The sequence below is a fragment of the Phalacrocorax aristotelis genome, chromosome 1, assembly GCF_949628215.1.
Source record: "Phalacrocorax aristotelis chromosome 1, bGulAri2.1, whole genome shotgun sequence".
In the NCBI taxonomy this organism is placed as follows: Eukaryota; Metazoa; Chordata; class Aves; order Suliformes; family Phalacrocoracidae; genus Phalacrocorax; species Phalacrocorax aristotelis.
This window is the reverse complement of record NC_134276.1, coordinates 219,078,209-219,220,486: the sequence shown is the minus strand read 5'-3', so window position 1 is coordinate 219,220,486 and position 142,278 is coordinate 219,078,209. Positions and strand designations below refer to the sequence as shown.

At 47.1% G+C, this 142,278-nt stretch overlaps 4 protein-coding genes and 1 pseudogene across 8 annotated transcripts; 2 read left to right on the top strand and 3 right to left on the bottom strand.

Moving 5' to 3' along the window:
- Positions 1-14,296: 14,296 nt before the first annotated feature.
- On the bottom strand, positions 14,297-20,104 carry LOC142057285 (scavenger receptor cysteine-rich type 1 protein M130-like; annotated as a pseudogene).
- Positions 20,105-37,396: 17,292 nt separating this feature from the next.
- Positions 37,397-45,942, bottom strand: LOC142057914 (guanylyl cyclase-activating protein 1-like). The gene is made up of 4 exons (XM_075094896.1): positions 45,451-45,942; positions 42,725-42,874; positions 39,860-39,950; positions 37,397-38,353 (listed from the first exon to the last, which is right to left on the bottom strand). The coding sequence occupies exons 1-4, from the start codon at positions 45,646-45,648 to the stop codon at positions 38,226-38,228; spliced, it is 567 nt and encodes a 188-aa protein (XP_074950997.1). The 5' UTR covers positions 45,649-45,942; the 3' UTR covers positions 37,397-38,225.
- A 7,129-nt stretch (positions 45,943-53,071) lies between these two features.
- Positions 53,072-104,712, top strand: GOLGB1 (golgin B1). Of its 4 annotated transcripts, none has more exons than XM_075081846.1 (24): positions 53,072-53,157; positions 56,887-57,024; positions 58,321-58,417; positions 60,050-60,202; positions 60,946-61,098; positions 64,843-64,995; positions 66,519-66,641; positions 67,074-67,187; positions 71,891-72,302; positions 72,977-73,068; positions 73,403-73,499; positions 77,303-77,376; positions 79,679-79,769; positions 80,516-80,583; positions 81,441-86,470; positions 88,297-90,247; positions 91,851-92,029; positions 93,265-93,430; positions 94,562-94,693; positions 98,284-98,442; positions 98,575-98,672; positions 99,353-99,487; positions 101,645-101,750; positions 102,996-104,712. In XM_075081846.1, the coding sequence occupies exons 3-24, from the start codon at positions 58,328-58,330 to the stop codon at positions 103,128-103,130; spliced, it is 9,711 nt and encodes a 3,236-aa protein (XP_074937947.1). In that variant the 5' UTR covers positions 53,072-53,157; positions 56,887-57,024; positions 58,321-58,327; the 3' UTR covers positions 103,131-104,712. The 4 variants fall into 4 exon arrangements, with proteins under 4 accessions (XP_074937947.1, XP_074937945.1, XP_074937946.1 ...); XM_075081844.1 differs by having other exon boundaries at positions 80,513-80,583; XM_075081845.1 differs by having other exon boundaries at positions 73,403-73,502.
- A 1,281-nt stretch (positions 104,713-105,993) lies between these two features.
- Positions 105,994-125,692, top strand: LOC142051987 (hematopoietic lineage cell-specific protein-like). 2 transcript variants are annotated; one of them, XM_075081848.1, is made up of 15 exons: positions 105,994-106,129; positions 108,396-108,479; positions 111,030-111,103; positions 112,103-112,232; positions 113,444-113,554; positions 114,223-114,277; positions 116,365-116,475; positions 116,997-117,107; positions 117,749-117,804; positions 120,815-120,884; positions 121,127-121,263; positions 121,900-122,010; positions 122,514-122,823; positions 123,591-123,662; positions 124,025-125,692. In XM_075081848.1, the coding sequence occupies exons 2-15, from the start codon at positions 108,396-108,398 to the stop codon at positions 124,159-124,161; spliced, it is 1,569 nt and encodes a 522-aa protein (XP_074937949.1). In that variant the 5' UTR covers positions 105,994-106,129; the 3' UTR covers positions 124,162-125,692. The 2 variants fall into 2 exon arrangements, with proteins under 2 accessions (XP_074937949.1, XP_074937948.1); XM_075081847.1 differs by having other exon boundaries at positions 121,897-122,010.
- Positions 125,693-127,866: 2,174 nt separating this feature from the next.
- Positions 127,867-128,814, bottom strand: LOC142051988 (olfactory receptor 5V1-like). Its single transcript, XM_075081849.1, has one exon. It carries the CDS (start codon positions 128,812-128,814, stop codon positions 127,867-127,869), a length of 948 nt encoding a protein of 315 aa, XP_074937950.1.
- Positions 128,815-142,278: the final 13,464 nt, after the last annotated feature.

The window sequence follows — 142,278 nt, the reverse complement described above, 5'->3', positions numbered from 1 at the left end:
AAGTAAATGGATCAGCTTGAAACATAACACATCCTTTAAAATTTTGAGTGATTAGAACATTTAAAAACACTATTAACAGCTATTTTTATTAAAAACCTGTTCAAAATGGTATCAAACTAAACATTCTTGCTGGCGTCCAAACAAGCCTCATCCCTTCCTTACGGCACTGCTGCAGGGAGATAACCCGATGAGACTGCAGGGCAATGCTATATCATAACAAGAATCTATGCTTACAGATTCACCACCACAGCTATACCTCTTTTGCTGCTGCACATCGTGCTTGCTCAATGAAGCCCAAAGTGTCAAACTTTAAAGAGTAAAATAAAAACTAAAGACCAAATCTCAGTAATTCTCTGCATACTAAAAAGGTGTGCGTGTGTTTATACAAATCCAGTGAAAATACTTATGCTATAAAGCATTCAATTTTCCTTCTGCGTTTTAGTCTTCCACATCTGTTAATGTAATGGTGTCAATAATCCATCTCCAAAACTCACAATAATGATTTGACAAGGAGGGTTTTGTGTGTTGTGGAGGTAGGAGGGACACCTGGCCAGCTGCACTGCCTTAGCAAGATGCTGCCTAACTGCCATTGAAATATGCCCTTGAAAGCAAGGCAGAGATCAAGTCCTTCATAGCACTCCCTCAAAATCTCAGGGGGAAAAACCCAAAACATTCAGTTGCCTCTCTCGTTAAACATTTCCAACAAATACCTCACTGCTTACACACACCTAATACATCTTACACTACAGCTATTTGGTACTTAGAGTATAAACACCGCAAGTCAGTTCATAAATCATACAATGGTAGCTTTTTTTTTTTTACAGCTTAATTTATGATAGAAATATCTGTGAGTTAAGAGATCATACCTGTGGTTTTGTTGTCCAGGGCAGGGGGTGCCCAGTCTACAATGCTGTAATACCTAAAGCTACCAAAAAGGACTTGCATATTTGCTAAATTATTTGGCTGAACTGAAGCATGCAGACGAACGCCATTTTATGATATCTCAGTTGTTACAACTGAGAACCCAAACACTACCACTGCCATCAACATTTAGAGTATGGAATAAAGTGGATTTTTTTTTTTTGCCCCCCAACCAAAAGAAAAAAACACCAAAAAACAAAAAAATCCACACCAAAACCACACCACTAAAAAAAAAAAAACCCAGTGATAAGTCTTGTGCTGATGACTTCTACTGCTAAATATATCATCTCCAAAGATCTCCAAACACTGTGGGGCTTTCAGACAGCTCAGGTTCTGGATCCTTTCTCAACAAAAACCACATCAGCTAACCAGCATATTCCAGCAGTTGCCAGGTGCCCCTCCATGATCTGAAAACAAAAAAAAAAAACCAAAACAAAACAAAAACACAACCACGCACCCAAAAAACCCACCCAAAGACAGAGAAACCACCACACCCACAAAACAGTGCCAGCAGTATCGCAGTGGTCAACACAGACTCTTTCAGAACATCCCCCTCCTCGAAAGGAACACGTCCATCTGCTCACCTGCTCTGCACAGATTCCAGCATCACGCGCTGCACCTGTCATCACTTGTGGCCCCCAATATATCAAAGCACAGTAAAATACCTTGCTCAACTTGCCTCCGGTGCCCAGATCCCACTTGGCTCATCACTATGCAACTTCAAAGCCAAAAACAAACGCACAAAAAAACCCCGTAACCCAAACACGCAACAGTGTCGTAGAGCCCTCAGTCACATCTTCCCTCCATAACCACCACACACCAACTCACCTGCTTGCAGCGCTCCCCGCTCCCCGCCCCCCACTGTCCTCCATCCCTCGGCATGTGCAAAAGCAATACCCAACAAGTCACCTGGATGCACAGCAATAGCTTCACCATGACACAGGTCTTGTGCCCATGTAGGAACACCCTCGAGAGCCCAACTACAGCCTGCTATTAAGAGACAGACATTAAATCAAACATTAAGCCTGATGCACAGACAAGGTGGCACACCCTTGAGATGCACTCTGCTCGGCTACAACACTAGCTCGCTCTCCCAGACAGCTAACAATATCCCCTCCAAGCCCACAAAACACCATGGCAATTCCAGTCCTCACCTGCAGACGACTGCCACCCAATCTGAGATGACGGTACAACCTTTCCCCCAAGAGCCCTGGCACATCAACAGATGAACCATAAGCTCTCATCACCAGGCCCCCTACCCCTGACTCTACACCCCCAGCTGTAGGGCGGCTCCAAGCCACGCACACAGGCACACACCAACGCTACACGGACCGCTACACACGACGCGCCTCAAAGACGAGGGAAAGCCCTTGGCAAGAGCAACAACATCAGGACGGAAGAGCTCATCAGGCAACAAGATGTACAGGACCCTGACAGTGATATGAGAAGGCCCTAAGGCAGCCCCAGAAAAATAGCACAGCATCATAGTCCATGACAAGCAGTTCCTCTAAAAACCAAGAAGATGGATGCACAAGAAGCCTGGCTTCAAGGCCTAAGTGCTTAAGGATGCAGGGAAGAAATCCCACTCCCTGAAAATGGACAGCTACAGAGCAGAGCTGCTCACGCAGCCAGGAACGACGCCAAAGACTACTGTCCAGAAACTTCTGAAACGCCAAAGTTATCCACACTTTACACTTGTAAGGCAAAAAAAGTGCCTGATGGGTGCTGTGCCCATGATTAGAGCCTTGCCAGGCCCTAGGGACAGTACCTGAGGCAGGTGCCTTGCTCCTAGAGAGCAAGGAGAACATCAAGACCTGAGGAAGGTCTAAGACACTGAACACACACCACACAAACTACACAACAACACACCAGGCCTGGAACTGCCCTGCCCAGCACAAACTAATATAATGCTGAAGAGAAACTCGCTCCCCTTTGTAGGGGATGAATTTGCAAGTAACTTAGCACTGTTTGACACATCCTTGCACTGAAGCAGCGCGGAAATAAAAAACAGACACAGGAGCGTGGGAATGCCAAGAAAGAATTAAGTAAGCCAAAACAAATGACATAGAGATAATAGAACAGCCTATTAGAATGTAGCATAAGGCACGGGCTTAGAGCTAGCTGACGAATAACAGAAACTGCATGTGATCGTGTGGAGAATGTGTCGAAAAGATATATAAGCAGTGAAAAGCTGACAATAAAGGTCTTCTGCAGAACATCTGTCAGAAGTCTGTGACATTCATCCCTGCACCCCTTACCTGCCCAAAGGGGACTGGTTTCTGCACAGCCCTCTCCTTACGCTACCTTTAAAAACCCCTCTTGCCATGACCAGCCTTCTCCCCTCCCTCCCCCGACCCCTCCTCCAGAACCACTGCCTCAACTTAGCTTTCAGAGGGCTGGGAGTCTCAATCCGTCCTCAACAAGAAAAGCACAGTCAGCTCACTGGATCCTGCTTCACTCATCACTGTCTGCCTTCCAATCCAAAAAACCCAGAAATACAGCAAATGAGTCACATAGCCATTGGTCACATCTTCCCTCTGCATACCATGCACCGACTCACCTTCTCACAACACTCCCCTCAGCTCTCCTCCGTCACCCCGCATGCCTCATTCTTCAGCATCTGCAAAAACAGTATCAACCAAGTCACCTTGAAGCACAGCAATAGCTTAACCGTGACACGGGTCTAGTTCCCACGTAGGAACACGACTGAGAGCCCAATTGCAGCCTGCCATTAAGACAACTACATTAAAATGAAACAAGAAGCCCTACATGCATACAAGCTGCAACATCTTTGAGACGCAGTCTGCCCTGCGCTCTAGCTGCCTCTCCCAGACAGCTACTGTCATCCCCTCAGCACCCACAAAACAGAACAGAAATCACCATCTTCACCCACCGCTGACGGCTACTCAAGCCAAAATGATGGTGCAACCTTTGCCCCAAGACCCTCGGTCAGATTAATAGATGAACTGTAGACTCTGTTCTCTAGGCCCCCTACCCCTGACTCTACACCCCCAGCAGGAGGGCTCCAAGCCAAGCGTGCACAGGCACACACCAATGCTACACGGAACGCCACACACAATGCGCTGTAAGGACAAGAGAAAACTCTTGGCAGGAACATCAACTGGATGGAAATACCCCAGCCAGCAAGTAGACCAGGGGACGCTGACAGTAACACGAGGACACCAGGAGGCAATGCCAGAAAACAATGAGAGCTTCGTGGCCCATGACAAGAAGTTACTCTCAAAAGGAGAGGATGAATGTGCAAGCAGCCCGGCTTCAAGACCTAAGTGTGTAAGGAAGCAGGAAAGAAATACCAGTTTCTAGAAATGGACAGCTACAGAGCTGAGCTGCTCACGCAGCCGGGAATGCCACCGCACAAGACCACTGTCCAAAAACCATCCAAGACGCCAGACCGATCCACGCTTGAAGCTTGCGACTCAAGAAAAAGAACCACACGACCGGCGCTGTGCCCACAAGTAGAACCTTGCCAGGCCTGCGCAACAGTGCCCAAGGCACATGCCCTGCTCCTTGAGAGCAAGGAGAACAATCAAGACCTGAGGAAGGTTGAAGACATAGAACACACAAACAACACAACATCACACAGCCTGGAACCACCCTGCCTGGCACAAGTGCCTGTCACATTGAAAAGTAACCCACTCCATTTCCCTGCTCAAAGGGGACTGCTTCCCAGACGGCCCTCTCCCCTACACTGTCTATAAACCCCCTTCCTGCCACGGCTACCCTTGAACGCCTCCCTTGCACAACCCCTTCCCCACCACCGTTGCCTCAACTTAGCTTTCAGGGGGCCCAGAGTCTTAGTCCATCCATCCTTCAGAAGAACAAGCACACAGTCACACCGCTGCATTGGCCCTGCAGTTGCCAGGTGCCTTATCATCTTAAAAAAAAAAAAAAAAAAAGGAAAACCAATCCCCACATGTCTCCATGGACTGCCACAGATAGAACCCCTCAGCAGACAGCACGCTGCACGAAAGCACGGACACACAGGGGACAGGAGACTGCACTGCCACAGGTGCGTGCGTACAAAATACTACTATTAGCTAACACTGAACTGTCAAGTCTTAAGCCAAAACTGCATATTAGTTACAGGAGACCCGAGTGCAGACAGATACTGAAAATCACTCAACGCTCACAAAACCTCATGGACACCCCTCAGACCCAATCGCTTGATGATACACGCCTCTTGCCAAACACGAACTTGATAAGGAAAAGCCAAAGGTGATGCAGACCAAGCAAGTACAGTTTCAGTGCAGAAGTATTCACTCCTTCAGATGGTGGGACCGTTCCACCACATCAGTCTGACCTGAGCACCGGGTTCCAATCCCTGTCCCGTGGTGCCCATGATATTTCTCACAGCCACCCACGTAATAGAGAGCTCCCCTGTCCGGGACCATGTTTTGCACATCCCACACCCTCACCTGAACATAAGAGAAGATACCTGCCGTCACTGACACTGGAGCAAACCTCATTGGACACCAGGAAAAAGGCAATAAGAGAATTGCAGAAAAAGCTTACATGCCTGGTAAAACAAGAGACAGGCCCCGGCCAGAGGCTGTCACGAGCACAGAGAACACAAATCCTCTTCTCCAGCAAGTTCCAGGGAAGACAGCGAAACAAGCCTGCACTGGAAACAAGGGATTCTCTGATCTTAGACACTGACCACCGCCTCACCTTCTCACAGCTCTCACTGGCATGTGGCGTCTCCTATCTGAAGCCTCTGTGGAGCACCTGTAAGAACCCAAGCAAAAAGCGACCTGCTGAGATGCTGCAGCCAGCCCACACCGATCCCACCATGGACTTCATCACCTCAACAGCTAGCCTGCATGGCCTCTGTCAGTTCCCGTGGCCACATTGAAGCTCGCCCACCACCTGTAACACCCAAACAGGTGTTGCTTATAACTACACCCCAACACAACACCTCAAAAATAAACACTACTTCAGCCCACAAATCACCACTCACCTAGCCCAACTCACCTCCGGTGCCCAGATCATGCTTCTCTCACTGCTTTACACCTTCAAATCAAGAGGAAAAAAAAAAAGAAAAACACAGCAACAACAAAAACCAAACAACTTCAACAGAGTCATATAACCATCAGTCAAATCTCCCAGCTATACACCACACACCAACTCACCTTGTCACAGCACTCCCCGCAGCTTCTCCTCCATCACCCTGCATGACCTGCCCCTCGGCATCTGCAAAGACAACCCCGAACAAGTCACCTGGATGCACAGCAATAGCTTAACCACGACACACCTCTTGTTCCCATGTAGGAACACCATCGAGAGCCCAACTACAGCATGCTGTTAAAGGAAATACATTACATCAAACATTAAGCCCTCGCACATCCAAGCTTGAACACCCTTGAGACGCCCTCTGCTCAGCTAGCACTCTAGCTGCCTCTCCCAGACAGCTACAGTCATCCTCTGGGAGCCCACAAAATCGCATAGGAATCACTGTCCTCACCCGCTGCCAATGGCTACTGGCTGTGCGAAGGGCTACACAGGCTTTGGCAAAACAGTCGAAGCATATCAGCGTTAACCTTTCTCTCTTATTGCTATTCTTTCCCAACTCTACCATTGCCATGCCCCACCTGGAGCAGCTCCAACACAGACGCACACAGACCAACGCTGCAAACAAAACTACAGATCTTGTGACCCAGAGGCGTAAGAAACCTCTCCCTAAGAAGACTGACTCCTGGAGACGCCATGAGGCGAGATCATCGACGGGGCTGTGAGGAAGAACCTACGGCACCCACAGAAAAGTCACACACCATCACCTATGAATAAACAGTAAGCCCAGACAGTGACACAAGCCTGCGCTGGAAACAAGGGACCAGTCACCACCTCTAAGTAACAGCAACCGCGATATCCAGATGGACTGCAATGGGATGGATGCAAAAATTAAGTCAGGGAACAAAGTATGGAAACAGCACGGAGCAGCAGAGGCCTCAGAGTTCTGGAGTGTAGCTTTTAATGTACTTTAACATCCCTCACGTGTCCCAAGATGAGACTCATCTGCCATTCAGCCCTGCACATCGCGATGCAGAGGCCCGGACAGTTTACGCCACATCTCTCGTGACCATGTCACAACCTCACGCCGGCCGCCAAGAGACCAAAACAGAACAGGCCTCACTGACACCCAAACCCAAGGGCAAAACCCCTCTGAGAAAGGCTGAGGAACCCCCCTCCCTTTCCCAACCGTCCTTCGCTCTGAACACCTTAGACCCCCCTTCTCTTCTCCTGAGCAGTCAGGGAAGGAACCCCAACCCTTCCCGACAGCTCCTGCCCTGTACAGGCAGGGCTGGAGCCCCTGGCTCAGCCGCTGCTCTTCCAAGGTCTGCCCTGCCTTCTGCGAGCACCTCCTCTCTCCCGCCTTCTCACAGGCACCGGGCTTTGCTACAGGCCCACAAAATAAAGGAAGCCCTGACGCTTATCACCTGCAAGGGGCCTGCCGCAGCTGCAAAGGTTCTAGGGACAACACCACATCCTGTGGGCAATAAACAAAAGCCATGAGCTGCTCCCTACCCTGAGAGACACTGTGCCTGACATCCCACCTACTCTCCTGAGAAATGCTAAAGCTCCATACCTAGATGGAGGCAATGTACTCACCCTAACCCCTACCACAGCATCTCACCAGCAGGCCTATTGAGAGTGTAAACAGCACAGCTGGTGAAAACCCCCAAGGGTCCATCTCCAGTAAAGACAGGAATGCCAGCAAAATAAAATGCACTTACAAGGGAAAAAACAACAACAAACCCCAAACAGAACCCCATACCATTAAACCGTCTTACCACCCCCTAAGCGCCCAAAACATCCCATGAGAAAAAGAAGAGAAGCAGGACACAAGGGAACTTTCTAGCACAGATGCTGCCAAACAGTGCCAAGCTCTGAAATCCTTACCTCAGGCAGCACCTCTGCTTCTCTAAACGCCAGAGCACACCTGGCCCGAGGAGCCGAGACAGCTCCAAAGCTGCAACCACCCAAGGAAACACAAGAGCACCAACACCAGAGGAGCCCAGGAGCAGCATGAGCCTCCTGAGCCCAGGCTGGGGCATATCTACCCCAGCCCTGCCCCCACCCTTCCCACAGCGCCCCAGGAAAGGGGCAGGTGAACCCTTGGGGAGTATAATAGCATCCAGAAGAGCAGCTGCGAGTTCTATCACCTGCCTGAAGGTCACAGCATGGAAGGGAGCAGGGTTTGGGGAGCACAGCTCGGGTGTCAGCAGGGGCAGCGCCTGTCGCTGAGGGGGGAGCCAGGAGACCCGGCCTTGCTTCTCAAACTGTTCTGTCTAATTGTGTCCCCTGCGCCATGTGTGTTTGTTAAGTTTCAGCTCTTCCATTAGTGCCAGCGCTTTTCAAAATGCCTTTCCATTTACATTTATCATTTAATAAATGTACAGAATACATTTTTATATATATTTGCTATGTTTTTAGTATTGTGCTTCTTATATTTCATTTATAATAGTATATAAAGATATATTAGTGTATTATATTTTATTATTATATTTGTTGCATTTTTATGTATAAACATGTAAAAATATATAATAATATATTTAATAAAGTAGCCATTTTAAATCATGGTCCTATTTTTTAATATTTTCCTTTAATTCTCTAATCCTGCCCCTTTTTAAATCTTCTTTCTCTGTACCTTTTTCCCATTCCCTCTCTGTATTTTTTAATTATATCTTCTCTTTCCTTACTGCCATTACTTTTTAAATTTCCTGCCTATGTCTGTGTTCCGATTCAGTTACTATTTGTTAGTTCATTCCTCTCTTAACCTCTTGGCTTTTAAATTTTTCTACTTTTCTCTCCTCTGCTGTCACTATTTTTTATTTATTTTTTTCCTTAGGGCTCTCGCTTTTTACATTTTCTCTCCACCTCTCCTTTATGTTGCTGTCTCTGCATTTAAGAAGTGGCAGGGATTAGGGAAATAAAGAGAAAATCTTACAAAATAGGGACAGCAAAATAAAATTTAAAAAGCACAGGTGTTAATAAAGACAAGATAATTATAAAACATGACAACATCAAAGAGAATGAAAGCCCTCCCCTCTCCCACCGCAGACGCACGTGCCTGGCCTGCCCGTTCACCCTCCCCACGGTCATGCTTGTACCAGGCCCGCACAGACCTTGGCACACCCAGCATCAGGGGGTCTCCCCCAAACCTGGAGCCCCCCTGGCCCTGGAGGCAGGGAGGGGCCAGGCCCTCCTGCTTGGGCCCAGCGGAGCTTATCCGGGGAGCCTTCCTGAGGAGCCCGGCACAGGTGGCACAGGGTCAGGAGCTGCTGGGGCAGGGCTGGAGTAGCTCAGCCGGGAGAGGATTAGACTGAAGATCTAACGGTCCTTGCTTCAGCCCCGGCCTTCAGCATTACTTCCTCCCTCAGGTTTTTGCAGAGCCCGCCTGCTGCCTTCCAGCCTGCCCCAACCCTGCTTCACCCCTTGCCAGAGCATCACTCCTGCTCTATGGCTGCAGATCTGCACCTCAGAAGGAGCCTTCCCCCAGCACCATGTGTCCCCAGCCCTGCTTGCTCCTTCACCCCTTGCCAGAGCATCACCCCCACTCTGTGGCCACAGATTGGCGCCTCAGAAGGAGCCTTCCCCCAGCACCATGCATCCTCAGCCCTGCTTGCTCCTTCACCCCTTGCCAGAGCATCAATCCCACTCTGTGGCTGCAGATCTGCAGCTCAGAAGAAGCCTTCCTCCAGCACACATCCCCAGCCTCCCTCTGGGCAGGATATGCCATTCAGAGCTCCTCTGGGATGGGCTCCAGCTGCCCCTCCTTCCCTGCTGCGCAGGGTATGGGACGTCTCCTCTGCAGGACCTGTGCAGAGACCCTGTCTGTCCCCTCTGTCGTTCTCAGTGGCGCACACACTGCTCCCCTCCTCACCTCCTTTGCCTAGTGCTCGGATCCCAGACCGGAGGCCACCGTCGCCCCGCTCCCAGGGTGAGGCAAGCCCCAGAGATGAGGCCTGAATGGGAACACCCTCCCTCCGGAGGGCTGTCGCAGCAAGACCTCGGACGTGCCAGGGGCAGTTGGCAAAGCCTTGCGAGGATCATCCACTGTAGCACACAGGCATCAGTGCTGTGCACGCATACGCTGTCCCGAGCAGCGTCTCTTGGCCCCCTCTGGCCCCCTGCTGCAATGGTTGATGCAACATGTGTGCTCCTCTCCAGCATCAGCCCCATGGGGATGGAAGCCTGCCCTTCACCCCACCTCCAGAGATGTTGGCGGGAAGGGGGCTGCAGGGGGAAGGGGGTGTGAGGTTTCTGTCTCCGTGCCCCCCCCCTCCGCACACCCTGGGGTGCCATCAGAGCCTGCAGGCGCCCCAACCCAGGGAGGGCATTTCCCTCGCCCTCTTGCTCTGCTCCCGCTGTGGAGTGGGGGACGATGTGGCACAGAGGGCTGGAGCCCTGGGTGGCAGAGGAGGCTCAGGGCCTTCCTCCTCCCCATAAGCCCCAGTGTGGGTCAGAGCGTGGGAGCAGTGCCCGCAGCAGAGCCTCCTCCTGCCCCATTGCCCTGCAGGGACGGTGAAGGGGCAGCGCTGTGCAGTGCGGCCCTGTGCCAGGATCAGGCCCCCACGGAGAGGTAGTACTGACCTCCCTCCTCTCAGGGGGATTCAAGTGCTGCTTTCTGCAGAGGCTCCCTGGGCACCCAGGAGACAACAGGAATACGCCCCAGGGGCCATGGCCTCTCACAGCCTGACCCTGAGCCCACCGTCCCCGAGACGTGCTCCTTCCCCGCCACCATGTCTTCGTGCTCTGCTCCCCCCAGTTGGCCTCAGGGAGGCACCCCAACACCTGGGCAGGCAGGTGGAAGCCCTGGCTCAAACCCCCAAAGGCTTTTAATAAGAACAAATCCTGAGGCCCAGCCTAAAAACGAGAATAAAACCTGAGGAAAGGCCCAGCTGTTTCTGCTGCCTGTGGCAAAAGGGAGATGGCTCCCTGGTGCTCACGGCTCTCCCAGCTGCACAGTCCTCTCCTCCCTCCAGGCTGCACCCAGCTCAATGGCAGGGACGGGCTCTCCTGCCCTGGGGCTCAAGGACTGTTCTGTGCCAAACTCTGGTGGCGCAGCCTTCGTGTCCTTAGGGGAATGTGCCAGAGACACTTCTTCAGCATCGTCAGAGCCCATGCTCTCTGTGGACAGGGACCAGGCACCGCCCTTAGCTCCAGGGGCTCAGCCCTTCTCTGGGAGTGCAGGTTTGCCTCTGCAAGCAGCAAGGCAGGCCCTTGCGTGTTCATCCCATGGGCTGCCCCTCCTGCTCCATACATCACCTCCCTCCTGTCTCCTCACCGGTCCCGAGGTGTTCGGCTCCCCCTCCCATGCCCAGACCACAAGGGAAACTCCTGCGGCAGGTTCCCCCATCCCAGGAAGCTGGGCTCTCCCAGTACAGCAGCGATTCATCCGGCACCAGGGATGGCACCCCAGGAACTGGCAGCGCTAACCTTCCCCCTCACCTCCAGGTGCATCCCCGGGCCTTGCTCCCTCCTCTGGCACCCTGGGCATTTCCCAGTCTCCCTGCCCAGGGGCAGGATCCTCCCCAGGGTCGGAAGCCTCCCTGGCATCGTCATAGCCGCCTGCTGGATCACCTCCGGGCAGGACAGGGACATCTGAAATGGAAGGGGAGTTGGTGACAGTGAGAAGATACATCCTGCAGGGCAGAGGATGGGGGGATGCGCAGGGGCTCAGACACTGGCATTGGCAGCACCACAGGAGACTCCCCCGTGTCCTCCCCAACTCTGACAGTGACACCCAGTGAGGCTGCTGTCCATCATATGTCTGCAGGCACAGGAGATCAACCCCTTCCTGCCCGTCTTACCTGGCGCTGGATGCAGACCACCCTCCTCCTCGTTGTCCCCAGCGTAGGGCTGCAGCTCTGTCAGGGACCCCTCTGGATAGGAGCCTGGAGAGAGGTGCAGCAGGTGTTACAGGTGTGCGCTCTGCTGACCCAGCCTGTGGTCAGTGCTGCTGGGGATGGGGAACCCGCGGAACTAGGGCTGACTGGGGGAGGGCTCAGGACTGCCCCTGTGCCCCGGCACCAACCCTGTCTCAAAGGGGCTCCCAGAGGTGCCTGGGGCCAGCCCCATCCCTCATCCCCCAGGTATCACTGAGGGGTGCGGGGGCAGGCAGAGAGGGGCTATCCCCAGCTGCAGTGGGCAGAGCTGGTGGGGAGGAAGCGCCTCTCCTTCCCCTCTCCCAGGCCCAGGACCTGGCTGCTCTTCCCTCAGACCCCACAGCACTGCAGGGACCATGGGCCGGGATCTGCAGTGGGTCAGCCCTAGGTGGAGGCCAGGGAAAGAGCCCTGCAGATGTGCCCCCCATGAGGGACCCACACCCACCTTTGCTGCTGAACCTCGCCTGCTTCTCCCATGCCAGGCTGTAACCGATCTCCTCGTACACAGCATCAGGGAAGGGCTCCCAAGCTCTCTCAGAGCCTGCAGACAGACCCAGAACTGCCTAAGGAATCACAGAATCGATCACAGAATGGTTTGGCCTAGAGGGGACCTTTAAAGGTCTAGTCCAACCCCGCCTCAAACAGCAGGGACATCTTCAACTTGCTCAGGTTGCTCAGAGCCCCATCTAACCCAACTGTGAGCACTTCCGGTGACGGGGCACCCACAGCTTCTCAGGCCAATCTGTTCCAATGGTTCACCACCTTCACTGTAAAGATTTCCTTCCTAATATCTAGTCTAAATCCAACCTCTTTTAGTTTAAAAGCCTTGTTCTATCGCAAAAGGCCCTAATAAAGACTTTGTCCCCATCTTTCTTTTAAGACCCCTTTAAGCACTGAAAAGCCACAAGAAGGTCTCTCCAGAGCCTTCTCTTCTCCAGGCCAAACAAACCCAGTTCTCTCAGCCCACCCTCATAGGAGAGTTGTTCAATCCCTCGGATCATTTCCATGACCCTTCTCTGGGCCTGCTCTAACAGGTCCACGTATGTCTTTCTGGTACCGTGAACCCCAGAGCTGGACGCAGCACTGCAGGGGGGTCTCACCAGAGCAGAGCAGAGGGGCAGAATCCCCTCCCTCGCCCTGCTGGCCACACTTCTGATGTGGCCCAGGATACGGCTGGCCTTCTGGGCTGCGAGCACACATTGTCGGTTCACATCCAGCTTTTCATGTACCAGCACCCCCAAGTCCTTCTCCACAGGGCTGCTCTCAATCCCTTCACCCCCCAGCCTCTATTCATACCAGGGATTGCCCTGACCCAGGTGCAGGACCTGGCACTTGGCCTTCTTGAACCCCATGAGGTTCACCTCAGCCCACTTCTCAAGCCTATCCAGGTCCCTCTGAATGGCATCCCATCCCTCAGGTGTGTCAGCCACACCACTCAGCTTGGCCTCCTCTGTGACTATTTCTCTCCTCGTCCCATCCCTAACCCCCCGGGTCTGGGGTCTCTCTGCCCCTCGCTGCTGGTAGCCCGTGGCCGGGCAGTCAGCGGATCAGCACAAGGGAATGCAGGCAGCACACACTCTTCTGCCCCCAGCTCTGCCTGTACCAGTCACCAGAGCACCCTTGGTCCTGCCAGGAGGCATCTTCCCCCGGGACCGCAGGGGCAGGACCCACCTCTGCGCCCAGCCCTGGCGCTTCACGCCTGCCCGGCCAGGAGGGCCAGGAGCAGGCAGAGAAGGGCACCCAGGATGATGCAGATGATGATGGGTAATGAGATCCTTCTGCTGCTGCTGCTGGTCGGAGGGCCCCGGGTGGGATCTGCTGGGCAGGAACACAGAAAGGGCAGCACCAGGCCTGGGAGAGGTGTGGGGCTGCAACACCCCAGCCCTGGTCCCCATTACACCAGGGGTCGGGGAGTGAGTGATGGGGAAGCTCCCACCCTGCAGGGTAGAAGACACCCTCCCGACACCCTCCACTGCAACCCCGCTGCCTCCTCTTGGGAGTTTCACACCCCGACAAGGAGCCCCTTCCCCCCCAGCTGTGGGACACAGCCCGGCCTCAGGAAGACCCAGTGCTGGCAGGGAGGACAGGTTACCTGTTTGGGGGGTTGGTGCTGTCGTGTTGGGTGCTGCTGCAGAGGAAGAGGAGGAGAGTTGGGCTGAGCAGGTGGGCGTGCAGCCATTGGGGACCCTCCTCCGACATGCCATGTTCATGTGCACACACGTGCGTGCAGAGCCCCCGGCGCATCCCACCGAAACCGCCCTTCCTGCTGGGCTGCTCAGGGCAGCTGGGGCAGCGCCCAGGGCCTTGTGCTGGGTATTGGGCAGGATGGCGCAGGCAGCCCAGGAGATGACCCTGGGGGCTGCAGAGCCCTGGGGGCAGAGGCTGGAGACATCCAGCCCCACAGAGGCAGCTTCCCACTCAGCACCAGGCTTCCACACTCTGCAGGGATCTCAGCCCCTCCGCTCACCTCAGCAGTGCACGGCAGCGTCCTTATGCAGGCAGGCACTGCTGTCCCCAGGCCGGGCACAGCAGTCCTGCAGAGACAGCTCTGTCCCCCGGCAATACAACCGCTCCAGCCAGATGGGGCCTGTCCCCTTCCCAAAGGCAGTGTTGTCCAGGGGATACATGGCAGGGCCGCAGCCCAGCTGCCTGCATGCTACCTTGGCCTCCTGCTTGTCCCAGGAGTCATCACACACCCTCCCCCAGAAGCCATGGTGCCAGATCTCCACTCTGCCCTATCACTCGTCCACTCCTCCCACGGCAAGAATCTTCTCCCCGTCTGGAGAAGGCATGGAGCTCCCAGGGCACTGGGAAGCAGGCAGAGCCGTGCCAGGCGAGAGGGGCATGCAGAGGAGCAGCTACCTGTGCAGGTGGTGGCGTTGGGGCACTTGGACCCGTGGGCCGGGTGTGTCTCTGGTCATCTCCCTGCAGAAGGAAATGCTCTGGTGAAGGGGCTGATGCAAGGGGGTCATGCAGCAGAGCGTGGGGCTGAGCTCTCCTCACGCCTCCCTATGCAACCTCGCTGATGGCAGCAGCTGAGCCCTGGTCATCCAGGGGACACGCACAGCAACATGGGGGACCCCGACTGCTCATCCCAAAAGGGGCCCTGGCTCACAGAGCAGCAGAAGGGTGTCCATGGCAGGGCTGCTGCTCGGAGCCGTGGCTGGTCTCCTCTGAGACCTTGCCTGGAGACACCTCTGCCTCCCTTGGGAGCTGCTGAGAGCCCAGCTGGCAACTGCTGGGGAATGCGTGGGGCCCATTTGTGTCACCAGAAGCAGCAGGCTCTGGCACAGAAAGAAGAAGCCCCCGTGGGCTGTCTCTGCCTTTGACACTTCCCACCAGGGAGCAGGAGCTGGGGGAATGCTGCTGCCCAGGTAGCTCACAATTATCATTGCAGGTGATGTGGGTCTTCTCTTGCAGGGTATCACAGGTCTTCCGGTTCCAGGGAGTGCCAGAAGGAGCTGGTTTTCTCCCCACACTGCACACAATCCAGCCAGGCAGTGCCAGACAGATTGCTGGAGCATGGTTCTGTATCCAGCGTCCCTTCGTCCCCACAGCCCAGCTCCTTGCATGCCAGCGACACCATTCGGAGAGTCATTGAGTTGAAGCAAACACTCCCCCACATCCCATTATAATGGACTTGTAGGTACTCAGAGTAGTTGTTGCTGTGCTCCAGCCTCAGGGCCACGAACTCTGAGAGGAAAGGCCCCAAAGGGGAGCAGGCTGGTGCAAGGCTGCAGGAGCGTGGATGCCCCTGCACCCGCCCGGCCCTCAGCCAGGCAAAGGCACAGCCAGCAAGTCCCCCTTGCACCCATGCGCAGAGACAAGTCCCTGACGAACAGCCAGCCTTGCCCTCCCCGCTAACCCCCAGGGACAGCTGAGCTCCCCAGGGAACCCCAGTGGCACTGAGGGGACCCGTGCCGGGGTGGCCCCCAGGACAGCCTCAGGCAGGGGCTCAGAGGCAGCCAGGACAGACTTGGCCATTGCCAGCTCTGCCCTCGTCCCAGCCTCCCCGGGCACTGGGCTCACACCACAGCTCCCAGCACAGACCTGAGCAGATGACTCCTGCATCCTCCTTGTGCGTGCAGTCATGCTGCCCCCAGGACTGTGCCGGGCAGTCCCGGAGAGCACCTTCGGCCCCGGAGCAGTTCACACCATCCAGCCAGATCCGACTGGAGCCTTTGACGAAATGAGCAGAGACAACTGCCCTCACCGCCCCTCTGCAGCCCAGCTGGTGGCAAACGACGGCGGCATCAGGCAGGTCCCAGCCATCGTTGCAGATGGTCCCCCAGCTGCCCTGGTGGTAGATCTCCACTCTCCCGGCGCAGCGTCCGGGGCCATTCACCAGCCGGACCTGCTGGCTCCCTGCAGTGGAAAGAAACCCCTGTTGATCTCAGGGGCTGGTGCCCACCGGCCCAGAGCCTGGAAGGGCCCCTGCAGCACCACTCACCTTCACAAGCGACCCCCCCATGTCCTCTGCAATCCCTGCCACCAGGGCATTCTCAGGCAGGGAGGCGTTGCAGAGGGTCAGCCTGGCCTCATGCCCCCCGCACCGGACCCCTCACAGCCCCACAGGACCCATCTCTCTCTGAGGCTTCGGGGGGTTGTAGGCCATCTCTGCCTCTCCGCACCGCAGCTGCCAGCACACCACGCTGGCCTTCTCCAGGTCCCACTGATCATGCAGGACTCTGCCCCACGTCCTGCCCTGGAATATCTCCACTCGCCCGTCGCACCGGCTCTCTCCACCTACCAGCCGCAGGGACATGGCACTGGCTGGACCTGGGGAGAGCAGCCATGCCCAGCCCTCAGTGACACCAGGCAGCCCAGAAACCTGCAGCACCTCCCCAGGCTCCGGAGCCCTCACAACACCTGGAGCTCACCGGCCTGCCCCCAGTCCTCTGCAGCAAGCTTCAGGAGCACATTTCCACAGCTTTTGCTCCCAGTCCCTGAGCAAGATGCTGTCTTTGCTCTTGGTGGGGCAGAGCCACCCAACACGTCCCTGCTGAGGGGGCCTTTCAGATTAAACAGGAGCTGTGTGGGACTTGTGCTGACCGGAAGCCAGGGCAAAGCCTAGCCCCACTCTGCAGTTCACATCCCAGGTCTGCTGCTGCTGCTGCGGGCACCTGAACAGCCCCTGCAGGTGTGGGATTGAGCTCTGTGGGACTCTGCGGAGCTGGGGCAGGGCTGTCTGCAGCCAGAGGGATGGAGCTGAGCCCCACAGTCCTGTCCTTGGCCTGTCCTACACCATAAGAGCAGAGGAGCCCCAGCCTGCCCGTGGCCCCTCACCCAGTTTGGTGCTCAGCTCTCCCACATGAAAGCCGTTGTTCTGAGCAGACAGAGCTCTCCAGAGAGCTCCTGGTGAAGTCAGGGTTTCTCCAGGGATAAATTCACCCTGGAACTGCCATGGGGTTCCCTGCTTTGGGTGGCCACGTCGCACCCAAGGGGCAAACGGAGTTAGCGCAGCGTTTTCCCAGCACTCACCTGAGCAAATGACAGCAGTGTCATTCTCATGGGAGCACGGAGAGGCCCCCAGGGCCGTCACTGGGCACAGTCCCAGGTGGGCTTCAGTCCCATCACAGTGGAATGAGTCTCTCCAGATGGGGCCGGTGCCTCTCCCAAAATGCCCTCCCCTGGGAATGGACTCAGCAAACCCTCAGCTGAGGTGCAGACAGAGAACGTGGGCATCCAAGAGATCCCAGCGGGAGGCACAGAGGGTACCCCAGGTCCCCAGCACCTGGACCTCCACCCTCCCTTCACAAGCTGTGCTGCCATTCACCAGCCTGAACCCTCTGTACTCTGGGGACAGAGAAAGATGAGAGAGGGGATTGGTACTCTTGCACCCTCCACAGCTGGAGGAGGGACCAGAGGGACAGCCTTCCTTTCTTCTGCTCCTGCAGCCTTCTAGGGCTGCAGACAACCACGTCACCCGTCCTGTCATCACACCCAGCACAGTGCAGTCCCTGTCCTGCTCCCCCGTCCCAGCTCACACTCAGCGTTCAACACCCCACCAAGTCCTTACGTGTGCAGGTGCACCAGGGTGCAAGGCTGGACCCTGGGGGATCCCATGGGGCAGGAGGCAAAAAAGGCTTCACTCCCCACACACTGCAGCTCTCTGCCCCAGGTGGGACCATCCCCTTTTCCAAAGGGAGATGCCCCAGGGACAGGAAGGGGTGTGCTGCGCTGCAGCTCCCTGCAGACCATGGCGGCAGCTTTGGGACCAAAGTCTGAGTCACAGAGAGTTTTCCACTGGTTCCCATTAGGGATCTCCACTCGTCCTGAGCAGAGGCTGTCCCCTCCAACCAGCTGGACAAATCCTGGAATAACCAAAGACCCCCGTGAGCTCCCAGAGCCCTCTGGCAGTTACCTGACCACATCTCACCTCATGTCCAAGTTGGCTTCAAGTGAAGATTCCCACAACCCTCCCAGCCACTCCCAGTGAGTGCTGATGGCCTTGGGACACTCTGCTCTTCTTCCCAAGCCCAGTGCTCCTCCCCTCAGAGCTGCTCCTCTGCTTTGGGGGACCCATGTCTGCCAGGGAACATGACCCAGAAGTGCCTGGCCACCTTGGGCCCTTCCCTGGGGCTGTGGTGCCCACATGAGCTGCTCTCAGTGCTGCTGGCGCGGGGCAGCCAGGGTGTCCATGCTGCCAGGCAGCTCCTGTGTAAGCAGAGGCACAAAGCTGGGAACCAACAGAGCCTGAAGGGCAGGGTGGGCATTCATCCTCCCAGCCCCAGGCACCCATGGAGGGTATGCTGAGCCACATCAGGCAGGGATCAGGAAGTGGCAGGTTCCAACCGGTCTTTGCTCAGGAACCAGGGGAACCAGCAATGAATGTCCCAGCTCAGTGTGACCAGCCACACCAGGCCCTTCTCCAGCACCCCCTTGTTCCCTGAGGGCACAGCAGGCCCCTTCCCCCATCCCGACCACAAAGGTGAGGAACGCGCTGGCTCCTGACCTGTACATTTCACTCCAGCATCCTCAGTGTGAACACAGAACAGTCAATACCGGTCATCATTTGAGCAGTCAGACAGGGCAGACTCGGTGCCACGACACCTAACATAAGCCACTCAAATGGGGCCAGATCTGGGCTCAAAGTGTCCATACTGAGGAGCTTCAAGAGCAGACTCACAGCCCAGCTGCTTACAAACCACTGCAGCATCATCCATGTCCCATAAGACACCACGCACAGTCCCCCACTGGCCCTGGCGTTTCACCTCCACTCTTCCTGCACAGCATGAGGAACCATTCTCCAGCCTCACCTCCACGGCCCCTTCAAACATCAACATGGGAACAGTCAGGAGTGTGCTGAGCCCCAGACTGCAGGTCTGGAGGTCCCCCTTGCCCAGGCTGAGGCACAGGCACCTGGGTGAGATCCCTCCCCCTCCCACACTGTCCCCAGGCAGCGGGCAGGTCCCTTTTCTCCACACAGGCTGCAGAGGGCTGGGAGTGCCCAACAGCAGACCTGCTGGGCCATTCACTGACCCACAGCCCGCAGCACTCCTCCCACCCCAATGGCCCCCTGCCCATGCCCACACCTACGCTGTGCCTGGTCCCGTCAGGGCACCATCCCCTTGCCAGCCCAGAACCCCCGTACAGTCCCAGGCCCCCCACCAGGAGATGAAGGCCAGGCAGAGACAATCCACACAAGCCTGAGGCAGCTGCAGTCAACAGCATCCCCAGGGGAAGAATAGAAAACACTGTCCTCAGCACCGCCTCTGAGAGAGGGAAAGAACCATCAGTGACTGTTATTAGTATAGATTGCCCCGGCCTGGCTTCTGGAAATGCTGTTCTTTCCCCCCACTGCTGCTAACAGCACCTGTGTTAAGGGAGAATCAAGCGCATTTGAGGGCCAGCTTTCAGCCTTCACAACAGCACTTGTAGGTGGCCTGGGGCTACAGGACAGTCTTCAGGGGAGGTGCTGGAGCTGGGGGAAGCTGCAGAGGGTGAACAGGGCCAGGGTAGGCTCAGAGGGAGCTCTGGTGAGCTGGGGAGGTACCCATCATCTGTGTCTGGGGGATGTCCTCCTCCTCCTCTTCACTTCTATCAGCTCTCAGGTAACTCATTGGGGCCACCCTGACCTGTCTCACCTCCAGCAGACCAGGAGTCTGACACAGCCGGTTGTTTGAATCTTCCCAGCCAACTCCCCCTCACCCGCTACCGGGGCCTGCGCCCAGCGTGTCACCATACCACTCCTGGACACCACACATGCACCAGCCATCGATGGCATGCCGGAGAGGCCAGAGCCAGCGTGCAAACTCCAGGATGCAGTACCGCATTTCGTCCACGGGGTAGCAGCAGCGAGGGCTGTGGCAGCGCTGCCGCCCACATCAGCGTGCAGGCGCTGCAGTAGGTGGCGCTTCGGCCACCAGGCGGCAGCAGCATCGAGCACCCTCAGGGCGGCGCTTGCCCAGGGTGGCACAGGCACTGCGGTTCCACAGTGCGCATGCCGACGGCCCGCTGACAGCACGCATGTGGGGTGGCAGCGGCATTTCCTTACCGGGAGGCAGCAACGAGAGTGGCGGCACCACCCCGCAGGCACCACAGCATCGCATTGCCATTATTGGCGAAAGGCAACGTAGAGCACAGCTGCACCTCCGTGCATGCGTGGCTTGCCACGTGCAGTACCACATTTTGGTCGCTGTGCGGCAGCAACGAGAAGGCCAGCACACTCTACAACGTGACTTTTGGTGGACGGGCAGCAACCACGAGCCCAAGGGCACGCACTCTCGAATCGTGGCCACACATCTTGTCGGGGAACAGCTGCAGCGGGAAGCCAGCAGAAAACCACACAACAGTGACAACAAAATTACACTTCGTGCCATGCCACAGAGGCTGCAGAAGTAGCAAGGACTATGCCACACTGCACGTGCCCGAGAGCAGCATGACTACAAAGCAGCCAAGTCCAGAAGAAGTACACCTCCAAGCAAGCACTGGCACACACAGCATGGCTGCCTGGCAGCCAAGTGACAGAAGACTACACCTCCCGGCATGCTCCAGGGAACCAACATGGCAGAGAAGAAGCCCCATGCCCCAGGACTACAGCTCCCAGCATGCCGTGAGAGGCAGCCTTCCCTCCTTTCTGATCCTGCGAGATACCCTTCACAATGTTTGCACACCCCCCGTGCTGACATGACCGGACAACCTGCTGAGCTGCCAGTGCAGGCAGCGCTCCCCAGCATGGCTTCGGTCAGCCTCCACTGCCTGGCTCTGACACAGTGTGGCCCCCTCACGTCCCTGCCACCACTTCAAGCCTCCACCATGGACCCCACTGCTAATACTGTTACCACATTTGATCTGCTACTTTTGTACATAACATTCTGTGATCTCAAGATATTTTAGCACTCTAAACAGAGGCTTTTCTTTACCCAAGTAAAAATAATCACAGAATCATGGAATGGTTTGGGTTGGAAGGGGTCTTTAGAGGTCATCTAGTTCAACCCCCCTGCAGTGAGCAGGGACATTTTCAACTAGATCAGGTTGCTCAGAGCCCCATCCAACCTAACCTTGAATGTTTCTAGGAATGGGGCATCTACCACCTCTCTAGGCAACGTGTTCCAGTGTTTCGCCACCCTCATAGTAAAAAGTTTTTTTCCTTGTATCCAGTCTAAACCTACCCTCCTTTAGTTTACAACCATCACCCCTTGTCCTGTCACAACAGGCCTTGCTAAAGAGATTGCCCCGATCCTTCCTAGAGTCCTCCTTTAAGTACTGAAAGGCCGCAATAAGGTCTCCCCGCAGCCTTCTCTTCTCCAGGCGGAACAACCCCGACTCTCTCAGCCTGTGTTCGCAGGAGAGGTGCTCCGGCCCTCGGATAATTTTTGTGCCCTCCTCTGGACCCGTTCCAATGGGTCCATGTCTTTCTTGTGCTGAGGGCTCCAGAGCTGGACGCAGTACTGCAGGTAGGGTCTCACAGTACTGGAAGCTGAGCTCTAAAGCGAACAAAACCATCTGAAATATGGTCATTCCAGCATGAGAGGATTTTTATCCTCTCATGGGTGGGTTGAAAATCGAGTCCTGTTTGTCCTCAACCTCTCCTCCATCTATTGAGTGTGAACAAAGGAGAGGTGGCTCGACTACAAAGGGTAAATTTTGTGCTGACCTCCACTTACCATTTTGATTCCTCGATGCTGTTGGCATCTGGCAGAAGAATCTTGCAGGGCTGCACAGGTATACTCCAGGCACCAAAGAATAAGTTAGAGGTTCCAGGACTGGAAGGGAGCACCAATGTATTTTATTCTTTCCTTTTGTCACACCCACCCCCCAACTTCCCCCCACTCTAGCCTGCCTTGTGTATTTCTCATTCACAGCCAACAATATGGCCTTACATGGGAAAGTATCAACCTCCAGATTGCATAAAGGGGACGCTGATGGATTAGGCGGTGCCCTGTTAGAACTGGCAATTGTGGGGCCATACGTTTGCAGTACTGCAGGTTGGGTCTTACCACAGTGGAGTAGAGGGCAGAATTATAGATTCACAGAATCACAGAATGGTAGGGTTTGGAAGGGCCCTCTGGAGATCATCTTGTCCAACCCCGCTGCTTGAGCAGGGGGACACCAAGAGCAGGGGGCACAGCAATGTATCAAGATGCATGTCTCCGGGGAAGGAGACTCCACAGCCTCCCTGGGCAGCCTGTGCCACTGCTCTGTCACCCTCACAGGGAAGAAGTTTTTTCTCATATTGAGGTGGAACTTCCTGTGCTCCAACTTTTGCCCACTTCCCCTTGGCCTGTCATTGGGCACTATTGAAAAGAGCCTAGTCCCATCATCCTGACACCCACCCTTTAGATATTTATAGGTATTGATGAGATCTCCCCTCAGTCTTCTCTTCTCCAGGCTAAACAAACCCAAGACTCTCAGTCTTTCCTCATAAGGGAGATGCTTCAGTCCCCTGATCACCTTGGTAGCTCTGCGCTGGACTTGCTCGAGCAGTTCCACGTCCTTCTTAAACTGGGGGGCCCAAAACCAGACACGGTACTCCAAATGTGGTCTCACTGGGGCAGAGTAGAGGGGGAGCATAACTTCTCTCGATCTGCTGGCCACATTCCTCTTAATGCATCCCAGGATACCGTTGGCCGCCTTGGCCACAAGGGCACGTTGCTGGCTCATGGTCAACTTGTTGTCCACCAGCACTCCCAGGGCCTTCTCAGCACAGCCGCTCTCCAGCAGGTCACCCCCAGCCTGTGCTCTTGCGGGGGGTTGTTCCTCCCCAGGGGCAGGACCTTGCACTTGCTCATGTTGAATTTCATGAGGTTCCCCTTCGCCCAGCTCTCCAGCCTGGCCAGGGCTTGCTGGATGGCAGCACAGCCTTCTGGTGTATCAGCCACTCCTCCCAGCTCGGTATCATCAGCAAACTTGCTGAGGGGACACTCTGTGCCATCATCCAGGTCATTGATGAATATGTTGAATGGGACTGGACCCAGTACAGACCCCTGGGGAACACCGCTAGTGACAGGCCTCCATCCAGACTCTGCTCCATTGATCATGACCCTCTGAGTTCTGTTGTTGCGCCAGTTCTCTATCCACCTCACTGTCCACTCATCCAGCCCACACTTCCTTAGCTTGCCTGTGAGGATGCTATGGGAGACAGTGTCGAATGCCTTACTGAAGCCAATATAGACAACATCCACTGCTCTCCCTTCATCGACCCAGACAGTCACGCCATCATAGAAGGCTATCAGGTTCGTCAAGCATGGTCTTCCCTTGGTGAATCCATGTTGACTGTTTCTGATAACCACCTTTTCCCCTACATGCCTGGAGATGACCTCCAGGACGAACTGCTCCATCACCTTTCTGGGGGTGGGGGTGAGGCTGACCAGCTGATAGTTTCCTGTGTCCTCCTTCTTGCCCTTTTTGACGATGGGAGTGACATTTTCTGTCCTCCAGTCCTCGGACACCTCTCATGTCCTCCACGACCTGTCAAAGATGAAGGAGAGTGGCTCAGCAAGAACATCCACCAGCTCCCTCAGCACTCATGGGTGCATATCATCAGGGCCCATGGATTTGCGAGGATCCAGTTTGCATAGCTGATCTCTGACCCAATCCTCCTCAACCAAGAGCAAGTCTTCCTTTCTCCTGATTTGTCCTATCTCCTCTGGGGGTTGGGATGCCTGAGGGCCAGCGTTAGCGGTAAAGACCAAGGCAAAGAAGGCATTCAGTAACTCCACCTTCTCTGCATCCTGCGTCGCCAGGGCCCCAACCTTGTCCAACACTGGGTCCACTGTGTCCTCAGTCTTCCTTTTACTGCTGATGTATTTGAAGAATCCCTTCTTGTTATCTTTGACGTGCCTTGCCAGATTTAATTCCAAGTGGGCCTTGGCCTTCCTCATTGCATCTCTGCATACCGACAACATTACTATATTTCTCCCAAGTGGCCAATCCCTTTTTCCACATACTGTGAACCTCCTTCTTCCATTTGAGTGTCTCTAGAAGCTCTTTGCTCATCCATGCAGGTCTCCTGGCTCCTCTGCCTGACTTCTTCCTCCTGGGGTTGCACCAATCTTGAGCTGGGAGGAAGTGACCCTTGAATACTGTCCAGCTGTTTTGGGCCCCACTGCCTTCCAAAGCCCTAGCCCATGGGATTCCTCCAAGCAGATCTTTGAAGAGGCCAAAGGTGGTTCTCTTTAAGTCTAGGGTTCTAATCCTACTTGTTGCCCTGCTTCTACCATGCAGGATCATGAACCCCGCTATCCCATGGTCACTGCAGCCAAACTACCCCCAACTCTCACATCTTCAGTCAGACCTTCCTTGATTGTTAGTATAAGGTCGAGCAGCTTAAGTATCAAGTCTTGCCTTATTGGCTCCTCCACCATCAAAAAGTTGTCCTCCATTCTCTTCAGGATCCTTCTGGATTGTGCATGGCTCGCCGTGTTGCTTTTCCAGCAAATATCCTGCTGGGAGTCCATTATAGACCATCCAACCAGGATGAAGGGGTAGATGAAGTGTTCTACAAGCAGCTGGCAGAACTATTACAATTGCTAGCCCTTGTTCTCGTGGGAGACTTCAGCCTACCAGATGTCTGCTGGAAATACAACACAGCAGAGAGGAAACAGTATAGGAGGTTCCTGGAGTGTGTGGAAGATAACTTCCTGACACAGCGGGTAAGTGAGCCCACCGGGGAGGTGCCCCGCTTGATCTGTTCACAAACAGAGAGGGACTGGTGGGAGATGTGGTGGTCAGAGGCCGTCTTGGGCTTAGTGACCATGATATGACTGAGCTCTCGATTCTTGGTGAAGTAAGGAGGGGGGTCAGAAAAAGCACTACCGTGGACTTCCTCAGGGCAGACTTTGGCCTGTTTAGGGCTCTGGTTGGGAGAGTCCCTTGGGAGGCAGTCCTGAAGGGCAAAGGAGTCCAGGAAGGCTGGGCATTCTTCAAGTCAGAAGTTTTAAAGGATCAGGAGCAGGCTGTCCCCATGTGCCACAAGACAAACCAGCAGGGAAAATGACCAGCCTGGCTGAACAGGGAGCTTTTGCTGGCACTCAGGAAAAAAAGGAGAGTTTACCTCTTTTGGAGGAAGGGGCAGGCAACTCAAGAAGAGTATAGGGATCTTGTTAGGTCTTGCAGAGAGAAAACTAAGAAGACAAAACCTCAGCTAGAACTAAATCCGATCACTGTTGTAAGGGATAACAGAAAATGTTTTTACAAATATGTAAACAAAAAGAGAGCCAAGGAGAATCTCCATCCTCTATTGGATGTGGAGGGGAACATCACCACTGAGGATGAGGAGAAGGCTGAGGTACTTGATGCCTTCTTAGCCTCAGTCTTTAACAGTAAGACCAGTTATCCCCAGGGTATTCAGCCCCCTGAGATGGAAGGCAGGGACAGAGAGCAAACTAAACCCCCCATAATCCAGGAGGAAGCAGTTACAACCTGCTGCTCCACCTGGACACTCACAAGTCTATGGGGCCAGATGGGATCTACCCAAGAGTACTGAGGGAGCTGGCAGAGGCCATTGCCAAGCCACTCCCCATCATTTATCAGCAGGCCTGGGTAACAGGAGAGCTCCCCGATGACTGGAGGCATGCCAATGTGATGCCCACCTACAAGAAGGGCCAGAAGGAGGATCCGGAGGACTACGGGCCTGTCAGCCTGACCTCAGTACCGGGGAAGGTTATGGAGCAATACATCTTGAGTGAGCTTACCAGGCAAGTGCAGGACAACCAGGGGATCAGGCCCAGCCAGCATGGCTTCATGAAAGGCAGGTCCTGCCTGACCAACCTGATCTCCTTCTATGACCAGGTGACCCACCTGGTGGATGAGGGAAAGGCTGTGCATGTTATCTAGCTGGACTTTAGCAAAGCCTTTGACACTGTCTCCCACAGCATTCTTCTGAAGAAGCTGGCTGCTCATGGCTTGGATGGGTGTACTCTTTGCTGGGTAAATGTTGTGGTTTAGCGGCAGCTCAGCCCCACACAATCGCTCACTCACTCCCCCACCGGTAGATGGGGGAGAGAATCAGAAGGGTAACGCTCGTGGGTTGGGATAAGAACAGTTTAATAATTAAAATTAAAAGAAACAACAGTAGAAATGCAATGTAAAGGAGAACAACGAGAGGCGCAAAGCCCCGGGGGAGGGGGAAAGGAGGGGAGGGGAGAGGGAGAACGAACCGCCGAAACAAACCGCACGTGCCGCAGCCGCTCGCCGCCCGCCGACCCGGTGCCGCGCCGCCTCCGCGCTGCCACTGCCCCCCCCTCAATATATTGGTCATGGTGTCACATGGTATGGAATGAACCTGCCATTGGCCAGTCGGGGTCAGCCGCCCCCACCATGGCCCTGCCCCTCCCAGCCCCCCCGCCACGCGGCAGAGTGCGGGAAGCTGGAAAGGTAGCCGACCCCCACAGTGAGGAGAATTAACCCCTTCTCAGCCAAAACCAGCACAGTAAAAAACTGGCTGGATGGCTGAGCCCAGAGGGTTGTGGTGAAAGGAGTTAAATCCAATTGGCAGCAGTGTTCCCCAGGACTCAGTTTTGGGGCCAGTCTTGTTTAACATCTTTATCAATGATCTGGATGAGGGGATTGAGTGCGCCCTCAGTAAGTCTGCAGATGACACCAAACTGGGTGGGAGTGTTGATCTGCTCGAGGGTAGGAAGGCTCTGCAGAGGGACCTGGACAGGCGGGATCAATGGGCTGACGTCAATTGTGTGAGGTTCAACAAGGCCAAGTGCCGGGTCCTGCACTTGGGTCACAACAACCCCATGCAATGCTACAGGCTTGGGGAAGAGTGGCTGGAAAGCTGCCTGGCGGAAAAGGACCTGGGGGTGTTGGTTGACAGCTGGCTGAGCACGAGCTAGCAGTGTGGCCAGGTGGCCAAGGAGGCCAACAGCATCCTGGCTTGTATCAGCAATAATGTGGCCAGCAGGAGCAGGGCAGTGATCGTGCCCCTGTACTCGGCACTGGTGAGGCCGCACCTTGAATCCTGTGTTCAGTTTTGGGCCCCTCACTTCAAGAAGGGCTTTGACGTGCTGGAGCATGTCCAGAGAAGGGCAGTGAAGCTGGTGAAGGGTCTGGAGAACAAGTCTTATGAGGAGAGGTTGAGGGAACTGGGGTTGTTTAGACTGGAGAAGAGGAGGCCGAGGGGAGACCTTATCGCTCTCTACAACTACAGCAAAGCGGGTGTTGGTCTCTTCTCCCAAGTAACGAGCGATAGGACAAGAGGAAATGGCCTCAAGTTGCATTAGGGGAGGTTTAGATTGGATATTAGGGAAAATGTCTTTCTGAAAGTGTGGTCAAGCATTGGAACAGGCTGTCCAGAGGGGTGGTAGAGTCACCATCCCTGGAGGTGTTCAAAAAACATGTAGACGTGACAATTCAGGGCATGGTTTAGGAGACATGGTAGTGTTGGGTTGATGGTTGGACTTGATGATCTTAGAGGTCTTTTCCAACCTTTATGATTCTATGATTCTATAATGGTCTCAGGCCAGTGGCTGCTTCCAACCTCACCCCCCACCCCCACCCCCCCGCCCCCAGGCTCTGGGCCTGCAAACCTTTTCCATTCTCCCATTTAGAAGTTTTTCCACTGCTGTCTCATGAGGGTAGCTCTCGTTCCACCTGCGGCAGTTATGTGCACTCGTCCTCATTTTTCCATCATCTATTTTGCACCAGTTCCTTTAGTTGTGTGCTCTTTATGTTATATCTCTTTGAATTGCAACATTACACCAATACCTGTTGGGTTTTTTTTTTAAATTGTCCTTCCACCCCCATTATTCTGTGTGGGGCTTTGTAAGTACCCCAGCTCAGGCTTCTCAGTGTCTTTCTGTCTTGCGCTGCCTCTCTCATGGGCCTCTCATGGGTCTATTTCATCCAGCTGATGGTCTGAGTTGCCACATGGCACCATGCTATATGCCTTTTAGCGTTCTGCTTTTCTTTTATGTGCTTCTTGGGATTTTTTGTGCCTGTGGGTAGAGTCAGGTCTCCTTTTGACATTCTAGTCCCTCGGGTTTACGTTCCTCTTTTGGCCATATAGCCTCACTGGTCTTTTCCCACAGTGCAGAGGGGAGCAGAGCACTCAGTTCCAGGACACCTTGGGAGCTAGGATTGAGCTTCCTCTCATGTTTGTGGGGCCATCCCCAAGGACATCTGGTATGAGGGTCAATGGTCTGAGTCTAGACTATGTGGATACATTAATCCCTCTCAGAGTGTCTCCAAGGTTGTTTTTGTTTTAGCTGTATAATTGCATAAGAGGAAGCCAACTATCTGGGATAAGTGGGGTACACTTACATCTTAAGGACATACCTTAATTGCCAGACACTCTTAACTACTTTTCACACAGTTTTTCCAGATGACAAGCAAAGGTGTTTGGGGTGCACCTCAAGGAAATCAGGCCCATATGTGTGGCCAAGGGTAGTGGACACCATTGCTGAAATGTGAAGCAGCGTTGCAGCAAAATTCTCCAGTTACAGGGGTGCATGATATCACATCGCTCAGTTGTATACTGTGCAAACTACTGCTGTCATATAGTGATGGGGACAGTACTGTTCTTTTCATGCATTTTTTTTTTGTAGACTGAGAGCATGATGGAGTAGGGTACAGGAGTATATCTTCTCTGTTTTGTTAGGCAGTACAGGTACCCAAGGGCCAGCCCACATTAGAGAGAAGGCATGAAGATCTCAGTTTTGACCATTGGCAAAGGAAGGCGCATCCTTCGGAGGCCAAGGTGAAATACAGCTGTTACTCATTCAGTTTGATTTTTGGCATGGGGTGCATGGTCCATGACTTAACACATATTAGAACGAGGTGCCATGGTCAGACCTGGCAGAACTTTATTGCCATCTGAAGCAGAAAAAATGCCAGAGAGGGAAAGAGATGGTCAGCGAGTCAGACAGTGGGTCAGGGAGCCAGACAGAGGGACAGAAAAGCAAAGGGAGACATGTAGGGATGAAGAACAATGCAGTAGAGAGATGGAGGCTGGGAGAGGCAGAGAGGCGTGCTGGAAGGTGGAGGGGTAGGGGATGAGGAGAGCGGGGGGGACAGGGATTCAGAAGAGACCCAAGGGCCCAGAACTCAACACAGCTCCCTCTCTCAGCACTGGCCAGAGACTTTTACAATTCAGACACTTTTCTCTTTTCCTCTTTCTCTCTCGCCCATCTTCTGTAGCTCTGGTCACTAGTCCACCAAGGACTATCTTGGTGTCTTATAGCTCTAACAACATAAGGCTTCATAGATAACTGGTGCAATACACACACAAATACATGGGTTTATCATACTTTTGATTACATATACAGCCCCTGGGTTATATTTTCATGATCTAGTCTGCTGAGGACTCCTAATAGGAATCCTTCCTCACCCAGAGAGTCAGGGTTTCTTGTCTGCAGTTAGAGACAGCTTCCAATTCAATCCACTTAATTTTATTCTTCAGCTGGTTTACCTTTTCCTGGTCTCTCCAACTTCAGCCATGACAGCTAGTCTAAAACGCAAGTATTAGACTTTTTCCTTTTCATGAACGTTTATATGATAACAAGGCAAATCAGAAACAAAACAAAACAAAGCCAGATGCTGTCAACGACATCCACAGGGGAAGAATGCCCTCACGTTGGTTCCGGGCAGGGCGCATGCGCCTGAGCCGACGGCGTGAGGGAGGGGCTGGACCCACTCCCGGGAACTGCGCGGGCGCGAAGTCCGAGCTGCAGCACCCAACTTTGGTCAGTGGGTGGCAGCAGTGCTACGGCCTCCGGCGCGCCTGGCGGGCCAACACGGTTCTCTGGAGGCCCCGTGCGAGAGACTACAGCTCCCGGCATGCCACGCGGGCCAGCATGGCTGACCGCACCCCTGCCAGTCTGGTCGCCGGGTTTTTTTCCGGTTCGCGAAGTCCACGTTTCAAAGCGGCCTCTGTAGTTTCTTGATAGCTCATTGGTTAGTGTGACAGGTGAGGTTTGTTTCTTATCATTGTCTCCCTGTTTGTTTTGTCAGGTCTGTATGTCTGTATATTTTGTTTCTGGCTTCCTGCTTTTCCCCTTAGTTTCCCAGCTGACAGGGTCCCTGATCAGCTAAGCTTGCTGGAGCAAACATTCTCGCCCTCTCACATGCCTTCATCAGTTAGTGTGACTGACCAGGTTTGGTGGTCAGGTTGGTGTCCTTGTATGTTCTTGTCTATGTCTTCTTCCTTTCCTTCCCCCCCCACTTTTTTTTTTTTTTTTTTTTTTTTTTTGCATTGAGAAGGGCCCTGGACCAGATACCCTTAAAGGAGCAAACTGTCTCCTTCCGCATACCCTTACCAACACCAGTGTCAGTTCAACAAGGTCGGAATATCCCCAAGAGCCTGATGTATCAGCTAGGCCTTCTCCACAGCTGAAGCTGTCAGCAAAGTGGCAGTTTGAATGGTCATGCTGCATGCGGTGAGTGATGGGGATGTTGATGTGACTGCCCATACCAAGGTACAGGCCTGCAAGAAAGCCCACGGCAGAGCTTTGGCAAATCCTTGCTAGTATGACTGTGCAGTTGGCTGAAGTAAATGGTTGAGCTGGAGGAAGGGAGTGTCAGGCCACAGCTGCCTTCAAGGAAAGCAAAGAAATAGGCACTGGAGGAGGGAAACCCAAGAGGCTCCAGTGAGGTCTGAGAGAACAGCTTGGGTTAAGCCTTGAGCAAGGACATTCCTGCAGAGGAAACACCTTCTTGATGAAGGGTGAAGTGTTTGTGGGAGGACCTGGGCTGTGGAGTCAGCCCAGTGGGTTTGGGGAAGCATCTGTGAGGGTGCCTGACCTTCTGTGAGCAGCCAAATCAGATCTAAGTGGAGGGCCTACAGCCGTCAGCTGCTGAGGTCCTACAATCTTTAGTGAGACTCTGCACAGGATGGGGAGACATTTGGGATGTTGGTGGGCAGGCAGACATCTTTGCCAGTGGTGGGAGCCTTAGCAAAGTGGTGACTGCTGAACAAACCTCTCTCCATCGCTACTGTCAGTAGGACAGAAATGGCCGCAGGGGGAGGGACCTGCTGCAGGCACTGGGCATTCATGCACAGCAGGGTCTGCCATCCTGCACAGAGGCATACATGGGGGAATCTAGATCTGCATGGTGGCTCTTAGGGAAGGTGTAATCAATGAGGTGAGAATCACAGAATCACAGGTTGAAAGGGACCTCAGGGATCATCTTGTCCAACCTTTCTAGGAAGAGCGCAGTCTAGACAAGATGGCCCAGTACCCTGTCCAGCTGAATCTTAAAAGTGTCCAATGCGGTGGAGTCAACCACTTCCCTGGGGAGATTATTCCAATGGTGACTGTTCTCACTGTGAAAAATTTCCCTCTGGTGGCCAATCAGGATCTCCCCCAGAGCAACTTGTGTCCATTCCCCCTTGTCCTCTCCATGTGACTCCTTGTAAGAAGGGAGTCTCCATCTTCTTTGTAACTACCCCTTAAGTACTGATACATGGTGACGAGATCCCCTCTAAGCCTTCTTTTCTCAAGGCTGAAAAAACCTAGTTCTCCCAGCCTATCCTTGTATGGCAGCTTCCCAACCCTTTGATCATCTTGGCGGCCATTCTCTGGACCCCTTCCAGCCTGTCCACATCTTTTTTGTATAGCGGGGACCAGAACTGTACACAGTACTCCGGGTGTGGCCTGACAAACACTGAGTAGAGTGGGGTAATACTTCTTTCTCCCTGCTGGCGATGCCCTTTTTGATGCAGCCCAGCATCCTGTTGGCCTTCTTGGCTGCAGCGGCACACGGTTTGCTCATATTGAGCTTTCTGTCCACCAGGACCCCCAGGTCCCTGTCCACAGAGCTGCTCTCCAGCCAGGTGGATCCCAGTCTGTGCTGCACTCCCAGTTTATGTTCTCCCAGGTGAAAGGCCTTACACTTGTCCTTGTTGAACTTCGTAAAGTTCTTGTTAGCCCACTCTTCCTGCCTATCCAGATCTTCCTGCAGAGCAGGTCTCCCTTCTGGAGTGTCTGCTTCCCCACTCAATTTGGTGTCATCAGCAGACTTCATCAGGCTACACTTGATCCCGCTATCCAGATCACTTATGAAGATGTTGAATAACACTGGGCCCAATATTGATCCCTGGGGAACTCCACTAGTGACAGGTTGCCAGTTTGAGAAGGAGCTATTTACCACCACCCTTTGGGTACGGCCTGTCAGCCAGTTTCCCACCCACTGCACAGACCACTTCTCTAGGCCATGACGCATTGATTTCTCCAGGAGGACGCCATGGGGAACAATATCAAAAGCCTTGGAGAAGTCCAGGTAGACAATGTCCACTACCCGCCCCGTGTCAACCAGGCAAGTCACTTTGTCATAGCAGGCCACCAGGTTTGTCAAGCACGATCTGCCCTTAGTGAAGCCATGTTGGCTTTTCCCAGTCACGTGCTTCATTTGACTTGTGATGGCCCCCAGGAGGATTCATTCCATAACTTTCCCAGGGATTGAAGTAAGGCTGATGGGCCTATAGTTACCCAGATCCTCCCTCGAGCCTTTCTTGTAGATAGGGGTAACATTTGCCTTCCTCCAGTCCTCTGGGACATCCCCCGTTCTCCACAACTTCTTGAAGATTATGGAGAGTGGCCTCACAATGAAGTCAGCCAGCTCTCTCAACACCCTCGGGTGGATGGCGTCAGGGCCCATTGATTTGTAGGGATCAAGCTCCTGTAATAATTCACATACTAACTCTTCCTTCACTGATGTTGAGTCTATGTTTGGATCAATCAGAAATTCCGTTCCTAAAGCCTGGGACCCAACAGTTCTGGTAAAGACAGAGATGAAGACAGTGTTGAGAACCTCTGCCTTTTCAGCAGAGGTGACTGACTGTCCTTTTCTGTTTAACAGTGGGCCTATGTTTTTCTTCTGTTTCTGCTTGTGGTTTACGTACCTGAAGAACCTTTTCTTGTTATTTGTGACATCTATGGCCAGTTTCAATTCAAGCTGGGCTTTTGCTTTTCTAACGGCATCTCTGCACACTCTGGCAATGCCCTTGTAGCATTCAGTGGATAATCCTCCACTTCTCCATCTCTGGTATGCTTCTCTTTTGGATTTGAGTAGACTCAAGAGTTCATGGTTGAGCCAAGGGAGCCTCTTGCTCTGCTTACTTCCCTTTCCTTTGTAGGGGATAAACTGGTTTTATGCTTCCAAGAGAGTTCTTGAAGAACTCACAGCACTCACTAGCTCCTTTATCTTCCGTGGAAGCATCCCATGGAATCCCTTCCAGCTGACTCTGAGTGAGCTGAAAGTTGCTCTTCTAAAATCTAGAACCCCTGTCTTAGTACTGACCTTCAGCATGCTCAGCAGGATCCTGAACTCCATAGAGAGGGAAAGTCAGGGAAAGTTGCCCATTATGAGACAGATCTGTTTTCTCTCTGACGCTGGAGTAATGGTTCAACTTGGCCAAAGAATGGGAGCAGGAGGACCCAGCCACAGCTCAAGGGTCAGCACAGCAATGAGGGGGTGACCAGCCTTTGCGGCCACCTGTGACCTTTTTGTCTTACTCTTGTTCCTGCATGGAGAAAACGCTTGTGAGTAGTTTGACTCCCAGGTGGGATTGGTGGGCCCTCTGGTTTACTACTCCCTGACTGTATCCTGCTGTTGGGCAGGGTCCTGATTCAGGCACCTTCTCTGAATACAGGTGTGAGGGACTGAAAGAGTTAATGTCTCAGATGTTGTAAAGTGGGACATAGCAAGCTGCAGGCAACAAATTGACAGACGCAGGGCAGGGCGGGGGGGAGGGGTGAGGAGCATGTTCGAGGATGTGCAGTCCCAGGTTCTGCTGTGCCTCAGATAGCAACTTGCAGAGGTCATACAAAGTTTATTTGAGGAAGGGGCTTATGACTGTCTGAAAGATCCCTCACAACCACCCCTCACAATGGCACCTGCACAGAAGCTCATGAAACTTCTGGAGAAAGAACCATATAAGCTCACAGGCGGCATAACTGAAGGCGGGACTTAGACTATAAAAGACACTACAAGAGAGACTGGGGCACGCTCACCACCAGAGGATCATCATGTCTGTCGTCATTGGCACTGCATCTAAGGGTGGTGATATCTCCCTATTTTCCCCCTTCCCCTTCCTCTTTTTCTCTCTCTCCCCCTCCTTTCTTTTCCTCTTCTTTTACAAGTATTCTTAATAAGAACCCCCTCCGTCAACACTTTTCCATGTTTTCAAGTTCAAGTTGTCTTTTTACCTTCAAGTTACTTCTGCATTGAAATAAAATGTTTCATTGATTGTTTGGTGTCATTTCACCTTAATTTAGTCCAAGGGGATCATTAGAACCTTGGTCACTCTCCCTCCTCCTCTCAGGTTGGGACACGACAACAGGATACGGAGAGAGGGCACTTCCCAGCTGTGTTCAGCCTGATCTTCCCTTGTTTACCTACCCATCAACACCAAGATCACACAGGGCCTGGGCTTTATCTGCAGAAGAGAAAGGGGTAGGCAACAAGCTTGGCTGGTCTCTTAACACACATCTTGTTAATCCTCTCTTCTCTGTGTCACAAGGGATCTCTGAAAGAAGGAGGTGGAGTCCAATCTCCTTAAGAGCATCCTTCTTTGTGGTGGCAGGACAGGGCAGTTGCCCGCTGGACTCTGAGGGCAGCACATTGTAGTGACCATCAGGGAGAGACCCCCTCCAAGTCTGTAGGAGAGATAGAGGATGATCACATAGCTAATGAAGGTCCCTGATATTTTGGTAGCTGCATTCATCCCTGCTTCCTGTCTAGTCAGGAAGTTTCCCAGGTGCCTTCTCCCAGCCCATCCCTGCTAGTGGAGGAACTCTTCTGACCAGGATAAGAGGAAATTTGTTCAATGCTCAGAGTTAGGGAGGAGAAATCTGAGCTGAAGGTCTATATTTTGATTGGAAGGCATTTTTTAAGCCTACTTCCACTGTGTCCTGAGGGTATGTGTTAGGCAGGGTTTTTAAATGATCCTTGAGGATGTGACATCTCCATGCTGGGTCCTTCCACCATCATCCACGCGGTGGCCTGAGGAAGAGGACACAGGCAAAAGGATTTCAAAGGCTCATGGGACATACCCTCATGCCACACACCCACAATCCCAGGGCAAGTCCCCAAACCATGACAAGTGCAGTACGCCTCATCCTCCACCTTTACCACATAAATATCTGCCCATCTGCAGCTCCTACATGCCAGAATCTATCCCTTGGCCAGGGCCACAGCTTTGGTGGAGGTCTCATTGCCACACCCAGCACTGCACCTCCTGGGACAGGATGTTCAGGAACTGCTCCAGCACTACCAGCTCCATGGTATGACTCTGCAGTCCCAGACATTGCTGGGACAGCTCCAGCAAACAGCTTCCAGAGCCCGCTCTGTCTCCAGATACATGAAGCCCTAACCCATGAAGCCCTAAACCTTAATCTGAACTTTAACTCCTAACCCTTAAACTACAAACATTAACCCAATCCCAAATCCCAAACCTGAGCCCAAGTGCAAACCCAAACCCTTAATTCTAACCCCAGCCTGAACCTACCCCTTGACCCAATCCCATATGATAACTTCAACAATTAACATCCTAAACATATTCCCTAATTCTAAACCCCTCACTCCAAACCCTCACCCTAACTCAGAGAAGTGGAGTTCCTGTCCTTGGAGATATTTGAAAACCCTGATGTGGTGAAGCCAAACATAGCTCTAGATTCTATCCGCCTCCTCCCAATTCTTCTTTTCTTCTATCAAAGGGAACAGTTCCAAGATATGTTTATTGTAAATTTTTTTAATCATAACTGTTCAAATAAAGCCAAGTAGGTCAGAAAACAATTATTTCTCCCCTCTACAGAGACTTCCTCTCCCCCTCCCCAGTCTCCCTTCCCATAGCTTCTGACAAAGGCACATACTGCCAGTCTGGTCTCTCAAAGAACATGCTAGCTTCAGAGCAAAAAAACTGAAATCATTCAGTAACAGAAGAACAGAAACATTAAGAACAAAACATATGTCTGCAATTTAGTGTAGTGATAGCATGATGCAGGTTTTTTTGTCTATTACAAATGTCATAACTACATCTTAGCTGGGATATGTTCCAGCATCATCAGCAATGACAGCTAAGGAAGAACCAGTTTTCTATAACATCTATTAAAAAAAAAATTAAACTCCACTTACAAATATTCAAATACAAATTATTGAGAATGTACTGCATACATGCCCTTCTTTATGTACATCAAGAAGATTCTGTACAGTGAGTACAGCAGCTTGCTGCAACACTGCTGGCAGCTACAACTTCTTGGTGATTTCTTTAATACATCAGCTGCACTTATAAAGTCTTTACTTTCCTAAGAACTAAAAATAGGGGCGTTTCTGTATGTCAGATCATAACAAAAATGCAGTTTTACATGTAATTTAGCCAAAAAACTGCAGGAGACTGAGGATTTGTACCAAGTACAGGACAGGTTCAAGAGAGGTCTTGGAAAAAAACACTCTGCCTTCCTCAGTCCAAAGGGACAGCAGAGTCCAACAGCGTATGCTCATAATAATCCTCTGGAGAAATGAGGAATGTTTGCCAACGCCCAGGTTGTGATTCCTCTCAGAAGTGCGAAGACTGCAGACGTGTACATGCCAGTGGGACCTGGAGTATGAGACTGCCGGGCAAAATGCTGGCACCTATGCTAAACGTGATCACTCACTCTTTCAAGCTCCTGTGACAATATTGACTAAATCTCCCTTGTCTTAGATGAAAGCCTAGACACTTTGTTTAGTATACATACGTACATCACAGAAGCTTAAATATAAGCAAGATTAAGTCCACTCTAAAGTCTTCTTGTTACAGGTCTGCAAGTTCTTCCTTCTGCACAGGAAACGTGTGCCCAACTATGGCATAGGCACTCAGCCGAACTTTTCCTGCATTAATCTTACTTTCTGGTTCTCTTTCCAGATTCAAAGGAGCTTATGATTGTGACCTTACCTAATGGTAGTGAACAAGACACAGTTTGCTCAGTCTCCATCCATGCTGCGTCACTCTTCCCGTCACGTACAAAAACACAATCATTTGTGGCAGCACTGATCTAGAGTATCAACTTCACTCCAGTATTCACATGAACAGCAGAATTCACAAGTCACCTTGCGGAGTTGTTTGGTTTGCTTCTTAGGTTTTTCTCCCCAAGAATAATAAGAAAGACCAATAAAGGATGTGCGAAGCAACAATATCAGGATCATCTTCACATACTTCATTTATCCAGTTGTATGAGAGTAGTAGGACAACGAGTGTAAAAAAAGATTCGATCTCTCAGGTAATTCCTCTGCTTTGGGAAACTGAGTAGCATATTTCCTCTGGTTACAGAAGCTGCTCCTAAACTGTTGACTTGGTTGGTAACGAGTTCTTTGGTCACAGAAAGCTGCAAACAGCAGCATTACTGACAGTGCTGCTGGGAACAGATTTATCACTATCAGCCTTAAAGACTGATTTTTCTTTCAGCTCCTGAGATCTTATGAATAAAACTACTTCTGTAGAGACTACCAAATCCAAGCACATCTGGTACTGGGAAACATGCTGGTGTTTCTGATCTAATACTATGACAAGAACAGTGGAAATTACATTCTTTTGCCAATTCTCTACATTGATAACAGTTTGAAGCTCTTCCTTTATACACGTCAGAAATTCTCCACTCTCCATCATCATGTGAAGAGCTAGTGCTCTTCACAAACTTAGTGTTATTTTTAGTCCACTGCAAAGTGACAATCTGGGACACAGAATAAGGAGGAAATTTGTGCCCTGAAACTTGGCCTTTAAATTTTAGAAAGTCAAGTCAAATACTACCACCCAGATCCAGTTTTTCTGAACCTGCCCTGCATGTATGTGGCTCAGCTTCAATATTTGCACAGGAACATGCACTCAGATACACAAATATAGCAGTGTCTTTCTGTTCCTACTTCCATATGTGTGTCTATGGAAATTTTGTTTGTTTTAAAAAATGCTGTCTCTCCTTTCTGGTGTGTACACCCTTCTGTCTATTGGCACAGCATTTTCCCCAGCTTGATTTATACACTATGCCGACGGTTGTTGATCATGGCCACAATGTGTGACAGGTCCAAACTTTTCATCATAACCTCCATGAACTCCTCGTCTTTCTTTGCTCCCTCCACAAATTCATCCAGAGAAAGTTCACCTGTGGCAGACACAGACAGAAGGCATCAGAATCATGCCAGTCCACATTTGAACAGGAAAAGGAGCACAATAATCTAACTTTAGAGACCACTTACTACACATGCACTGTTCTAAAGCACCAAGAGGCCTGAAAGAGTCTTTTTAAGGTTATATGAAACTTCCCCAATATCCAGGCAACTCCAGCTTTCTTTTTTTTCCCCACACAAGGGAAAGGGTCATAAGAAAGAATAGAGGAAGTGTATACCTAAGGGGAAGGATCATAGCTTCCTACAAATAAGACTGGATTAGCCGCCTCCTTTTTGGCCTAACCTGTCATACTCCTAACCTGCCCCATATTTGCTGGTTTTCATGTTTAAAAGAAGTGACAGAAGAAAGCTGTGACAGGCAGGAACAGGTTTTCTGACCAAGGTCAAAAAGCCCTTGTGCAAGGAAGCAGCTTGGCAGAGTTCCTCTGGAATAACAAAAGAGCATGTCAGAAGGTAATGAGCACATGAATTAGCAAAGAAAAATATCTCTCAGGGACATACAGTGACTACAGTGGCATTGACCAGCTTTTGACTGACTGGTCCTGGCAGAGGACAACCCCCCCTTGGATACAAGAAGTGTTAGCATGAATCTAAGGAGTGTTGCTTAGCGTGAATCTAAGGGTTATTGTATATGATTAAGTTAGCATGAAAATAGACTCTCTCCTTTTTGATTAAGTATTGTGAATAGTTAATCTAAGGCTAGGGCTGAGATGTCTTAGCCATCAGCTCACTCATTTAATTAATGACAAGTGTTTCTTTTTGGAATAAAAATGAGTGAGAGTTGCTAAGAGAAAATAGTTTTAAGTTGTTTCTATGTAACAGGAGTTAGTATGCCCCATCCATCAAGATCGCTGAAGATCCCTGAAGAAAGGAAAGCATGCATGGAAGAAACCGAGGTAGAGCCAAGAAGAATGACTTAGTGCCAATTATAAAACTTATGTAGATTAGAATGAATATATTAGGTAGAATATGTATTAATATATTGTATAAATATGGATAAGGTAGCCGGTTTTGGTGTGCTTGATTTGTGGAAAACCACTGAGCACCCAGGCTTGCACAACCCTGAAATAAATTTGCAGTGTCTCGCCTGAGTATGTGATTATTGGCTCACTACACACCAGGTGACAAATCCACTTTTCAGATAACAGTCCATAGCACTTCTGTACTTCATAGTGCTTGCTGTACTGCCTGTAGCAGCCCTAGTGAAGAAACTCTGAACTTCAACACTAAATTCCAGTTCTTCCTTTCCCTGCTGCTGAAATATTTAGGAGCAGATGGGGCCGTCTGTTAGTATTTCCTGCTTCCAGCTCTGACATAAGCTACACAGCAACATACAAAAAGGCAGAAAAACCCCACCCCACTCCAAAACCCAACTACCAAACTCATGCGGATAGAACACAAATGAGACTTAGTATAGGGAACAAAACCTGTCATACTGATTATGCATGATGCACGACGGACAAAAAAGGCAGGAATCTTACCATCTCCGTTCACATCAATTTTGCTGAAGACTCGGTTGGTGAACTCTTCTGCACTAGTTTCATGGTTACCACCATTAATAGCTCGAATAGCCTAAAATAAAAGACCAAGAATAGCAAGCTACCTAATGGTTCCCAAAATGATAGACTGATTCCACTGCAGCCTGTCAGTGTAGATTCAGAACAAGACAGTCACACCTAGTACCTTCCCCATAAAAATGAACCAGCATCATAGGAAAACACAGCAGAAATCATCAGGCCTTACAGCTGGCACTGAAGGGTGCAAAGGGAGCATGGTTCTGGAGCATGGAATGAGCAGTGAAACCAAGAGGATCACCCTAAATCTGCTTAGGTAGAGGCCAAGCACTGCAGAAATGGTAGAGTCAGGATCCACCTGATTGATCCACTCTCATTTGATTGATCCACTCTCATTTGATCCATATCTCATTTGATAAAATGAAATTCCTTTGTTATATGCCGTGGTCATTTATTTCTATTCTTGATTTCCCTATTTCCATTTATATACAGCTTCCTGTGTGTCCTGCTTCTCCCTAAAGCTCACTGGAATTTCATTTTCAGCTTGAGAAAGTTTAAGTATTATTCACTACTGCTTACTACAATTCACCTTATTCATAACCATATAGTGCAGGGTTCTCTTTTCCTTCCGTGCCTAATTGTTTCCTTTGTTTAAGGATGCCCATGAAATATATGATTGCAGAGCCTTCATATTGATTCTAAGAGTATTCATTTTCTAGTTCTTATCTTCTGATATTTGGTAAGTTTCTTCATTCTTTTTCACATGCCATTTTACTAAAACTAATTATCACCTCAGCAACTTCCTAAGACTGCCAAAAAGATACTGAACTTCACCCACAAAATTCAAAGGGCAGTAAATTGGTTGCCACCAATTATTGCCCACAGCATTTGTTTTTCATAGAATCATAGAATGGTTTGGGTTGGAAGGGGTCTTTAGAGGTCATCTAGTTCAACCCCCCTGCAGTGAGCAGGGACATCTTCAACTAGATCAGGTTGCTCAGAGCCCCATCCAACCTAACCTTGAATGTTTCTAGGAATGGGGCATCTACCACCTCTCTAGGCAACGTGTTCCAGTGTTTCGCCACCCTCATAGTAAAAAGTTTTTTTCCTTGTATCCAGTCTAAACCTACCCTCCTTTAGTTTACAACCATCACCCCTTGTCCTGTCACAACAGGCCTTGCTAAAGAGATTGCCCCGATCCTTCCTAGAGTCCTCCTTTAAGTACTGAAAGGCCGCAATAAGGTCTCCCCGCAGCCTTCTCTTCTCCAGGCAGAACAACCCCAACTCTCTCAGCCTGTGTTCACAGGAGAGGTGCTCCGGCCCTCGGATAATTTTTGTGCCCTCCTCTGGACCCGTTCCAATGGGTCCATGTCTTTCTTGTGCTGAGGGCTCCAGAGCTGGACGCAGTGCTGCAGGTGGGACCTCACCACAGTGGAGTAGAGGGGCAAAATCACCTCCCTTGACCTCCTGGTGACATTTCTTTTGATGCAGCCCAGGATACGGTTGGCTTTCTGGGCTGTGAGAGCACATTGTTGGCTCATGTCCAGGTTTTCATTCACCAGTACCCCCAAATCCTTCTCTGCAGGGCTGCTCCCAATCTTTTCATCCCCAGCCTGTATTGATATCGGGGGTGCCCTGACCCAGATGCAGGACCTTGCACTTGGCCTTGTTGAACCTCATGAGGTTCTCACAGGTCCACCTCTCCAGCTTGTCCAGGTCTCTCTGGATGTCATCCCATCCTTCTGGTGTGTCAACTGCACCGCTCAGCTTGGTGGCTCCTGCTAACTTGCTGAGGGTGCACTCGATCCCACTGTCTACGTCATTGATGAAGATATTAAACCGCACTGTTCCCAGTACAGATCCCTGAGGGAAACTACTCATCACCAGTCTCCATCTGGACATTGAGCCATTGACCACGACCCTCTGGATGCGACCATTCAACAAAATCCTTATCCACCGAACAGTCAAGAGCTCTGTGTTAAACAATTACTATCTGTTGCTTCACTGTGACGTCTGAGTATTTCTATTGCAAGTTATTAGTAGAAGGCTGTATATTATTACAGTTATTGATTTGGTTTGTTCTCTTCAATGCCCAGCCCTAAAATTCATATCCAGATGAAAAGGTAGTACTAATATCTTATTAGGTTTTTTTATTTGTGGACAGCTCAGGCTTCAAATCTTTATCAAATCCATTTTCTGACCTTTCTTATTCAGAAATGTAAATTATTTATGGTCATTGAATCTTTCCTGCATCTTTCTGTTTTCCCAGACTCTACAGAATATTCTTAACTTCCAGCAAAATTAATTCTGAGATCTTCATAAGGTTATGTTTATGCCTGTAATTCCATCGCTTTCCACAATAGCTATTTGCATAGTTTTTTTTTCCATTGACAGTCATTCTTCATCAAACTATTTGGCAGAGTCAGAAATGTTTTATTACATTGACATTTAGGAGCTGGTTATAAAAAGTGAACTGGGAGTAACTCTCCAATTACTATTCACTTGGGGAAAAGGACATATGAAGGACACATTGCAAAGACCGCAACTGACAGTCATGGAATCTGAAATCTTGGAAAGCGCATTTAGGTCCGAGGCAGCTAAAAAAATTCTGTGGAGTTAGCTACGCTGTAACATATGCTGTGGTGGTAAAGAAGAGTCTGTCAAGTGTGTTTACTGGACTATGAGATTGCGGGGAATTCTGCTAAAAGAAAGAAGGCTGTTAAAGAAGGTCTCATCCATGATCATCCATATGGGGAACAGCGAAAGTCTTACTTGTGTGGTGGAATTGGTCTTTAAGGAAAGAGGAAAGAACAGAGACCGCTGGAGACTCACCTTAATGATGTTGAGCAATTCATGTCGATCAATGCAGCCGTTGCCATCTACATCATAGAGTTTGAAATACCACCGTAATTTCTGCTCCATCTTCCCACGGAGAACGAGGCTGAGGGCAGCCACATATTCCATGAAGTCAATATACCCATCCTGTGGGAAAACAAAAACCAAATTGTGACAGGAACAAACTGTTGGAGTTATGGCTCTGGAGCTGTTTTACCTTATTTGTGTTTAGATTCACAGCTAAAAGAGAAAGAAAAACAAATGGCACAGAGACTTTGACTTAAGAAAAAGCTTCGGTGCATACGCACACACACGTGCATGCACATGCATGTGCATGCTATTTCTCTGGCCATGTTTAAGGTCTTCTAAATACCTGAATTCCTAAAGTTATGTTCTATTACATGTCAAGGTTACTCTGTGCTTGCCATCTGCAGATATGGAACCTGTCACTCCTCATGGCCAGTGTGAACAAACCGCTTTCTGTCCACCAGAGCTGACTACCTATGCCTGCTGGGAGAGAAAATTGATCCAGAACCCTGGCTGCAAGAAAAGTGGAAGGTACTTGTACCTTAGGTTTTCTGAACTAGCCTACTTTGTCTTTGTGGGAAACTTCTGCTATTTCAGTAAGCCATAGATCTCTTCTCCATTCTCTGAAAAAAAAAAAAAGTGATGGAAGGCATTTTCTAAAATACATAGAACATGATTTGAGAGCTGGAATAATTTTTCTGTATTTAGGTGTTTAAACATTTCATTTCTTGAATCTGCAAAGAAACTCAAAAAGCTCATTTCCTTTGCAGGAAAAATGCCAGACAGCAGAGTTCATAATCCCTAGATTTGACACTGTCTAAAATTTGAAGTAGTTAAAAAAACCTAACAAATAAAGTGCATATCTTTGTCAAAGATTCTGAATAACTACTTCAACAAATTACAGAGGAAAAAGGATATGAAACTTTGATTTACTGAGGTATTTAATCAAAGTCAGATGCCTTCCTGGAATGGATGTAAATAAATATATGTAAAAGGTGAATGTAGGTGGACTAGCGGAGCACTACTGTTTTACAGCAAGGTTCACAACATTTTAAAATATTCATTCACGATCATTGTAGTACTCCCCTTATGTGAGTTTTTCATAACTTCATTGAGCAAAGACACAGAAAACAAAGATAACCAGCTGTAAAGGTGGGAAGGAGGGCATGATTGCAATTTTTAAAATAACTCAATTAAAAATTTATCCTCTTTGTCCTCAGCAGGGTTCTCCAAATCTGAAGGTCCAGAGGGCAGATGATTCCATCCATCATCAATGTGTCTATTATTACAGGGTGGCTCTTCCTTTGGGTGCTCTTGTTCCTTGCCCTTGCTTATAAAAAGAGCTTAGATTAAGTGGCTAACTATTAACAGGCTAAGATTAACTGACATAGGTCCATCTCCATTAGTTGCCACACTCTTACTTCATTCCCCTTTAGATCACTATCACTTTATTTAGAAGATAGCTTTTCATCTTTGTATTACCAAATTTGTATTTGAGAGTCTTCTTAAAACATTGTTTAAAGCATAACATGGGGCTCACAGGAGAACTTTGGAATGTGTAACATCCTTGAGAAATTTTAAAGTCCTTAAAAATCCCAAGAAATGCCAGAGGTAAAGGAAAGTCTTGTGCAAGAACTGCAAATGTATTCATTTAATTTACAAAACTGCTTCTCATCACTATCATCATCCTGGGCACAGAGACCTTTAGGATGAGAAAAGTTATTCTTTGAGATTTGCAACCATTTCCAGTCATTACATCCACCACAAGCCCTCAGCTACCCTAATGGAGCCTGGCTGCTCCTCTCTTACCTTTAAGAATTTTGTAATATTCCTTAGCAGTCCTTAACTTCTTATGCCTTCTCCCATGTCCAAAACAATGTTCTTTGCTCAGTCCTTAGGCTTTCCTTCTCAAAACTGACCCTGTGATTTCCCACCTGTTTCACATATCTCTGTGACTAGTTCCTTCCTGACTCACAGACATTTGCTCCAGCCATTTCAGAACCTCAGAGCAGAGAGCAAAGCCTGTAAGCATAGGCTTAAGTATATATGGATAAAAAACAGGCAAAGGTGAGGGGCATCGCACGCTTAAAGAAATTATGAGGGCTACTGTTTCTTACCTTAGAGACAGCCAGTGGTTGCCTGTCACAGTGAGGAATACTATTGACCTCCCAGCTACTGCTATATGCTATACCTCCTAACGCTGAGGACAGCCACACAGATTGTCTGCTCCTGCAGTATTAATTTCAGCTGCCAAATACCTGGAGCTTACTTCCTCTGTGAATGTTACAATGATTTCTATTGTGTTTGATTCCTGTAGTCTCTACTATTTAATACAGATATATTTCTGAAAATAATAAGAAGAACATATAAGAGTAAGAATAATAATGAAATCTCCTTTCATTAGTAATTTGCTAGTGAAACAAGGCCATGTCGTTTAAAACACCATAAGGAACTCTCAAAATTCAAAGATTAACTTGTACAAGGTAGTTAGATAATAAGGTGTTATGACCTATGGTTATCTATGTCATTATCTCTGCACATTAATTTGTTCCTTGCATTTAGCTACTTTACATTAGCGACCCTCAGCAGCTTTCCATACCAATGTTTGTAAGAGAAAACCAAGGACTGTAAAAGCACAGGAGTTGGTTTGCTTTTAGGCAGTATGAGGCAGTTAATCTCCCCACTGGACAACTCACCTTGTTCATATCAAATGTGCGGAACATCTGCTCAATGTACTCATTGGCTTCTGGATCCAGCCCTCGAAGCCCGAAGAACTGTTTAAACTCGTGCTCCGTCAGCTGTCCAGAAGGACACTCCGTCATGAACTTTTTGTACCAGTGGTGGATTTCAACAGCCTGCAGATCATCCACCGTGGAGCTACTATTGTTCCCCATATGTATGCGTGTTCAGAAGAACAATGCTACAGGAATGATCCTCTTCCTCCTGTTGCTCTCACAGCACTGCCTGTCTGCTCCCGTCCACGTTCGACATTAGTCAGTTAAGTGACAGATCTAATTTTCCACAAGCCAATTATGAATGTTAATCTGCTTAGAGGCCTATTTACAAACCTGAAAGTTTCAATGATACAAACAGTTGTCTTGGAATGGAAAGGAGGTGCAAGATAATCTAGCAAATCACTGCTATTTCAGGAGCCAAATCAGAAAGCATGAGAAGGTTAATCAGACACTGGCATCAGGAGCTATACTGGTTTGTACACTACCCTATTTTTAAACCTTATATAATTATACATGAAGATAAGAGGAAAAGGCTACAGGATGTGGTATGTGAGGTGAAGTAAAGATCTGCTCCTCTAGCTGGATTTGAGAGTCTGTTTTCTCAAATAGAAATGGTGGATAACTTAGTGTATAGGACCAGAAAGTGTTACAGAAGTACCCCATCATAAATGTTAGGCTATGTGGGGAAAAAGCTCGTCTCCACGCACATAAAGGGGCACAGAGGAACAATGGCAGTTGGGGGAACCCAAATAATCCCCTGACCTGGCTAAACCCAGACCCACCACAGAAGTGCAGTCAACCCATAAAAGGTTCGTTGGCACAAACAAGAAGGAGCAAAAAGAGACAACCACAGGCTGGGGAAACCAAATAACTGTCCCAGCTCCTTCTAAGGCTGTCAGAGGGGAGCCATCAGCCCCATGGGCCTGGAGGTGACACCCATCACTATTAGTCAATGGGAGAGGTTGTCAGACTTCCTTACAGACTGAGTGGGTTACAGCCTAGGGGTATGGAAAGCATTGTGGGGTGCAGGGGAAGAGTATTTGGGGGTTGCACAAGGCTTATAATGGGATATTTAGGGGAGGAACCAAAGGTGGGGAAAGGGATGGGTGTAGGTGGTTTGGGGATCAACCAGCATGGCAAAATGGAGGAAAAGGGGATACAAGGGGCTGGTTGCATGTAAAATGTTTGCTGGTCATTATGAGTGTCTAGCCATGCCCTGTGCCTGATCAGCACATTCTTTTCTGTCTTCTAACATTTCTAACTTTTTCTGGCTATACAGCTCTGTTCTGGGTGCATGTGTGTGCTTGGGGATTTAAGGGCCCATAACTGAGTGGGGACCTTGGGTGACAGCAGCCTGCGTGTATTTGGTGCCAGCAACCAGTATCAGACAATGGATCACAGCGTCCCCCATGTCTTGGGTGCTAGCAACTGGAGCAAGTGAGAGTATGTATGTCTGTATATGATCTCTAGTGAATATCAAGCCAGACTACCCAGCAAATAAGTTAAGTGGTTTGGGAACCAGGTGTGTGTATGTCTCTGTAAGTGAGACAACTGGAGGAGTTGACTCTTGGAAAGACCAGGGGTCCAGCCCAACTGCTGAAGAGACTGTAGGGTGTGGGATTGAGGGAAGCCCACTTGTCTGTGCGTGTTTGTGCAGGAGACAGAGAGCTGGAGAAAGCAAGGATCCTGAGAGTCTCATCACAGTTACTGGAGGGACCCACAGTGTATGTCTGTGTGTATGTTGGTGTGTGCAAGGGGATCTGCACCAGCAACTGTAGTGGGGCTGTGGGCCTTGGGGGTCTGGCATATCCAGGTGCCAGTAACTGGGGAGACAGGGCACCCAGAGCCAGCTACTGGGTAGACCAAGTGTCTCAGCCCAGCTACTGGAGTGATCGGCATTATGCATATGTGTGTATTTCCCACTGATGGATCTTCATCCTGATCAGCCAGACAGGGGGATAGGATGCAGACATCAGTGCTTTGCATTTGGGTGAGTGCTGGGTGCTTCTGTTTGTGTTGCTGGCTGAGTGCCTATGTGTCGATGCATTGTACGCATGTTTGTGTGTGCGTATGCACCTACCAAGAATACGTTCTCAGCTTTGCAACTGGTTGGAACTAGGGGCATGGAGCTGTAGCAGCCTCACCTCTGTCAGGCCACCAGATCTGGCAACTCCTAACAATAGCACAGATGAATCAGAGGCAATCACCATCTTTACTTAGGAATGGTTGTCATTCCAATGTTTTATCCTCACAAACATGTATCTGTTAAAACACAGTAATAGCGTAGTTGACCCAAAAAAAGGCCAAACCCATAAACATTTTATAGTAAAACATACAGAAGTAATTTTAGATCCCCAAACAATGAACAGTGCTAAACAGTCCCTGTAGTTATCTTTTGTAGCCAGCATCATATAACAATGTAAGTAGCACCACCTCAAATTCACTTTCTCAAGAGCATATTAAATCAATGCAACAAGACTATGTATCACAAATGTTTCAGCTATGTCTACTGAAGCTGCAGATAAACTAAGATAAATTAAATTAAGATAAATTAAGACCATTAAAAATTGTTTGTTATTGAAAGGTAGTGAGATACTAGTGTAACGGAGTCTTGAAAATTATCACCGTTAATCCATTTAAGAAAGACAGTATGTAAAGGAGATGGAGGATTTCTATCTCTATTAGACATCATTACCAAACATCCTTAAACTAAGAACTCAGTGTTACATTCAAAATCTTGTTTATGGACAAAGAGGAAGTATACCTTACATATAAAATCATAGATCATAGAATGGTTTGGGTTGGAAGACACCTTAAAGATCATCTAGTTCCACCCCTACCCTGCCATGGTCAGGGGCCCCTTCCACTAGATCAGGCTGCTCAAAGGCCCATCCAACCTCACCTTGAACACTTCCAGGGAGGGGGCATCCGCAACTTCTCTGGGCAGATTGTTCCAGTGTCTCACCACACTCACAGTAAAGAATTTCTTTCTAACATCTAATCTAAATATCCTCTTTCAGTTTAAAACTGTTACCCCTTATCCTCTCACTACACTCCCTAATAAAGAGCCCCGCCCCATCTTTCCTATAGGCCCCTTGAAGTACTGGAAGGCTGCTATAAGGTCTCTCTGGAGCCTTCTCTTCTCTAGGCTAAACAAGCCCAATTCTCTCAGCCTGTCTTCATAGCAGAGGTGCTCCAGCCCCCTGGTCATCTTTGTGGCCCTTCTCTGGACCTGCTCAAGCAGGCCCATCTTTTTCTTACACTGAGGCCCCCAGAGCTGAACGCAGGACTCCAGGTGGGGTGTCACAAGAGCAGAGGGGAAGAATTACTTCCCTCAACCTGCTGGCCACACTTCTTTTAATGCAGCCCAAGATATGGTCAGCTTTCTGGGATGTGCGTGCATGTTGCCAGCCCCTATTCAGTTTTTCATCCACTAATGTTGTAAATAACTACAGGTTTAAACTTGCAGCTTGAGCCATTATTAACCTAGACCCACATCTTGAGAAATATACATGACTCAATGAGACAACTTGTGAAAGGAAGTCAAAGTTCACAAGCTGAGAAACTTCAAGGACCGATAACAGAAAAAACATTCTCTCACAAGGAAGATGCCACAACCATGAAAAATGAAACCAGTGAGAGTCACAGTAACTGGGCGAAAAGTAATTCCGGCAGGGGAAGATTGCGACCACTAACCCAACTGAGGGACAAAAGGACTGGCCCTTGCCATTCCTCTTGAGCATGCACAGTGAGTTAAAATCACACTGTAGCTTTAAATTTACGCAGAGAAGATACAGACCAATGGAGGAAGAGGATGCTCGGTCAGGTCAGTGATTATATATTAGATAGATATGGTGTGTTTACTTTCATGTATAAATGTCAAAAATGAACTCTAGTAGGTGTGCACATTAGGCAGATAGATCCCTCTATGCACGCAGCGCCACATAACGTAATCACAGGATCACAGAATGGTAGGGTTTGGAAGGGCCCTCTGGAGATCATCTTGTCCAACCCCGCTGCTTGAGCAGGGGGACACCAAGAGCAGGGGGCACAGGAATGCATCCAGGCAGGGTGTGAATGTCTCCAGGGAAGGAGACTCCACAGCCTCCCTGGGCAGCCTGTGCCACTGCTCTGTCACCCTCACAGGGAAGAAGTTTTTTCTCATATTGAGGTGGAACTTCCTGTGCTCCAACTTTTGCCCACTTCCCCTTGGCCTGTCATTGGGCACTATTGAAAAGAGCCTAGTCCCATCATCCTGACACCCACCCTTTAGATATTTATAGGTATTGATGAGATCTCCCCTCAGTCTTCTCTTCTCCAGGCTAAACAAACCCAAGACTCTCAGTCTTTCCTCATAAGGGAGATGCTTCAGTCCCCTGATCACCTTGGTAGCTCTGCGCTGGACTTGCTCGAGCAGTTCCACGTCCTTCTTAAACTAGGGGGCCCAAAACCAGACACGGTACTCCAAATGTGGTCTCACTGGGGCAGAGTAGAGGGGGAGCATAACTTCTCTCGATCTGCTGGCCACATTCCTCTTAATGCATCCCAGGATACCGTTGGCCGCCTTGGCCACAAGGGCACGTTGCTGGCTCATGGTCAACTTGTTGTCCACCAGCACTCCCAGGGCCTTCTCAGCACAGCCGCTCTCCAGCAGGTCACCCCCAGCCTGTGCTCTTGCGGGGGGTTGTTCCTCCCCAGGGGCAGGACCTTGCACTTGCTCATGTTGAATTTCATGAGGTTCCCCTTTGCCCAGCTCTCCAGCCTGGCCAGGGCTCGCTGGATGGCAGCACAGCCTTCTGGTGTATCAGCCACTCCTCCCAGCTCGGTATCATCAGCAAACTTGCTGAGGGGACACTCTGTGCCATCATCCAGGTCATTGATGAATATGTTGAATGGGACTGGACCCAGTACAGACCCCTGGGGAACACCGCTAGTGACAGGCCTCCATCCAGACTCTGCTCCATTGATCATGACCCTCTGAGTTCTGTTGTTGCGCCAGTTCTCTATCCACCTCACTGTCCACTCATCCAGCCCACACTTCCTTAGCTTGCCTGTGAGGATGCTATGGGAGACAGTGTCGAATGCCTTACTGAAGCCAATATAGACAACATCCACTGCTCTCCCTTCATCGACCCAGACAGTCACGCCATCATAGAAGGCTATCAGGTTCGTCAAGCAATGTAAGTAATGTCTGCTTCTTAATGCTACATTAGTGTTAAGAGGTTTATTCCCAATTTCGGTGACACTAATACCCCCAATCTATGCAGGGCTGTTCTCAATCTACTCATTGCCCAGCCTGTATCTATGTTTGGGATTACCCCAACCCAGGTGTAGGGCCTTGCACTTGGCCTTGTTGACCTTCATGAGGTTCACATGGACCCACATCTCTAGCCTGTCAAGGTCCCTCTGGATGGCATTCCTTCCCTCTAGAGTATCAACCACACCACTTTAGATATGTATGTAAATCCAAGAATTTATTGCTAGTATAATAGAAATTTTAACAGTCTAGTTCAGGAGACATCATTATTCTAGATCTAATTACAGAAAAGCAAAGACAAATAATGTAGGTTGACTACTTATTTACAGGAAAGACGTTGCACTAATACCAATAATACAATTAAAATTGCAACACACACTCTTAGTTTCTATGCCTTTTCTGGTGTTACACTCATCTGACTGCAGCTCCTCTGAATATTAAGATCTGTTGTTCACTCTGATGTTTGTGGTAGCAGGGTGTCATGGCAAGTTGTCAGCATCAGCATCAGGAGTCCTTCACTGTGTGGAATGCGATGCCCTTAATGGTTTCCTCATCCTCTCTTCTTTTTTTTTTTTCCCCTTTCTTCTCTTTCTTTCCACTTAGGCTCATGTATATATGTTTGCTGACATAAATTTACAGCTTTCCCTTCCTTTTTACATTTGCTTTTGAATTTACTCTATATGATACCCTGTACATATCTTAAGATACATTCACTTTTTTATCCCTAAACCCAGCTTTGTCCAGGTCTGGGTCTGAATTTCTTTAATTAATCATTAGGTAGTTGTTTATAGCCATGGAGTCTCCAGCACAAAGCCCATGCCCCATCTCTTATCATCCCATGTATAGTCTCCTCTATGCCAAATCCTGTGTCTCCACTTCTCAAGACCTCAGCTGTTTTACCAGGCCTGTATTTCTCTATTCTACATCACTGTGTTAGACTTGTAGAGATCTCATTTTACCTAGAATAACTGCTTGCTGATACTACCTATATAAAACCATGGTTACACCACACAAGGATATATAAGGAAAATAAATTAGCCATAGACACCAAATAATTAGAGAAATTGCTCTCACAGCTAAACCAAGTCAAACAATCCTGCAGGCAGGTCATGAAAAATTCAGAGCAGGCCTGGCAAGCCTCATTCCTGAGGCCTTGCAAACTCAGTACAGAGCCTATGGAAATACCCAATGACAGGAATATATGGTCGTGTCAGAAGTAGGAATATGAGTGCATTTAAATGTATATGCTAACACACAATGAAGACAGCCAGGAGGCAAGGCAGAGTGCACTGCTCAGACTTCATGAGGTCTTCACGAACTTCATGAAGTTCAAAAGAGCCAAGTGCAAGGCCCTGCACCTGGGTTGGGGCAATCCCCAGCATCAATACAGACTAGGAAGGTCAGTGGACTGAAAGGAGACCTGAGGAGGGTAATTCAGGGATACTGGTAAACAAAAAATGGGACAGGAGCTGGCAACGTGCAGTTGCAGCCCAGAAAGCTAATCACATCCTGGGCTGCATAAAAAAAAACCATGGGCAGCATGTCGAGGGAGACGATTCTTGCACTCCACTCCATGCTCATGAGACCCCCAACTGTAGCACGGTGGTCCAGCTCTGGGACCCACTGTACAAAACATGGACCTGTTAGAGTGGGTCCAGAGGAGGCCCTGGAAATGACCAGAGGGCTGGAACACCTCTCCTATGAAGATGGACTGAGAGAGTTGGGGTTGCTTAGCTCAGAGAAGGCTCCAGGAAGACTTCACTGCAGCCTTTCAATATATAAATTGGGCTTGGAAGAAGACAGAGGAAGGCATTTTACCAATGCCGGTAGCAACAGGACAAGGAGCAACAGCTTTAAAGTGAAATGGGGTAGGTTTAGATTGGAACATCTCTGCTGGACAGGGCTTTGAGCAACCTCATCTAGTGAAAATGTCCCTGCCCATGGCAGGGGGGTCCGGTTAGATGATCCTTCAAGGTTCCGCCTAAACCATTCTGTGACACTGCAGCACGCTAGGGCGCTGCCCGACAGTGTGACGACCCCACCGACCCCACGCACCAGACACACTGTCCCAGCAACCATACCAGCAAGCTCTCGCGATGTTTTAGCAGCCTGGCCTGATCGGTTGCTTCCTTGTTATTGGGCGGGGCCCCAAGCCCTACTCGGGATTGGTGATTTTGTGCCATGTGTCAGGATAACCATGGCGCCGAGGCGGCTGCTTCGTTCTAATTAGCTGATGATCACGTCTATCTTCGTGTTTCCGTAGCTGACTGGCTGTCCTCCTGCGGGGAGGCGGGGCCGCGTTGGAGGCGGAAGCCGCCGCGGCGTGTTCCGGCGCTGAGGTGGCTGGGGGCGGGATTGGTTTTACAGCAGCGGAGCCGCCGTGGGGGTTGGTGGCTGTGGGTTGTCGGCAGGTCAGTGCCTCTCCTCTAGTTCTTGGTGTTGTCTTTCCGCTGCATGCGGTCTGCGGGATCGGTGCTGTCGCCTGACTTTCGGCGGTGGTCCCGGACCGGGCACCTTCTGCCGTGCAGGGCTGCGACGCTGCTGCCAGCCCTGCTGGGAGCGGCCCGGCCGGCCTGCAGGGCCTGAGGAACTGGGGAGGCTTCGCAGCTCTTTGGGATCCAGGGCGGTGAGGAGCAGCGGGGCAGGCTAGGCTGGCGGCGGTCCCCTCTCTTTCGGGCTCCGTGGTGCGGTCCGGCCCCACCTCGGTGGCGCCCACGCTGCGACCGTGCTGCCTTTCAGCGGCTGCCTGACCGCGGTGCCCAGATGTTACTGGCAGCTGGCAAGGTTTCTGCCCGGTGAGACATTGCAGTCAACTTCGCTGTCGTCCGTAAATCTGCGGGACTGGCAGGGCAACCGTGTATTCCTGTAGCTCCATCGGCACTGGCTTCCCTTCCCTTGGTAGAAGGTTGTTGCTCCTGAGCCCTTGGATTGCAGGTGACAGCGGTGGCCAAGATCTGTTCCTCTCCTTTGATCCTTGTCCCTTTCAGAGCCCCTGTACACGGTGTGAGAGCCTTGGTCCAGGGCTTGTGTACAGCAGCAATGCCTTTAATGCCCACCTTCAAAACCAGGGAAATGCAAAGAATTAAATTTCATTTATGTATAATAAACTTATAATAGAGTAAATTGGGGGAAAACACTGTCAGGTCTTTCTTCACTATGGCTGATACCTAGAGATAGAAGTGCATGGATTTATGCACTGCTTATTACTCATATGCAGACTGTCTTATGACTGGTAAGGGACTTAGGCTGTTTACATCAGTAAGGGAAGTATATTTCAGAGTAAAAGAGCCTCTTCTGGAACACTGCTGGTAGTCCCAGTGTTCAAAGTAAAGTCTTATGAGCAAGAGTTCGTTAGTCATAGAAATGCTGAGCAAAGCATTATTTTCAACTACAGAGAGAACACAAACTATACTGGCTTACATCATGAACACAGTGCAGGTCTTTTGTATTCTGCTGTTGATTACAAAAATGGAAATCTATACTAAAGTCAGTGTAACTCTGGAAGAACAATAGTCTTAGTTCTGAAAGCTGTACTGTTTACTTTATTTGGGTGAGGCAGTGGAACACAGAATAACCTGTCCTTTTGTGTTTGTCTGCTTATGAGGAAATTGGCCAGCATTGTATAATGCTTTCCTGCTATCAGCTCAGAAGTAAATATGAGGTACAAGCACCAGGGTATTCCTGCCACAAGTCCTTGAGGCTAATGCATAAGACAGCTGCCACCTTGTGTGCAGACTATTGGCTTCAGGACAGTATTTAAAGCAATGTTATGCTTGTTCCTGGATTTATTCTCAGGGAGGGTTCAGAGAAGACTGAGCCAGGCTCTTTATAGTGGTGTCCAGTGACAGGATGAGAGGGAACGAGCACAAACTGTAACACAGGAGGTTCCCTCTGAACATCAGGAAGCACTTTTTTACTGTGTGGATTATTGAGCACTGGCACAGGTTGCCCAGGGAGGTTGTGAAGTCTTCATCCTTGGAGATATTCAAAAGCCATCTGGACATGGTCCTGGGCAACTGGCTCTAGGTGGTCCTGTTTGAGCAGGAAGGTTGGACCAGATGACCTCAGGAGGTTTCTTCTAACCTCATCCATTCTGTGACAGGATCTTCCCTGAGCCTTCCCTTTGTTGACCTTCACTGAATTTGCTCCAACAAGTTCCCACCTCTCTTGTTCTGGGGAGCCCAGAATGGACACAGGACTCCAGGTGTGGCCTCACCAGTGCAGAGTAGAGAGGAAGAATCACCTTCCTCCTGGCAATGCTCCTAATGCAGCCCAGGATACTGTTTGCCTTTGCCATGAGGGTACATTGATGGCTTATGATCAGCTTGTCTACCATGATCCCCAGGTCCTTCTCTGCAGAGCTGCTTTCCTGCTGGTCTGCCTCCGGCATGTACCAGTGCATGGAGTTATGCTTTCCCAGGTGTAGGAGTTTGCACTTCCCTTTGTTGAACTTCATGAGGTTCCTACTGCCCATTTCCCCAGCCTGTCCAGGCCCCCTTGGATGGCAGCACACAGATTTGTGGTATCAGCCACTCCTTCTAGTTTTGTGTTGGCTGCAAAGTTTCTGAGGGTGCACGCTGCAGTGATATCAGCCAGCTGCCTCTGCACTTGTGGGTGCATCCTTTTAGGCCCTGTGGACTTGTGTATGACTAGTTTGTGCTCCCTAGCCTGTTCCTCTTCACATAAGGTAAGTCATCTTTGCTCCAGGCTTCCCATAAGGTGTCAGTGGACTGGGATTCCTGAAGCCTCATCTTGCTACTGAAAACTGAGGGAAAGAAGCCAGTGAGTACCTCAGCCTTTCTGTGATTATGGTCCCTGCTGCATTTAGAAGTGAGCCTGTGTTTTCCCTGGGCTTCCTTTTACTGTTTATATAATTGTAGAATCACTTTTCACATCCCTTGCCATATTTAGCTCACCTGAGAATATAATTTAAAAGTGAGTTCAAAAGACGTGAATCTATAAGTCTTGAATTCAGGTTATTAAAGTCCATGCCTGTGCAAATAGGTGGAGACAAGCCTCAATTCCTCTGTTTGCACCTTGAGGAGTCCAGCTGTGAGCCAAGCCCAGCTTGAGTTCAGTATCAGGTTAATGTACCCAGCCTGGACAAAGGCCAGGGAATCTTCTTGACACAGTCCATGTGCGCCTGCATGTGAAATTGTAATGTCTGTAGCATACAGATACGTGCTGAGCCCCATACGTATTTCTGGTTACAATGGATGTCTGCAGATGCCTAGATTCTACTTTTTTCCATATTTCTGTTACCGCTTCTAATAATTCATCTATTGGTTCTATCGGTCCTAAATCATGTTATCATATATTAAGTCATGTCACATCTCAACTACATGTTGTGCGTTTGTGACTTTAAGAAGCTGTGACCTAATGCTCAATAGGAAGATCAGATCCATCCTCTTCTAATATAGGTGACAGACAGAAAGAGGCATTTTTGAATTTGGATGACTGTTTTCTAAAATGTGCTTTTGCCACTGCCAAGACATCAGGTTCTGTTCCTCATTGGGGCATCATGGGGATGGTTTACAAAACTATAAATACTGTATTCATATAATGAACCAGGGTTTCCAGGTCTTTAAATCAGTCTTTTATATTACCAGCTTGGTGAACAGATGATGTTGACAGAAGAAATTTCTCTAGCAGGAACTGTAAAACTATATTTTTCTGGAATTCCATGCCTCAGTCTCACCTGGGGCTAGCTGAGAAGTAAGCAAAGTACTAGTACCATTTTCACAGGCTATTGTATTGGTATAGAATGTGGACAGTCCTGGCTTTCTGACAGTATGCTTCTTGAGTAGTTATATCCTCTAGAACTTTTTGCAAGAGTCTGAGGCCTGGCTTCTTGCCTCATGTCTTTTTGCTTCACTAACTGCTTCTCAAGCATTTTATTCTGTAGGCTGAAGAGACTAAGCTCATGCCATACAGCACAAGAAACCAGGGCATGTCTCTGCAAGAACAGGAGAAATCCAGTTTCCCGAACAGAGAAGACTTCTCACTTTCTATGATTATTGCAAATGACTAACTGTAATAATCCCAAACTGTACTGTGTAGGATGAAGAATGGGCTTATTTCTTTACTGTTTGATAAATTATCTTCCTCTTCTTTTTTCTTTTTTTCTTCTATCCATCAAGAGTCTTGGTTTATGGAACCTGTCGGTACCCAAGAGATAAAACAGAATGGCATAAAGGACCTGTGTATGACTGCTCTGCCTTGGAAACCTTTTTACTACTGAATAAGCAGACCTATGAGCTACTTGGTACATAAAAGAGGTCGGTGTTCACATGCCCTTTTCTGCTATTGACACTGTAATGTGCATTGTGACATTTTCTACTTTTGCAAAATCAGGTGGTTAGAAGGTGTGATTTCTACAGAAAAATAATGCACTACTGTTCTCTCCATTTTTGATATTTCCACACTTTAAATGGCAATCTAAGAACAAAGATTTGCTTACTAAGATAAAGGAGGTCAGGAATGAGTGGGTCATTGTAGCCAGCTTTAGAAGCCTACTTCTAGCTAAACAGAGACATCTTGTCATACTAAAAGATTCCATTTGATGGAGTTAATTATTGTAATGTAAACTTGATCTGATGACTAATGTGAGTTTGCCTAGTTTCGGTTTGCACTATTGGAGCTTCTTTTACATTTGTACAGACCATTTACAGGCACGGACCTACAGTTGGGACAGATCTATAGCTTTTCTGTTAAGAAACGTGTCAAGTGTGCAGCTCTATACTTTGGCTTATCAGCTGCTAATTAGAATTTGGTGAACTTATTAATGTAGATTGTATCCCATTGTCTGGGTTAATAATGGAGAACTTAACCTGCCACTCTCCCCAAAATGGCAAATTGTGTATTGCTGGCTGGTACTGCTGCATTTTTCCGGTTCTTCACCTCTGCTTGCTGCATCAGTTTGGCTCCTGAATTTCAAAGAAAGGAAAGAAGGTACGCTAAGTGACAGCCAGGGAATATATGCCCTATCCATATATCCTCTATGTCAAGGTCCTGTCCTGTCACATATGTGACATGCAGAGGTTTCATCATCTCTAATGCGATACACTTGCATCTACTTAGCAAATGTCAGGCCTGAATTCACAATTCCCACTACTTATTAACAGGAAGCTTCTTTTATGTATTTACAGGTGATGTTTGACCTGTAGAGAAGTGACTTCATTTAAGAATCAATTACTCCTCTTTTAAGTACACTGAGCAGATCATGGTTCTGTAATGTCATTGTTAAGAAAGATCAAGAATGTACTATGAAGGTGACTGGAAATCTGGTATAAAAATGTATTTTTCAATCATACATGTAGAGTGGTGAAGGTATCTTCATGTGTCTTACCAGCACATCCTCTGCTTTTATGTTCAGAGAATGTGGATGCTTTTGTTAACATGATCATTTCCTTATTCCTAGCGTTTTACTTTGGCTTCTCTCCCTTGGCAGGGGAGATGTAAGCCCCTGTAAGCCTGGTCGTCTCTATAACATTAGAGACCAGCATGAAGGGAGGCTTATTATTATTAGCAGCTTTGACTCTGTAACTGTATTCTGACTCTTTGTTTTGTTGTAGGCTGAAGATGCTGAGCCGTTTGTCAGGTTTAGCAAGTACTGTTTTACAAGAGCTGTCAGGTGATGATGGAGATGCAGTTACTGAATCCTCTATTACTGTAAGTAGTGTTATCTAAAGGCTTCCAGATCTCACTGAGAGTTAGTTTGGAGAGTGTGAATCACAGAATCACAGAATGGTAGGGTTTGGAAGGGCCCTCTGGAGATCATCTTGTCCAACCCCGCTGCTTGAGCAGGGGGACACCAAGAGCAGGGGGCACAGGAATGCATCCAGGCAGGGTGTGAATGTCTCCAGGGAAGGAGACTCCACAGCCTCCCTGGGCAGCCTGTGCCACTGCTCTGTCACCCTCACAGGGAAGAAGTTTTTTCTCATATTGAGGTGGAACTTCCTGTGCTCCAACTTTTGCCCACTTCCCCTTGGCCTGTCATTGGGCACTATTGAAAAGAGCCTAGTCCCATCATCCTGACACCCACCCTTTAGATATTTATAGGTATTGATGAGATCTCCCCTCAGTCTTCTCTTCTCCAGGCTAAACAAACCCAAGACTCTCAGTCTTTCCTCATAAGGGAGATGCTTCAGTCCCCTGATCACCTTGGTAGCTCTGCGCTGGACTTGCTCGAGCAGTTCCACGTCCTTCTTAAACTGGGGGGCCCAAAACCAGACACGGTACTCCAAATGTGGTCTCACTGGGGCAGAGTAGAGGGGGAGCATAACTTCTCTCGATCTGCTGGCCACATTCCTCTTAATGCATCCCAGGATACCGTTGGCCGCCTTGGCCACAAGGGCACGTTGCTGGCTCATGGTCAACTTGTTGTCCACCAGCACTCCCAGGGCCTTCTCAGCACAGCCGCTCTCCAGCAGGTCACCCCCAGCCTGTGCTCTTGCGGGGGGTTGTTCCTCCCCAGGGGCAGGACCTTGCACTTGCTCATGTTGAATTTCATGAGGTTCCCCTTCACCCAGCTCTCCAGCCTGGCCAGGGCTCGCTGGATGGCAGCACAGCCTTCTGGTGTATCAGCCACTCCTCCCAGCTCGGTATCATCAGCAAACTTGCTGAGGGGACACTCTGTGCCATCATCCAGGTCATTGATGAATATGTTGAATGGGACTGGACCCAGTACAGACCCCTGGGGAACACCGCTAGTGACAGGCCTCCATCCAGACTCTGCCCCATTGATCACAAAATCACAAGTCATTGGACTGCAGTGAGAACTGTTCCCTGCTTCGTAGCTGAGCAAGAGATTGACCTGTCATTCCACTCTGCTTCTCCTGTATTCTTGACCTCTTAAGTCAGTGCTTTTGTGGCACAGACCGTAATGTCCTTAGTTTCTAGATATCAAGGTGATCTTAGAAAACAAACTAGAATTGGAGTGAAGAAAAAGCTATGAAGAGTACTAATGATTCTGTGTAGCAGAGAGGGGAGTTCTGCATGATTGGGTGACAGTGGAAGGCTTGATCTGTATGTCACCCTTTGGTACTTGAGACAGTGGATAGTGTGTTAGTGTAGAGTCTCTCTAGTGCTGCTCACTTCTGATTTGCTGGTATCGTGTTCAGCAAAGGTACTTTTTTTCTTGTGTATTGCTCATGGGTATCCTGAGCTTTCATTTTGGTTTCACCTGATTATGTATAGGAACAGAGTGCAGCATTTAGGAGTGGAGCTGAAGATATACTTTGGATGTTGTGCTGCAGTCTATCTAGACTTTTCTCCTCCAGAGCACTCGTTTCACTGTTTCAGGTACAAGCTTTAGAGCCCGAAGCAGAAAGCATGGAGGAGGCACCTGAGGAGCTATTGGAGCGCCTAGCTCGAACAGAAAAACTAGTTGTTCAGCTGAAGGACTTGGTCCGAGAAAAGGATGCCCTGCTCCAGCAAAAAGAAACTGTACTCAAGGTATCATTTCTTTCACGGGGCACGTGGGAACAAGAGTAAAATGCTGCTTCAGCTTTCTGTGCAAGCCAGTCCCTGGTTTCTTTTGAACATTTGATACACCTGCACTACTAAATGCATCAATTCCAGCGAATTACTGGAATCCTAAGAATGGATCCTAACCCAAGAGATGTAGGATAGCTTCTGTTCATTTTGCTTAGGGGGTAATTTCTTATAGGGTAGATAAATTACACCCAAGTTATGTAGCATTTTGCCTCAGAGTTCTTCAAGGCCCACTCAGATTCCTGGTGGCTCTAATAAATACTGTCTTTTGTGTGAGGTTTTTCTTTCCCCACTTCAGAGTATTTGAAACCGAGTAGGCTGTGCTGCAGTCACCCAGCAGTCCAATGGTTTTGTGGCACGTGACCAAATGTACATGTTGCATACCCTAAGGCATGACATGAGAGAAAGAGCCGTTACTTGAGATAGTGTTGAGGGACTGCATATAGTAGAAGTCAAACTGAGTTTTTACTAACTGCTAGAAGTCGTCCCTTGAAGAGAAAGTACTAGAGCAGAAGCTAACTATTTTGCTGTGTATAGTGTTTCAGAGCAAATGTTTCCTGGATGTGTCTTAATTAGCACTGTTACTGGGGAGGCAGATCTGGACAAAGAATGTCAGACTGACAAATTATGTCACTTTTCCAAGTGGTGCTTCCAGGGTGATAGTACTGGAATTTTAAGTGCAGTCAGTTTGTATCCTTTTGCAGGAAGAGCGAGAGGCTGCAGATGCTAAGGTGATGAAGCTTAAACTTCAGGCCAAAGCCAAACTGGCCTCTCTGAACAAACGCATTGAGGAGCTGACAGAGAAAGGATCACCACTGCCTGTGCGGACCTTATCAGAAGAGCAAGTGCATCCCAAGGTACTTAAAAGACGTTAGCCTCTACTGATAATCTGGTGCCACCCTACATTTTAAGTCCCAGTGAGCTAGCAGGTCCTATCTCTCTTTTTAGCAAGACATTCATAGTTCCAGCAAGGATGTCTCTGCTGTAGGAAGCTGGTCTGTCCAGCTTCCTTGTATTGCAGATGCCCTTGGAGTGCACAACTTTATCTCCTCAGGGGTATGGGCCAGCTTCACTTTGCATAACTTCAGTAATCTGTTGTAGCTAAGTTCTTTCCTGCAGTAATCACGTCTGTCTGAGCTGTACGTTTCAAAATGTTATCTGTCGTGTGAGTACAGCAAAGGAGAGGGAAGGTTGGCTGAAATACAAGAACAAGGAGGTAAGAAGGTCATTAAACTTGAAAGGCAGTAACTTAAATGCAAAAAACCCCCAAATATATTTTTTTCCATCCATGTAGCTTCCTGTGCCACCACAAAGTTTTATGGTTAACAAGCCATAATTGTGTAAAGCTAGGTAAAAGATGAAGGGAAAGTGTCCTGCGCCAAGACGTTAAAGAAGCAATTAGCTACTAGCTAGAAACTCCCATTGGAGCTGGTAATTTTGAAAATTTGAAATTGTTCTGCTGACCACATAGTTTTCTCTAAAAAGTTGGTAACGTTAGACAAGGAAAATGTGATAGAAGTCCAAACAGATTGCAGGACATCAGGTGATATTCATTAAACCAGACAAGATAAGGGTTATTTGAAACACTGCAAAAAAGATTAAAAGATTATAGGAAACATTAAGGGGTGTGTGTGAGAGCTGTCAGGTGAGAGGTGACTATTAATGGAGTAAAGATTGGTTCCATGACTTGTGCTTACTGTTTTTGATTGATAGCATCATAAAATCACAGAAATGTGCTACTGTAATTCACTTTACAATACAATCTTGAGAATCTTTCTCAATGCAAAGCAGCATTTGGTTTTCATGCAGGAAGAATTGGATGATCTTGAGGACTGATATAATACAAAAATAAAGCAAAATTTAACAAGTGCAAGATCAAGCTCTTGTGGTATCTTGCCACTGTATACTGCAAGTCCATGAAAAAAAAAATACGCTGGCTGCAGAGGACAGGGAAGGCCCTGGAGGCTGTTTAGCTATGCCACTTGGCATTGCCGTCCTGCTGCTGAGGCATTTTTTAGCTTATTCGTATGTAGTGTGGATAGACCTGTGTGCTGTTACATTACTTTGTAGAGACTTGCTGTTATGGACTGATGAGTGTTCTTTCTTCAAAGTTCAAATTTATCAGCTGAAGAAGGCAAAATGAGAGAAGGCTTATCATCAGCTAATCAGTGTGATGTAGATTTTAAAAAGCAGCCTACACTTTTTGTTATGTAAGGCAAACAGTTATCCTTCCAACTATTGTACTAAGAGTGGCACGCCTTCATGTGGAGTGTTGCCGTGTTCTGTTCACTTGGAATTAGGAAAGATAAATTCTGAGAGCAGCAAAAGACTTTTCAGTCTCCTGTCATGTTAGTAGCTGCTTTTACTAGATGCTCAAAATAGCTTGGCTATTTAGTCAGCCAAAGGCAGAGAGGAAACATCATTTCTTTCTACGCTGTATGAGGAAGGTAAACACCAAGAAAGTGGGAGAAATTTTAAAGTGAAGGGACAGTACTGACAGGTGAATGGATGGGTATAACCTAGCTGTTAAGAAAAATGGCCTTCTAATTAGAGAATGAAGTCTTGATACAGCTTCCAGTGGAATGGTTTGGACCAGAGCCTTATTGGTTTTGGGATAGAACATCATTTACGAGAAGTACATAATATTGCAGGTAACTGCCCTAACATAATACCTCTTAAATAAGACCCAGAGAGCACTTTCTAGATACTTCCATGTAAGGTTAGGCCTACTGAGAAGCTATAGATTCCTTTATTTATAATTAATTATAATTATTTCCCCAAGCAGATGCTGTCTTGAGTAATGGTGATATTTCGTAGACAGATACCCTGTTATCTGAAGATGAAAAATTTAGGTTACTGTTGCATATTGTGCTGAGTTCCTTTTGGAAATCATGAGGGATAAATATAGCAAAGGGGGTTTTTTTTCCCTCTCCATGATGGTGGCCCCGTAGGAAGGCTGTATTTTAAATATCTAATTGGTACTGTTACTTTCTGGGATTTAACAGTGCCTCATTTTCAAGAGAATTGAAATATCAGTTTATATCTTTCTATTAAGTAGTTGGTATACAGAACAATTGAGGCTTCTCTTAAACTTTTAAACTGGGTAAACACAAATTATGTTCAGGTATAAGAATTTATAAATTTTGGAAAAACATGATAATTGAAAGCTTGAGCTCAGGGAACTTTGTGGCTGTGCTACTCTCCTTAATTGTGATACTCCATATAGTGGCCAGTGTACAAGGCCTCTATCAGAAGCTCTCCCAAATCAGACTGTAAATATCAATCCTGAAAGCTAATCCCAAATAAGCACACTAATACACCCATCTTTCCCCTCTAGCAGCTGCTTTGCCCCAGCCTTATAAATTTTGTATATCCCTGGCTTCTTAAAGCTTCCTGTGCTTCTGTTGTTTCTTTTTTTTTTTTTTTTCCTTGTTTACTTCTAAGCTTAAGTGCAATTACAGCTTTCTTCGTCTGTTTATTCTGCCTGCTTCCAATGACCTCTTCTCTCTAGGTGACATGTCTTTTGAGGAACAGTACCTTCTTACTTATTCATGTAACACTGCCTTATAAGTCCTTCTAAAAGTCTTCATAAATTTTTCAGAATGGCTATAAAGGACATAAATGCCCTGTAGACTCCATTTGTTATCGGTGATCTTTGATCCAATACCTGTAGCAAGGAAAAGGAAAGAGATACATTTTGTATATATTCAGTCAAAAATCTCCATGTGCACTAAGTGCTTCAAGTAGTTGGGAGTGCTGAGATGATAACAATAGAAGGATGTTTTTACTGCTTCTCAGGGGCAGTGTTGATATGCTGGACCTAATATGTGATTCTGTGTTATGTAGGTGTACAACTGTGGTATTAGGTAATTGCCTGCCATACAGATGGTATTTGAAAGAGAAAAAAAGAGTGCAAGTGTAGTGTGCTAGTAGGTCTGAGTAGACATAGCCTAAGCACGTTTTATGTGAAATGTTGTCTGAGTTTCAATTTCACAGTCATAAACAGAGGATTTTAGTGCCTCAGAGTGGCATAGAATTGATGATAGTTTGCATGTTCCCTTTGCTTATTTCTAACAGGTTCCTTGCTGTAAATCCCTTTAGTCTAAAGATATTTCCATGGGTGTTTTCTGTAGTCTAGAATGTTTACTGTCTGCCCCTTTGTCATGTGGAGAATATTCTTCTATTGCCAATTAAAAAATGTTTCATTTCTGGTATTAGCAAAATCTGTGAAATTAAAAAGCCTCACAAATCAAGGTGGTCATATTGCAGATTATGTATTATATTTTATTTAATAATATGATTTACCTTAGTTTATATGGTAAGCATTCATGGATAATTACCTGTTCCAAAGTGATTTGACGCTTCCCAATTAATTAAAGACATCTTGTGCGTATCTACACAGAAATGGGGAAAGCTGCTTAACATAGATCAACTTCATTTAAAGAAACAAAGAAAATGTAAAGTTAAGAAATTAAGAAATGTAGTAGAAACAAGCATCTGGTTAGGAGTCAAGAGTGCAGCAGCATTCTAATTTTTTTTTTAATTGACTAGTAATACTGATCAGTTTACTTTTTCCTACTTCTTTCCTCTTGCAATGTCAGAATAACCAAAATACAAGTAAGGGGCATAGAGAGGAAGTTGAAGCACTAAAAGAGCAGCTCAGGGAGCAAGAGGACACTGTTCAGGATCTGAAGGAACAGCTGGCTCTAGCCAAAGTGAATCTGAAAGATGCTGAAATCAAGTATGCAACACAGGTACAGAAAATTTTTTCTATTCATCAACCTGTGTTTGTGTCTGTGTTTCCTACCCCACCACTTACACTGGCATTGTCGAATAGAATAGTTCAGCTGGAAGGGACCCACAATGATCATCTAGTCCAGCTGTCTGACCACTTCAGGGCTGACCAAAAGTTAAAGCCTATTATGAAAGACGTTGTCCAAATGCCTCTTAAACACTGATAGGCTTGGGGCATCTACCACCTCTCTAGGAAGCCTGTTCCAGTCTGTGACTGCCCTCTTCGTAAAGATATGTTTCCTAATGTAAAGTCTGAACCTTTCCTCATGCACCTTTGACTCATTCCCATGCATCTTGTCCCTGGATACTTTAAGAGACACAGTTGCCCCTGAGGCCCTCTGATCTGTGGTCCAGCTGCAGTTGCTGGCACTTAAGTTCACTTGCTCTAATCTCTCCAGTTGCTGGCACTGTGGATGTACAGGCCCTTTGACCTACAGTCAGATTCCACTTACTAGCACTTAGACCCCCCCATATACATGCCAATGCACACTGAATAGAGGTCCTCTCCCACAAAAATAGAATTAGAAACGGTGTTTAGTAAGAAGACAAGACAGACTGCTGATTGAGTGCAGGGCATGGCCAGACAAGCACATTGAGCAGCCACTCTTTACACAACTGGCCTGTTTTGATTCCCTTACCCTCTATTTTTTTATTTGTGTTCCTCCCCAAATCACCTAGGTCCACCCATTTCCCTGCCTTTGGTTCCTCCTCTAAACTCTCCATTAGTCTTTTGCAATCACAAAATGCTCTTCACCTTCATCCCATAATATATCCTATACCCCTAGTCAATAACCACCCTTGGTGCAAAAGGTGCTCCGCAGTTAAGTCATCTTAATGGGTTTTGCATGCGGACAGTGGGACTTACGGCTCTCTGAGGAGTGGGGGAACAACCCCTGAAGGCCCTGGACAGGGTGTCCCTTCCTCCAAGTCAGAATTTGGGTTCCTCCCCGCCTGCCATAGCTGTTCTGTGATGGGCTTGGAATAGCTGGAGCAGAGTATTCTTTCAGCTCCCGGATCTACCATTGCCTCTCTGTGTTCTACTGTGGATGTGCAGAGGAGCTTTTTATCACATAATGTAACAGCTGTTATGTTACGTTTTATTTCTTTATGGAATTTTTTTTGTAAATACTCTGAATTGCAGGTTTAGCTTTTGATCTGTGAATTGGGCTACATCCCGTAAAAATAAACCCAGAAGTTTTATGAACTTGTAATTATATAGTAATCATAATTTTATCATTCTGCATATTTGTAGATTAAAATCTGTGGGTTTTGCTTTCTGGGATCTGAAATATTATCGGTTTTCGTGTGCGTGTGTATATATATTAGTAGAATAAAGATACCATTTGACTAAGGTGACATATAGGATTATCAAGCTGAAGACTTCATCACACACATAATATGCTGGTGCCTGTTGGAAGCAAGCCCGCATGTCTGTCAAGCTCATAACCTTCTTCTTTTTTTATTTTGTCGCTCATGTTTTCAGCTGAGCTCCCTGCAGGAAATGATTCAGGAGAAGGAGGCTCTCCTAGAAGAACAGGTTCACCAGCACCAAGCTGAATTGCTTAAGATAGCAACCCAGTCAGATTTGGAAGTAGAGATGCAGCAGGTATATTTGATATAATAATCTTATTATGGGAGGAGAAAGGAAAAGAAATTTTACCAGTTTGAAGACGCTCTGAGAGAGCAGTTCTCATCAAAGTAACTCAGAAGGCATGAAAAGAGAGATCATTTGATTGTTTGGGTTTTTTGGGATGTTAGGACATTCAGAGTCCTAGCTTCAATCTGATGATTTGCTATCAGTTGAAAAGAAAAAACAGTTAAAAAGAAGTACTAAATTGTTGTGCTCTGGTTCTCTATTTGTGAAAGAATGGTGAGCTATTCCTACTGCAACAGGGCTCCAGAATAAGTGTCAACAAAAATGAAGTTATTCAGGCTATTAAAGTAACTGTATTATGAAAACTAGGATGGATGAAACCAGGAAATCTAGCCTTCTTATGTTAGCCTCTCAGATACTGGTATAGCACTGTCTCTCTCACAGAACCTGCGTACACTTCAGAGAAAGCTAGAGGAGCAGGAAGCAGCTCTGCTAGGACGAACTCAGGTGGTGGAATTGCTGCAGCAGGAATTACATACTGCTGAACGACAAAACCAGGTACTTTGTGCTTTGCTTATTGCCCTACTCTCACGTGTAAGTGGTGGATTGAGCCTTTGTCAGTGGCTCAGAAGTTACCAGATTATCTTATTTCTGGCACTAGGTTTCCAGCATGAAATCAGCTGGGGGGCTCCCTCAGGTCAGGTTTTAGAGCTGCAGGTCTGTATACATAGCTTACAGTAGGTCCAGCCAAGCAACAGGAATAGGGGTGCTGCAGCAGCCATCTCTACTGACCCAGATTCTGGGCAGATGGACAGGGACAAAATCAATGCATACTCCACACTGCTCTTTGCCTAAGACAAAAGTGACTAACACAGTGCTGCTGCAGCTACACTGTTGATGGACTGCAATATCCAGGCCAGGTCAGAGCATACTCAGATATTCTTTGGTATATCTTGGTGAGAACTTGCTCATATGATGACACAGCTTCTGGAGAGGTATTGGCTCTCACTTATTCATTTTGGAGCATGAAGCAAATGACATCAAGTATGTGCATATATGTGAATACATGATTATATATACATAGAATCATCATAGAATCATAAAGGTTGGAAAAGACCTCTAAGATCATCAAGTCCAACCATCAACCCAACACTACCATGCCTCCTAAACCATGCCCTGAAGCGTCACATCTACATGTTTTTTGAACACCTCCAGGGATGGTGACTCTACCACCCCTCTGGGCAGCCTGTTCCAATGCTTGACCACACTTTCAGAAAGACATTTTCCCTAATATCCAATCTAAACCTCCCCTAATGCAACTTGAGGCCATTTCCTCTTGTCCTATCGCTCGTTACTTGGGAGAAGAGACCAACACCCGCTTTGCTGTAGTTGTAGAGAGCGATAAGGTCTCCCCTCGGCCTCCTCTTCTCCAGTCTAAACAACCCCAGTTCCCTCAACCTCTCCTCATAAGACTTGTTCTCCAGACCCTTCACCAGCTTCACTGCCCTTCTCTGGACATGCTCCAGCACGTCAAAGCCCTTCTTGAAGTGAGGGGCCCAAAACTGAACACAGGATTCGAGGTGCGGCCTCACCAGTGCCGAGGACAGGGGCACGATCACTGCCCTGCTCCTGCTGGCCACATTATTGCTGATACAAGCCAGGATGCTGTTGGCCTCCTTGGCCACCTGGCCACACTGCTAGCTCGTGCTCAGCCAGCTGTCAACCAACACCCCCAGGTCCTTTTCTGCCAGGCAGCTTTCCAGCCACTCTTCCCCAAGCCTGTAGCATTGCATGGGGTTGTTGTGACCCAAGTGCAGGACCCGGCACTTGGCCTTGTTGAACCTCACACAATTGACGTCAGCCCATTGATCCCGCCTGTCCAGGTCCCTCTGCAGAGCCTTCCTACCCTCGAGCAGATCAACACTCCCACCCAGTTTGGTGTCATCTGCAGACTTACTGAGGGCGCACTCAATCCCCTCATCCAGATCATTGATAAAGATGTTAAACAAGACTGGCCCCAAAACTGAGTCCTGGGGAACACTGCTGCTAATTGGATTTAACTCCTTTCACCACAACCCTCTGGGCTCAGCCATCCAGCCAGTTTTTTACCCAGCAAAGAGTACACCCGTCCAAGCCATGAGCAGCCAGCTTCTTCAGGAGAATGCTGTGGGAGACAGTGTCAAAGGCTTTGCTAAAGTCCAGCTAGATAACATGCACAGCCTTTCCCTCATCCACCAGGTGGGTCACCTGGTCATAGAAGGAGATCAGGTTGGTCAGGCAGGACCTGCCTTTCATGAAGCCATGCTGGCTGGGCCTGATCTCTTGGTTGTCCTGCACTTGCCTGGTAAGCTCACTCAAGATGTATTGCTCCATAACCTTCCCCGGTACTGAGGTCAGGCTAACAGGCCCGTAGTCCTCCGGATCTTCCTTCTGGCCCTTCTTGTAGGTGGGCATCACATTGGCATGCCTCCAGTCATCGGGGAGCTCTCCTGTTGCCCAGGCCTGCTGATAAATGATGGGGAGTGGCTTGGCAATGGCCTCTGCCAGCTCCCTCAGTACTCTTGGGTAGATCCCATCTGGCCCCATAGACTTGTGAGTGTCCAGGTGGAGCAGCAGGTTGTAACTGCTTCCTCCTGGATTATGGGGGGTTTAGTTTGCTCTCTGTCCCTGCCTTCCATCTCAGGGGGCTGAATACCCTGGGGATAACTGGTCTTACTGTTAAAGACTGAGGCTAAGAAGGCATCAAGTACCTCAGCCTTCTCCTCATCCTCAGTGGTGATGTTCCCCTCCACATCCAATAGAGGATGGAGATTCTCCTTGGCTCTCTTTTTGTTTACATATTTGTAAAAACATTTTCTGTTATCCCTTACAACAGTGATCAGATTTAGTTCCAGCTGGGCTTTTGCCTTCTTAGTTTTCTCTCTGCAAGACCTAACAAGATCCCTATACTCTTCTTGAGTTGCCTGCCCCTTCCTCCAAAGGAGGTAAACTCTCCTTTTTTTCCTGAGTGCCAGCAAAAGCTCCCTGTTCAGCCAGGCCGGTCATTTCCCTGCTGGTTTGTCTTGTGGCACATGGGGACAGCCTGCTCCTGATCCTTTAAAACTTCTGACTTGAAGAATGCCCAGCCTTCCTGGACTCCTTTGCCCTTCAGGACTGCCTCCCAAGGGACTCTCCCAACCAGAGCCCTAAACAGGCCAAAGTCTGCCCTGAGGAAGTCCACGGTAGTGCTTTTTCTGACCCCCCTCCTTACTTCACCAAGAATCGAGAGCTCAATCATATCATGGTCACTAAGCCCAAGATGGCCTCTGACCACCACATCTCCCACCAGTCCCTCTCTGTTTGTGAACAGATCAAGCGGGGCACCTCCCCGGTGGGCTCACTTACCCGCTGTGTCAGGAAGTTATCTTCCACACACTCCAGGAACCTCCTATACTCTTTCCTCTCTGCTGTGTTGTATTTCCAGCAGACATCTGGTAGGCTGAAGTCTCCCACGAGAATAAGGGCTAGCAATTGTAATAGTTCTGCCAGCTGCTTGTAGAACACTTCATCTACCCCTTCATCCTGGTTGGATGGTCTATAATGGACCCCCATCAGGATATCTGCTTTGTTGGTTTTCCCCTCATCATTACATATAAGCAGTTGACCTTATCACAGTCAGTGAGCTCTATACAGTCAAAACAGTCCCTAACATACAGAGCCACCCCACCACCTCTCCTTCCTTGCCTGTCCCTTCTGAAGAGCTTATAGCCATCAATTGCAGCACTCCAATCATGAGAGTCATCCCACCATGTTTCTGTGATGGAGACTAAGCTGTACTGCTGCACAATGGCTCCCATCTTCTCTTGTTTGGCGCCCATGCTGCATGCGTTGGTGTGTTGGTGTAGATGCACTTGAGCTGGGCTATCCATTTCACTCCCAACCTTGGCGTGCTACACCTAGGCTCCTTTCTAGGGAGCTTGGTTATAGCCCCTTCCCTCTTCGAACCTAGTTTAAAGCCCTCTCGATGAGTCTGCCAACTCATGAGTGAGAATCCTTTCCCCCCTTTGAGACAGGTGAACTCCGTGTGCCCCTTGAGGCAGGATTTAGTACACAATCTCTCAAAAGGCTTGTCTGCATATATAGGATGAGTGTATTTTAAGTTTTTTTACAACGTTTGAACTTCTGAAAGTAATTCTCCATCCCTTTAGAAGAGACTTGTGCTATATCAGTCTCATGTTAGTAGGCTGCACAATCTCCAGCCAATCTAGTGCTGAACCTCACGTAAACTTTTACACACTTACGCATCACTATTTTCTTTTCCTGTGTGTCCCAGCCAGGCACAGTACCACCGGGTGGGACCTTTTACCACCAGGAAGAGGTGAAGAACCTCAGTGAGCTGACTTGTACTCACTACTGATTATGTTGCTCACCAAGGTGTTTCATGGAGTGGCGGCATGGATATCTTCATGACTCCTCCTCTTTGTCTTTGACTGCCCTCATGCGTATTATATGGTCAGGGGGAGACATTGGTACACATATAAACTTGAGGCCATGTAGCTGAAGCTTCTCTTCCTACCCATAAAGTAAAGGGAGCTCCTCATCAGCCTCCTCCTTAAACTAGCTGTGATTGTCCACAGCTCCAGGAGAATGAACTTTGACAAAAAGAATTCTGGCAAGTGTATGGTCTGTTTCTGTTCCTTGGTTGTCATAAATCTCTGGTCAGTGTCAACCAGCTTTCTGGAATCTTCCCTGAAGCACTGTGTGGAGCTCTGTTTTTTACCTCCAGTTTCCTATTTCAGCATTTTTTACCCCCTTTCATATACACATTTTTGTTCTGTGTTTTAATTGTACTCTGTAATTATTCAGTTCCCCCTCTTTTGCCGTGGTCCATCCTACCCTTTTGGGAAGCTTTCTTTCCTCTAAAAGAGAACTCATGGCCACTGTTCTATTGTTTCTTTCCTCTACCTTCCCCTCTAAATTAAGACTTACCTTTTCTTTACCAAAATTGAGAGTTCTTGTTTCTCCCAGCATTGCTTTCTTGCAATTTGCAAATAGTAGGGCAGTTTCTTTCTAACAAATTGAGATTTCTGCCATGTTTATTTCCTCCTTTCTGCTACTTAGATATTTGGATTTAATGGCAATTTTAAAATTTGGGTTTAATGGCAATTAAATTTAAATGGCATTAAATTTGGATTTAATGGCAATTTTAAAATATAAATCAGGTACTTTGGCAATGTATTGAACTAGATGAGAGTTAAATCAATTTCCATATCCTTTTACAGACACTCCTAGATCAGTGCCAGAAGATGGAAGTGGATCTAAGCTCCCTGAGGGATGTGCTAGATGTAGAGAGACGAGAGTCTCAGGATCTTAGAGAGAAGATGGAGCTGGAACTAGCTGAGAGGAAGCTGTCCTCCCATCGCTTGCAGGAGGAGGCGCAGTGTCTCTTGGAACAGCTGGAAGAGGCAAAAAGAGCACTAGCTGAATTAGAGGTGAAGTATAAAGACCTGGAGCAGGAACAAAGGCTGGACGTCAAAGAGAAAAACCTGCAGATCATTCGTCTTAAGGTGGCTGAGCAAGAGCTGCAATCTAGCCGTGCTGCCCTTGAAGCTGAAAATGATCAGCTGAAACAGGATGTTGACCGGCTGTTGGTGTTGTCTGCTGAAAACAGTGCTACAATACAGAAGCTACAGGGTGAGCAAGCACAACATTTTGGTGAAGCAGGTTCTCAGGAGCCTAAGGATCATTGGGTTGCCTTCTGTTTGGCTTTGTTTTTGTAATAACTCATAAGACGGTCTTGGTATAACAATTCCTAATTGCACAGGAACATAGGAGTGGTTGTACTGTATTAAACTAAAGGTGTCTCTAGTGTGATCCCACCTTTCTGTCTTTGGCAGTGACCAAAGCCAGTTGCAGAGGGGGAGCATAAGAGTAGGGCAGCATATATGGTGCTTTCTTTGTATTCTGTCCCAGCCTATAATCTTTTGAGACTTATGGATTTCCTGAGCCAGATATATTTTTAATTCATTTTAATAACTTGTTCAATTTTTTTTCCCTTAACTTCTGTAAGTTCTTTTTAGATGTGCTGCATTCTTCCCAGTCTGAATATCTACTGAAATTATAAGTAAAACAACGAAGGAAAGCAAATTAGCATATTCTCTGTAGGCTTGTATTAGAACTAATAACATTGATCTTGCCTCAGGCTATTATTTCAAATTTATTTTCTTCCAGCTCCTTTACATCCCAAAACTGAAGCAGTGACTGAGAGATAAGGGATCTCATATACTATTGTGTGTACATGTAAACTAGATATGTTTCAGCAAAAATGGCAAGAACACACCTTAACTCCCTTTTTTCCCCTCCATTAGATGAACTCGTACAGAAATCTGAAGAATTTGTCTGTTGTCAGAATGAGCTGAAATCCCAGTCAGTGTTGCAGGTCTCTGAATTGAAGAAACAGGTATGGTCTTTTCATGAGTCTCCTGAAATTTTTCCATATATTGAGGAACTGAAACGAAATGAACAGTTCCTCTTCTTTTTTTTTTTTTTAATTTTCATTTTGTTTCTCTTTTTTTTATGATGTATTGCTTGAGAAAGCCTCTTATGGGTTCTCTCAGTTGATGTGCAGACATGTTATGACTATGGAAGCCTTAGGAAGAAATAGGAGTCAATTTGAGTAATTTAGACGTTGCCAATTGATTTGTTAAAAGGTAAATTGAAAGATCAAAGATTAATGTGCATGTATAAACTGTATTGAAATATATCTTTCTCCCCTCCTTTGTATGTTTAAACAGGACGAAACAACTTCACACGAAAAAATAATAGATCACGAAGATCAGAATGGGCCTTCACTCCTACCCACAGAAGACTTGGAAAGGCAGAAGGCAGGAGGTGGTATGATTATCTTACCTATTTTAAGATTCTTAAAATATTTAGGAATTATTCTGGCCTATTCTTAGATAATAAAAATGTCCATGGTTACTGGTTCATTGTGCTTTCATTGCCAAGATCTTAAAAAATACTGTATAATTCTTTCCAGTGGTTAAAGTAGAATTTAATTCTAAAGGGAAAAGGAACTATTTGAATCTCAGGCAGTCAACAGACTGCCAGAAACAAATAAGTAAACCATCTGGAATTATTAAAAAGACTGGGCTGCACATCATAGGCCTGCCTGCATGTTGTTGTCTTGTGATATGAAACGCTGATTGGTGTTTTGGCCATGAGGCAGAGTGGGTAGAACTTGTTACCCCTATGGTTCACATGCTTCATGTTCCTGCATGTGTGTTCTGTGCAAAGAACATGGAGAAGACATGAAAAAACTATGATGAAGGCAAGGATGATAATATGTGATTGCAGGCTTTTCCAGAAAATGGCACCAAGGTTAGCTTCGTTATCATAGGGCATATTAAGTTCAATGAATAGTTTTGATTTATTGGGTTTTTTGTTCCATTAATGTCAGTTGTGCCTAAGGATGGTAGAATGAATTTTGTATTCCAAGACACTGTGCCCCTGCACGTTCTTTGATTGTACAAAATAAGACATAACTGAAGTAGTAGCTCCTCCCTGATACAAAATGCTGACAGTCTACAGGTGGTGGTTTGGGGGGGGGCTTATTTTTGATAGCTTTTGCTGAAACAGTAAAGGGCCCATACATATGCTACATGAAAAAAACAAAAAAAAGGACAGACAACCAATTTGGTTTTGAGTGTCTAGGCATGTAGACTGGTAGTAATGTCACCACTCTATCAGAATTATAGTATAAAAAGATGGGTTCCCACGGTTTTTACTTCAGGGTATGGTGCGCTATGGCAAAAGGCTGTCTTGATTTTTGCAGAAATAGATTCCTTTTGCTTCCTGTCATTCAGAGATATGCCCTCTTCATAGGAATCATGGTGGAGGAATAATCACCAGTAAACCAGATTCCTGCAGTCCTAGAGCATCTCCCTTCACTGTTTTTATTCCATAAACTCAGAAATGCAGGTCTTTAACAGACTTCAAGACATCATTTAGAATCATAGAATGGTTTGGGTGGGAAGGGAACTTTAAAGATCATTTAGTCCAACCCCCCTGCCCTGGGCAGGGACAGTCTTCACTAGTTCCGGTTGCTCAAAGCCCCATCCAACTTGACCTTGAACATGTCCAATGATGGGGCAATTGACAACTTCTCTAGGCAACCCAAAGAGAAGAATCCCTTTTGAAAGACTGCAGTAAGGCCTCCCTGGAGCCTTCTCTTCTCCAAGCTGAACAACCCCAACTCTCTCAGCCTTTCTACATAGGAGAGATGTTCCAGCCCTCTGGTCATTTTTGTGGCCTTCCTCTGGACTCACTCTGAAAGATCCATGTCTGTCTTGTACTGGGGGACCCCAGAACTGAACACAGTGCTCCAGACAGGGTCTCACGAGAGCAGAGTAGAGGGTGAGAATCGCCTCCTTTGACCTGCTGCTCACACTTCTTTTGATGCAGCCCCGGATATGATTGGCTTTCTGGGCTGCAAGCACAAATTGCCAGCTCCTGTCCAATTTTTTGTTTACCAGCACCCCCAAGTCCTTCTCTGCAGGCCTGCTCTCAATCCATTCACTCCCTAGTCTATATTGATACTGGGGATTGCCCCAACCCAGGTGCAGGACCTTGCACTTGGCCTTGTTGAACCTCATGAGGTCCGCATGGGCCCAGTCGTCAAGCTTGTCAACATCCTCTGCATGGCATTCCATCTCTCTAGCAAATCAACAGCACCACTCAGCTTGGTGTCATCTGCAAGCTTCCTGAGGGTGTGCTCAATCCCACTGCCTGTGTCATGAATGAAGAGATAAAATAGTATTGGTCCCAGTATGGACCCCTGAGGGACACTCATTACTGGTTTCAACTTGGAAACCATTGAGCCATTGACTATAAGTCTCTGCACGTGGCCATCCAGCCAGTTCCTTATCCACCTAATAGTCCATCTGTCAAACCCATGTCTCTGCGATTTAGTGGCAAGAATGTTGGGGGTGACCATATCAAAGGCCCTACAGAAGAAGCCCAGCTTTTAATCTGATATCATGGTCTGAGTTAAGATTGAGTATATCCAAAACGTACCTGGAAGGCTTTCATCAGCTTTCTTAAAAAAAGCAGGTCCTTCCTCCACTGAAAGGAATTCCATCTGAAAAACACAGTGGCTGAAAAACACAGAGCTTCACTGTCACATTACTTAAAAGGTCATTCCCAATGCATGTTTATGTGCATGTTTACTTCAAAACAAGCTTTTTTTGTTGTAATTCTGTTTCTAGTGGGTGTTTTAAAGATGTGGTTACTGACATTGTATAACATTTTAAACACCAGGAGATGTAATTTCTTTAAAAAACACCCAAAAAGATTAAATGGAAACACGTAAAAAATCGTCATCTTTCAGACCTCCTCTGTAGGATCTAAATACTTTGTTACTCCTCTTTGTCTCCTGATGTCAGTCTTATTTATAGTGTGATGCCTAAAACTGCCCACAGTACTCCAGTTCTAACTTGAGTAGAATAAAATAAGGATTTAAATATAGATACCTTATATTTTGCAATTTCTGACAATTTTCAAGCAGGCCTCAAGAAATGCTTCCAAACGACTCAATTCTCATTTTCTAAAATGTAAAGACTTTTGAGACCTTTGTATGGTCTTTTAATTTTCATGGGCTTAGCAGCACATTATGCCAGTGTATCTGTTGCTCTCTGTACTAGCCACATGGATTTCTTAAACTTTTCTTGAAGCAGCTCTTTGAGTGATTGTCCTCCTGCTACATAAGAAACCGTCAAGTTTACCTTTTTCTGGTTTCCCCTTTACACTAAGAAAATAGACAAGAGTTAGGTTAACAGTTGGAATCGATGATCTTAAGGATTGTCGTCTGCAAGCTTGCTGAGGGTGCAAAACGCCCCATCATCCAGATCATTAATGAAGATGTTGAACAGGATTGGATCCAGTACTGACCCCTGGGGTACATTGCTAAGTTACTGGCCTCCAACTAGACTTCATGCTGCTGATCACCACCCTCTTGGTTGGCTGCTCAGCCAGTTTTCAATCCACCTCACTGTCTGCTCATCCAGCCCATACATCAACAGCTTCTCTATGAGGCTTTTATGGGATACAGTGCTGAAAGCCTTACCGAAGGCCTTGATGATATCCACTGCTCTCCCCTCATCTACCACGCCAGTCAGTTCATCATATACAGTTCATACCTATGATAAATGGGTTTATATGCCAGTTTACAGAACTACAGGTATAAAAATATCCTGAGTCAAACAGCAGCTGAATTCTTGTACCAATCATGACTTGGACTGTGGTCCTTGAGCGTTTTATTCTTCTCTAGTTTTAACAAATCCTTATTTCATTTTTATCCAAATTAAATTTGAAACATTACAGTAGTTCTTTCTTTGTCCTCCTTTATAAAAATGTTTCTTAAAACTTGGAACTCTATCAGCTGTCCTTCAATTTTAGTCTGTATTACAACAATTGGTCTTTTCTAAAAGGTGCTTAAAACAGCATGTTGTTTTAGTAGTTTGCTTCTAAAAACAACCCAAAACATATTATCAAATGACAATGTTCTGTATCTCCACTGCATAAGTGTTGCTAACAGCCATGCACCCTGTTCTCTAAAGCTCCTGGAAGAATATCCTGTTACTCTCTAAATCAGGGTTTTAATTTTCAAATAAATTGTTTTTGTTTGAACATTTCAGGAATACCACGCTTGCAGCTTGTTCTCCAGGAGCCTCAGCAGGAAGCTGTGATGGTCACAGAAAATGGGAAGCAGGTAATGATTAAGCAGGTGAAATAAGCTAAAACTGAACTAGGTCAAGGACTGGCCTTAAAACAGCTAAGCTGTGTTATGGCCTTTTTTAACAATCCTCTTTGGAAGGTTATTATTAGCTGGATTAATGATGAAAGACAGAAATAGCTTCCAAATACTGCTTGTACTCTGTTCTTATGAGACTATATTTCCCTTTGCTGGCTGTGTGGAATTCTTGTGTCCTTCATCCACCCAATCCGTATTTTTTCCTATATTCTGCCTCTTGTGAGATAGTTCTTCAGCAAAACCATAGTCTAAACTGAGGCAAGCCTCAGGAAATACAATTCGAAAAGCTCAGCTGTCATTATAGGATGCCTTTCAAACCAACCCTATTCATTCCCACTGCCCTGATGGGGATCTGGCAGACTGACTGGAGGAAGCTGAGGTCTCTCTGGTAAGTGTGATACAAGTAGACTCTATCCTTGTACTCTTACACTGTGAACAGCTGCGAGTACAGTTGCAGTCAGTCCGTTGGTGAGAAGAGTGCAGGATTAGATACCCGCTGCTTTGCTGTATACTTAGTCAGCAGGGTGATGAAGATGACTGCTTCTGTATATCTGTACTAGGCATTTGTTGTAAAATTAGTTAGCTTAGAGCAAGGTCTGGGCTCTTTCCAGACTGCTCCACTCTGTTCCAACCTGCCAGCAGGGGGAAGAAGATGATGCTGTGTTTTACCTAACACATTACTCTCCAACAGAAAGAGTTTATAGTGTATGTATATTACTGTGAAGTATTAGGGCAAAGGTTGACATTTGGGACTCATGTTGGAACTGGAGAAGACATTTTGAGTCATCTCATCCTGCTTGGCTTCAGACCCTTACATTCCAACTGTCTGTAGTCCAGGTGTAAGATAGTGGATCAAGAGGCGTGCAGGTGTGCACGCGTGCATGCACACACACACACACTTTTGAGCTACTTTCTAGAGCCCCTTTATAGACAGTGGAGATAACAGGTTCTTTAGCATATGATTCACCTGGATGTTGAAAATGGGTTAATGAATCCAACCCTGGAATTGTCCATTTCAATGTCTTAGTTATAAAAAAGTCTAGCTAAATAGTTTGCATATAAGTATTTACAGTTGGACAGCTATATCCTGCCATTTGTGCATCTGACCCATGACTTTAGGCCAAGATACGTGTGAATCAAAACCCATTTCAGGGGTTTGGCTCATGTGCACAAGTTATATGGCTGCAGGCCATACGTTCCATTTCGGTGCTTGGAGCTTGCAAAGGCAAGGTGCTGTAGAGCTTGGGGCTGGAGATTGTTTCCTTATGATTGTGTGACCTCTTAGTGCCCTGTATTTACATTCTAGGTAGTTACAGCAAATGTTAATTCTGAATACTTCATTTTGTTTCCAGTGTTTCTATTGTTGAGTTGGGTTGGGGTTTTTTTACTTGCTGTTTTTTGGGGTGGGAGGGAGTAGGTTTTTTTAGAGACACTTTAGGTAGCTCTGACTCATAGTCTCTTGATACCCTAGGTCAACCCTTTTCCCACAGAAGCAGTACTAATGGTGCCAATTGTTTGTTGTGGTGAAAGACAGTGTGTGTTGGGAACTAGCCAGAAATATGCCATTCCCTTTAGGTGCATGTTAACTTACAAGTGGACTTTTCAGAGTGAAGAAATTAGTAGATGAAGTCTTAGTTCTTGTATGGATGTCAACAGCAAACTAACCTATTTCCTGTGCTTTATTCAGCATTTTTGTGTGGGTAAAAAGAGGTTGTGTCTGTGAAGTGACAAAATCTCCTCTCTCTTTCCAGTGTGTTCCATCATCTTCAACAGTCAGGTTCTCTCCTGTCTGACAGAGAAGCGGGAGACATATAACAGTCAATACATTGTTGTGGGGTGGTTTATCTGTGTGATGGAACCTAGTGTAACTTTCCTGGGAAGATTGCACGTTCTTTATCTGCTGGAGTAGTGAGTCATAAAGTGACAAACACATGACTTCTCACCTTCTCTGCTTGGGTGGCTCAGTTAAACGTTATGAATCTATAATTAGACCCTTTGAAGCACTGAAGATGGAAGAGGAAGCATCTCAAGGTGGGAAGGAAGTTACTAGAATTGTTGTATTCGTTGATAGCCTAATCTGCTGAGATATGTCTTAACATCAAAACCAATCTACCTTTTTTAAAAATATGTTTTCATTAGGCATCAGAGTTGTGTCTGAAGTTGGGACTGACAATTTTTACTTAAAATTTGGCAGAGCAGCAGGCAGCTAAGATGCAAAGATCATGGTGTAAAATGAAGTATTTTTTTCTTCAACCAATAGAATAAGAATGTTGGATGTGAGGTGAAATTGCAAGACATGCAGACTCTGGAAGCTCCAGCCTCTCACGTAGACTGCTCTTCTCCTTCTACAGGTAAGGACGCAGAATAAGGCATGTGACAAGAAAATTGAGAAATTTTCTCAACAAAAGGAAAGATGAGAAGTTTCAGAGACAAACCTAAGGTGCTTTTGAAAGAGAAGCTTTGGGGTCAGAATCTAAAGATGTACAAGAGAGAGAACAGATGCACACAAGGTAGAAGAGAACATTCTGATGTGAGATGGATAGGATATATCAGAAGAGAGGAAATAAGTGGTTCCTAGGATGAGAAAGGGAGAAGAGTAACGAGAGTGTGTTTGTAGATGCAAAGGCTGATGTGTAAGACACAGAAGAGAATTAAGACAAGATGAAGAACTGGGTTCCTCTCTGCAAGCTACTAAGTTTCTCTTTGTGACTGGAATTACCACCACCATCCCTGCCCCCAGATTATATAATTAAAAAAAAAAACCAACCCAAAACAAAACGACCTCTTACCTAGTTCACCTGTCTCTTTGCCTCTTCATTCTTCTGTAGAGGTTAGTTATAGTGTAGACTTAGGTGATGCCAGCATGCAGCAAATGCAGGAGGTTTTGCATGTGCAGAGCTACTGGGGGTGCCTGGCTGCAATGCTCAAACTCTTTTTGTTTTGGTTTTGGTTTGGTTTGGGGCTTTTTTTTGTTTTCTCACCTTGGAAACCAGAGAAGCTCCAGTCCCATATATTGTCTCTCCACTTACCTACTGACTTTACATGCAACTCGTTATGCTGATGGTGACAAGTGTACCTTTTATCATTTTATCAGTAGGTGTGTCAGGAGAGCTGATGAACTCTGAAGTGCAAAAGCCTTTTGATGACACTTTGGTGCTCCCTGAGGTACAAATTTAGTCTGGAACTTATTTTCCTCTCAGCATTGTAAGCATCTGTGGATATGAAAACTTTAATTTAGCTTAAAAGCCCCATAGAGCTGGTTTTTTAACAACCCATAACTTAAAGTGGTTGTTGCAACACTGCAACAGACTTTAAGGGATAGCTCTCCTTTAATGGTTCCCCATAAATTGTTTCTGCCCTCCAAATTGATGAACAGACAGCCTTTACAACACAAGATGTTGACTTATTGGTGGGCTGCTGATCCATGCTTTCTGGGAAGGATTGTGACTGCTTTTCTTTTGTAATCTGTTTTTGGGGGTGGGAGGAATCCTTAAGATAGTTATTTGGAAAAAGCCGAGCACTTTGGTTCAGATGCTTTGTCTAATGCTTTCACTTTGGAGATGGACACAGACTGGAATATGGGCTTCTACACTGTCTCTTTGCCATGTTAAAGGGACAGGTGGAACAGGGGACAAAACCTCCTCATTCAAAGACTGTGGATAAGGATGCCAGGAAAATGTGGCTGGATAAGTACACTGGAGGGCTTGTGAGAATCACAGGAGAACTGAAACACTTCAGAATCATGCTATCTTGTAATCACAAGAGAATAGGAAATAAGGGAATAGGAAGTTACAGTTATAGTCTAATCCTAAAGCCAGAATCTTTTATGCTGCAACTTCAGAAACTGAAATGAGCAGAAATTACCTGAGTTGTCCTCCTGTTATTAGTGAGGCTACTATTTATTGCAATAGCCAGATCAAGAAATTTTATCCTTAAACTACAAAATGTGGAAAGCAGATACTTCCAAAAGTGACCCTTTCAGAGGATTCAAAGGAAAATTGAAACCTGTTATTTTCTTTTAGGTAAGAAGAGATGGCTTTCCCCATGGAAGTGACCAGTATATTGAGGAAGGCTGCCCGCCTGAAATTCTAGAATATCTTGCTGCAGAGAAACAGAAAGAGCTGTCAGTTTTGCTGCTGGAACTGAAAGAAGCCCAAGAAGAAATAACTTTTCTGAAAAGGCAGCTCAAGGGCCCAAGTGGCCAAACTTCTACAGGTAACCAAACAGGAGAAGCAGTTAACCAGCTGGAAGGTAATTCCCAGATACGGTTTCTTGAGAGGGAAGAGCAAAAGCCTTCAGATACACATAATGAGTTGGGCAGTAGCTCATTACTGAGCGAAATAGAAATGGAGCGAATTGGTGTGCTTCAGGAAAACAGAATCAGTCTTCAGGAAGTGCCCCAGTGGAGCACTTTCCCCTGCAGAGGGGAGATGGAGGCAATGCAAGAAGTCTCTACAGCAGATCCAGAGCCTGGCACCTCTCAGTCTCAAGAATTGATAAAGTTACAAAAACAAATTGCAGAACTGCAGATAATTCTGCAGAAATCAGAAGAATCCTATAAGAAAGATCTAGGAGAAAAAGGTGCAGAAATAAATAGGCTAAACCAGTTGGCTGAGGAATACAGAAAAAAAATAGAGGATTCTGACAGTGCGCTTTGTGTTTTGACTGAAGAACGAGATCAGCTCCTGTCTCAGATGAAGCAACTTTCTACCATAACAGAACTGAAAGAGCAAGTGAAGCAACTTGAGGAAAACTTAGCTCTTTCAGAAAAGCAGAGGCTGTCAGACAGTGAAAGCAGTCTTCTGAGAGAACAGGTCCAGAGCCTTAAAAATGAATTTAAATCCAAAGAGATAAAAATTGAAGCTTTGCAAAAAGACTTGGATGAAGCACAACTTCAGCTTTCTGACCAGGACACGCAACTAAAAGATTTGAGAAGCCAGATCGAGAAGAAGGAATGTGAAGTTCTTGATCTAGAACAACTTTTGAGGAAGAATACAGCTGAGATAGAAGAGCTTTCCCACAACGTAGCCTCAAAGGGACATGAAGCAGCAAGCCTAGAAAAGCTTGTTGCTGAACATGCCAGGTCCATAGAGAGCCTGCAACAAACCTTGCTGGAGAAAGACCAACAGATGACAGAAATCAGTGTCAGCATGTCTGAGAAAATGGTCCTGCTGAATGAAGAGAAATTTTCTCTAGGAAATGAGCTAAAGAATCTTAAAGAGCAAACAAGTATATTATTAAAAGCCCAGGAAGAAAAAGACCAAAACATAGAAGCAAAACATACATATTTGAAATGTGGAGCATCTGAGCAGCAGTATGAGACAGAGGCAGCATGTAAAGAAAGTGAGCTATTAGTAAATGAACTTGAACTTCTGAAAAAAGAAAACGAGCAAGTAAAGCGGAAGCTGCAAGCAGCACTTGTTAACAGGAAGGAGCTTCTGAAGAAGGTTAGCAAATTAGAGAATGAGTTAGTACAACTGAGAAGAGGACATGAACCAGAAACCTCAGTGGCTCAAGAAGCTGAAGGGAAAGAAAATAGGACAAGTGTGATAAGCAGAGAAGTGAATCTTGAAAACCAGCCCAATGAGGAGTATCTAATTCAGCTGCTTTCTGAAAAGGAATCTGAGTTGCAGAGCATCCGGAAGGACCTGCTGGAAAAAGAAGCTACTGAAGCACAATTGCAGGTAGTCATTGAGGAAATGAGGCAAAGCTTGCAAAGTAAGGTAAACATTGTTCCACTTAAAGATGAAATAACGGAGAGTCAGATAACTGCTGACAAAGTAACTGAAACCAATAAAAGCCCAAAAGATTATGAAAGAAATAGTTCAGCAGCTACAAATCTTGAAGAAAACCAAAAGTCTGTTCTGAAAGAGAGGATTTCAACTCTTGAACAAGAAAAACAACTTCTTCAAAAAAAACTTCAGGAAGCCCTGGTATCTCGCAAAGACACTATAAAAAAGGCTCAAGAAAAAGACAGGCATCACAGAGAACAGCTAAAACAGCAGAAAGATGATTACAACATCCTACAAGAACAATTTGATAAGCAAAGCAAAGAGAAGGAGAGCATCCAAGCTCAGCTCAGAAAACTCCAAGAACAGAAAGGATCAACAGAGAATGTTCTTGGGAATCAAGGTGGGTTGGATTCTTCACGCATGGAAGCAGAAAATACGATAAATAACAAGATTGTACAAGTTGCAGATGTTTCTGGGGAAGAGTTTAGGGAAAAACTTGAAAAATTACAGATGGCGAAAGAGGAATTGGAATATAATGTTAGCCATATGCAAAGTGAACTTGCTTGCAAATCAGAATTAGTCTTTCATTTGCAAGAGCACATAGCACAATTGTTTCTGGAGATAGAAGGGCTGAAGAGAACCTCTGACCAAGCTAAAGCTAAGGCAGAAAGCCTTCAGACAGAATTGGAGGAGAGTAAAGCCAAAATTTCTAGGGAGGACAGCCTGGAAGATCTGAAGAGAGTTATACACCAAAAGGATGAAGAAATGGAAATTCTTAATTTGCAGTTAAGGGAGAAAAGTGAAGCTCTCAATAATGTGCAGGCACAGTTGCTGGAAAAAGAGGATTCAGTCAAGAGACTATGTAGTCAGTTGGAAACTCAAGCTCAGGTACATGAGGAACAAAGCAAGCGACTACAAACAGAGTTGCTTGAAATTCAGGAGAAGCAAGATGACAGTGCAGAAGTGGCAAAACAGAAGAATCAAATGCAGAGAAAGTTGCAAGCTGCACTTATCTCTAGAAAAGAGGCACTAAAGGAGAACAAATCTCTAAAAGAGGAGCTGACTAATGCTAAAACTACTATTGAAAATCTTTGTGTCAAGTTGACAAATATGGAAAGCCAAATATGTGGCCATGTTAAAGAAACAGAAACTTTAACAGAAAAGTTAGCAGGCCTCACTGAAGAACGAGAAAAACTTATTGCAGAAGTTGATAAAGTACTTAAAGAAAATCAGAATCTTGACGGATGCTGTAAAAACCTGCAGTTTACTCTAGATAGAGTTGTTCTAGAGAAGGAGAAGACAGAGAAGGAGATGGAATCCTTGAAATGCTTTCAAGCCGCTGAGAGTTCTGAGTGGCATGAGAAATACAGGGAGCTTCAGAAAGAATATGAAACTCTCCTGCAGTCATATGAGAATGTGAGTAATGAGGCTGAGCGGATTCAGCGTGTTTTGGAAACTGTTAGGCAGGAAAAGCAGGAAATATTCAGTAAGCTGAAGAGTGTTGAAGCAAAAAAAGAGGAAACAGATAAGCAGCTACAGGAAGCTAGACAGGAAATTGATGGAATGAAGGAGAAAATGAGGAAATTTGCAAAATCAAAACAACAAAAGATCCTGGAACTAGAGGAGGAAAACGAGAAGCTTAGGGCAGATATGCATTTTACAGATGGAGAGCTACACAGGACTGCAGATGTCTTTACAAATACTAGCCTGAAAGAAGATGTGGAGAGCTCTAGGAGGGATTACCAGACTCTTTGTACTCAGCTTGAGACAGTAATGGCTGAAAAGGAGTCTCTTAATCAAGAGATCACAGACTTAAAGCGTCAGTTGCAGTTAACAGAATCTAAGCTGAAGGAAAGCAGAGAACTGGTAGACAAGTGTGTTGCTCAGAAGACAACAGGGGAAGAAACAAACCAGGCAGTTTCCACACCACCAGTGATGGAGAGGACTGAAAACCAAGTGGACATAAGTTTTAGACCAGAGTCGCTTGCTGCAGAGCTGGAACAAAAAGCATTTGAAGGTAGTAGCCCTCGTGAAGATCTTGGTACCTACATACAGCAGATAGCTGAGCTCACAGAGCGAATCACAGAACTAGAAGATAATAGGAGGGCATCAGAGCAACAGTTGGGTGATGTCCGCATATGTGTTGAGACTTTATCTGGTGAGAAAAGGGCTTTAGAGACCCAAATGGAAGAGAAGGTCCATGAATTGAATGCTCTTCAGGACACAATAGCAAAGATGGAACAAACGGTCCAAAAAACCAGAGATGACCTCATCAGGATGACAGAACTGAAGGACACACTAGAGGTTGAGAAGGATGATTTGGAAGAAAGGCTCATGAATCAGCTCGCAGAACTTAATGGGAGTATCGGAAACTATCAGCAAGATGCAAAAGACTTCCAGATCAAAAATGAGCAACTGCAACATGAGCTTGAGCGTTTGCGGAGAATGATGCATGAACTGGAGGAGGAGAAATGTCAGATGGCAAAGGAGAAAAGTAAAGCAAGTTCAGAAAACCAAAAGGAATTTGTAGAAAAGCTAAAATGCAGTTGGAGGGGAGACAGCAGCACACATGTAAAGGAGCTTCAGGAACTGCTGAAACAAAAACAGCAGGAGATTAAGCAGCTGCAGAAGGACTGTATTAGAAGCCAGGAAAAGAACAGTAGTTTAGAAAGAACTGTTAAAGCTCTGGAATTTCTGCAGAGTGAGTCTCAGAAGGAGGTAGAAGCAGCCAAAGAGACTTTAGCTAAAGCGGTTGAAGACACCAAGAAAGCCCAAGCAGAGCTTGCTCACTGCAGAGTAGTATTGGATGACACCCAGAGTGAGGCAGCACGGGTTCTAGCAGAGAGTGTCAAAGTGAAAGAAGAGTTGCAGGCAAACAAAGAGAATATTAAAATTCAAATTAAGAAAAAAGATGAGGACTTTGAGAGAAAACTGGAACAGGAAAAAGTCAAGCACTCAGAGGAAATTAAAAACATGGAAGAAAAGCTGGCGACTTTGCAGAGGGAAAAAGACTATATGGAAACAACTGTTGGGGATCTTCGAGATTCCTTGAAGACAAAGGATCAAGAAGCCAAGCAATTGAAAGGAAGCCTAAACAAAACACTAGCTCAGCTTGCAGCCTTCACCAGGAGCATGTCTTCCCTTCAAGATGACAGGGATAGAGTGATAGATGAATCAAAAACATGGGAGAAGAAATTCACTGAATCTATTCAAAAGAAGGAGGAAGAGATACGTTCAAAAGAGGAAACTTGTGTTGTGCTAAAGGACCAGATGAAGCAGATGACCATGCACATGGAAGAACTTCAGGCTCATATATCGAGGTAAAGAAGGTGATAATGACTCAGTTGGTATTCTTGTATTTCTTTCTGACAAGGCAGCATCCAGAGGTGAGGTAGGATTCCCCTCTCCTTTTGCAGTACACTAGAAAGAAATAATTTTGAGTATGTAAATATGCTAAATCTGGCATGTGGTTGGCAAAACTAACGAATGCCTAAGATGGAGAGCAGAATTAGTCTTCCTAATAAAGACATAAATATAAGCCTCATCTCCTGGATCACTTATGTTTGGATAGAAAAGAGGTTTGGAGTTATGTTGTAAGAGGTTACTATGTATTTGTTGTCTGCACAAGGATGCAGGGAGTTTAACACTGTAAAATATTCCTTCTTCTTATCATTACGGTACCTGTGTTAAATCTGTTCTCAGTGACAAGTGGTAGCCATCTGAGTACTGTCTAGAGTCTTTATTAATCTGAAATTTGAAATAGCTTATTTTGCATAGGGTTCTTGCATTCAGAGATTAAACTCGGCAGGTCAAGAGAGCATTAGGATACATTATTCCAGTTTAATCCCAAAATAGATTTTGAGGGAAAGATGGAGCTATGGAAACGTACCAAAATATACATCTATGAATCTCCAAAATTCAAAACCAAACTGCTCCTAAATTAGTAAAATTATTCTATAAAATTTGTGATCAGAATGCTATATCTTTGCATGTTGGAACATGAAATGAACATCAGGCAAATGAGAATAGCGATTTCATTGACTTTTTTTTTTGTTGTTAGCTACAGGGGATGAGAGAAATAATTATTTTAATGAAAACGAGGTGATAACATTCAATGTTTAACCTTCTCCACTTTTTCAATATTGACATAAAGATTTATCTCAATGGACAACTTTTAAAAAATATTTCCTCAGCACCACCCTGTCGTAGTTTAGCCCCAACCCGCAAATAAGCACCACATAGCCACTTCATAGAATCATAGAATCATTAAGGTTGGAAAAGACCCTTAAGATCATCGAGTCCAACCGCTAACCTATCTGCAGGATGGTGGAGAGAATCAGAAGGATAAAAGTGAGAAAACTCGTGGGTTGAGATAAAGACAGTTTAATAGGTAAAGCAAACCAGTAATAGTAATAACAATAATAATATAATGAAAAGGAGAAGCAAAAGCTGTGCGCGCAAGCAAAATAAAGCAAGGAATTCGTTGACAGCTTCCCATCGGCGCACGTGTTCAGCCATCTCCAGGAAAGCAGGGCTCCATCATGCGTAACGGTGACTTGGGAAGACAAACACCATCACTCTGAATGTTCCCCCTTCCTTCTTCTTCACCCAGCTTTATATACTGTTGTATGGTATGGAATACCCTTTGGACAGTTTGGATCAGCTGCCTTGGCTGTATCCCCTCCCGTCCCTGCTTCTTGTGCCCCTAGCAGAGCATGAGAAGCTGGAAAAGTCTTTGACTAGTATAGGCACTACTTAGGGACACTTAGCTGCTACTTAATAACAACTAAAACATCAATGTGCCATCAGCACTATTCTTATACCAAATCCAAAACACAGCACTACACCAGCTACAGTAAAGAAAATTAACTCTATCCCAGCCAAAACCAGCACACACCCCCTTCAAACAGTAGTGCAGTCAGAATTTTAAAAGATGCCTTGAATTTTAAATTGAGGGAAAACTAATTATCTGGATACGTCCAGCTTGCTTTCTTGAAGTAAAACTAGTTTTGTGGCTTTTCTATATATATTTTTATATATATTTATAGATATAGATATAGATATATAATCAGTGAAAACTATTACTGTGGTTTTGGATGCTGAGATACTTCATTAATTTGTGACTCACTTTCTCTTCTGTTTTCAGGCTGGAAGGCAACAAGAAAGACTGGGAGTCTGAATCCAGGAAGGAGATTCAGCATCATCAAAAGACATGTGAAATGTTGCAGGTGGAAAAAAAAGAGCTTTTGACTCAGCTTGAAGGGTCTCAGAAACTGTACAGCAAGTCTCAGAATGAACAGCAGAAACTGGAGTCAGAAATCAGCAGCCTGAGAAACCAGCTTGCTGGCTTACAGAATTCCTTCACCAAATGTGAACTGGTCAGAGAAGAGCTGGGGAGTATGGTCAAGCAACAAGAGACCAGTATCCAGAATTTTAAATTTAGCTGTGAACAACTTGAGGCTGATCTGCAAGCTTCCAGGGACCTAACAAATAAGCTGCATGAAGAAACTAGTGCCAAGGATCAAAAGATCATTAGTTTGCTGTCTGCCAAGGAAGAAGCAGTTATGGCTGCTCTATCTGAATTACAGCAGCAACATTCTGAAGAGATGAAAGAGTTGAAGAATAGACTAAGTAAGGAGGAAGAAGATAAAAAAGCCTTGGAAAATGAGAAGAACAAATTTCTTGACGAACTTGATTGTCTCACTGAAAAGATGAAGACAAGCAGAGAAGAAAGTAAGCACCAGAAGGCACAACTGGACTCCTTCACCAAGTCCATGTCGTCTTTGCAAGACGACAGAGACCGCATACTGAGAGACTACAAGCAACTTGAGGAACGTCATCTTGTTATAATCTTGGAAAAAGACCAGCTAATTCAAGAGGCTGCTGCTGAAAACAATAAGCTCAGGGAAGAAATCAGAAGTTTTCATAGCCAGATGGATGACCTCAACTCTGAGAATGCCAAGCTGAATGCAGAGTTGGTACGGTATAGAGAAGACCTGAACCAAGTTATTTCAATAAAGGACTCCCAACAAAAACAGCTTCTCAAAACACAGCTTCAGCGGATCCAAACTCTGGAAAAGGAGAAGGCAATCATAGAAACACAGCTGAAAGAGTACGAGCATAGTCAGGATGATCTCAGGAAGTGCACAGAAGCCTTGAGAGAAGATAAAGTCAGTATGTCTCAAGAGATTGTAACCCTTATGTCCTCTCTGTCTCAGATGCAGAGTGAGATGACAGCATTACGTGACAGGGGTCCTATCATGGAGTGTCAAGCACAGCTGAAGGCCCGAGAGGATGAGGCACAGGAACTGAGCCATAAGCTTTCCCTCTCCCAGAAAAGGATAACGGAACTTGAGGGGGAACTGGTATGTGTTCAAAGGGATGCAGCCAAGAGAGTGGGAGAAGCTGAGGACAGGCTTCAAAAGGAATTGAAGCACCTACATCATGATGCAGGGATAATGAGGAATGAAACAGAAACAGCAGAAGAGAGAGTAGCAGAGTTGGCACGTGACTTGATGGAAATGGAACAGAAATTTCTTGCTGTTACAGATGAAAACAAAGATCTCAGAGCTCAAATTCAGTCTTTTGGGAAGTCCATGAGCTCTCTTCAGGATAGCTGGGACCAGGCCAATGAAGAGCTTCATGTTTTGAAACAGAAATACTCTGCAGACTTAGAGGAACAAAAGGGTCTAGTGCAGAATCTTCAGAAACAGATGGTTCAGCTACAAGAGGAGCAACATTCCACTGCCAGGGACAGAGATACAGTGAGGTCTGAGCTGACAGAACTGCAGAAGGCCACTGATGAAAGAGGTCTCCTGGCCCAGATTGAGGAACTTGATCAGAAGCTCAGAGCCAAAGATGATGAGCTTCTCCGTTTGTCTTCAGAACTGGAAAGCTCTTCCAACCAAGTCAAATCTTTCTCCAAGGCTATGGGAAGCCTGCAGAATGAGCGAGACCGTCTGCTGAACGAATTGGGCAAAATGCGTAAGATTGAAGAAGTGAAGCAACAAGCAGAAGGGATCAGTTCCACCACTCCTTCAGAAGTGCAGAGTCTCAAGAAGGCACTGTCCTCCTTGCAGAATGACAGAGACAGAGTAGTAAGTCCTTGTTCTCTCTTCCTGCTCTTGCTTAAAGCCTTGAAAGGAGATTTGGATCTTCAGAACTTAAAATTCAGCACACATAGATCTGATATTTGCAGTGTGAAACATAGATCATTGTCTTCACAGAATCACAGAATAGTTGAGGCTGGAAGGGACTTTTGGAGGTCTCCTAGTCCAACCCCCCTGCTCAAACAAGGTCAGCTGGAATAGGTTGCCCAAGAGTGTCCAGTCAGATCTTTAATATCTCCATTGGTGGGTATTCCACAACTTCTCTGGGCAACCTTCTTTTTTCATGTATCTGGAAATGGTTTCCAGAATTAGTTGCTCCATCACCTTCCCAGGGATGAAGATGAGGCTGACTAGCCTGCAGTTCTCCAGTTACTCCTCCTTGCAGGTAGGAATGACATTCGCTTTTCTTCCAGTCTTCAGGAATCTCTCCCAGTCACCATGACCTTTCAGAGGTAATTGAGTTGCCTCCCAAAGACCTTAGCACTTGTGGGCACACTCCATCAGATCCCATGGATTTTGTATGTGCCATCTACGTTATCTTCTCTGACATATGGAAGCTGTGATTTCATTGTTAAATTTGCAGGGTGGTTTCTCTTGTTAGCTTCATTTAAAATACGGAACCATAGAAATAAGGTACAGGTTCCCTGTTAACATGCTTAGTCCATATCTGTGGAAGCTCATGCATTTGATTTGTCTTAGATTACTAGAAGAGACTAAAGACTTGGGTCTGTTTCTCCTCTTGGCAGCTGATTGTCAAGAGAAGTACAAGGCATCACAGCTTCATTTCAACATCCTTGCTTGCATCCTTAATGTGTCTTTGTATAGTCTCTGGTGCAACGCAGCTTAGCAAGTTTCAGAGTTCTAGTTGCTGATCAGATAAGACTTTTACAATCATTTTCCACCATCACTTTGTCTTAGTTTCCCTTCTGTTAATTCACAACAGACTTTTGATACTGTCTTAAACACATCTCCTTCTTGTCCATTTTACATCTCAGTTATTTGTAGATTTATGTGTCCTCTACTGCTGTTTTGTTGAACTTGCATATCTGTGTAGTGCTTCTAATACTAAGATATATCCTCAGTAGAGGGTACTTCCCTGTCTCCAGACTCAGTCGTGTCATCTTGTCTTCAAAAACTGATTGCAGTGATGGATGTGTAATGACAACTTATTTCTAATTCCAGTCTGAGTAGACTGTCAAAAGGATTTTAGTTACTTAGTTCACTGGTTTACAGTAAATACCAGCTTCAGGAGTTATTCTTAACCAGCTCCTTCTGTCTCTCTTTGTCTTCCTCTGAATAAGGGAATTAATATGGTAGTCCAGGGTCTTTCTGTTAATGTATGTCAAATCTTCATGGAAGGTCTCAAAACTCACTGCTCTCACTAACAGTAGAATTCTCTGAGGTTTTTTTTCTGAGCAGTTTTTAGTAGACTGCTGTAATCACTGATTCAATTTCTAGTTTCTCTGTCATCTGAATGACTGGTTTTTGTCCTCCAGATGCTACAGTAAGAAATGCTTTTAAACACTTACAAATAATAAACCTAGCTGCTTGCTCAGTTGTCACACACTCTGATATTTCCCTTTGATTAAAGGTAAGAGAGCTGAAGAATCTGCAGCAGCAATACATACTAGTTGGGGTAGAATCAGCTGAAAATTCTCGCCTAAAAGCACAACTGCAGGAATATCAGCAAGACGCAGATAAACAGCACCGTCTCCAAGAAGAGATGAAGCAAGAAAGTATTTTCTACCAGCAGGAGCTCCAGCAGCTTAGGTGAGAATTGTCTGTCTTCTCACTGCCTTAGAGATGCAAATATGCTTTCATTCAAAGAGCAATTGTGGGCAGAAGGCAAAGAAAGCATTGAGAACCTCAGCCTTACCTGTGTCAGCTGTCACTAAATCACTTTGCCCTGTTCAGGAGTGGGCACACGTTTCCCTTGTTCAGCTTTTGCTTCAGACTTAGGGTGAAGGATAACAGCCCTACATATTGAAAGGAAATGCCTATGTGAAATAGATCAATGACCTTTTAATTTCTATGTCCTTCATCCAGTGGTGGCCAATATCATCTGTTTGAGTGGAAACATAGGCTGTTTCTTGTATTGAAGCTTATGTATATAATTACAGAACTCTCCATTCCAAGCTGATGATGAACACCCTTTATTATCCCACTAATATGATTGTTTAGAAAATATTCATTTTCTATGACTGTCTATTACTTTCACTTGCTTTATGTCTTCTGTTTTTAAAAAAAAATGTAATTCAAGTCTAGTAAATTTTCATCTCCAACTGGACTAAAACTAGTCATACAAATATGCTCTGTTCTAAAATGGAGAAGAAAACCTTTCACGTACTTCAGAGATCCATCTAAGAATGACTGAACCCTAGAGCAAAAGGAGTGGGATTTTTTTATGGAAAGATGTATGATTATCTTTGTCCAAAGTGATATAACAACCTGTAGTGCTCCTTCCCCTTCCCACTGCTCCCAATCTGACCCTCAAACTAACAACTTCAGATCTTGTAAAGTTTGAAACAGCTTAGAAATTGTATTTATCTCCTGATAAAATAAAAGGAGATTTATTTCCTGTCTAGCTTTTACAAGGTAAATGATGCTAAAGCCTCAAGTCTGCATGTTGGGATCAATGCTATGGTTCTGGTGCATATTTGACTGAGGCAGTGATAATGTTATGATGTCAAGTGGCGTTGTCAATGACTTGCTTGACAAAACTCTCTTGTACAGCAAGATCAAAACAATGTCCAGGAATACCAAAAGTGTGAGCATTGAACAATCGGCAGTGTTGAGCCAAATATAGAATACTTCCTTAAACCTGCTTTTAAGGTTCCTGTACTTAAGTGGGTTGTTTTGGTTTGGTTTAGTTATAAAACTTCTTTTCTGGCATGGGGTAATGATAGGAAATAGAATCATCCTCAGCTTATTCTGAGCTAGATACCTGAATATCGTAAGTCATACTGGTAACTTCCTGGTAATTTTCTTTGTGTCATACTGGGCAGACAAGAGAAAAGTACCTGGGAAAGGCAGAACAGCAGCATAAAGGAGCAGTACCTGATGGTCATAGCAGAAAAAGACAAGCAACTGAGCCATTTACAAAGGATTGTGCAAGAAATGAGATTGCCCCTCAGCAAGTCTCAAATTGTAGAAGAGCAGTACCAAACGAAGGTGGGTGAAAATACACAGATTCTTTATGGCATGGAAATGTGAGGCTTGAAATTCAGCTGAAGTAGGATGTGTTGCTTGTATTCAGCTTGTACAGACTGCACTATCAGATTTTGTTGTGTGGCCTCCAAGGGCTATACCAGCAATGTAACTTGGATCACTGAAAATTTTTACAAAACTCTGGCATACCCTTATGTGCTCTTCCCTTAGTTCACGGTTCCTAATGTTTCAAGAAAAAGAGTAAAAGAGGCAGGGTTTCCTAGGCAGCTTAGGTCCTTCTAAGCAGTATGGAAGGTCTCAGGTGTTTCTTTCTGTCTGTTTTAGAACTGCCTCTTGCACTGTGTTTGAATCTAAGATCTTCTGGTTTAGTTCTCCTTTTAACGTCACATTCCAATTTTTAAGCTTTCTATTGAATTTTTATTGCTGTTTTTATCATGACAGGGATCTATGATCCTGTCTCAAGCACAGAGAGGCTGAGGATTGAACATTGCACTTTCTGCCTTCTTTCCCCCGTATCACAGTCCTAGAAGTGGAATATGTTGAGTAGGTTTGCGTGGTCTAGGGAAGGACGCTTGCCTGCTGCATGTACAATACCATTACATTATGAGCAAAGAAAGAACTCTCCTGACCACATCTATAATGTTCCAATGAGAAGCTTTTATGTCAGTGGAGGAGGGAGGAAATCTCCCTTTATCACTTTGACACACACGTACATATAGGCAAAGAAAAACTAGAATAACGCGTGTGTGATGCTTTCCAGGAGAATGCTACAGTGCTAACCTTTAAGTCTGTGTTGAATGAGAGCAGTGTGGAGATTGCTTTGGGTTTTTGTTTGTTTTTCTTGTTCTTATTCATATGCTCTTTTTTTTGCTTCCTGTATTGTAGACAGCTTCAAGACAACATTTGAGAAGGACCCATCGTACGTGCAAGTTCAGTGATCTTTCCAAATTGTTTGGATTTTCAGATGGCTTTTAGGATATTTCTGTTTATTCCTCATTTGCTGTTTTGCTTGAGCAGACCAAGTTAAAGGCCTAGGAATAATGTTGGGCTTTGACCTTGGAATACTAAACAGAAAGGACTAGTATGTGCGTTGTCACATGTGCAGTATATTTTTCATTTTTCTTTCCCTGGCAGATTTCTTCAGAAGTTCTGAGAGGGGAGTTTTCAGGCCTAGAAACAGAGACAAAACATCTCCAGGCCCAGCTAAGTGACAGCCTGAAAGAACTGCACCAAAAAGAGCTCAGAATTCAGCAGTTAAACAGCAAGGTACCGATTATATCTTACACTTGCCTGCAGAGTCTGGGATGAGGGTAGGCTTGAAAATAGGGCTCAGGGAGCAGGAATGAATCATTCTGTTCTTGTGAGCATTTATTGAAGTAACACAAAATCAGAAACGTTAGTTGAAAGAGACTTCTAGAGATGATCTGGTACGTCATTCTGCTGCTCAAAGCTGCACTGTCACTAACATTAGATCAGGTCAGCCATGACTTTGCCTAGCTGAGTGGTGAAAGACTAGAGATTCCAGAACGTCTCTGGACCTTTTCACAATGCTACTCTGCTCTACATTTTTAATGCAACTGTTTTTCTTAATGTCTAGTCTGACTCTTCCAAGCCACAGTGTGTGGCTATGGACCCTTATTACATTCTCTGCCACTATCAGAAAGAGTTTAGTTCTGTCTACTTTAAGATATTTCATGATATCTTAAAGGGAGTAATAAATTAAGTACCCAAGTAAGCAAATTTAAATTAATAATAAAATCACTTTAAACAAATTTGAAGTAATACTTAAGTCTGCTAAAGTAAATTAAGCACCCAACACTACCATGCCTCCTAAACCATGCCCTGAAGCATCACGTCTATGTGTTTTTTGAACACCTCCAGGGATGGTGACTCTACCACCCCTCTGGGCAGCCTGTTCCAATGCTTGACCACACTTTCAGAAAGACATTTTCCCTAATATCCAATCTAAACTCCCCCTAATGCAACTTGAGGCCATTTCCTCTTGTCCTATCGCTCGTTACTTGGGAGAAGAGACCAACACCCGCTTCGCTACAACCTCCTTTCAGGTAGTTGTAGAGAGCGATAAGGTCTCCCCTCGGCCTCCTCTTCTCCAGTCTAAACAACCCCAGTTCCCTCAACCTCTCCTCATAAGACTTGTTCTCCAGACCCTTCACCAGCTTCACTGCCCTTCTCTGGACATGCTCCAGCACGTCAAAGCCCTTCTTGAAGTGAGGGGCCCAAAACTGAACACAGGATTCGAGGTGCAGCCTCACCAGTGCCGAGTACAGGGGCACGATCACTGTCCTGCTCCTGCTGGCCACATTATTGCTGATACAAGCCAGGATGCTGTTGGCCTCCTTGGCCACCTGGCCACACTGCTAGCTCATGCTCAGCCAGCTGTCAACCAACACCCCCAGGTCCTTTTCCGCCAGGCAGCTTTCCAGCCACTCTTCCCCAAGCCTGTAGCATTGCATGGGGTTGTTGTGACCCAAGTGCAGGACCCGGCACTTGGCCTTGTTGAACCTCACACAATTGACGTCAGCCCATTGATCCCGCCTGTCCAGGTCCCTCTGCAGAGCCTTCCTACCCTCGAGCAGATCAACACTCCCACCCAGTTTGGTGTCATCTGCAGACTTACTGAGGGCGCACTCAATCCCCTCATCCAGATCATTGATAAAGATGTTAAACAAGACTGGCCCCAAAACTGAGTCCTGGGGAACACTGCTGCCAATTGGATTTAACTCCTTTCACCACGACCCTCTGGGCTCAGCCATCCAGCCAGTTTTTTACCCAGCAAAGAGTACACCCGTCCAAGCCATGAGCAGCCAGTTTCTTCAGGAGAATGCTGTGGGAGACAGTGTCAAAGGCTTTGCTAAAGTCCAGCTAGATAACATGCACAGCCTTTCCCTCATCCACCAGGTGGGTCACCTGGTCATAGAAGGAGATCAGGTTGGTCAGGCAGGACCTGCCTTTCATGAAGCCATGCTGGCTGGGCCTGATCCCCTGGTTGTCCTGCACTTGCCTGGTAAGCTCACTCAAGATGTATTGCTCCATAACCTTCCCCGGTACTGAGGTCAGGCTGACAGGCCCGTAGTCCTCCGGATCCTCCTTCTGGCCCTTCTTGTAGATGGGCATCACATTGGCATGCCTCCAGTCAACTGGGACCTCCCCAGCTGAAAATGAGTTATTTAAAACCAGTCCCAGTATTCCAGGTGCAGACTTATTGGTATCAGGCAGAGCAGGTAATAACTTCCCTCAAACCACTGGCCTTGCTTCTCCTAATGTAGCTCAGTAGACACTTTGCCTTGTTCACAATGAAAATGTACTCTTGGCTTGTATTCAGCTATGCATCTGCTACAACCCCCTGGTCCTTTACAGCAGAGCTGTTGCCTCGGCAGTCTCTATCCATCCTATAGTGATGCATGGGTTTTGCCTCAGATGTAGAAGTCTACACTTCTCCTTATTGAACTTGAGATTTCTGTTGGCCCAATACTAAAGTTTCTCAGGGTCTCTCCAGACTGAAGTTTTGGTCTTTGTCTTGTCAGCCACTTCCCAAAATTCAATATCGGCTGCAAATTTGCTGATGCTAGACTCTATGTCGTAACTTAGATTGCTGTCAAGTTGAGCAATATGTGCTGCAGGTAGGGCCCAGGAGTATTTTGCTCATTGCTGTCTGTCAAGCCATTGTCAAGCCTTTGAATCCAGTGGTCCAGCCAATTTTGACTGTGTAGCAGTTCATTTGTCTGTTTCATAGCTCCTTAGTTTCCAAATGTGAAAACTGTGGGTGATGATGTTAAAAGCTGTGTGTACTGAAGCTGGCTGGGATGGAGAGGTAATTTTCTTCATAGCAGCCCCTAGGGTGCTGTGTTATATATTTGTGACTAAAGCAGTGTTGATAACACAGGAGTGTATTAGCTATTGCTGAACAATGCTTGCACAGCACTAAGGCCTTCTCCATTTCTCACTCTGGTCTCCCTGCAGTCAGTAGGCTGGAGGTGGGCAAGAGCCTGGGAGAGGTCACAACTGGGACAGTGGACCTGAATGGACAGAGGGATATTCCAGGCCATATATAGATCACATTCAGGAGGATCAGTGACAGTAGTGTCTGAATCAATAACTTTTCTGACACTAAATTTTTGTGCCCTTTCTCTAAAGTAACCAGAGTGAGAAAGGAGGAGGGAGGAGGGAAGAGGACAGAGGAGGAGAGGGACAGAGGAGGAAAGAAAGAGGGGAGAGGGAGGACAGACTGGGGGGGAAGGGGGGGGGTGCAGGGAGAGAGAGGGAGACCAGGCAAAAGGACCAGAGAGAAAGACACGTGAAGAAAGTTGTTTCCAGGTTCCATTTCTATTGTCTGGAGTTCTTTCTAGCCTCCTGCTTTCTAGATTTCTGAAAGGAGTCCCTCCTTTAGAAGGACTGGTGATCTTCAGTGCTGCCTGCGATCTTGAAAAAGTTTATGTATTTCAGTGCAGAATCACAAGCAGTCTGATTCCCACATTGAAATGGAAGACTCAGAATTTAGCAGTCTTTAGAAAGAGAGTAGCATTCAAGAAGATAGCAAGAATATAAAATCATAATTTATTGATATTTCTAAAAGGTTTAGGTCAATCTCATTACTTCAGAAATCTTCTTTTGGAAGCGTGTTATTCTGTACGTCATGTTGACGTTTGGGACTCCTGTTCTGGAAACTTTAGCCACAAGCTACTGTAGGAGATTATCACTGGTCTTTGGACCTCAGTAATGCGCAGTTTGGCAGTTCCCATGTTCTCAATAGAATTCTTACCCTTAGTTACAGAGAGAACAGTTTTGCTTTCACAAAAATATGAGTTCTGTACTTAGCAGTTGTGTTCTCTTCTCAGCTCTCTCAGGTCTTTGAGGAGAAAAACGCCCTCTCCCTCCAGCTACGTGGTAGCAGTCGGAACATCTGTGAGAGCCATCAGCATTACAATGAGGTTCTGAACCGCTGCTTGGTGCTTGAGAGGCAGCTCCAGGAGCTGCAGTCTGCAGACAAGGACACGGTAAGGGTGGTGGTCTTGGCGCAAGGGAGGGAAAAGCTTATTGCAGATGGCTCCACTAACTGTGCAGCATTGTAGCTACTTTCTACCCTCTTCATTCAGTGCTATCTGCCATAGATTCATGCTTTCTTTCAGGAGTTGTTAGCAACAGATGCTGCTCCAGGAGCACCCCAAGAAAAGAATGAGCCTCAGAGAGGCAGTTACATACCAGAACTGCAGGAGCTGCAGCTGAGGTAAAGAAAGCGTGAGAAAACAGGTGGGGATGTGGTGTGGATGTCAGTCCTGATGGAGGCCTTTGGGCTAGTGATGAGCCTATTTCTATTACTCTTTGTCAGAGTGTTGGAAAAACTCAGTTCCATGCTAGGACCATGTGAAAGTGGAGGAACTGTTATATGCACTTGACAGGTGTCGTTAGTTAACTCTTTGGGTAGAACTTCAAAAAATTAAGAGACAACATGCAGCAGCAATTCCAGTTGACCATCGCCAGCCAAAGTAGCACCTTTGATGGGCTGGGTCCTCAGTAACTGCTTAAATATATCAATGGTCCTGGTCTCAAGGCTGTTAGCCTGAGAGTGTCTGGAATTGAGACCTAGCACGTGATTCCTTGTAACCTTCTGGAACTAAGGTAGAGCACATGATTCCTGATACCCTTTCAAAATAATTTTCCAAAGGTGGGGCCATGGATGACAGAGCTAAGGAACTCCTTCCTGATGTGACACAGAGGCTTCAAGAGATTTATCTTCTCTCCTGCTTTCCAAATAATTTACATATATTAACATAAGATATCTAAGTCTGCTGTGTGACGTGGAAGGGAATTGGAGTCTGTTCACATATTGCATCAATGAATACAATAGAAACAGAATAGCCCATGAATTCGCCCTTTTTTGGCATATACTTGGTTATTTTCTGACAGGTTGTCCGAAACAGAACATTTACACAGCAGCACAAAGCAGGATCTGAGGTATTTAGAGGAGCAGCTGGAAGAAGAACGGGACCGTCGTCTTGCTGTAGAGGAGGCACTCTCTGCAGCACAGGATCACATCAGGAGGTGAGGGAGCTTGAGCAAACAAGCAGTATCACCATAAAAGTATGGTGATCCTAGCTCTGTGTTCATCTGTACTTCATTACATCCTTCTGCCAAATGTCACTGGGGGCATAGAAACAACTATACCAGGTCTGTCACAGAATCACAGAATGGTTGAGGTTGGAAGGGACCTCTGGTCATCTGGTCCAATACCCCTGCTCAAGCAGGTCTACCTAGAGCCAGTTGCCCAAGACCATGTCCAGATGGCTTTTGAATACCTCCAAGGATGAAGACTTCACAACCTCCCTGGGCAGCCTGTGCCAGTGCTCAGTCACCCTTACAGTAAAAGAAGTGTTGACTGATGTTCAGGCTATCCTTCAATTGTAGACAAAGATAGAATGAGACAACTGACTAGACATTAAGACAAATTCTGACTAGAAATGAGATGCCAGCTTTCTCAGTGAGTTAAATTAACTATTGGAAAATATAATTTGGAGACTGGGAATTGGATGAAGGCAGAAGAGTAGTTTTCATCCTTCCAGGGGATTTGTCTCCTCAGTAAGCACCTGTCTGTTAATGGGCAAAACAGTCTTGACTTGAAAAATGTCATTCAATTTTAATGTATTGCCAATTCACGTAAATTTAATTAGAGGGAAAGCACTTCTCTGCCTTCCCCAGGCTCAACTTCAGTCTAGACTCCTCTCCTCCTCCCTTCCCAGTATCCAGTCCCATTGTTTGCACATTACACTCAGTCCCTTTGGTGAGGCAAAGGGCAGCATAGGAGGCTGGGGTCAGTATGTAGTGATTTCTCTTTGCTGCTCGTTGTTTCTTACTCATTTCCTCCTTCCCCTAGCAGCCACCAACCTTTGTTAAATATGTTTGAGCAGGCGCACCATATGCTTCTTTTGTTGTAGTTTTGGCACACAGTGGGGCATCATCCATTGCCAGGCCAGCTAGAACCAGCTGCGACTGGTACAGGGCACTTCGTGGCCTCCTGCCACACAGCTCTCCCTTGCAACTCCCTGTTACTAAAACCTTGCCATTTATACCTAATACACTGTGTTTCTCAGGTTACTTCACAGGTGCCCTTACAGTAAGCAGAGAAAAGTAGGCTGACCTAGACTAGATACTATGATTAGGATGCAGTGAGTCACATGTTAGAAATTACCTTTTCTTCTCATTGACTATAAAAGTGGCGTTCATCATGTCACTTGATTGTGCTGTGCTGGTAGTTAAAATAAACTTCAGTATTGGAGTCTTTTACATGAAAACAATTACTTTCTTCTGACACACATGCTGATTCAGCCAAAAACTTATGGTCTGTGTGGAAGAATTCTGGATGAAGTTTCCTGGTAATTGCTACACAACTGAGACAGCTGTAGCCCCTTATATCATTAAAGTCTATGAAAGCATCTTACAACTAATTTCACTTCACTAACTAATGCTAGCCCGAGGATTTGACAGTGCTGCTTCTGCATTTCATTCTTCAAAAATATCTTATCAGTCTTGAATGTCTGTTACTAGAAAATTAGGTTAGTAAGAACCAGCACTTCTGGGACCAGATCTAGCTTCCAAAATAATTTCATAGACTTTAACATATACAGTTAAATCTTCTGCCCTGACTTCTTTCAAGTCTTACACTATAAAATTTCACTTGAAAGCCTCCATGTAGAACACAGAGACCTCAGTTAAGTTAGAGAGTTTGGAATTCCTGAAAGGCAAAAGGAACAGAAGGGCACCAAAAAAATAATGAGATTTGAAGTAATGAGCTATAAATTAGTTAAGAAAGGACTCCACTGCCTGCAGCTGAATTGTCCTCTCTACCTGAAAGGAATGGTAATCTCCTCTCTGACTGTGGCTATGACTGGGCACAGGGAGTGGCTAGCACTGAGCACGTATAACTTGGTTAGAGAGCACAATATGCCTACTCCGTTATGGTTTCACCAGCCTCCTGGTAGAGGAAGGAGGACTGCTGCTAGTTGAATCACCCAGTCCTGCTCAGCTTGAGCTCAGGAGGCACTACAGTTTTACAGATGAAACCAGTTCTTGTCAACTGAGTCCATGGCTTGCTTGCAATGGTTGATAACTTTTTGAAGAAATACCTCCTTTCCTAAGCTTGTCTGCAGTGTTGGTTTGGGGCATCATAAGAAACTGAATTTAATTTCATGTTTTTTGCGGCAGGTTGCAGTCAAGTGAGTGGACATCTTCCTTAAGTGCTAGCATTGATATGACTCCAGGTCATGAGCATTCCTTGCTGATTGACTCCATGGATAACAATTTCAGCAAAGTAAGAATTTCATTCACAGCTGTCAATGATGGAAGCCCTGGCTGATGCCAGAAAATGTGAACCAAATACTGTGAACCTGTAGCAGCTAAATCCTTCTGAAAGCACATTTAAATATCTTTGGGTTTGTGTAAGTTTCTGCTCTTGTCTTCCTCTGTTTTCCATGCCAAAAGCCACATATTGTTCTGATTGTGGCTCTGCTACAGTCTGCATAAACAGACTAAATTTCAGAGGTCACTAAAATGTAGGCCAGCATTGCCTGTGTCTAAAATGAAGTCCCAGATTCCTGTGGAATATTCAGGGCCTCAGTGGTGAGCAAACAGACAATGTCTGTGAAAACAGTGTGCAGTCTCATGCATAAGTATATGTGTTACTGGCCCTAGCATCTGTGATGTCTGGAGAGTATGCCCTTCTGTTTAGCAATGATCTCAGCTTTTCCTCACTCATCATCTTTTAAACCTGTGTCAGTAAGGCTGGAAGCTGAATTAGAGAGCTGCTTTTTTACTGTACTGAATGACAGCCTGGCAGTCACCTGTCCCGTTTTCCTAGGGATGAAGCCCTGCTGAAGAGTTTGCCCTCTGGTCTCTTCAAGACTTGGGGGTGGTGCTCTCGAGAGCAGCATCAGCAGAATTATGGCAAAAGCCATAACTGGATGCTACTCTGTGCTCATGCTTGGGGTTTGTTAGTAGAATAGACATTTTTTTCTTTCTAGTGGATCTTTGCCAGTAGATGTTACATTGTCTGAGGACTCCTGGAAGAGCCACTGTAGAGTAAGGTCACTCTACAGCAACTTGTTTGACAGCTTCAGAAGTCCTTTCAGCTGCAAGTGTGAAAGAATGCAACAGATAAATAATTTTCTTCTTCTAGGGCAGAGACTGAATCAGGATTCCTAGTAGCTTGAGGCTGTAATGGAAAATTACCATTTATCCATTTGTTTACACTTCACTTGGAAGGGCTAGAAATTCATAGGGACCAAATGTTAGAGGAATATGTTCTGCATTCTGTTACCCTTTCTCAAGCAGAATTGGAGGGAGCTGGTTCATGAGAAACCTGCAGAACACAGGGGAAGGGGAAATATTTCACTGAGGGTTAGCTCTAGACATCAAATCTGGCAGTTGAATGGGTTTGGGACGGTTCATGCTCATTGGCTTAAACAAACTTATCTTCATGGCCTGGAGAGCTCTGGGTGAAGGTAGCTGCGGACTTATCCATTCCTGATACTGACTGGTCTCTCTTTTACTCTTCCAGACTCGGAATATCCTTGGATTACGACGCCTGTTACGCTCTCTCTTCCATTCCCGGACCCACTTGCCTCTGCTAGTGGGCATGTATCTGCTTGCTCTCCATATCCTGCTCTTCCTGTGCTTTACAGGCCACCTATGAAGAGGAGTAACAGCCTTTTCTTGAGCCACAGCCCTCTGTAATCTCTGGGCCTGCATTCCCTATTGACAGGGTTGCACTTCACCCAGCTGCCTTCTTTTTTCCAAATCAGCCCCTAAGGAGCAGCTGCACCAAGCAACTTGCAACTGGGTTGCTTGCTGCCTGAGTATACAGCAGACAGTGCTGACACTTGGGATCTGTTTCCAGGACATCTGCCATTCCTTTGGTGTTTTTAAATGAGTGGTACATTTTCTGAGCCAGGGTCCTCACACTACAAGCTTCAAGGACAGCACTGTTCCTGTACCTGGAGGTAGCATCACTCATTTTATTATTGTGCTATGGCAGGAATAAGAAAAATATTCTTGAGTTGCTGCAGTATTTCAAAACTGCTAGGAACTGCAGGATCTTTCCCCTCTTAGACTGAATCAGTGAGTTGGCTTGGGGAAACTGTGTAGCTAGATATAAGAAAGAGGAGCTTTTTCCCTTTCTTCCATCCCTTAGATTTGCTGTGGCTCAGTGCTGTTTGAAATGCATATCCTAAGGAAGTTGTGGACACTTCAAGGAACATGAATTCAAAATCATGTTTCCTGCTCAGTTGCACTTTCTGTTGAAGAAAGGCCAAAATTAGTATATCTAGACCTGCTGAGCATTCCATTTAAAAACAGTCCTATGTCTGCCCTGACAAGCCTGTAAAATGATGTCAGTAACTTAGTTATTGAAAAGCAATATGAAACAAACTTTTTAGATCTAAGTTGATAACCATGCTGTTTATAGCACGCACCTGGTACGATGGAAGATTCTTGCATACCTCTTGAAATGAGAGCAGCCATGCTCCTGCATTCTTGTCCACTCAACCCTTGTCGCAAGATGAAACCTGTCCAGGCTGTGCTGAAGCGTTCCATAATGTGCTATGTGGGCTCAAATCAAAGGCAGACGCTCCAGAAATAAACTGTCTCCCCTATGCTAAGGAAGGAACTAGAATTCTGAAACCTTCTGGCATCTCTGCTTTAGGAAAAGCCTGTTGTAGAAAGCTAGTGCTGGTCATTGGACTTGTTTGAATCTAAAGCAAACTGACAAAAACAGACTTGACCTTATAGGATATATGGAAAGCTGTGTTTTCTAAAGAAATCCTGAATATGTCCTGGAATTGAGACTGCCCTCTTCCAGTGGGAGAATGCTGGATGCAAAGAAGATAGTTCTAGTCGAGTTCCCTGTGAGAGACCAAGTGGTCATTCTGTTCATGAGTACTTGCCAGAAGGATTGTATCTGCCTCTTGTTAAGAGTATTAACAGTCACATTTTTCCCATGGGAAAGAGGTAGTTCTTTTGATATTGCTAGTAAACAAAGATTATCTAGCCAGTGAAAAAAGCTTGTTTGAGGATGGATTGATTTCACCATAGTAGCTAAAATAACTGGATCTCTGGCAGGTCCAGAACATCAGCACTATATATCCATTTGTGTACTACCCTTGATTATCTCTGTGGACTTCCCCAACTATATAAAATTCAGTGACCAAATACTTTGCCTATAGCTTCCTGGGGCATGTGCTCCTGTATATATAATAAAGATTATTTTTCAGATGGAATTTGTGTAATGTCATCACGTAAATGTCAGAGGTCTCTTGAGGGTATAGCGCTGCTGTATCATACCTTTTACAGGACCACCATGGGACTGTAAGTCACTTTTGTGTACACATGTGTGTTGATTGCAGAAGCTCTGTTTCTTCATGTTATTTGAATGCTTATGGAGATGACCTTTTTCCCCTCTCTCAGCCTTTTTCAGCTTTTGCTGCAATGACAAAAGACGGAAATAGCAATTTAATAGTGAAAGCAATTCCAATAAAATAAGATCTGCTTGGGTTTACTTTTCTTTGCATTTAGGCACATTTGACTGAACACTGCACCCTGTTGGAATTGTGCAACCCCAGGAAAGACGCAGGAGTTAGCAACAGCAAGCTGGAAGACTTGACGTTAGGAAGCATTTCTTTACCGAGAGGGAGGTCAAACACTGGAAGAGGCTTCCTGGAGAGGTGGTTGATGCCCCAAGCCTGCCAGTGTTTAAGACACATTTGGTCAATGCCCTTCATAACATGCTTTAACTTTTGGTCAGCCCCAAAGTGGTCAGGTGTTTGGACTAGATGATTGCTGTAGGTCCCTTCCAACTGAACTATTTTACTCTATTCTAACCCTTGTTTGTCTTGTCTTTGTGTCAAATAGAAATGACTACTCTAGGAGCTTTTCTTGCTTCACTTAGAAAGGAAGTTATTGTGATTTGAGATATTTATCTAGTGTCAAACTAGCGTGATTCATGCTACTCGTTCCAAAACTCTGCACTTCCCACCAGTAAGCAATGTACCAAAGAGTCTGGTGTGTAAGTGGTTAGGATTCTTTAACTACATGCTTTCCATCTTTCTAGTTCAAGCTATTTACTTTTTTCTCTTTTTTTGTCTGGGAAAAACTTTCAAATATGTGTGTATATATATGTAAGTGTGTATGTGTCTGTGTGTTTATATATATTTTTAATTGTGCTGTAAACTACTGAGTTAAATTTCATAACAAGTTTTGTAAGCAGTAGCTTGCTTGCTTTGGATCTCATTGTAATTGTCAAGCCCAGGGGCTTCAGCCTTTCAACTTTTTTGTACTTTTATGGCAGAATGATTTTTTGGAAGAGATGAAAATGGAGATCACAATCTGGTTTTGCACACTAGGAAATGTAATTGTGCCCCTTCAAGTGCTACTCGTGGAATCAACGTTTTATATCCTGGGTATACGCCTTGTCAGCATCCCAGAGCACAGGCAGCAGTGCAAGGGAACTGCAGCGCACTAGGGCAGGTTTTGGTACTCATTACTTGAGCAGAGCTGGGGGCTGGGACACAGGAAGTGAAGACAGCTGAAGTTAAAACAGGAACTCGGAGCACACAGCGGTCCAAAAGCTGACACTAGCAACAGGTGCCTGAACAAAAAGCAGCAAGTTTTCCAGCAGGATCTGGTGAGCCTTTTAAGGTAAGTAAGCTGAGCAGGTTTTGACAGCAGAAAGTGAGAAACAACAACCAAAAAAATGTAGGGCTTTGGTGGGCAAAGAGAACTCCTTGACCATGCATGCATGAGTTGATAGTGCTTGGCATTTGCTTCTTAGTCGTCTTTGGTCATCGTTGCTCTTGTGTTTGAGGCTCTGAAGAACCACGTTTCCAAATCAACCAGGGCAACTGTGCTAAGTGTGGTAGCCCCATACTTGTGCTGTAGTGGATGCTTTCAAGGGGAAAAATGAGACAAACTAAATGGTTGAGATGCTACTCTGGCTGATATTCCTCATTATAGAGGACGTCTGGAGCCTTGTGGTTTGTCTGGTCTGTGGTTTGTCACAGTTCCAAAGATGCATGGTGCGTAGCTTTGGAGAGTAGGTGGTCAAGGACCATTTACAGCAGGATTTGAAACCGTCAGCCACCTGCATTTGAGCTAGCTGCTCAAATCAGTTGCCTCGTTGAACAACCCTGTGCTAGCTGGTTATTGCTGCTGTTTTATCATTAAAAAAAGTGAGCCACAAACTTTAAAATTAATCTTTGGAGTGAGAGATGCTCATAAATTAGGGAGGGGAAAAGGAGATTAAAGGTATTGTTAGTTTGTGCTATGTTGTCCAGGTGAGCCTTCCTGCTTCTCCTGCTTCTCCTGCTTCTGTTTGCAATTAGCTATATTCAGTTTGTCATGACATTACTGTCAGTCCATACCAGCACAGCAGAGTATGTCACAGCCTGAGGAAGGCCTAAAGCCAGATCTTCACAGTAAATCTGCCTTGGTCCTACATTCTCTTCCTTAGCTAATTATCTGGCTGTTGTTTAACAAAAGACAGACTCATCCCTGCTGTAGTCTTTTCGTTTCTGTTGTCTTTGCTTCCTGTTCTTAACAATGCTGATTCTCTAGACAATTCGTAAGGGCAGCTTGAAACTGAACTGAACAGTGCACTGTCCTGAATTGGAAGGTTATTTACTTAACAGCTTTTTGTGTTGTACAGTTAATTTCTTGTTCACATAAACATTTTGCTTGCACAGAAAACAACTGTCTTGAGCACTTGGGGCCAGTTTGTAGGCTACTGTATGGTTCTGGGATTGAGGGGTTAGTGCTGTTGAGAATCACATAATAAAAGCGTGTTGTTAAATAAGGATCCATCACAAAGGAGTCCTCTTCCATCCTGTTGGTTTGTTCATAGATTTATGTTTATAGTCATGTGAAACAGGGCTTGGCAGCCCAGTCTTTGCTGCACATTCTGTTTAGTCTGTCTTTCTGCCCCAGTGAAAAGCTGCTTTGGGTGATAGTAAGAACAATTAGGGACTTCTCAACACCACAGACAGTAATAGGTGGTGGGACGTCAGAGCTCTGCTGAGAATGACTGCTCTGTCATGTAGGGACAGGCAAGCCATGTAATTTTTCTTGTCTCCCATTCTGTAGAAACTGTGCTGTTTGGGAGGGGCTTTTTCATCATCATCTCTTTTGACAGTCATCTTGAAAATGAAATGCAGGAGTTTTAGATTTCATATTACTTCTGTTTAACTTCCTCTTCCTGGGCCTATCACTTCCTCCAGGCCTCATTGGACAGCCTGCAAGCCATACCACCACAGCTTCAGCCTTTTCGGCCCTGCACACTTAATGACTTTAGCCCCAGTTCCTGTTTTTACCATATGACAGACATAAACACCACACAGCATACTGTACCAGCACTGTCAGACCAGCATACAGCTTTTCTCTGAACCTTCTCTAGCACACTAGGCAGTTACTAAAAGGTTGGAAGACAGACTAGAGACTTCAGGATTCCAACCTCAGGTAAATAAGCATTGTATCATGGTGGCAGAGCAAGCCATGGCCTCAGGTGGTGTGCTGTAACTGTGCTTAACAGAAGCAAGGTTAAAGCAGGGAATTTTCTGTGCTGAGACTGTTAGTATATGTTTGAGAAGCAGAATCTGATCGTTGGATGCTAGCACTAATTTACATTAAAATAAGGTGTGCATTTTAACTGTGGAGTCAGTGTGCATGGAGACTGTGGTTTGCACTTAGAATCCCTGTGTGTTTTGCTGAAAGAGGTGCTGGTGCTCAAGAGTAGCTATTTTGGGGTGCCCTGTGCTGTAGGAGGGACAGAGAGATCAGCAGGACAGGTAGCCTGTAAGGGTCCCTTCCAGCCTGAGTTATACCATGACTGCTTGGTCTGACATGCCTATGGCCGTGAGCCAGCAGTGCCCACATGCTGGGCTCCGGGTGATACTGTCCCCTCCCTGTGCAGATGTGGAAAGCAGCCGTGGGACACGACGTGTCAGTGAAGGTTGAGGCTCAGGGAGATGACTGGGACACTGACCCTGATTTCGTGGTGAGTATCTGGTGTGGTAATCTATAATACTGGTGGTGATGGTGTGTGAAGGGTTCACTAGCCCTAGGCATATGCTGGTCACCTGGGGTGAGGCATGGCATGCAGCAGTGCTGGCTGTGCAGGATCAGCCAAGTTCCACCAACCCCTCACAGGTACTGTCAGGTCATCTGTCTAAGCCATTTCTGACCCATAGCTATGTTTAGTCTCCAGAACTTCCTACATCAGTGTACACTACTGACTACAGTATCACTTAAGGAGTACAGAATATTTAGTTTCTTTTAAACCTGCTCCTTGGTAACATAGAATCATAGAATGTCCTGAGTTGGAAGGGACCCGCAAGGATCATCGAGTCTAACTCCTGTCCCTGCACAGGACAATCCCAAAATCCACACCATGTGTCTGAGGGCATTGTCCAAGTGCTTCTTGAATATCACCAGGCTTGGTGTCGTGATGCCTCCCTGGGGAGCCTCTTCCAGGGCTCCACCACCCTCTGGGGGAAGAACCTTTTCCTAATGTCCAACCTAACCCTCCACTGGCACATCTTCCTGCCGTTCCCTCGGGTCCTGCCGTTGGTCACCAGAGAGCAGAGACCAGCCCTGCCCCTCCTCCTCCCCTTGGGAGGGAGCTGCAGAGCGCCATGAGGGCTGCCCTCAGCCTCCTCTGCTCCAGGCTGAACAAACCAAGGGACTTCAGCCGCTCCTCGTACGGTTTCCCCTCTAAAGCCTTCACCAACTCCATGGTCCTTCTCTGGACACTCTCCAGCAGCTTTATTATCCTTAATGTCCTGTGGTGCCCAACACTGCCCACAGCACTCAAAGTGAGGCTGCCCCAGCACGGAGCAGAGTGGGACAATCCCCTCCCTCGCCTGGCTGCGATGCAGGGCTTGATGCAGGGCACGGTTGGCCCTCTGGGCTGCCAGGGCACACTTGGCTCATGTTCAACTTGCCATCGACCAGAACCCCCAGGTCCCTCTCTGCAGAGCTGCTCTCCAGCCACTCGTTCCCTGGTCTGTATCTATGTCCAGAGTTGCCATGCCCCAGGTGCAAAATCCAGCACTTGCCCTTGATAAACTTCATATGGTTGGTAACTTCACTAAGTCCTCCCCACAATTTATGTTACAAAATATAGCAAAGATGACATTTTTTCTTTCCCACACCATTTGTAATTGTACAGGATTCCAGCATTGCCCTCTTTGTCTTTTTTTCCAGATGGAATAATCCTACTCTGTTTTCAGTCACCTCATGCAGATGCAGCTCCATGCCTCTAAATAGCCTTCTTTTCGATCTAGTCCAATTCTCTAGATGAGATGGTGAGAGAATAGAAGGGCTTAGCCTGGGGGAACCCCTTGCATTCATACAGCGTCATGATTTTCATTTTCTATTTGAGTTGCTATTCCTTTCCTAATGTCACTCACCCTTTGGCCAATTCTGTATTTGCTGCTTTTCTACATAACTGCACATAATTCCGTATTTTGTACTCCTTCCTGAATGGTAAATATTTTGGAACAGTTGATGTGCAGATATAATTAGGATTTTTTTTCCATATGCTTTACTTTTATACTTATTAACACTAACCTTAATTTACAATTTTATCACCCACTGATGTGGCATCACAAGACTTTTCTGCACCGCTTTGTCTCCTGTATTTTGTTACCCTGAACAGCCCCTTTACTATCGCAAGACATATTGACAGCCCAGTCTTCATACCCTTTTTCTAAATGTCTTAGGAGCACATAGCACAGCGAAAGTCCTGCTCCTCCTGGTGCCAAGGAGCGCCAGCCATGCTTTACAGCCACAGGCCTCTCTGAGCTCTGCTGAGATTTTGGGTTGCTTTCTGAGATAGTTTGTTGATGAACAGCCTCTTCCGTTAGGCAAGAGTCCTATGTTTTCAAGGTTCAGTCTTGTCTAGTATTTTCCAGTAAGAAATTCTAGTTTGGAACAGAAAAGCAAGTCCCCCTCCTCAAAGTTCCAAGTTATTAATGTTTAAAAAAATTCTATGCTGTCAATTTTTTTTTTTACTTCATATCTTCTATTTGTGGCGGCATTTAAAATAAGCCTAAAAAACCACTTTTTATTAATATTTTATTCTATTTCGTATAGACATATTTTTAGCTTTACCTTATATTAGGAAAGAGCTTATTGATCAAACATGTGTTCAGACCTTCCAAAAAGAAGACAAAACAAGTGCTGTTATAACCCAGCCGAGGCAGACCAGCAGACCTTGAGTGAAACGTTTACCTCAGTGTCCTTCCAATATTTTCCTAAACAATTAATTCCCGCAGCATTTTTGTTCGCTAGCTATCCCCTGAGGAAGAGGGCCGGAGCTTCCCGCAGCCCCGCGCCCTGTCCCCGCCGCCGCCGCGGGCCGCGGATCCGCCGTCCCCGGGCGCCCGGCCCTGCAGGGCGCCAGTCGCCGGCGGGGATGGGGCGCCCGGGGCTCACGGCCATCCCCCCCGTGCCTTGCCCGCCGCCCCCTTCCCGTCGGGCCGGAGCCCCGTTTCTCCGGGGCGGGCGGGCCCTGCCCCGCTGACGCCTGCGGTGTCCTCTGCAGAACGACATCTCCGAGAAGGAGCAGCGCTGGGGAGCCAAAACAATCGAGGGCTCCGGACGCGCCGAGCACATCGAGTGAGTGCGGCCCGGCGGGGCGCGGGGGGCAGCGGGCGGGGCCCAGCTCCCGGCCGCTGCGGCTCCGCGGGCGTCTGGGGACCGGGACGCGCGGGCGGGCCGTTACCGCGGCGACGTCCGGGGAGGGGAGACGGCAGCGCCGGCCGAAACCAGCCAAATAAGGGCCTGTGCGGAGCGGGGCCGCGGCAGGGGCGGAGCGGCCCGGGGGGGGGCCTGGTCCGCCGCCCCGCACCCGCCCGCTGCCCGCCGTGGCCCTGTGGGGCGGGAGCACCGAGAGAGCTTTCCCGGCGGTGCGGGCTGCCTGGCGACTCCACCCGGGGCTTCTCTTCTGGGGCCCCTCTTTTGGGGCTCCTCGCTTGGGGTACACCCCCGGCCCCAGAAAGCAACGGGGTGGCAGGGGAGTGGAGACCTCACCCCGGGCGAGGCATCTCCTGGGCTCTGCCGGCTGCATCCAGGCTCTTGGTTTGAGGTGCTAGTGTTGCACCAGAGGCAAAATTCATGGGCTGCCTGTGATGCCGTGAGGGGTTAACTTCCAAGTACCTCCAGACAGTGGCTGTCCCTGTGGCAAAGACATGCTGCTACTTCCCCGTCCAAAGCTGACCCTATCCAGAAGCTCCCTTGGGACATCCCAGTACTGCTCTGCACAGAGTGGCTAGTGCAGCACACAGGAAAAGGAAAGCATGGGCTCCCGTTGAAAACACGGTGTAGCCTGGACTGTGGGCTGCAGAGTAGAAGCTGAATGCACCCTCTGAGCTTACCGCTCTGGGTCCTTCGCCAGCACCCGGGGTGGCACTGTCTCTTGCCGCAGTGCAGTGGCTGTATGTGTGTGGCTACCACACAGTGGGGCCTAGTGTGGGCACACAGTTGCAGCTGGCAGTGGGTTTATGTCTTGCTCTGGACTGGGCTCTGGCTGGTACAGTGACACAGGGATACTCCAGCTGGCTGCGTGGGTCTGCACAATCCCACAGTGGCTTGCCCTGACTCTCTCTGTCTCACCAGCATCCATCAGCTGAGGAACAAGGTGTCAGAGGAACATGAGGTCATCAAGAAGAAGGAGCTGGAGACTGGCCCCAAGGCCTCCTATGGCTATGGGGGCAAATTTGGAACAGAGCGGGACCGAATGGATAAGGTAACAGTTGTAAAGGGCTTCCTTGGGCCCCAGTGGAAAAGTCTTTTTCTCATACAGGAGAGAGCATCCCTGTTTTCTGGCCTGACCTTGAAGGGGGAGAGTGGAGAGCAAGCATAGCTAGTGCATAATCTGTCTCCAGGATCTGTTTGAACCGATTTGTATAATTTGTCTCTACAACTTCCTTGCAATGTTCCCCTGATCTGTGAAGAAGGACTTTCTGTGGCTTGTTTCAAACCTGCTGCGTAAAATTCAAATTAGATGCTTCCCTACTTTTGCTTGGAGAAGTAATGAATAATAATTCCCTCCTCTCATTCTCCATTACAGACCTCTGACATATCTTCCCAGGATGAAGCCCTAGTTCATATTTTCTGTTGTCACATCAAATCTGTTTTATGTTTTCTGGTAATCATCACCACACTGCTTTCTGTACCTTTCAGCATTTAATACTTTTTTTTTTTTCAGAAGTGAGATGATAAGGTTGCAGTAGTAGTCATTATATGGGGTCACTGTGGGTGGGCATGATACCAGGATGGCAGGATGAGAAACAGACATTTTCAGGAGGCCAACATGGCAGCCATGCTCAGACCCTTCTGCTGGAGCACAGTGAGGATGTTTTGGTTGAGGAGCTCCTTGGCCTTCATCCAGTCTTACCAGAATGTTGCCAGCATTCAGCCTCTGGCCCTTCTCCTGAGGAGTGTGTGCAATTCCTGGGCACACCACCTCCTGCAGGGAGCAGTCAGGCCCTGGCCTGGCCTGTGGTAAATGTAAAGGGTGATCCTAGCCAGGTCTGCTGACCCTCACTCTCAGACACAGACAATAAGGAGCAGGTGCCAGACCTGCTGCCTGTGGGTTTTCAATTGTGCGTGCCTATCTGCACTTTTCTCCTCAGTTTCCCCATGTGATTATCCACCACGCCACTGGCATTTGGGAGCAGCCAGTATTCAGCATCCTATGGTTTTGATGAGCTGGCAGTGGAGCCAGTTGAGTGGCATGGCTGCACTTGAAGCAGCATCACAGATCTCAGAGCAGAGCTGGTACTGGCAAAGGCTGTGCGGAAGGCATCACCACCACCAGCACAGTCAGTTTGGACCTGTCACCTCATGGCTGCAATCATGTCGGCAGTGGGTCAGAGCAACTGTGTGATGCTTATGTTTCTGTCCACCTTGCCAGTCTGACCATGGGTGCTCATGTCATGCTGTCTCTCTTCTCAGTGTGCAGTGGGCCACGAGTACATTGCTGATGTTGGGAAGCACTCCTCGCAGACAGATGCAGCCCAGGGCTTTGGGGGGAAGTTTGGAGTCCAGCGGGACCGAGCTGACAAGGTGTGTTGGACAGGGCATCTGAGATACATACTTGCAACCTGTGCACAGTGCTCCCCCTAAAACACTATGCTACGTTTAGGATTGTGACTGCAGTTTTCAAAGTGCTGGTGGTTGCAGGTCTAGGTATGCCATGCACTGTGGTCTCCAGTGAAGCACACAGCCTGTGTGCAGGACAATGACTGATGACAAATTGCAGGGCACATGTGAAGATTAACTCTGGTGTGCATTAATGTGCTTGCACTGTCCTATCTGGGCAGCGCTGTGTTTGTCTTGGGGGCTGTGGTGTTTGGCATCTCCAGACGCCAGGGTGTGCTACACACAGTGACTGCCCATGGCAGGACTGGATGGGGATAGCAGGATGCCATCCTTCCCATGCACATCCTGTGTCACATGCTGCCCAGCCGCCTTGCCTGCTGACAGGGTGCAGGGGTCAGGATTGTGGCCTGAAGTGCAGCGGCTCTTGCAAGGGTCCATTACCAGGCATGCTGCCACATGGACAGCAGGGGAGGTGTGAAAGGTTGAGGAGGCCTGTACCAGCCAAGGATTGGCCAGGCACCTGCGTGTTGCAGCACAAGGCTTGGAGCAGGGTCCCAGCCTGGCCCCTGGAGGAGTGTGGGTCCCAGCCTGGCCCCTCAGGATGACTGACATTCCTCCCCTTCTTGTTGCAGTCAGCACTGGGCTTTGAATATAAGGGTGAGGTGGAGAAACACTCATCCCAGAAAGGCAAGTCCATGGACATGTGTGGCCCCTTTTGACACTTTGCTCAGCTTCTCGTCTGCTCCTAATATTCTGTGCCATCTGCTGTGGCACAGTCTCCCTTGTTGTCTCCCTGCTGTCACTTGCTTCAGATTCCTGTACCCTGTCAGTCACCCTTCTGGCCCCATTCCCTGCTGTCCTGTCACCACCCTTCTATTGTACATTCTGCTTGTCGCTGCGTTTTGCTTTGACGGAAACCACATCACAGCTGAGCAGAGAAGACACGCCCCCTGCCCCCCACATGCACCCTCGATGGATGACTGATGCTCCCTTTCCTCTAAAAGTCATTCTGAGCAAACTGCTCCAGAGAGAACCCAAGCATTGTAGGATGTGAGACACGATTTCTGAAAAAGCAGTATATAAGAAAAGGGGCAACAATGGATATAGAAACAAAAGCCTATATAGCACCCAAATTTCTGCAGAACTGTGGAGATGATTCAGCCAAAGTTTGACGTGTACATACAAGCAGCTATATTCATTAAGAACTTTGCAAGAACTGAAATTAAAGATATTTTAAACATTCTGCAACTAAGAGAAGATGAGAGGCAAGGTCTGTACTGTTTCAGATAATTACTACATTACCAAGGAAAGAAGACCTGAATCATGTTTGTTTCAGGGGAAGCTATAAAAGGAAGGTGTCTTGAGGAATTCTCGGTTGATCTTAAATTAATGACTCACATGCAGTTGTGCTACATTAACATATTCCTGTATGAGAGATTGTATACAAGATTGTAAACATAGAAATTCATCAGGCTGTGTAAAACCACAGAAATCGCTTAGGATGAAATGAAACTGTTAGAAATAGGGTATGGTGTTTCGATTGTTTTTCATAAAAATGTGTCCATACTGGAAACTCCAGCATCAAGGTAATGGTCATAAAATCTATATTTGCTGAAAACAGCATCCTAAAAGGTTCATTCCATAATGGATGAATGGCTAAGTAATAGTTGAATTAAGATATGTTTAAGAATTTTCTAGGATTTATTCATCCTTAAGTGACTGAGCTTCTATGAAACAGAGAGCCATTCTTGAATACCAAGTATTTTCATGCATATTTCTCTAGATCACAGTCTTCATGAACTGATAAGGCTGAATTTGCTGGAGAAGCCCTAACTCATTCCTGTGAAATGAGTGACCTGTAAGAATAGGGTTAGGGAACAAAGAGAGGTAACTGTGATTTACTCCTCCTGAAGGGTAGGATTTGAAAACAGAGCTGGAAGACCAGGTCTCTGAAAGGGAAGTGTATCTATACAGCCAGTAGCTAGGATAGAGGCTGAAATTTCTTAGGACATCAGCCAATAATAACAAGGTAGTCCTTAGAAGATAGCTGAACACAGTTGAAGTAGTTAATACATTACTAGTTTAGAAGATGGAAAAAGGGGAGGCATAAGGAAGACGTGCTGTGCCTCTATCTCATAATGGTTGAGCGTGCCAGAAGCAGTCTGGGGAAGAGCTGCAGCATGCCTCCAGAAATTTGGGTTTCAGCCTTTGCTGCAGCATCCAGGGTCAGTGGTTTCCTTGTAGAAGCTGAAATTCCACTATAGCAAATGTAAGCCCTACAACCAAAGTTTGCCATTTCTTCTGTACTTTCAATATACTTATTCACAGACCAGCAGACCACAGGTCTTGCTCTGGAGATGCATGAGTGGGCGGATGCCTAGGCTATCAGTGCCCAAGTCTCACCTTGGCTTTGCATCCTTGGGTGGCTGAGCTCCCACTGCCTCCCCAGCTGCCCTTGGCATGTCACTTTTCTTCCTTGCCCTCTTGGCCTGCTGTGTCGCCTGCTGCCCATGGCCCTCGGGCTCTCTTGCTGCCATGGCCCACGCTTGCCCTGTGCACCTATTCCCATGGGCCCTCATCCTCAATGGCCCCCACAGTGCTCCCTGCCATCCACTCTATCCCCTCCAAACTCCTAGGTTTTTCTAGTGGTTTCCATCATCCTTGCCACTCTTCTTCCTTCCTGGTGCTCCTCCCTAGTGGTGCTCCCCATCTTTACCCCCTCCCCTCACCAGCCCCATTCTTGGGGCAGCATGTCACTCCATGTACCACCTCAGATTACTCCAAGGGCTTTGGTGGCCGCTATGGTGTGGAGAGGGACAAGGTGGACAAAGCAGCAGTGGGATTCGACTACAAGAGCCAGGCAGAGAAGCATGATTCTCAGAAAGGTGAGCTTGGGGAGCTCAATGCAGCAGGCAGTGTCAGGACTGGAGCTTGGGACTATGCCCACTGGGACTGTGGGGCACTGTGCTTGGTTTCTGCAATCTGCTGCGTGAGTGGTGGAAAAGCTACGGGGAGCTGTCAGGTGCCCACTGCTTGCAGCAAGGGAATGGGGCAGGTGAGGAAAGCCATTGCCCAGTGCATGACTGCTGGAAAAAGTTCAAGCTAAATGAAGAGGAGCAGCAGATTTCTACGGGCAAAAGGATCTCCTTGGCAGTATGTCACCAAAGAAAGAGTGGAGGAGAAGCCCAGGTAGGTGCTAATAGCCGGTGACATGTCCCAGGGCAGAGGGCGGTCCATTGCTGCAGCCACCAGTGGGGAAATCTGGCTTTGCTCCATGTCTTTGTCTAAGTCCCGGGCACGGAAAATTATTACCCCTGTGAAGACAGCCTGAGCTCACAGTGCTTCCACTTTTTCCCTCCCTTGTCTGTTCTCTTCCATACCATGATCTGGATCCCTGTGGTTGAAGACTATTCTGTGGGATTTGGTGGGAAGTTCGGGGTCCAGAGGGATCGTCAGGACAAGAGTGCCCTTGGCTGGGACCATCAGGAGGAAGTGCAACCCCATGCATCCCAAACAGGTAGGGCAGTGCTGCCAGAGGTGGCAGCACGATTTCCTTGGAACATACACAGAACTAAAGCTAGTGGTTCGTAGAGATCCAGCTGCTGAAAACTGAATGTGTACAGCATGTTGTGGAGCAGCTGGGCCATTGTGAAACCCCAAAGCACAAGGGTAAACTCTGCCAGAGTAGGTGCATGTTTGGATCCATGGGGCACATTGAATGCAAGTTCCTGAATCAGGCTTCTCAGACTATACTGTGCTTTCTCTGTGAGGTATGTTCCTGATCATAAATTCATTCAACAGATAAGCACATGGGAATGAGGCAAAGCAGGATCCAGGAATGGCTTGACTACTGTACATTTAACTTCAGGGAACAAGGCCACACTGCTCTCAAATGGCATGCCTGGCTTCTCACCCCAGTGCCTTGGAAGCAGGTTTACCAGCATACAGCACTGAACACCTGTGCACTTTGCTGAAAGGAATGAAGATTAGTCTTAAAGCGACTGTCCAGAGCATTTTTCATGTGTTATCTCTATTTAGTTCTATGTGTGATAAGACGCAGAGAAAGCTAATTCATTTCACTGGTCACAGCATACTGAAGTTGGAGAGGCATACAAGAATATAAACTCTTATAAAATAGTCTCATTTTTTTCCATACAGATTATGCCAAGGGGTTTGGAGGCCGTTATGGGGTCCAGAATGACAGAGTAGATAAGGTGAGACTGCATGCTGCATCCTGCAATTGCTTGCTGCTAATCACTGCTCTTTGCACTGCTGCAAGAGAAGCGACTTCCCAGATGGAGATGAGGTCTCACTGCCCAGTGCACAGCTATTGCAAGGGTGAAGGAACTGGCACAGTGTAAATACTAGAGGGTGCAGGGGAATGCAGCCTGGGGAGACCATAATGCAAGGAAGAAAAAGGATTTTCCATTCTCAGCTGCTTTTGAGTCATTCCACTCTCAGACTGAACAGTCATACACCTGCTTTCTCTTGGGGCAGGATTTAATAGCAGAGCCAGTGAAGAGCTTTCTCGGGGTATTGGACTATGGTCTTCTTGATATATAGTACCATCTGAGATACTGGGAGTGTTCTGTCTGGGTGCTTGCCATCACTCCTACAGGTCCTGTGTGTACCAATACAGTCAGGAAGAGTAGTGATAGCTCCTTGGGGAATAAATTTTGTGAGAGTGGAGCCTTGTGAGAAGTCTGAGAGACCACAGGCTATTGCACCGTGCAGGAACTGTCTCTTACACAGGAGAGGTGCTGGATCAGACTGAAGGCCCATCTGGTGTAATGTCCCCTGCACTGACTGGTAGGTGATCATGCAGAGGGCAGTATGCATACAGAGTGGTTCTTGCCTGGACTACCTCCAGCGAGAAGGTGGTTTCGCTGTGGCTGCCATTCCTCTAGCTGTTCTGACTCAGGGTATAGGGTTTGTTAGCAGCTGTCACACTCACACATAAACAAGGCTTCCCAGAAGCTGGCTTGAATCTTTGGTCCCTCTAGTAGCCAACTTGCAGACCTCCCTGGTCTCGCCAGTATCTGACAAAGATCTATGGCCTCTCTGGTATCTGGCTCCTTAGCCTCTTATACTACTCACCAGCTGGTATGGCTTTGTGTATGAGTGACTGGCCACATAACACTGCCCCTTGACTACTGGTGAAATCTGGCCATTCCTTATGGTGCTGTCTGTAACTCATCAGCTTCTCTGTTATTTTTTGCCTTCTGTAGGTTTTTCTGTCCCGTCCGGAAGTTTCTTATGGTCTGTTCAGTTAGCTAAATCTCAGGCCAGGACCTAGTCATCTGCCTGCAAACCTTAACAAAACCCAGCGGGATCAACCTTGCATGAAAATAGGTCACCCAGTTTGCCAGCTGAAATTTTCAATCTGGGCTGAAACCAGGCTAAGGCTCATCCACGGTCAAAATGCAGACTGTCTCAGGCACTTGAATTAGCATTATGCTTTGGCAGGCTACCCTGCAGACTTGTTCAGGGAAGGGGGTCTTGCCAGTGGATGATGATCTTGCCTGGATGGGGATGATCTAAAAGATGAGAATCCTGGAAGGTGGTGGAGCTTTGGGGCATTTGGAGGAAGAAGCTAGGGTACCTTCCCTGAAACATACTTTTTCTCTTGTTGGTCACAGTACTAGTGGCACAGTATTGTGCCTGGTACAGTACCAACATCGCCATACTCGGGAGCTGGAGGAAGCAGATGAAGACTTTTCTGCAGGGTCTGGAGCCAAGGAAGGACATAAACATGTACCTGTAACAGCTGAACATGTTCCTTTCCATGCTGCATGTGTAGGCTGGGCCAGTAGCAGAGTGGGAATGGCATCCTGCCCATGGAATAGCTTAGCATGGTCTATGCATTTAACAACAGCAAATGGAGGTGCATTGTCAAAAGGCAAAGCGTTATGTATGTGGCAGAAAAAAGCATGCAAAAATCAGGGCTGTGGATCATTTGAGGAGCAGGATGCAGAGAGAGGATAAGCAGTTCTTGATCAGTTCAAAGTGGAACATGAATTTGTGTATTTTGAGAATACTGAATCATAATCGAAGATGGTAAAAATAAGGATATTTGGGCAAGCACCTAAGTTCTTGATTGCCTGGTTTTCGGGCACTGGAATAGCGCTGAGTTCTTTGCTCCAGAGTAGAGCATAATATACTACCAGGCAATCTTAACTCCCCTTTGACAGTTTTGAACACCAAGTGTAGGATTCAGCTCTCGCACTAAGACTCCTAAATTTAAATGTTGTCATATAAACAACATGTCCAAGTCTCTGCTGTGGTCTGTGTAGACCTGGTTCTGAGCCTGCAGTGCTGCTTGCCTTCTCAGGTGTGTTTTATTTAAGGAGAGCAGCGCTTAAGAAGTGCTCTCTGGGCTCCATTGACTGTAGTAGGATCTCAGCCACCCAGCCCATTGGTGACACCTGCAGGTAGAACCCTGTATGTAGCTGTATTAGTCTTAAAGCTGAGTCCTACCTACAGTTTCCTTTTTGTATTAAATAGTTTTCTCATTAAAGTAGGTAAACCCCCTCTATGTCACTTTCTTTTTGCTGCAAACACCCCATCGATGCTATTACAGTTTATCCATGTCTTCACCCATCATAAAGACAACAACATCTCAGATGTTCACACACGTTTTCACTTTGATGTTTTCCAGCCTAGGCTACTGTATTATACATACTGCAGGCAACAACCTGCTGAAGGGGCACACGTTTTTCATGGTTAGGCAACTGCAGCTGTGCATCCAGTAGGGAAGTGCTTCCATGCCTCATACCCCCGCTCAGTGCAGGGGACAGATGCATTGGGCCCCTGGCCCTCAGGAAGTGGTAGACTGCCAGGCATCCACTCAGCTCTTTGTTGTGCTACTAGTGAGTGCTTCTGCCATGAATGTCCAGCCTTGCTGTTCCATGCAGCAGTCATCTCTCCACTGTGCAACCTCTTCCACTTGGCTCCATGTAACCTTTTCAGCCCTCGGAGTGCCACCCCTCTAGCAGGAACAGCCCTTGCCTTTGGCTGCAGGGCAGCAGGCACTCCCACAGTGCAGGGAGGAATCAGGAGAGCAGGGCTGCAGCAAGCAGCCTCCACAGAGTTGTGGCAGTTGTACAGATAAGGTCAGACACAGCTGGGAACAAAGCTTGCAGTCACCAGTAGCCAAACCCAGCAGGGGATCTAAGCACTGTCCTGGCCTAACAAGGTCAACACTTCATTCACTTCCTCTTCCAGAGTGCTGCTGGCTTTAACGAGATGGCAGCTCCCACCTCCTCGTATGAGAAAACAAGACCATTGGAGGCAGGTGAGATAACTGAGTACCAACCCTGGGCTGGTGGGAAGCTGTGGGCCTCATGGTCCCTCTATGACAGCACACTGGCAGGCATGTGCTGTGGTGGCATGTGGATTGAACCTGTGTTGAGGGGCAGGAGAATGTGGCTGAACTGTGAGTTTCTCTGGGAGAGGCAGAGGTCTGGGTTTCTCCTGGATGTCTGGGGTGGTGGAAGGGAGCCATTGGGCAGGCTTGATTTGCTGTCTTCTCCACAGGAGCATCCAGTGGCACCAGCAGCCTGCGGTCACAATTTGAAAACATGGCTAAGTCAGCAGAGGAGGAGAGCAGAAGGCAAGCAGAGGAGAACCGGATGAGGCGGCAGGCTCGGGAGTGCCAGGCAGCTCGGCGGAAGGTGAGCCGTGGCCATCTTGCCATGTCCTCCAAGGCTTGCGAAGCAAACTTTTCCTCAGGACCACGCAGCTCCATATCGTTCTGCATGATCTCATTACAGCAACCTCTTGCCTAAACTGCTTCCCTGCAACTGCCAGGGACTGCCATTGTTCTTCACAGCTGTCACTGGATTTTCCCTTTTGGCACACAGATCAGGACGGGCCTGCACTGAGCCATGACCCACTGTGCTTTGGCCTAAGCTCCTTCTTGCCTCTAGTGCCTGGCAAACACAGTGCAATCACACATCCCCAGTATTGCCATCCCAGCAGTCTGCATTCAGAGGTTTCCAAACTGGAGCTCGCACACAAACATGTTTACAAGACCTCCTCTACATTGTGCTCTTTCTGCATTCAATGTGCAGATACGGTTTCACCAAAAAAGCACTCCATGATACATTCCCTCCTTGAGACTACTTTCTGCAGACCCCATAGTCACTACAGGCCTGCTAGTGTCCAGTCCCTAGGGCAGGTTTATGGGAGCTGGAAGAGATTTCAGCTAAAGGAAAATTTTCTGAGTTGCTTTGTTGGAAATGGGAACAGACATTGCTCTGGACCTCATTCAAAGACACTGAGGGGAACTGATGACTTTTCTCCAGCAGGAAATCCCACAGAGAGAGAAGGACCACACAGAGGCAGCCCCTGCCACTGTGCCAGCAAGGGTACCCAGGAGTGCTGACCAAGACAAGCCTGTGGTGTCACAAGGAGAACAGGTGACAAGGCGGGCTGGAGAGAGCCAGGAAGGGGAGCAGGCAGAGGGGATTGCACATGAAAGGTGGCTGTGCTTTATGGGCAGCCCTGCAGGAAGAAGTGGGGTGCAGTCACAGCATGAGAGAGTTTTGAAAGGAGTGGGGGGTAAAACGTTGGGATGGTGATGGGACATAGATGCACAGCGCCTTACACCATGACACAGGCTTTTGGAGAGGGTCAGTGCAGTGGCAGTACAGTGAGCTGTAGCTAAGTATGTGAGAGAGGTTCAAATACATGAGCCATGAGTGTCTTCACAGTAATCCCAGGTGCCAGTTCAGCACAGACCTAATGGCTGAGCTGTTTCCCTGTTGTGCGGAGGATGATGCTCCATTTGTGTCATGGTAGCACTAAAGGCACCTGCAGTAGAGCAGACTCCCTTGTGTTGAGTGCTATGCAGTCATGGGAGAGCTGTCTGCGCTGGATGCTTTGCAGGTGACTTTCCTGTAACTTTCATGCTTCACTGCAGGAGGCAAAAAAGGAGGTTGAGGAAACACCACCCAGTTTGCCACCAAGGCCAGCGGATCTGGGTAAAGAGCTGTGCGTGATCCCCAGTCAGGATCAGCCCATCTACAGTGAAAGTTTGGATGTCGGTGGAGACTATGAGGAGCTGCCAGAGCCCTCTGACTACTGTGACAGTACCAATGGAGGTGCTGACTATGAGGAGCTGCCAGCACCCTTGGAAAAGCTGGATGCCATCTATGACGATGGAGGAGATGGAGGTGAGGACTATGAGGAGATCCTTCCTGAGGAGCCCAGCCAGAGCCAGCACCACCTGGGTGAGTACTGATGGAAGAGCCCATGTCTTGGGGAGCTTGCATCTGTCTGGCCACCCTACTGGATATATGGGACAGACTCCAGAGGGAATTTGTGTTCTGAAGTCTACTGTGGTCCAGGTGGCAGCCCATGATGATGGAGGCTTCGTTGTCTTCCCCCTCCCTTGCCCAGCTCCAAGGTGCGAGATCAGATGCATGGGATTCTGGGCCAGGCAGCAAGTATGTCTGCTGGAGCAGGGCTCAGGCAGGAGGACCAGAGGGCTGCCATGGGCTCCAAAGAAGCTGGACCAGGACTGATGCTCTTGGTGCACTGTTTCCTGGCAAGCAACTGCCAGTGCTGCAGTGAGGTCTGGGGGTGCCCTCTTAATTCAGCCTAACACTTAAACCGCTGGTGCTCATGAGACCTGATCTGGTGGTGTCTCCTGGGTGTGAGGCGTGCAGAGTAGTCTTCTTCCAAACAGATAAGCAAACTGCATGGTCTCCTGTTCATGTTTCTGTTGCAGCTTTGCTGTTACAGGAGATGGTAAGTGGAGAGGCTGGAGTCCAGCCTTTTTCTTGGGAGAGGAACATAAAGCATCAGGACCCTGCCTCACTCCTTGCAGAAGAGGAGGGAAGTCATACCTTGCTTTGAGCCATGGTACTTCTCTCCTTGTTGATAGGGTTTGGATGTGGTTCACCCCAAGGCTGACAGCTGGGTGGAGGGTAGCACTGATCAGATCTATACGGCTGCTTTCAGCCTCTTTCTCATCTTCCCGTCCTGTCTTCTGCAGGGGAAACAGACAATGTTTGTGATGTGGCGAGCCCTGGGACCTGTGCAGTGGCTCTCTATGATTACCAAGGAGGTGGGTCTGCTATCCGGGCTGTGGGGTGAGGCACTGGGAGCTGGCCAGGGCAGTGCAACAGGGAGATGGTGGCTTACACCATCAGCAGTGGTGAAAAGATTTAGACTTGGTGGTTTAAAATTTTTCCTCCTGGAAAGCAGAATGAGACCTGACTTGGGAACACAGAAGCTTCATCTTTCATTTGTGAAGCCTTGCTCCTTTGCTTGATCTGTGCTGTTTGATGGAGGTTGGATGAGGTGAAACCTGAGGGTTCTCAGAATGCTTGTTCTGTATGCTCCCGTGGGGGTGGGAGGGGGGATGTAAAACCAACTCTCTGGGGTTATCTTTGCATTGTGACTATCTTTTCTGAACAACTTTTGCAGATGGAGATGATGAGATTTCTTTTGATCCTGATGACACAATTACACACATCGAGATGGTAGATGAAGGCTGGTGGCGGGGGCAGTGCCGGGGCAAAGTAGGCCTCTTTCCAGCAAATTATGTGCAGCTTCTGCAGTGAAACCAGCATTGTTCAAGCTGCTTCCTTCCAAACTTTTGGCTCTCTCTGCTTCATCCTTTTATGTGTTATTAGCTTAATTTGGCTTGTCCTGGCATGTCTATGTGCAAGAAATACCAAGGACCAAACTGGCAGTGTCTGAGGGAAACTTTTGGCCTGTGCCCAAGAGGACTTTGGTTCCCATCCACTTCCAGGTGGGAAAGGTGGGATAGTTTAAGAGCACATGAGTGAGATGGAAGAGATATTTTCTACCTAGGCTGCCCCACATGTCAACCAGCAAGCTTGCAGGAGAAGTGTGTCCATTCCTGTTCCCAACAGGGCAACTAACGGAAAAGAAACACCAACTCTAATCCAGTCAAGGCAGAAGGGACATGAGCTATGGGACCTTTTTAAGTTGCTGTGGCCCTGGATCTCATCCTACCCAGGGGTAGCACTGAGAGCACTGAGAAGGCCAAACTTGCCTTTTTTTCCCAAGAAGGGTTTCCACTTGCAGGATGAACTGTGTTTGCACCAATGGGTAGAGAAACAGGATTCTGGTCTAGCTGGGCAGATTTCAGGGCCAGGGCTTGGGAACTTTTGACCATCACAGTGAACATTGCTGACTTTTCCAGCACACAGACACAAGCTTGGCTGTAGTGAGCTGTTCCATTAAACAAGAGAAGTGTGTGCTGGCTCAGTGAAAATGTAGGATGATCTTGCTAAGGTGGGAGATTACTCACTTGGTTTTTCTCTGTGTGCCAACAACGCTGTTGGGAGATATGTCATTTCTGGGGTAAACCTTGAAAAAGCAAGTGTAAAAAGTAGATTATTTTCTGGGAAAAATTATTCTGCAAAATCTGTCTTGGAGCAAGAAAAAAATACTAAAAGGCTTTACTTAACAAAGAGTATGTTAATAACTGCCTTGGTCCTCATCCAGGCATCCCATCAGGGGAATGTTCTGCTAGGGAAATCCTTTCAGTCTAGTGAATGAATCAGAATAAGTGCTGCTTGATACAGGCAGTAGAATATTTTTAAGAGAGCCTCATTTTGCCTGCTAACTGCTCTGACAGTATAAATAAGAGTACACGTGCAGGTGGGGTGGGAAAAGCAGTCCCACACCTTGTCTGTAGCCTAAGTGTGCTTTGCAGTCAGTGCTAAAGGTGAGTTCCCCCATCCAGTATTTGGCTCAGCCTGTTGTCTCTGCTGTTGGGTGATTTGAAACCCTGTGCTGGTCAGGCGTCCCGAATGTGGCAGTAAAATAGTTAACACCTCATAGGCCTTTGCAGAACTCACTAGTTGGGAAATATTTGCACCTACTGTTCTCACACCAAAGGAGGCTGGAGCCTCCTTATCTGAAGAATGCTATTGTTATTTACCATATCCTGCTTATCTGACACAGTTTGGTGAAGAATGACTTGCATAACCTAAAGGTATATAAACTCTGTAACTGCCCCATTTGGGCAGAGTTAATATCAGCAGTTTCTGTCACTCTGCTGTGCTGTGCTCTCCCTTATAGATGTAGTAATAAACTGCTTCTGTTCTGGCCTGACTAAAATTGCATCCTGGTTATTCTGTGACAACACATGTGCCCTGTCTCTATTGTAGGCTCGATTCCTTGCACAATGAAAAGGGCCCCTGATTCTAACCCTCCTTCATCACAGATGTGGGGAAAAGGCTGAGGAGGTGGGAAGCATGACAAGAGGAAATTTTTTATTTTTCAAGTTCAAAGCAGTTTTCAGTAATAATCCAATGCAAACTGAAGCCCTCCCTTGAACTGGTATATTCCAGGCTAGATGCTCAACATGCCACTGTAGAGGTTGGTTGTTTTTCCTTTGTGGGATGCAAGTACCATCACAATAGGAATAAATCGGGGACACACTGAGTAGCACAGGATGTGAGAAGCTGCAGGAGCACACCCCAGTGCAGTGCCGCTGCCACAGCAGGAGCACAGAGTCCCAATGTGACACCTTTATGAGTTCAGTACGGTTCACAAGTTGGTTCTGGACCATCCTGCACTTGCACAAGACTGTACTACCTGGAAGGTAGTACAGCATCCCTGCTCGGTGTTTGATACTGCGAAAAATCACAGTCTGTGTCTGTCAATCATAGGAAAGACGCATTGTGATTTAGGTTAGAAATTGTCAATTTTAATGTAAATTTTCTGGAGTTGTTTGGTTTGGGTTTTTGGTGTGTTGGTTCGTTTTTAGGGGTTTTTTTGGTTGGTTGGTTGGCTGTTTTTTCCTCTGAAATAGCTTTCCCAATATTTTTTCCTCATGCAGCTCACCCTTTATTTCCTGAATGTTTCTTTCCAGGGGGCTCCCCACAATGGGCCTCATTGTGGCAGACTCTCTTACGTGTCCTAGTGAGACTCTGAACTAGGAGTGTTTCAATAACTTTTTACAATCAAGAAGGATATATAGCAAGTAGAGGTGGCTGAGAGGCTTGCAACCTGCTTGGGTAGGAGCAACGGGCCATCCCAACACATGGGTTACAGAAACATTATTTTTCCCTGAAGAATAAAATCAGTGTATGATGTGCACTAAGAACTGGCAAACTGCTCCCAACAAGCTGTAGTCCTCATAGGCCCTCTCCAGTAGGTTTCTTTGGGAACAGACTGGATTTTGCTGGGTACCTCTTGCTAACTGAACTATGGGTGAGCATGTTTTGGCCCCTTCCAGCCAACGTGCCCCTCTATGGCACAGCTGCAGAAATGCTGCTGTGGCTGCAGGCATGCACCTGCATGTGCATCCTGTGCCAGCTTCCCTCCCCACACAGACCCTTGCACTGGTGGCTGGCTGCTTCTGGCTTCTGCCATGGCATTGGACACTGCTGGCTCTCATGTACGCACCTGCAGATTTGGCCAGCGGTGGGATTGCCCCAGCACCCACACAATCATTTGAGTCTGGACCCAGTTGCAGAGCCCCTGCAGGAAGAGGTTAAACTGAAGCAGTGGCAGCAGGGCAAAGCTGGCTGCACCACATCATCAGCCAGCCCTCAGCCGCTGTCATCCACAGCCACACCACTCTCAACAACTGCATTTTGATAATTTTTTTTTTTATGGCTATAAAGCAAAGCAAGCATTTCTGGTGAGGATTTAAGCAATGCCAGCTCACAGCTCAGTGCTGATAACTTGATGTTTGACCAAAGCACTGAGAAGAATGGGTGGCCTTTTTTAACTTGCTGGCTGCTATGCTAAAGTACAAAATGCTACAGAGCTTTCATGGCAGCCTGGAGAAACCCAGCAGACATCAGAGTCAGTGCCAAAGCATGTGTGGAAGGAGGATAGCTGACAGCCCCTTTGAGGATGCCAGTTTTTGCAATGCAAGACCCTGCCCCTTGTCCTCTGCAGGGCCTGGCTCAGCACCTTGGGCAGCCCTGAGGCAGAGCTCACCGTCTTGCTTAGGGCCAGCATGTGTCTGGTACCATATGAAACTGCCTTTTACAGAATTCTCTGGTAGCAGCGTAGCTGCAGCAGGTACTGTGCTGAGCTCAGCACGTGACACTTGCAAAATAAAGATATAATCCTGGAACTGTAGCCTTGTCCCCAACTTCATTTTGCCATTCTGAATTCAGTGATGTGCTGAGGGTCAGACAAGTGATGGCAGTGTGCCACAAGCAGCCATTACTTGGGCAGGGAGCCCTGAGCCCACTGCTGCCATCAAAGATTTCCCACAGATGGGTGATGCTGCACTGCACCACACCAGCACTCTGTTGCAGCCATGGTATTACTCATGCATTGCTGCCTGGGGAGTCCAGCTTGCCCCGTCCCCACACAGCCTTCCGCAGAGCCTCCCGCATCTCCTGGTTGCGGAGGCTGTAGATGAGGGGGTTCAGCATGGGGGTGACGATGCAGTACAGTGTGGAGACCAGTGTGTCAGCTGCTGGGGAGTAGCCAGAGCTGGGCCGGTTGTAGTTCAAGTTGGCCGCCACAAAGTATAGGGTCACCACAAGCAAGTGAGCAGAGCACGTGGAGAAGGCCTTGCGCCAGCCAGTGGCCATGGGCATCCTGAGGACAGTGGCCAGGATGCAGAGGTAGGAGATGATGACAAGCAGGAAGGGGATGAGGCCCACAAAGACACTGGCAGTGTGGAGTGCCACTTCACTGGGGCGGGTGTTGCTGCAAGCAGCCCTCAGCAGTGGGGGGACATCACAGAAGATGTGCCGGAGCTGGACAGCACTGCAGAAGGAGAGCTTGGAAGCCAGGAGGGTGTGCACGGCTGAGTCCAGCATCCCCCAGAGCCAGCAGCTGGCAGCTGCCACCACACAGACACCCCGGCTCATGGCATGGGTGTAGCGCAGGGGCTGGCATATGGCTGCATAGCGATCGTAGGCCATGACAGCCAGGAGTGCGCACTCAGCCCCTGCACACACCATCAAGAAGAACATCTGTGCCAGGCACCCACGGTAGGAGATGGTCGCCTGTGGGCGCAGGGCATTTGCCAGGATCTTTGGCACCGTCACTGATGAGTAGCAAATGTCCAAGCAGGACAGGTGACTGAGGAAGAAGTACATGGGGCTGTGGAGACGGGGATCCAGGGACACGAGGGCAAGTATTGCAGAGTTCCCCAGCAGCGTGGCCAGGTAAATGGCCAGGAAGAGAACAAAGAGGAAGGGCTGGCTGTGGGAAAAGCCCAGGAGCATGAGCTCCATCACATGAGTCTGATTCTCACCTGCCATGGGGCCAGCTGGGTTGGTCTGTGGGCAGAAAAGTGCAGTGTGAAGAGGAGGTGGTGGCTGTGAGCCAGAGGACTGGAGCACAACCCCCCATGAGGCAAAGGTTTCATTGGTAGTATGGCTTTGGTCCTAGCTTCATAGTGGTTGAAGTCTTCCCGTGTTGGGATGTCACAGACACTAGGATTTTAGCATCCAGAGAGCTGCCATTCAATGTTGGGTACCTGACTGCAAGAAAATCACACTGAAGAAACCAAAAATGGTGTGCATCTAGACTAACCCGCACAGCCTGGGTTCTCCTGCCAGCCTGGATTCTCCTGCCAACCCACCCCCCTGTCTTGATGAGTATACCAAGCATGTCTCTCTTTTCCTCCTGGTTGCACTTATGGAGGCTAAGTGCTTCCCTACCCCCAGACATGGTCACCTCATTCCTTAGATGCCACAGCCACTAAGCTTCCTCTTCCCCAGTCACTGGGTTGGGGATGTGGCATCACCCTGCACCAGTTAAAAAATTTTGTTTTCTTTATCCTGTCTTCTGCTCTGTCATTTTTGGGGGGCTTTTCTCTGTGATAATCAGCACTTTAAAAAGCACGGGTTCCAACTGAGGGTGACTCACCACACTGTTTGTCAGGCCACAAGCTAATTTAAGCCATCAGGGATCTCCACTGGCCTGGTCCTCCTGACCTTCCTTCCATCATCCTATTTCAATTTTCACCCCAACACAAGGGTTTTGCCAACTGGCATGTGAAACTATGATGACCATGTCCGCATGATGGACAAGGCATGGGGAAGCAGTTTTTGCTCATAAACCTCAGCCAAGGCCTGTTGAAGGTGGTGCTTGCTGGGTGCTCGTGGCCAAAGCTGGTGCTGCCCACCATGCCAGTACTACAAATCCCAGCAGACGTAGGCCAGGTGCTTTGGTGCAAAAATATTGCCTGGTGCAACAGCCTCTGCGAGGCTGCTGAAGAAATGGGCTGAGAGAAAGGTTAAAAACCACCTGCAATCACCCTGTCTTGGGGTGCAGATCTGTCCCAGCCAGCACTCAACACAGGCACTGCACTCAGCCAGTCTGAAACGAAAGGCTGCTCCCAGCTGGGTGAGGAAAAGGATCCAGAGAGGGTTAAGATCACAAATATGATGATAAGGGGGCAAACAGGGCTGGAAAGGACTAGGGCAGACTGTGGCTGCATGACAATACAGGGCACCTCAGGGAACCATGGGTGATCTTAGGGCCGTGTGTAATAAAATCCTGTTCTCCCTATGCAGCTTTCTCTTTGGCTCCATTTGATTGCCTCGGTAGATGTTAACACTCTAAACTATTCCTGAATCAGAGAATAAGGTAACTGGACAGTGTACTGGCCATCGGTGAGCAAGTGTTTGCCAGGAGCTGTGGCGGGACCAGTGCTGGCTTCTCTCACTGACAGCACTGGGATATGGCTGAGGGACGATGGAGGATTGCACATCACTGAACTCAAGGACCGAGTTCTTGACAAACAAAGCCTGCCTGCCTCAGTACTGGGCAGTTGTGAGCAGCTTTTCCTTACAGGTAACTCAAACAAACCTCCTGTGGTCAGGATTCGACAGCGTTCCCAGACAAGCTATCAATTCATGTCACTCTCCAGTTACTAAACATCAAAGATGTCACCTGATGGCTATGGAGGGTCTCATTGCCATTATGTAAGACCAAAGTGAATATGACACCTCCCCCAAAAAAAACAGAACAAAACAGAACAGAACAAAACATTGGTACCCTTGCTTTATACCCATTAATCTGTTTTTAATTTCTCTGTCCAAAGCATGTATCTACATTTCACTCATGATTTTAAAATGTTGAGCAATGGAGAATTCACGGCTTCTGTTGGAAGTTTTTCTCATAGCTACTTACTGCAAGAAACTGTCAAAGTGCTATTAAAAATTGTGTAGGTTTTTTTTCTGTTGGAATTGCTCAAGTGTCAGCTCTGTCTTATTCATAATTCTCAGATCTTTCTCTTCCAGGTAAAGGACCCTTTATTCTAATAGTATTTTCTCTTTGCTTCTGCTTATGCACTGTGATCAGTATCGGTGTTTGCTAAATAGAAGAGCTAAGTTCTGATTCATTTCTTTTTTACTTTCCACTTTTAAAGTTTTTTTTTATTTTAATATTGAGTGGAAAATTTTCAGCCAAAGGATTAATTCTTCTTTGTCTAGCATAAAGACATCCAAAATTATTACTCCATCTTGGATGTGGGTGCTACCAGGCTGAGAGACCACTGCCTGGCTGAGCTCTCTGGCAGTCTTGCAGATCAACATATTCTTTAATAGGCTGCTTTATTATTATTATTATTACTACTACTACTACTACTATTATTATTACTCATTTTGCATGCATTGGACAGATACATAAGGCTATATCATCCAATATTCTGGAACTCTCATATCTCACGCTTCCTCCAGCCAGCCCCCAGACAAAGCTGCATGCATTGTGATGCAAGAATGGCCAAACTTGTTTGGCCCAGTGTTGCATCCAGGAGCAGATGCCTGAGAAGGGAGAGACTGCAGCAGTCTTCCCTAGGAATTGCCTCCTGTGTCCAGCTGTCCTTGCCTGCAAAGCTGTATAATCTGCACATCGACCTGTATAAATTCAAAATTACATATATGTGAACTTTAAGACCACTAAGGCAGCTGGTGGTTTTGTTAGGGCACAAGTGCCTCCATGGTATCAGTGTGAGAAGGGAAGGCTCTGTCCAGTACCTTGTTGGCTGCTTTTACTACTGACCTGTTAGCTAGCAGCAGGAGTCTGCTGACAAGTTATGGTGAAGCCAGCACCAGTGAAGGTGGGGACCTGCCTGTTACATAGGAGGCATAGGGACCTCAGTAGCAGAGTGCTTAAAAATAAGAATAAATTTAATAGTAGGATGTTAGGCATGCAAGGGTTAGCCACCTGTTTATGCTCCGAACTGGGACTCAACACTTGGAAATAAGAGCAGGCGAGCAAGGAGTGTGTGAACACATCGCATGCTACCAATGAGCCCTTGGTTTGATATAGGTACACAGTGATGACATGTAAGTTATCATATTTGCAGCAGCAGCAGGGAATTGTTAGTTCTACTGCAGGAGGGACAGTGAGTTCTGGAGAGCTGCAGATGATGGTCTCCCCATACTGACAAATTCAGGCTGGATTAGGCATGGAGCTACAGGGCTGCAGTACAGCTGCAAGAATCGTGCAGAGGAATGATCCTAATTTTTCACCATGCTCTGGAGCAATGCAGCAGTCAGTGGACACAGCCACATGACAAGAAATGCCAGATTTATACCCTTTGCTCTCAGATATCATCAGATAGGAAAACTCTCCCTTGGATTCCATGGGAATGAGCCTTGAAAGAGTCTCCACCTTGCCTCAGCTCCTCTCCTTTTTTTCTCTCTCTCACTTACACTGAAGGAAATTTCTTGTGGTAACTAATGACATACCAAGTATTTCCCAGTGCAGCTACACCTTTACCCACTGCTGATCAGTCCAGAAAGGCTGGATAGGGGAGCAAAGAGGGGGGACTGATGCCATCAATGCTAGGGAGGCAGCTGGTTTCTGTCATTTCCCCCTGGGAGAAGGAAGGCACCCCTGACCATTCTGATGGTGATGCACTATAAGACCCAGCTCCGCTCTGGTGTAGTCCCTGAAGCAGGGTGCCTTACGTTGCCACTGTGCACTTCTGCATAGCTCCAGCATTTTGGGGTGCATTATGTCACCTTTTGTCCTACAGGAGGCCAGAAGTGCTCCGTCCCCACCCAGGGAAGACAGCTGCTCCTGCAGAAGGATGTGGCTTTCCTCAACAAGCCACCATATCCCATTTGCACTCAGGTGAGCCGACAAGATAGCCTGGAGCATATAGCCATGGGAGGTAATGTAGGAGGTGAGGACTGTTACCAAACAGTCCACTCCCAGTTTGAGGTGATGGCTGGACTGAGGGAGCCAGCAACAATGCAGGATTAATTTCTCCTGTGAAGGACTGGATCATTTTGTTTGAGACATCACCAGCAGCCACAGCTTGCTTGCATGCCCAGACCACCCAGGAGCTCTGGGTGCCAGTACTGGGTTTGCCCCCCAAGTAGTGTGCCGCTAGGACCTGTGAGGGTCCCACCATGAGTGAGGCCCTGCCCCACCATGCGCAGCAGTCCTGCCCTCCCAGCCCTCCCTTACCTCCATGTCCAAGGGCAAACAATGAATGGCATCCAGTGCTTGGTAAGAGGGAAAACCTAGCAATGTCCCCAGCTGCTGTCCAGCTTGTCTTACCTGCATGAGGAAAAGCCTGTGTGTCCTCGAGGCTTGAGGCTTGCGAGTGGAGGAGAGGCTTTTAACCCTGCGAGAGCCCTGGGGGAGAGGCTTTCAGAGGTAGCTCTTGTTCAGTGGCAGGAGCAGAGGAGCATTCCCCCAATCAGCCTGCACAAGTGGGATGTGAGCCCACAGGACAGGCACAGGACCCACCTTGATCGCCTGTTCTGTTCCACGGTGTGCCAAGTGCAGACTAGCAGCCAGAGTTCTCTAGCCCTGGACTCCTGCTGCAGCCCTGTGGCAGCTCTTGGGTGCCTGGGCTGCAGCACTACTGACAGTGCCAGGCACCCTGGGCCATGGGATGGTGGTTGGCTGGCTGGGGAGGCTGAAAGCTGCAGTCCCTGTGCCCTAAGTCCTTGTTCATGACCCCATTTTATTTGTTGCAGGACTATGAGGTGCCTACACTGGCCAACGCCAGCAGTGAAGTAGCAATGAGGAGCGCTGGCCATTGGCCACACTTGCAGCAACAAACCTGTGGGTAACAGCCATAAGGTGACCGCATGGCTTCTGCACCACATCTGTGCTCCCACCATCTACAATAACCATGCCCACATATCCCAGGCTGTGCAGGGTTCTCTGGAGTGGAGAGTGCGGTGGTCCAGGGGCCTAGGAGGGAACATGGCCATGGTGGGACTGTGATCTGGCAGCAGCTCTGTTTGGACTTACCTAAGGCACCAAGTAGAGTCCTGTGATTTTTGAAGAGCTAGGCAGCAGGATTACATGGACTTATACAGGGTAAATGCTGCCTGCTCTGAGCCTGGAGCCATTCCCAATAGGAACAGCAGGTTTAGCTGGAGTTCACCACATAGTGCCATGGAAATGTAAAGAGGGAAACCCAGGAAATGTGAAGACTGCAACAGGGAGTGATTCTGGAGGTCAAGACTGAGCCATGATTGTTTCTGCAGGAGGAACACAGCATTGCTTTATTGCAGTCTTTTTGCATCCTCTGCTTCCCGATGATCAGGCAATAGGCGCAGATCCTGTAATGAGCTCTGTCTGAAATGTCAAGAGTTGAGGAGCTGAGCAGTAACATCATTTGGAAAATAGGAAAAGCACAAGCAACACCCTGTGTGGATATTCAGCATAGACACTAGAGGGAGCTACGACCTCAATGAGGGGAAAACTCGTGTCGGAGAGGTTGTCTGAGGTTGTAAAAGATGAATAGCAGTAATTACAAGCCCTGTAAGTCTAAGGGCATGTTTTCAGGGAAACTGGGCTGACAGGACCATGACAACAGGACTTTGCGAGTTTACAAAATTACACCTTTCTCTTATGGCAATGATGAACAGTTCCTTGTTTCATACAGAAACTCAGTGGCACAGTATAGCCTGGCTACTCTCCCAGGATTTTAGCTGAAGGCACATGCTGGCAGCACCCAGAGAAACCCGCTCCCACACTGATATTTGAAATAGGGCTTTGCTGAGACCATCAACACTTGGCACAAATATTAAAATATACTGAAATCTTGCCAGATGCCAGAAATTTGGTATTTAGTTCTGGTTAATCCAAGTCCATCTTATGTGGTAATGTCTTTGGGACAGCCTTTATGAGAAGAAATATTAATGTTTCTGTCCTCCTCTGGTCTACTGAGACATATCACACCTACCCTTGGGTGGGGGGTCCAGTGAGAAATCAAATCTCCATGAATTTGTGAAGTGTTAAGGGAGTAGATTTTTAAACAAAATGCCCAAATTTGAGTGCATAGTGTCCATCAGGACACCCAGGTACTTCTTTCCAAAGTTGCTTTGGCTCCCCAGCTGAGTATTGGCACACAGAATTTTTCCTGCCCAGGTGCAGGACTTCGCATTTCCCACTATTGAACTTCATGAAATTCCAGTTGGCCCATTTCTTCTTGAAGGGACTGTAGCCCAGGGAGGAACTATGCCAGATCAGGGACACTTCTGGGGAACTGCAGACTGTGGAGGACCCACACTGGAGCAAGCACTCCCCTGAGGGGACTGCAGCCCATGGGCGTGCCATGACTGAGCAGAGTAAACCAGAAGAAAAGAGTAGCAAAAGAAAAGATTAAGAAGCAATGAGTGGCAAAAGGAAGCCCAACACACTGACACCAACCTCCTGTGCTGCTCATCACCTCACCAAAGGTACTGGGAGGAATGGAACATAACATGCAGGGACAACAAAGGGAGCTGAGGCTAGGAAGAGGGGGGAGAAAGGTGTTGGACTTAAGCTGAGTCTGGGAAAGGAGAGGAAAGATATTTCCCTAAGTGTTTCTTTAATTATTTGTCATCTTGTTTTTTCTGCAGTGTCTGGATCAGTAATTAAAAGTTTATGTTAACTGGCAGTAAACTAACTGAAATTCCTACAGCTGAGATTGTTTTGCCCATGAAAGCAGGGATTAAGGTCTAGGCCTGAGCTGAAATGGAGGTCTTCAGCCCATGGGCAGAGTGTGCGTGGAAGTCCCAGGCAAGACCGGTCAGGACCCTTAAGGCATATTAGTGCCCTCAGGCACTCACTCTTTTTGCCTTTCTCCTGCCTCTCAGGATTCTGAACTCCTCCATCTTGTGGTCACTGCATCTAAGGCTATCCTCAGCCTTTACATGCCTGGCCAGTTCTTTCTTGTGAGTACCATGTCCAGCAGAGTGTCTCCCCATACCCAGAAACCTCCTGGATTGCTTGTGCCCTGCTTGACAACAGAAGTGGTGCACACCTGCATATCTGCAAAATAGGCTTGAAAATGGTGGATGTTGGAAGCAGACTCCAGGGATGCTCAGACTGTCTCAGGCCTGGCACTGGTCTTCAGAGGGACCATGAGGCTGAGATGCCCTAGTCTGATAGAGCGGGCAAATTGCCCAAAACCCACCACTCTCCACTGATGAAAGAGAGCATAGAATGACTAGTACAGGCGAGTCTATATCGTCCTTGTGTTACATTACGTATAACTAACCAGGTCAAGAAGTCAGTGCTGGTGTCTCTGTTGAATCCTGGCTATCAAATCAGCAGCACTGTCTTTCCCTGTAAAACCTTTCTCAAGGGCTTGTGCTGTGCTCCCTCTATTTGCTCAAGTCATGCTATGTCCTGACCTCCAGTGTTGCCACAAACAGTCCTGCTAAATTCCTCCAACAGTAAATCAAGTTCATATCTAAAACTGTAACACATACATTTCTATGAAAAACTCTGGCCCAGCTTCACATTGCGAGATGTCTCTCCAGTGCTTAGATCAGCCACTGTGGCCCTAGCCAATGTGCTTTTGCTGCAGCACCTGTTGTGGTACCTGCTCCAGACGTGTAGCTGTGACCTGGTCCACGTAAGTCATGGAGTAGGTCTTGCACTAAATACGGACCTATATCTCCCTATGCATCCACTCCACAAATGGGTCAGGAACCTGCAGCTCCCAGTAAAAGCCAGGGATATCAAACTGCCCTTCATACCTACAACAATCTGTCATACCTATCTGAAATGGCTCTAGTATACATATATGGTGTAGATATACTGGCTCAGAGTAGAGCAGGAATTTGGGCAAGAAGGCACAATCAGCATTACAAATGGCCGTGGAACTTCAGCTTTGCATTTCCTGCTGCAGTAACTTATGTCTTCCATAAGGCTTCCTGTCATTCAGGTATTTCATATTAACTGCAAAAGCACTGTTAAATTATTTACCTTTTTCTCCTTTTAATACTTGAACAACTTTGTATTTTTTTGCCTAGAGTGTGAACATTTCAAAGATGGGAAGTCTATATAGAACAAAGACATTCTTTCTACATGTCTCATTCTGCTTCTTCTACATTATGATGCAATTGATTACAGCAGATGTAAACAGCTTCAAAGTTATTGCATGAGTGACTGCCTCAAACTTTTAATAGCCCGCTTTGTGTCTTGTTTACAAGTCTCACAGAAACATGCTAGGTGAGGAAGTCAAGTGCTCTAGGCTTTTAGTAATTGGCACTGAAACCCTAGTGACATTTCCTCTGTGGAGGGAAATCTGTGGGGAATGGGTACCAAGCGGACAAACTGGAAACAAGAAAACTCTCTCAAAGTTCAGACTTCTATTTAAAGCATCTTGTTTAAAGTGCACTAATTGGCCCCTGGGGCAGACTTGATGCCCAACCCTGGGCAACGCCTGAGTAAGAAGCCTGGGAGGGCTGGCTCTGTGCAGCAGGAGGATGGAGGTGGCCATAGGAATAGGGAGGAATGGAGATGGTGCAACAGGTGCCATAGCTGTCCAGGAAGTACCAGGTAGCAATCATTAGGCAAAAGTGCTGCTCAGTAGTGACAGGAAACACTTTCCTTATCACTTTCTGAGTACCAGTTGGCCAGGAGAAATGGTGACCCTGGGCCTGGTGCCAGGACTCCACTTTCCATTTTCCAGGACTCTGTGTAGGTTTTAGGTGTGCCCCAAAACCTTGCAATGCAGGGATGATAGCACAGGGTCACTTTACGTTTGTCTGATCATGGTGTTTGAGTTTGTGCATGCTCTTAGCCCATGCAAACACAAGTAAATCAGGTCAGATTTGGCCAGTTTTATAGTTGGATCATATATGTGCAAACCTCATTGCCTTTTTTTCTGAAATATGAACATAAGTGGTCTATTAAACTGAACAAAAGCTTGAGACAATGCAATTTCCTTCAGTCAAATAACCTCCTTGTCAAGTGTTAGACAAAAAAAAGGTCAGGCAGTAATCCTCTCGCAAGATGCAGTGTGAGGCTTTTGTCCTATCTTGGGTAGGCTAAACTGCAAATGCCAAATTTTGCTTATTCTTGTTTCTTGCCTGGCCTGGATAACAGGGCAACTCACCTGCCAAAAAAAAAATTCCCAGAGGAAACCCTTTCCCTGAGGAAATCAATGGGAAAAAAATGAAATATTGTTCTTATAAAACCTGATGGGAATTTCCTTCCAGAAATACTGGTGGAAAGGAGCCCCTGGTCCAAGCCCTGCTCAGAGCAGGAACAATTAGCACAGGTTGCTGAGGGCTGTGGCCGGGTGAGTGCTGAGTATCTCCAAGGACAGACTGTCCATGGCCTCTCAGGACTTTCATTCAGTGCCTGAAGGATTTTTTTTCTCTGACATCCAGCAAGGATGTCTCCTGTTACAGCTTGTGCCTATTGCTTCTTCTCATCAGCATGCAACTGTGAGAAGAGTCTGTGCCCATCACCTCTCCCCACTCCCATTAGGCAGCTGCAGACCACAATAAGGTCTCTCTTTCACCTTCTCCTTTCCAGGCTGAACAAAGCAGTCTCAGCCTCTCCTTGTATGTCCTGTGCTCCAGCCCCAACCATGTCTACGAACTCCACAAGACCTACTCCAGTATGGCAACATCTGGCTGGTACAAAGGAACCTCAGGACACTTGACTGCATTGTTGTAGAAAAACATAGTAAACACAGGGTGTTTTACTATAATCTCTGTTAAATAAGTTTGAGTGTTACAACTGTAGTATTTATAAGACAATCATACAGAACATTGCTCATGGAGACTTTTAAAAAAGGATGTTCAGAGGAAAAAGAGAACACACAAGCCCGAGCTACAGTTTGTACTATATCTGTTTGAACTACTGTTTGGATGACATCTGCAGTGGACAGTACAGTTTTAGTACCATTGAAACTGCATCAGTGACGGTCAAAATCACAGAGGGAAAAAACAGAGCACAAACCCATTGCAGCCAGCAGGGAGAACCATTGCCATTAAAAAACCCACTAAGCTCCTGAGCCAGATAGGGCCACAGAAAGCCAGGGCAAATCAGGATGCCCAGCCAGTAGAAGTGTGTGCAGAAAATGCAGGATGAAAAGTGCATTCAGCTTGTATATGTCAAAGCAACAGAAACATCAATGAAAGCAGTGGTGTAAAACTGTCTGGATCATCAGGTTTAGAGTGGTGGTTAATGGGTCATGCTCTACCTGGAGGCCAGTGACAAGTAGAGCATCACAGGTATCTGTCCTGGGACCTGTCCTTTTTGACGTCTTCATTAGTGATATGAAAGACATGACAGAATGAACTGTTGTCAAATTTGTGGGTGACAACAAATCAAGGGGATCCGCCAATATGCTTAAGGGCAGGGCTGCCATCCAGAGGGACCTGGACAGACTGGAAGAATGAGCCAGAGGGAACCCCATGAAATTCAAGAAGGACAAACGCCAAGTCCTGCACCTGCGAAGGAAGAGCCCCTGGCAACAAGACAGTCCAGGGATGCCTGACCAGGCAGCAGCTCTGTGGAAAAGGCCCTGGGGGGTCTTGGTGGGCAGAAAGCCGGACATGAGTGAGCTGCATGCCCTGGCAGCAAAGGTGGACAGCAGCATCCTGGGCTATGTGAATGAGACCAAAGAGAGTAGATTGAGGGAAGTGGTTATGGCCCTCTACTCACTACTACTGAGATCATATCCAGGTACTGCAACCAGTGCTGGGTTCCCCAAAACAAGGAATGTACCAACAAACTCAGAAGAGTTCAGTGGAGAAGCCACCAAGATGGTTGGGGCTGGAGCGCTTGCACTGTGAATGACAACTGAAGGAGCTGGGCTTGTTCAGCCTGCAGAAGGAATGGCTTTGGGGGGACCAAATAGCAGCCTTCCAGCATCTATGGGGAAGTTATCAAGAAAACAATGCCAGGCTCATCACAGTGGGGCACAGAGGGAGGATGAGAGGCAACAGGCAAAATTCGGACAGGAGGTTTCAAGTTCAAAGAATCATAGAATATTCTCAGTGGGAAGGGACCCACAAGGATCATTGAGTCCAACTACTGACTCCACACAGGGCAACCTAAAAGTTAAACCATATATATAGGTATTGTCCAAATGCTTCTTGAACACTGACAGGCTTGGAGCCATGACCATTTCCCTGGGGAGCTTGTTGAAGTGCTTGACCACCCTCTCAGTGAAGAACTTTTCCCTTACATCCAATCTGAACTTCCCCTGGCACAGACTTAAGCCATTCTCTTGTGTTTTACCACTGACACCAGAGATAAATCAGCATCTCCCTCTCCACTCCTCCTCATGAGGAAGTTGTAGACAGCAATGAGGTCATCTCAGTCTCCTCTAAGCTGCACAAACCTAGTATCCTCACCTGCTCCTCATAAGTCATGCCCTCTATTCCTTTCACCATCTTTGTTGCATTCCTTTGGACACATTCTAATATTTCTATATCCTTCTTACATTGTGGAGCCCAAAACTGCACACAGGACTTGAGGTACAGTTAAGTACCATGGGACAATCACTTCTTTCGACCAGTTAGCTATACTGTACCTAACGCACCCCAGGATACAGTTGGCCCTTCTGGCCACCAGGACACATTGTTGACTCATATTGAGCTTACCATGAACCAAAACCCTCAGAAGTTTCAGAGTTGGAAGTTCAAGAGGTTTTCTTCCACCTGGATGCAAAGAACAACAGTCACTCCAAGGATGATTAAGTAGTGGAGCAGGGTCTCAGAGAGGCTGTGGGATCTCTGGCCTTAGAGGTTTTCCAGACCTGACTGGATACAGCCCAAAGCAGCTTTGCCTGACTATGGAGCTAGCTATGCTTTGGGTAGGGGTTGGATCCAGCAAGCAGATTCCTGCCACCCTGAACTGCACTGTTTTCCCTGTCTCTGTGTCCAAAGTAAGCATTTGTGCACAAATGAAGACCATTAACAGTGAGCTGGCAGTATTGCTGTAGTGAGCTGTGATACAAGCGATGGTGGTTTTTGCTTGAGAAAGAATCCCTGAGCTGGAAGAACGCATCTCTCAAAACAAGTAGGGAAACATGACTTGGAGAAGTTTCTGGTTTTACAACAGTACACTTGTTTTTTGGGAAGTGCAACAAGTTAACCATGAGCCAGCAATGAACCTTTGTAGCAAAGGTGGCCAACAGCATCCTCAGTTGCATTAGTAAGAGCACTGCCAACAGGTCGAGGGAGATCTTTTCCCCTCTGTTCAGCACTGGTGAGACCACATCTAGAGTACTGTGATTGGTTCTAGGCTCCCCAGTACAAGAAAGCCTGGGCAAAACCAGAGTCCAGCATGAATATAATTAAGAGATTTAAGCATCTGACCTGTGGGGTGAGGATGAGAGCTGGGACTGTTTAGCCTTGAAAGGAGGAGGCTCAGAGGGATTTATCAATGTTTATAAATATCTGATGCAAGGCAGTAAGGAAAACCTCTGGTATACAGTGAATAGACGAGGCAACAGGCACAAACTGAAATACTAGAAATTTCACTTCAACATAAGAAAACTTTTTTTTTTTTTTAACTGTAAGGGTGATAAAACGAGGTCTTTTAAACCCACTGTAGGGGACCCTGCTTTGAGACAGGGGTTTTGGTCTAGACAATCTCTAGAGGTCCTGTCCAATCTCCAGCTTTCTATGATTCTGTGACTCAGGTACATGTGGCACATGTGGTGGAGCCTGTATATCACGGGTGAAGACTCCAGGGTGTTGCTGCACAAGAGCACAGCTGCAGAGGGCGCACGGGGGGGCGCGGTCTGGGGGGGTGGGGTACATGAGTGGCAAGTCAGTCCTCTCCTTCCTCCCAGCACGGCCATAATTCAGACCATACCCACCTCAGAGGCCCTATTGCTATTTAGTATTTCCATTCTGCATTTCATCTATTCTTCAAACCTGTCAGTAAAATAACAGAAAAGTTATGAAATCCAGAGCAAATAGCTAAGAAACCAAGTTGTTATGTGCTGAAGTGAGCTGATGCCAGGTAACAGATGGTTGAGCTGTCAATAGATGTCCAGTTGCTGCCAGTGAGGGAGTCAAGTGGTGCTGGGATATGTGCGAGTCTCTGAAGTGTGTTCTCAGTCTCTTTCTTCATTATTCCTAACGTGCCTTTTGACCACTCCTGACTGTTTTACTGAAAACACATCACATAGAAGTGCATCTTGTGGAGGGAAAGGAGCCCATAAGGGCATATGAAAACTGCCAAATAAACATGAAATTAAGTTGACAAAATTAACTTCTTCCACCTGTGGACCTACAAATATCATTCCTCTGATCAGAAAGCTAAGAGAGGAATACAACAGCTCCATTAACTTTGAACAAAAGTGGCAGAATGAGTTTATTCCCTTCTAACTGCAGAAAAGGGATCCCTTTGCCTAGGATAATAATCCTAAGACATTACGATTTTTTTTCCAAAGAAAAGGCTTCCTATACAAAATAGAAACTAACCATGGTGCAAGATGGCAACTACTAGGTATCTTTCCACACTGGGTGCTTCATTTGTGTTCTGGCACATGCCTC

Coding starts and splice junctions, on each gene's coding strand:
- LOC142051988 (XM_075081849.1), bottom strand. CDS start 128,814: ATGGCAGGTGAGAATCAGACTCATGTGATGGAGCTCATGCTCCTGGGC.
- GOLGB1 (XM_075081843.1), top strand. CDS start 58,328: ATGCTGAGCCGTTTGTCAGGTTTAGCAAGTACTGTTTTACAAGAGCTG. Junction 86,471..88,296: donor CTTCAGGCTCATATATCGAG/GTAAAGAAGGTG, acceptor TTCTGTTTTCAG/GCTGGAAGGCAACAAGAAAG. Junction 98,443..98,574: donor AGTCTGCAGACAAGGACACG/GTAAGGGTGGTG, acceptor GCTTTCTTTCAG/GAGTTGTTAGCAACAGATGC.
- LOC142051987 (XM_075081847.1), top strand. CDS start 108,396: ATGTGGAAAGCAGCCGTGGGACACGACGTGTCAGTGAAGGTTGAGGCT. Junction 111,104..112,102: donor GGACGCGCCGAGCACATCGA/GTGAGTGCGGCC, acceptor CTGTCTCACCAG/CATCCATCAGCTGAGGAACA. Junction 113,555..114,222: donor AGCGGGACCGAGCTGACAAG/GTGTGTTGGACA, acceptor TTCTTGTTGCAG/TCAGCACTGGGCTTTGAATA.
- LOC142057914 (XM_075094896.1), bottom strand. CDS start 45,648: ATGGGGAACAATAGTAGCTCCACGGTGGATGATCTGCAGGCTGTTGAA. Junction 39,951..42,724: donor AATTGCTCAACATCATTAAG/GTGAGTCTCCAG, acceptor CTTTTATTTTAG/GCTATTCGAGCTATTAATGG. Junction 38,354..39,859: donor AATTGATGTGAACGGAGATG/GTAAGATTCCTG, acceptor TGTCTGCCACAG/GTGAACTTTCTCTGGATGAA.